This window comes from Panthera tigris, chromosome B1 (genome assembly GCF_018350195.1).
Source record: "Panthera tigris isolate Pti1 chromosome B1, P.tigris_Pti1_mat1.1, whole genome shotgun sequence".
NCBI lineage: Eukaryota > Metazoa > Chordata > Mammalia > Carnivora > Felidae > Panthera > Panthera tigris.
In genome coordinates this window covers 48,735,657-48,878,590 of record NC_056663.1, presented here as the reverse complement: position 1 = coordinate 48,878,590, position 142,934 = coordinate 48,735,657, and the positions used below count along the sequence as shown (strand labels likewise).

The following is a 142,934-nucleotide window of genomic DNA, read 5'->3' as shown; positions in this document are numbered from 1 at the left end:
CCCAGAGCCCCCATAGTAAAGCATTTTAAAGGCTCTGAGGGGTCACCTGGGTGGCACAGTCTGTTAGGCATCTGACTTGATTTTGGCTCAGGTCATGATCTCACAGTTGTGAGCCCACATCAGGCTTAAGAGTCTCTCTCTCTCTCCCTCTGCCCCTCTCCCCTGCTCATGTGCTCTCTCCCTAGAAAATTTTTTTTTAACTTTTAAAAGCTAAAAAAAAAAAAAAAAAGAAAGAAAAAGATAATAAAGAATAACTAAATACATAAAATAAAGGCTCTGAGAAGTTCTGCAGCGAAGAAGTTTGTGTAATTTCACTTAACCCTTTGTTTTCCAAATGGAATTGATCAGAGCATCTTTTTTTCTCCCCCTGGTAGCTTTTAGCACAATTCCCTGGAAGCTGCTTCAGGAAATGCTGGCCTGGAGGCAGCTCTTTCTTTTGACACTTAGTGCCCTTCCTTGGCCTCAGTGGTTTTTTTCTCACCATTTTATGAGAATCCTCAAGCAGCTCATGTAGAGGTGGCAGGCAAGTCTTGTTCTGGAGTTTTTGTGGTCATGATCACAGTTGGATATTCTACAATCCAGATTCTGTGATAAAAGCACATCAAGTTCAAGAAAAGACTACATTACTTATTTTTATTTTTTATTTTATTTTTTTACATTTATTTGTTTTTGAGAGACAGAGACAGAGTGTGAACAGGGGAGGGGTAGAGAGAGAGACACGCACACACAGAATCTGAAGCAGGCTCCAGGCTCTGAGGCGTCAGCACAGAGCCCGACGAGGGGCTCAAACCCACAAACTGTGAGATCATGACCTGAGCCGAAGTTGGACGCTCAACCGATTGAGCCACCCAGGTGCCCCAAGACTACGTTGCTTCTTAGTTCTTCAGTATGTCAACAGGAAAGAGAGGAAGTGGGCAGGGCAGTTGATGGTCGTGAATTGGCTTGGTAAGAGGTATGGTGGCCTTTCCAGCAGCAGCAGGGTACCAGGGGTGGAGGGCACCTGGAACAGAGGAGGGATCTCTTGGAAGTCCCTGTCTTCCTGGTCAGCTCTTCACAGTGTAGATTTGCTTTGCGGTGTGGATGGTCTACTTCATTCTTCTTGGAAGTGTTAATACATTCATTTGTTGAGACTTTAATATAGAAAAGTGGAAAAGGAAAAGTTTTCCATAACCCTCTTACCTGAGGACTGTTAACATGTGATTCGTTTTTTACTACATTTTCCCCTTTATATTCTTTTGACAGCCGCTATACTCAAAATCACGGTTTGTTAACATGGAAAAGTGCTTGTTGCGCTATTTAAAACTTAACTACGAACACCCCTGCCAAACTACTTGTCCAGCCTCTGGGTGGACCACAATTTGCTTCACTGGCCTTCTAGTTTTAAGCATCCGGATTGATTCCAGTATTTTTTTTCTGCCATAAATGAATACTTAACAAATATCTTCATGCATAGGGATTTTCCCTTTATGGCAGGAATTCTTTGGGATGGATTCTTATAGAATTATTGGACCAAGTGACATGGATGTACGAGAGAGTTTTGGTTAAGAAAAAAATTTTTAAGGCTATTTATTTACTTTGAGAAAGAGAGAGAGAGAGCAATCAGGGGAGGGGCAGAGAGAGGGGGAGAGAGAGAATCCCAAGTAGCACAGAGCCCGATGCAGGGCTCCAACTCACCATCTGTGAGATCATGACCTGACCTGAAACCAAGAGTCTGATGCTTAACTGATTGAGCCACCTTAATTTTTTTCTTGATGTTTATTTATATTTGAAAGAGAGAGAGCAGGGGAGGAGCAGAGACAGACAGAGATAGAATCTGAAGCAGGCTTCAGGCTCTGAGCTGTCAGCACAGAGCCCAAGGCAGGGCTCGTACTCACAAGCTGTGAGATCATGACCTGAGTGGAAGTCGGACGCTTAACTGACTGAGCCACCCAGACGCCCAGTGACTTTGATCAAGAAAGCTTGCTTATTCTCATTGCATGCCAGGGACTGTGGCTGCAATAGACAAATAAGATTCAGGACATCGGTGGAAGCTTTGGAAGGCAACATTTAAACCCCAAAAGTGGAGAAGAGAAAGTTAGGTATAAAGGAGCGGTAAATCCTGGGGTCGAGACTAAGTGCAGCATCAGAGGAAGGGGATATCTACATGGGTTCTAGTGGCTGGACAAAACTGTAAGGAAGAGCGGGGTCTTGAAGTTGGGAAGGTATTTAGAGCTGGGTGGGGAGGGAAATCCAGGCGAGTGAGGGATACAGGAGCCAGAGGAGGAAATAAGCACGCGGTGTGGCCAGCCCTGGAAAGACCCGCCTGAGCCGTGGAGGGCCAGGCATCGCCGTGCGCCCTTGGAAAGCGTGAAGCCTGTGGTTTCCGCGTGGCTAACCTGGCCTCGTGTCCCCCTGTAGGATGCCCTAAGTGATACCAAGGACTCTGAAATGAAGCTGAAGGCGTCCCAGGGGGTGTGCAATGACACCATGATGGCCCTCTGGGAGGAGTGTAAGCCGTGCCTGAAACAGACCTGCATGAAGTTCTACGCTCGCGTCTGCAGAAGCGGCTCGGGCCTGGTTGGCCAACAGGTGAAAGGGGACGCGCCGCTGAGGACAGCTAGGCTCTGAGTGGGGGGTGCGGAGAACTGAGTGAAATATGCTTCTATGGTCCTACACCCAGTTCCGACGCGCGGGGGGTATTCCTCACGCCAAGCAATTCCCCCACAGCAGCCTACGCTTCAGCTCCATTCTGACACTGTCCACCTGGGAGGCAGCATTAGATCCCACAGGGTAAGGGCTCAGGCCCACAGGACCGTCCTCCCCACCCCCTAGCTTCAGCCGCCCATCCCAAGCCTGGCTTGTCACCTGTGCTTCTGTCTGACTGGCTATAGAGTGGAGGTTCCCACAATCCCCTCCTTGGGTTCAATTAATTTGCCAGAGCAGCTCACAGCTCAGAGACACAGTTGACTTACTAGGTTATTGGTTTCTGATAAAAGGCTATAACTCAGAAAAACCAGAAGAGATGCATAGGGCAAGGTGTGGGGAAAAGGTGGGGAGCTAACACGTCCTCTGAGAGGGCGCCCCTCTCCAGTGTTTTCACATGTACACGACCCAGAGGCTCCTCAAGCCCATCCTTTTGGGATTTTTATGGAATCTTCCTTCCGTGGTCATGATTGATAAAATCATTGGCCATTGCGGATGGATTCAACCTCCAGACCCTCCCCGCAACGCCCCCCCCTTCCCCCCCGACATCAGGAGGTGGGATTAAAACTTCCACCCTCTAATTGTTCTCATCCGGGCATCCGGGGCATCCGGGTTCGTTCCTCTGGCTACCAGCCCCCATCCTTAAGTGTTTTCCAAAAGCCGCCTCATTAACATAACAAAAGACCTTTATTGCTCTCCTGGAAGGAAATTCTAAGGGCTTTAGGAACCCAACGAAGACCAAATATACATTTCTTACTACAAATCACAGCATCACAGCTTCCTTTCACAAGCCCTGATGCAACTGATCAGTCGGGCTGCGGCTGCACTGGGGCCCCAGAGCGCCCATCATCAGTTGCTACGAGTGCACAAATGTGAAGTCATGGACCGCACATGTGCCAGGTATTGGCCATCTGTTAGAAGGTTCTTCTCTAGAAATTATTAGCTGGGTAATGTAACAGCTTTGTAGTACAGCAAATCCTTGTGCCCGCTTAGGCAGAAGGAGTTAAGAACTTTGGCACATGAATATTGATCTCATCCTCCCCTGAGGGCCTCGCCTGGTTGGAGCTCATGAACTGAAGGCTGTCAGTTGGCCCTTGGCTGAACAGGGGTGTGGGATCCTTCGTGGTCAAAGAAGAGGCTAGTCTCAGGTGATGGGGGTCTATGCATCTCGTGGCCTCAGAGGCCTTCCTAAATTCTTCCCCATTGGGCAGGTAGAATGGAAGGGCATTGGCCCCCAGTTGGGGGGCCAGGGAGCCAGTCCCAGCAGGACCTTTGGTCACGTGCTATGATTGAGGAGCCCCAAGGGCAGTGAGGGGTCAGGATCGGCTCTTCTCAACAAGCAGGAGGCCAGGAGGAGGCTGGGACCTTAGCAACCTTCTAACTTGCCCATTTTGCTTGTTACAGCTTGAGGAGTTCCTGAACCAGAGTTCTCCCTTCTACTTCTGGATTAACGGCGACCGCATCGACTCCCTGCTGGAGAACGACCGGCAGCAGACCCACGCCCTGGACGTCATGCAGGACAGCTTCAACCGGGCATCCAGAATTATGGACGAGCTTTTCCAGGACAGATTCTTCACCCGTGAGCCCCAGGATACTTACCACTACTCACCCTTCAGCTCATTACAGAGGAGGCCTTTCTTCTTCAATCCCAAGTCCCGCTTCGCCCGGAATGTAATGCCTTTCCCTGCATTCCAACCCTTGAACTTCCACGACATGTTTCAACCCTTCTTCGACATGATACACCAGGCTCAACAGGCCATGGACATCAACCTCCAGAGAATTCCCTACCACTTTCCGATGGAATTCACAGAAGGTGAAAAAATGTCTCATTCTTCCTAAGGGATGGGAACTAGCAGGTTATTGAGAAGCTCAGTAGAGTCTAAGAACATTGCTGGCAGCCTGGCGTGTGTCATCTCTATTTCCCCCAGCAACTCCATGAATGGTATTATCCCTATTTAAGGAGGAGAAAATTATGACAGTAAAGGAGTGTGTCCAAGTATTCACAGCCGGAAAAGTATGACCTGGTCAAACTTAGCCCTGCCAGACTTGGAACCTTGTTCTTTCCAAGTTTACCATGCCCCTCCCAGCAACTGGTGGTCATGACATTGATTAGTCCATTCGAGAGAACCAGACAGCCTTTCTCTCGGGAATGCAGGTGGCTTTATGTGGATGCCATGCATATATTGGTGACCAATTATATAATGAGTACATATTACAGTTTAGAAAACCGTTCATGGCTATAACCTTGGGGCCTTGGTGGAGAATGAGCATGCAGTGAATATTTTTTCAGGGAATGAAGTCTAATATGGACATGAAAAGTCAATATATTTAGAACTGATTTCCTTCGTTGAACTAATAGACGTAGTTGGCCAACACCATCTCCTAAATGCTGCAGTGTGTTGGCTTGAAATGGTCTGGAAATACAGAAGGACCTTGAATTGAACAGCATCTACTGCATATCCGCAATGGGGGGAGCCCTGTGTTATAAGGCGGCTCAAAGGAGGATCCCATTCCTGCCTTCAAGGGGCTTGCTGACTGGCTAGGGGGAGAGAAACGAGCCAGATGAAATGCAAAGCAAAAATGGGTTCTGATGCCAAAGAGAGGCCCGTGGAGCTAACGGCAGTGTGGCAGCGGGAGGGTCTCATCCCCCAGAGACGGTGGGAGGCGAGGCCCTGGGAGCCAGCTCCTGGTCCTTCTGTGGGGAGCCCCGATCAGTCTGCAGGCAGATGACTACTTTCCAACCTGCATCTCAGGGGGGCAAACGGGAGCGTGGAAGGATCAGTGAGGTCGGGGTGGCCCATCACTATATTGCTCTGTGTGGGCCATCAGCATGACTCCCCCTCCCCTCCTGTGTCTCCAGAAGACAACCAAGACCGTATGGTGTGCAAGGAGATCCGTCACAACTCCACGGGGTGCCTGAGGATGAAGGACCAGTGTGACAAGTGCCAGGAGATCTTGTCAGTGGGTGAGTCGGGGAGCCCTGGGTCCCTGGTCCCTCACTGGGGCTCCCTTTATGGGGTCGGACACATGGGACTTGAAATTCCACTCTGCTGCCTTCTGGCTGTGGCACTGGGGACGGTCCTCGGCCCTGCTCCACCTGGGCCCCTCATCTGTAGACACGGGTTAAGATGGAGGGCTGTCCCTGAAATCGGGAGACAGCATTCTTTGATTTCCCCAGTTATCTTCTTCCCCAGGGCCCAGCCTGGTAGACCTCCTCATTTTCCCCTGCAGATGATGGAACTTTAGAGAATACGTATTCTGGTTAACAAACACTTACCGTGTGTTCGGCTGGCACCACTATAAACACTTGGCAAACATTTACTCACTTCCTCAGAATGATCCTGAGTTAGGTACAGTTATTGTCCCTGTCTTAACAGAGGTGAAAAGCTCGTAGTCACAGGATGGTTGAGTAACTTCTTCAGATTATAGGACACCCTTATGTTGGAGAGCTAGGTGTTTGGGACATGTTTTTAACCAGTGTTTGGTGTTCTGTCCCCAGAACACATGGGTCACCGGTAGTGGTTGGTCCCGAAGCAAAGGAAATATAATTGACCCTTGAACAACGAGGGGGTAAAAGGAGGCGATAACGTAAGCTGTCTATTAACACGTAGTTCATATTCAACGTGTCTTATGTACTGTATTCTTCAAGTAAGCTAGAAAAAAAGAGATTAAGAAAATCATAAAGAAGAGGGGGTGTCCGGTGGCCATGATCTCACAGTCATAAGATCGAGCCCTGCCACTTCGGATTCTCTGTCTTCCTCTGTCTCTACCCCTCCCCCACTCCCTCCCGCACTCTTGCTTTCTCTCTTACGAAAGAAAGAAAGAAAGAAAGAAAGAAAGAAAGAAGAAAGGAGGAAAGAAAGAAAGAAAGAAAAGAAAGAAAACCATAAAGAAGAGAAAAACTACATCACAGTACTGCCTGGTATAGAATCCACACTGTGGACACATTTGAGGGTCGACTGTACTTCCCTTCAGCTGTTGCCCTCAGTTTTGTTAGATCTGCTCATTGACTAGTTTCTTGTTACTTTGAGTAACAGCTGTCAAAGCATCTAGAATGGTTCCTGGCACACAATAGTCTGTGCTCAGAAAGAGTTAATTGTTCCCCTTGTACATTGCAGATCAATCTTGTGGCTTTGTTCTTAATACATTTGGGTTTGCCAGGACAAGCCTTCAGAGTCTAGTTAAATATTCCTAGCCTCACTCCTATAATTTTAGAAGCCACTGCAAAATAAATACAAGTGCTGTGAGAGGCTGATGTATGAAGTGTAGATGAGCACTCAACCAAGCCTCCCGGGCTTTTCCCATAAAATATCGTAGTTAGAGTTGCAGAAATTACATAGTGCCTTGCCACAAGAAAGTCCTGTTTAGGGCCAGAAGAGAGACGCACAGATGCCAGGGCTCAAATTGGCACCCCTACCACTGACATTGTTTTTTTTTTTTTCAAGTTGATTTATTTATTTTGAAAGAGAGAGAGAGAGAGAGAGAGAGTGAGCGTGAGGGTGGGGCGAGGGGCAGAGAGAATCCCAAGCAGGCTGCACGATGTCAGCGCACAGCCCGACTCGGAGCTCGAACCCATGACCGTGAAATCATGTCCTGAGCCAAAATCAGGAGTTGGACGCTCAACCGTCTGAGCCACCCAGATGCCCCCCGACCCAGCACTGAGGTTAATGGTCACTGGTCGCAGCTTATCTAAACTGCCTTCTCTTCTGCATGGAGAAAGAGTCAGCACCTCTTACTGAAGGTGCTTGAACCAAATGAGCACGCACTGCCCGAACACTCTAGACCAGGGGGTCTCAACTTTGGCACTCCTGACAGTCCACACCAAGTGATTTTTTGTCGTGTGGCACTGTCCTGTGCCCTGTGGGATGTTTAGCAGCACCCCTGGCCTCTCCCCAGTGGGCACCAGTAGCCTCGCCTCCCCACCAATCCTGACAACCAAAACTGTTTTCAGACCTTGCCAAATATCCCCTGGGGGTTAGCAGAGTCCCCAGTTGAGATCCACTGCTCCAGACAGTCTGGGTTCTCAATGGCTTTCCTTATTTTTTAATTCTTCTCTGGTGAAAGAGTTGAGATTATTCATTGTATTGTCTTTTCAACCTGGCTTTCATTTCTTGCCCCACCTAACATTTTTGAAGTTGCAATACCTATGGTAATCACTTATATTAAATGCAGTGTGCAAAGATCTGTCTTCCCCAAGTCAGGGGATGCACCCTCCTTAGGAGAGTTTTGAAACAATTAGGGAAAGAAAATCAGTAGTTTGTAAAGAGATAGTGGGTAGTTGCCAGCTCTTCTCAATCTGAAACCTGCAGTGAGTATTCAAGGACCAAGATGGGCAAGCCGGGACCCCCAGCCACCAGGCTGCTGTGCTTTGTGCCCCAAGGACCCTGGCCAGCTCTTTTGCCTGTTTTGACTGTTGGCACTGGATTTCCAGCTCTGCAGATTTGCTCCAAAGACAGGCTTGGAGAATTTTCCAGAACCGTAGACTCAGAGTAGGAAGGGCCTACTCTGAGTAGCCCATGAATCATTCATTCTATGACTTTTAGGCAATTGATTTACTTCTGCGGGCCTCAGTTTCATCGCTGGTAATACTTAAAGGCAGAATAGATGTGATTATCGGAGACAGGGGCTATCTAAAGCACTTATGTCGTGTCTGGTACCGAGTAGGTCCCCACAAAGGGTAGCCGTAAGTAACCCCTCCCTCGCTCCGGAAATGATCCATCCGGGGACGAGGGCAGCAAGAGCAGGTCCGGGTCTGAGCACAGAGACTGAGATCAGTGCTTCTCAAAGTGTGGTCCACACTGCTTGTCACCAGTCTTCCAAAGGGATAAGGGTCTTGCACCCAAAGGTAAATCAATGATGTCTCTAAGGACACTGTTTAGTTCAGGTGACATTGTTTTCCAGAGCAAGACTTCATCGATGAAGGAAGCTGCGTGCTGGTTTATATTCCGGGGTGAGCCCTGTTAACGTTGCAGACTGACAACACGTGGTTTGTGGCTCGGTACTTAACAGTAGCCCTGCTTTCGGTCCTGGCTCCGAGGACGGATTTCCATTCATGTTTTTATCCTTTTTTAGCTTTCCCTTTACATTTCTGCCTTTTTTTCCCCCCATCTCTGGGCAGACTGTTCTGCCAGCAACCCCTCTCAGGTGCTGCTGCGGCAGGAACTTAACAACTCCCTGCAGATGGCAGAGAAGTTCACCAAGCTGTACGAGGAGCTGCTTCGGTCCTACCAGGAGAAGATGTTCAACACGTCCTCTCTGCTGAAGCAGCTGAACGAGCAGTTTAGCTGGGTGTCCCAGCTGGCTAATCTCACTCAGAGTGAAGACCCATTCTATCTCCAGGTCACTACGGTGAGTCATGTCCTGGCCACGCACCGAAGCTCGGGGGCCCGGGACACGGTCCGGAGGCGATGGGAACCTTCCCTGGGAGTAAATGGGATGAAGGTATTAAAGGCAGCCCTTAGGCTTTGGATCGAGCATTTGTCACATGGCAGGAAACATAAGAGCTTTTATGCACGTGGTTGCATGGAAGCCTCATGACCCCGTGAGGTGTAGACCATCGTGGCCCCATTTTACGGTTGAGGAAAGTGAGAGAGACTCAACAGAGTGCCCAAGGTTTAATAACCGGTAGGTGACTCGCCTGGGTGTTTGAACTCGTGTGCTTGGCCAGAAAGCCTGTGCTCTTTCCACGAAGCTGCCTTGCTATGTTGGATGCCTCATGAACTGGGGCCTTATTCTCTACCAGGGATAGAAAGCTTCTCTCTAGTGCTGGGAACCTTTTTTTTGTTTTTCTTTCCCCGATTCCTTTTCTGCCACTGGCCAAGCCAGTGGCTGCCCAAAGAAAACATGGTGGCTTAGGACCCATTTGTCTCTGTGGGGCTCCCCACAGGCTGGTCATTTGCAGACAATGTTTGTACCTACAGACAAGTGTCTCTGAACTCGGGCATTTCTGTTCACGGAGTTGTCCAGATGTCAAAATCAGTCAAAAGCAAAAGGGGTCCACTGTCCAGATTTCTGCCTGGCTTTTGTTGCAGAATGAGTCCATCTGGACCAGTTTTTCAGTCCTTCTCTTACCTTTCTTCCTTCTAGGTGAGCTCCCAGACTTCTGACTCCAACGTTCCCTCTGGCTTCACTAAGGTGGTTGTGAAGCTCTTTGATTCCGACCCCTTCGCTGTGATGGTCCCAGAGGAAGTCTCCAGGAACAATCCTAAATTTATGGAGACTGTGGCAGAGAAGGCCCTTCAGGAATACCGTCAAAAGAACGGGTGAGTATGCAGGCCTTACCTGGCATCCTTCTGGGCCCAGCAGGTCCGCCGGAGCCAGAAACAGGGCAGCATAGCCAGCCTGGGAATGATGGCACCAGTAGCCAGAGCCCAGGCACGAAGGCAGAAAAATCAGTGGACATTTTACTTTTCCTTTGAAGGATGTTCTTTCTTTGTTGAGGAGAAGTTGAGTATCAGTTGCTGCCTGTCAGTGAATATTGAGCCCTCACCTTCCGTTTTCCTTCATTTTATTTCCAGGGAGAAATGAGATGTGAACATTGCCTCTCCAAACATGGGGGTGTCTGAGTTCAGTTGCCCCCAAGATGAGCGATAGGCCCCTAGAGAGAGCCCTGCACGTCACCAAGTGACCAGGCCTTGCCTCAAGGCCCTCCTGTCCCTTCACCCAGCCTTTCCTCCCTCTGGACTCCGCGCTGTAATGCCTGCGTTCGCTGATCATGGGAAGAAGTCCCATGTGCCACTAACTCAATAAAACCGCCAGTAATCAGAATGCTCTGGGGTGTCCTCCTTTTATGCTGTTTTTTTCTATCTCCCACACGCCTGCATTTTGGTATTGAAAAAAAAAGAAGGAGAAAAGAAAAGGCAGTAGCAAAGATGTATAAGGATGTATTCCTTATACATCTCCATATAATTGAGAATACGTGGAGCGTGACAAAGTTAAACCGAAGGATTCTTGCTTTTAGGAGGAGAGAAATGTGTTCGAACAGCCAAGTGAAATAAATTTCTGAAAAGTGAATCTTGGCCATTCCATTATAAAACCATTGATGTATTCTGATTTAGGGGGGCGGGGGGCGAGATCTGAAGGAATAGCTTGAAAATCAGAGTGAAGAGAGGGTACTAATAAGGCATACTGGGTATTTTAATATACAATTGCTATTTTCCTAATGGAAACTGTAGTCCCCAAAAGACAAAACGGGGTGATTTCCTTTTCACTTGGAATTCCTGTGGCATGGCCTTCACCGTGACATTGTTGGTATGCTGTCAATCCATACAACCCTTGCTTACATCTGTCCCCTCCACCATGATTTCTCTTCCACTTGGGTTTTTTCTGATGGTGAGATCGGACTTCTTAGTCTGCCGGCTGGCTGTGTTGCAGTACCCCATGCTACCAGCAGGTGGCCCCACCTAACTGTGGTACCTCCCTCAAAGTTAAGTTACTAAGCATTTCCATTTATGAGTGTTTTGTAGCCATAGAATTCTTTTCATCAAATATACTTCGCACGAAGAAAAAAACATCTGGCCGCATTCCAGGATTGTAGCTAAGTCTACATCATAAATTAAAAGCTTAGAATATTCTTACATCACCTGTTCCTTTTCTCTCCCTTCTTTAAGTTATAAGGACCTCTGCCACACAAGGAACAGACTGCAAGGCTTAGGTCATCAAAGAAGCTGGTATTTTAGTATTAGTCTCAAGGAAATTCGGAGTAAAGTTAGTATGATTCACTTAATGATCTGTATTAATTAGGGTTACAAGCTCAGAAGGCATTTTGCTAAAATGACCCTCATTGTAAATTGTACATCACATTAATGTCACATACCAGATTTCAAAATTTATTTTTTGTTTCCTATTATGTCTCTAGATTCTGGCAGCCACAGTATCTACATGTTGCTTTTTATGCAATCTACTTTATTTTTAATTATTTTTTAATGTCTATTTATTTTTGAGAGAGACAGAGACAGAACACAAGCAGGGGAGGGGCAGAGAGAGAGGGAGACACAGAATCCGAAGCAGGCTCCAGGCTCCAGCTGTCAGCACAGAGCCTGATGTGGGGCTCGAACCCAAAAACCACAAGACCATGACCTGAGCCGAAGTCAGGTGCTCAACCAACTGAGACACCCAGGCGTCCATATGCAGTCTACTTTAAATTTCCTAGGCTAGGGGCACCTGGGTGGCTCAGTCAGTTAAGTGTCCAACTTCGGCTCAGGTCATGATCTTGTGGTTTGTGAGTTCAAGCCCCCTGTCAGGCTCTGTGCTGACAGCTGGAGCCTGGAGGCTGCTTCTGATTGTTTGTCTCCCTCTCACTCTGCTCCTCTCCTGTTCTCTCTCTCTCTCTTTCAAAAATAAATAAACATTAAAACTTTTTTAACTGTCCTAGCCTAGCACCTTAAAAGATAGTCTAAAGCTACTCTGAAGTTTGCTGGGACCCAATCTGTCCATCCTCTTTCCCCCTTTGCACGGTGGCCTTGTTGAGGGTCCTTGGATGTCTCTCCATCCCTGACAGAAGTCCTGGCCTGAGGCACTAGAAAAACCAAGGCAGGACATGAGATCACCAAGGTGCAGGGATGAGATGTGGGGAATTCTGGCAGGGGGACCATGTGCTAATCGGCCCTGGGTTTTTGGTTTCTAGGATTATTGGAGCAAAGTGGGAACAGTGCCAGATGTTCTGAGAAGAGAGGGCTTAGTATCTGCCTGGTAAAGGGTGGCACCACCAACCTGCAGTTAGGCCTTGTGCTGACACTTGATGGCCTTCTGCCAGGGAATTGTAACAAAAAGGAATCTGCTCACTGCATGGTGAAATGACACCGGAATTACGCAGTGTGCAGCTTGTGCAACTGTACCAGTAGCTGTGGGCCAGCTAAAGTGCTCTACAACTTGGGCCAATTGCTTCATGTAATTCCATTAGGTCCCACGGTTACTCTCTAGGCACATTACAAAGGCTTCCAGGAGTCGCCTTCATTAGAAAAGTGTGTGACCCAGGGGTCTGGATGAAAGAACATCTGCCCTCTGTTCCTTGTGCCCCACAGGGGCTATTGTAAGGGACCTCGGGTTGCCCACCCTTCTCAGTGAAGTAGCAGGGAATAGAGGAGGGGTGAGAGCCAGGAAGCTGCCCATGATGCGGAACAGAGCTCACCACTAAGTGGCGGTTGTGGGTCAATGGAAGGCCATTTGGCTCGGGCTTCACTTTCCCAAAGGGCCTCCAATTAGGCTTTTGACGTCATCTCCAGATGATCACAGAGTCACGATGACAGGATCAAAGGAAAATGCTCACCATATAACAGTACCTTTGTCCCACCGAGAGGGGGCTGGAGGCTTGGACTGCTTGGCAGGGGTCTAGGTCAGACAGAAGGACTGCTCTCTACGGGTGTCCAAGCGAAGTTCAAAGGCCGACCAAGGAAACTATCACCCTGTCTACAAGGAGAAGAGGCCACCTTGCACTAACCCTCTCGGTGACCAGACCAAGCAAGACCCCGCCCCACCTCAGATAACCTCAAGATAGCTGGAGCAGGGAGAGCGGAGGATGGGAGGGGTCCAGAGCTGGACCACGCCCCTTCCTGTTCTCTCTGGGCTCTCAGAACCCAGGGCTGGGGGTGTGCCGGAGGGTAGAGTGTGCCCCTCCCCTCCTCCCCCCCTCCCCTCACAGGGGAGGAGAAGAGTCTAGGTTTGGGTATTAGACTGACATTCTAAAGTAAACAAAACGGACTGTTTTATTAACTGTGATGTTTCCAGGAAGTTAAACAGTCTGCTTGAGATGTTGTTTAGTGATGGGCACAGTCCTTAGAATGAATCAGATTATTTCATGTTTGTGCCCCCAAATGAGTTGAAACTCCACAATTAACAGATTCCAGAAGCTCTTATCCACAGTGAAGCATGAGGCCCGGACAAGGAGTGTCGTGGGGAGAGGTCACTTAAGAGTCAGGCTGCAGAGATAATTGGGGCCATTTACTCACAGCCATGCAGCTGGTAAGTTGGCAGAGTAGGGATTGAACCCCGATCTGATTCTGCCTCACTGCCCCGTTCTAGCTGCTCAGGCCCCCCCACGTTCATAACCTATCCAGACCCAGCATTGCCTGGTATCTTCTAGCTGTAAGAGAGCAGCTTGGCAAACCCAGGAAATACGAAATCGTTCTGAAGGCAATGTGAAAAGGACTCAGGTCCGCAGCACTTATTAAAGGAATTAATGATTACCAAATCAAGTAGTGTACTATCAGTAAATGCCAGACCGCATGGAGCAGATTTACGAGGTTAATAATGAACTCTCTGTTTGCCTCTGGGAGATTCTCAACCCCTCGGTCATAATCCTCCAGGTTTATGGCATCGCTCAGAGCTGTGTGGGCAACAGCAAATTGCCCACTTCCTCCTGCCCACGCCCACCGCTCTGAGGCCCATTCCCTGACAGCCAATGTTTGCCTTCAACCTGTCGGGGTCGCTCCAAGGTGGGAAGAGCTCACTGGGGCTGGGGTCGGGGATGGAGAGGATGCCAGCGTTACCTGCCTGCTCTCATCCCTTGCCTCCAGCACGTGGGGGAGCAAAGACGCTGACCTTGAACTAGTACCAGACATTCCCCCCTCAATCTCCTCTTGGTCTCTTCAGTAACTGGTGACAGGCGGGCCACTTACTTCAGCCTTACCTTCATTAAGAGACTTTTGACCTCTTTGCATATGACGGCATGTGTATAAAATCACAGAGATGCACTGACGGCATCAAAGGAAGGTATTCATTCTCCAAATCCAAACCTGCATCCAGTCACCAGCCCACCCGCATGGAGTGCGCAAGGTATTGACCTTTAAAATAATACCCTGCAGTTATCTTGAACATCGTTCTCTCCCTCCGTGTGGGTGTAAAGGCATTCATTTGTGGATGTCAACAGTGAAAAAAACCACACCCAAATTTTGATAATTTTCTTTTGGAAGTTTCTGGAAATGTCTAGGTGTCTCTGAAGAGCCCTGCCGCGTGGGGAAGCAAACCAGGGTCAAACTAAGATAAGTCAGGCTCGGGTATGCTCAGACTGCTTTATTCTATGCTCCTTTCATCCATGGGTTCAAGGCCCCTTGGGATTAGGGTACTCATAGCTATGTTTCCACCTTCCATTCCCCCGTTCTTGGATAGCTCCTGCCTTGGGCCTCATTTTTAACTGGAGACCTTCCTTGTAAGATCTTCCTTGTAGGGGACCCAGGAACCTCTTCTAAATTTGAAACTTATGGTTGCATAAAGAACTCTTCCCAAGGGGGACAACAAAAAAGAGACTCATAAATATGGAGAACAAACTGAGGGCTGCTGGAGGGGTTGTGGGAGGGGGATGGGCTAAGGGGATGGGCTAAATGGGTAAGGGGCATTAAGGACTCTACCCCTGAAATCATTGCTTCACTATATACTAATTTGGATGTAAATTTCAAAAAATAAAAATAAAAAATAAATAAATAAATAAATAAATAAAGTTAAATTATAAAAAAAAACAACTCTTCCCTCTCAGCGACCCCCTCTCCCCTGCTGCCCGCCCCCCCCCCCCCCCCAGCGCCTCAAGGTCTGCTCCCTTCTCTGTGGCATTTCTGGCCACTTGTTAGTTTGGGACTAGCCAGCTAGGCAGTTTAGGTCAGGGCCAGGCTGCTTGGTTTCCGCCTGGGTACCTTAGCTGGGTCAGGACGGCTGCCACAGGGGGGCACCATGAGTCCCGTTCTGGGGCTGACAGTGGCTGCTGACCTTGAGGGAAGCCCAAAGTGGTGTTGCAGCTCCACACACCGCCCCCCCCCCCACCCCGGGCCCTCCACGCCCGTGCCCTTCGATGCCCCCTCCCTCGAGTCAGCTCTATCTACCCACCCCCTTATCTATCCTCTTGGCCCTGCCCATGAGGTGACCAGGTTGACTCAGTTTTGGGTTCTCCCCATGCAGAAACATTTGCAAGTGAAGTGAGCCATCATCTGTCTTGGGTCTTTAAATGTCTCACGTCTTTGCATTTGGGGAGACTTTCTGGGTGGAGATGCATCCTTCTGAAACCCTCAGAGCTCACCGGACCCCTCCCATTCTTGGCTCCGCCCTGTGGGATGAAGGGCTGGGTGGCTACCCGAGGTGAGAAGCTGCCCACAGTTCACTTGCTCTACTTGGTGGGATATGCACCTTTTCTTCTGGCTGGTGACCTCTCACCCCAAATGTAACCTTGAGACCCCTCATGGCTCAGCAGCCCCGATGCTGCACTACAATTTAGTTTCCCATTGGCCCAGGGGAGACGCTGTTCCTCATCCTTCCATCTGTCTCTTTAGATGGTGCAGGCGGTCACTGTCCAGTGTTACAAGCACAGTCTCGGAGCACAGGTCCCAAGCTCAGCACCCATGACTTTCCAGGTCTCCTGAGATGAGAGTGTTTGCCAAGGGGGCAGAGCTGGCTCATGCTACCTGAGGCTGACACCATAAGGGGCCGCTGGGAGAGAAGAGAGGTCGGCTGGTGGGAATCTGGGATGGAAGTAAAGGAGGAATCAAGGAAGGAGAGCAAAGTGGATCAGTACACATGACTCAATGCCAAAAGGATTCTGCAATCAGAATCTCTTGGTGGGGCAGCTGAGCGGCTCGATTGGTGAAGTGTCCATCTCTCGATTTCAGCTCAGGTCACCATCTCATGGTTGGTGAGTTTGAGCCCTGCATCAGTTCTCTCTCTCCCTCTGCCCCTCCCCTGCGTGCACGTGCATGTGCATGCACACTCTCTCAAAATAAATCGACTTAAAAAAAAAAAGAATTTTGGGGAAGCATGACCTTCAGGCATCAAAAGATCCCAAGTCAAAGGAAGAGTAAATTATCTTCCTCAAAGCCTGAGCCAGAAAAGACATCTGGGTTCTCTGATAATTAGAAAGTCTATTTCCAGAATATTCTTTTGCCCTAGCGTTCCAGGAATTGAAGTTTTACTGAATCTCAAGGTTTCAGACATAAGCCATTGCACTGTGTGTCCCTTAATATCTGTACTTCTCCTGCTGGGGTAGATGTGAGGGGCCAGAAGACCACAGAACAAACATGGTACTCCTTCCTAGAGCGGAAATGCCATTTAAAGATTTGGGAAGTAAAATATTACTCAAAAGCTTGAAACAATTACATAATGAAATAGAATGCAACATTCATAGATTTTAAAAATTCAAACTCTCGAAAATAAAGGGCTGCAAGACATACTTTGGTTGAAAGGCTTGAAGACGCTGCCTTTCTTAACTTGCTGTGTGGTGTTGGACACATTTCTTCACCTCTCTGAGCCTCAGTTTCCTCAACTGTAGAACATGAGAGATTGGGCTCCATGATTTCCAAAGTCTCAGGCTTTTCCCTCCTATGCTTGTCTTTTTATTAACTTTACTCATCCCTTATGTATCAGTCAGGGTCCTCTGGAGAAATAGAACCAATTCGTATTTCATATTCATGCAAGAAATTGGTTCATGTGATTTTCCCAAGCCTGAAATCTGTGGGGCAGCCACACAGTCCGGAAACTCAGTCAGGAACTTTCGAGGCAGAGTTTATTATTCTTCCAGAAACCTCAGTTTGTGCTTTTAAGTCTTTCAACTGATAGCACAAGGCCCACCCACATTTTTGAGAATGATTTCCTTTACATAAAGTCATCTGATTGTAGATATAAACCACATCTACAAAACATGTTCAGATCAATACCTAGATTAAATAACTCAGTGTTAGAGTGTACTAAGTTGACACATAAAACTAGCTGCCATACCTGTGATACACATTTCCAAGCAGGACCAGTTGGTGCTCAGAAGGACGCTAAGCTTGGGGAGCCTGGGTGGCTCAGTTGGTTAAGTGTCCAGTTTGACTCAGGTCATGATCTCACAGTTCGTGGGTTCTAGTCCTGAGCCAGGCTCTGTACTGACAGCTCAGAGTCTGGAGCCTGCTTCAGAATCTATGGTTCCCTCTCTGCTCCTCCCTTGCTCATGCTCTGTCTCTCTCTCAAAATTGAATAAATATTTTAAAAATATTTTTTTAAAAAGGATGCTAAGTTTAATTTAATTCTCTGCTGTCAGGAGACCTGTTGAAATTTTTTAATTGTTTTGCTCTGGGACCTGTGAACTATATAATCGGTCCTGCTGAAGGGATCGTTCTGGCTCTCATAGTCATGAACTTGGTTCTGGCTGAAGTAACCTCCCTGAGGAAGTGGAGTCCAAGTGCCCTGGCCGGGTCTTCATGGCTGTGCCACTCCCCTGACACTTCTTCTTATCTCTGCTGTTGCTATTTAATGTCCTATGCATGTTAATTTTGTTTCCCTGAACTAGAATATAAATTTCTTCATTGTTTCTGGAATAAGAAATATAGCACATAAAGTTTACCATTTTGTGTTATTGTTTTATTATTAAGTCTACAGTTCAGTGGCATTATCAAGCACATCCCCATTGTCATGCACCCAGCACCAGCATCCAGACTTTTTAATGGTCTGGAACTGAAACTCTGTCCCCATTAAATATTAACTCCCTGTTCTCTCTCCCCCAGCCCCTGGCAACCACCATTTTACTTTCTGTTTCTATGAAGTTGACTACTCTAGGTACCATCTCAGTGGAATCATACAGTGTTTCTCTTTGTGGCTGGTGTATTTCATTTAGCAGGATGCCCTCAGGGTTCACCCACATAGCATAGGCCAAAGTTTCCTTCCTTTTCCAGGCTGAGCAATATTCCATTGCATGTATGTTACACACTCATTCCTTCATTCATCTAGGGGCAGTTGTGTTGTTTCCACCTTTAGACAATTGTGGATAATGCTGCTATGAACATGGTATACAAATACCTCTTCGAGGCCCAACTTTCAGTCCTGGGCATATACTCGGAAGTGGAATTGCGGGATCATATGGTAATTCTATGTTTAGTTTTTTGAGGACCCACCATACTGTTTTCCAGAATGGACGCACCATGTTACATTCCTACCAACAATGTGCAACAGTTTCACTTTCTCCACCTCCTTGCCAACACTTGTTATTTTTTGGAGGTTTTTTTGGTTTTGTTTGTTTGTTTGTTTTAACAACAGTGACCCTAATGGGTGTGGTGATATCTCATTGAGGTTTTATTTGCACTTCCTTAATGATTAGTGATGCGGAACATCTTTTCATGTGCTTACTGGCCATCTGGATATCTTCTTTGGGGAAAAGTCGACTCAAGTCCTTTGCCTATTCATACATCTGTTGTTGTCATTGTTGTTGAGTTGTTAAGAGCTCCTCACATACCATGGATATTATCCTTTTATGAGATAGGAGATTAGCATATAAGTTTCTTGAGGTCAGAAACCTGTCTTAATGTTCTCTTAATCCCCCCAAGCACCTGACACCTACTGGATGTTCCATGAATGCTCACAAAAGAATGATCACAAAGTGTGGTAGGTCAGAGGCAAGTTGAAACTAAGTTTGCAAAAGGAATGGGAAGGACATTTTCCAGGCAGGCTCAAGACCCATGAGCTCTGGAGGGAAGCCAGGAAATTAGGGAGCCTCCTGTTACCTGGAGATGAAGAGGAGGGTGCAGAGAGTGAATCAATTCTTGGTCTTTATTTAAAAGAAGGCAAGGAGAGTCCCACTCCCCAAACATCCCCTGAAGCAGCCATGCTTGAAGGTCAGGCGATGGGAGGTCAGGGGGACGGGGAGAAACTGGAAGAGGGCAGTCCCAGGGCAGGTGGGCACGCACCTGGGCATCTGAAAAACCCTCAAGGGTGACAGGAGGCAGGACACAGTACACAGGACTGCTGTGCCCAGACACACGTTAACGGGGGCCCTGGAGTCACAGACAACTAGCCGGCAGGTGGAAGCTGTGAATGACCGAAGGCCTGCCCTCTTCAAGAAACATAACATTTCAGGGTTTCTCTATTTCCTGGGAAAGAATGTGGTGACTGTAGGTTCGGGGAAGAGGGCTGCCGCAAGGAGATGTAGAGATTTGGGTGCTCTTCCTTGCATGGGGTTGTTGCAGGGATAAAGGAAGGAAGAGAGTGGGGAGCCCTGCCTAGATCCAGGCTCACGGCTGTGGGTGGGAGCAGCTGTGGGTGCCGTGGCAGAGGGCCCACGGAAAGAGGTCTGCTCCCCATCGGGCCAGTGGGGACATTGAGCCTTCAACCTCCTGGAGGTGGACCTGAGGGATGGGATGGGGTTCGCTCAATTTATTCTGTTTCTGCTTCAGTAGAACACCTTCTCCAGATACGCATTCAGGAACATCCCAGTAGGGTCCAGCTTTTCTCGGATGGCACAGAACTTTGTAAAGGCTGGATACATTTTCTCAAAGTCCTTCCGGGTACAGTTGTGGGCCTGTGGAAGCAACCAGACACAACAGACCTTGTTCCCTAGAGCTGACGTTTCAGTGGGGCTGCAAACAGGCAGCCTTGTGTCTGTATGCCTGCACACGTGACCCTCCCACCCCCAGGCACACACACGCGTGAATGCGCACACATGTATCCACTTAACCGCACGTGCGTGCATGCATACAAAATGCATGTACCCATACCTACACATGCATGTGTATGTGTGCACACATATGCTTGCACACACAAGCATGCATGCAAGTACACACATAATGTAAAGACCCAAACAGAAGAGAGGAAGTTCTTGGAAGGTAAAGACGGAAGGTGTTACAGCATTAACATTAAACTCTGGATTCCCTTTACCACCCCACAGTATGACAGTGGAGAGGGCTCTGCCCCCAATTCTATTGCTAACTAGTAAGTCCCATCACTTCTGAAGACTCTCAGTTTCCCTATCTGTTAAAGGGGCTCACTGACTCCTGCCTTACCCTGCTCACAGAGGTTTCCATGAGAATCGAATAAAATGAGAGATGAGAAATTTCTCTGAAAACTCTCAGGGCGACTTCACGGAGTACAATCACTGAGCTATTGGAACATGAATGTTGGGGGAAGCTGGGCCTGGGTCAGCCTCCTTCCTGTGACTTGCTTAGCCCTTGGATCCCAACTTCTGAGCCTTGGTCAGGCAGATGAACAGGGAAGAGAGGCGCCCTCTGGTGGGCCCCAAGCTCACAGCAGCTGCCAGGCTGATGGCCCTGTGAGCCACTCCCTGGCAAATCTTACCTTGGCCCAGTGGGGCCTGCCCCCGACCTTCTTCATGATGGTCTCGTAGGCCAGCCAGTAGTCCAGCCGTGGTATGTCCTTGCCATAGGGCCTGGTGGGGAGCAGAAGGAGGTAAGGCCCTGTCCCTGCCCTGAGCCCAACGCAGGGCTCAAACTCATGAACCATGAGATCACGACCTGAGCCGAAATCAAGAGTCAGGTGCTTGACTGAGCCACCCAGGGGTCCCCTTCTCTGCTTAACTGAAACCCGGCTTCAGAATCCTTCTCAGCACAGCATTTCAGGCTGTCAGAACCATCAACTAGGGTAGGCACATGAGACGGCATGCAATTGCCGTTGCATGACATCCATCTCACACAGGGTGGCTATTCACATGAACGTTACCTATTGATTAATATGAATTATTGTAGTACTACGGGGAGGAAGTGGGAGTTGTAGGAACGCAAGGAAGAGAGACTATTTTCTGCTGCCAGGATCAAGGAAGTCTCGCTAGAGAGGGCAGCATCTGAACTGGCCTTGAAGGAGGGTCTTTCTCAGCTGAGGGGCTGCCTCCCCCAGCCCCACCGCTCCCAGCGAGCCAGTCACCTGTACATGATGATGTTCATGTAGCAGCTGTCCCTCTGGAAGCAGGGGCTCAGCAGGATATCATCCCCCCGGGTGAAGCGCACCTCCACGGGAAAGTGGGCCACCATCTTGGGGTGGGTCTCCAGCACGGCCTTCAGTTCCAGCAGTGCCTCCTTGGTCTTCTCTCTGCACGCAGCCCAGGGGGGCAGAACCCGGGCCTCGGGAAAGGGCCTCCGGGAGCCATCACACGAGGCTCTGCATGCCTGCCCCCCTCCCCCAGGGACAGGGGGCTCCCGGCTTCTAGGAGGCCCACGTTTAGCGGTTGCTCTCAAAGTCCTCCGCGTGGAAATGGAGCCTGTGAGTGTCTCCGCTGGAGAGCTGCGTCCTGCTCCTGGTCCTGCCCTGGGCCCCCCACCCAGTCAGGGGCTCCTCTCAGGTGTCCGGCCCCAGCTGCCCCACACCCCTGGCCTCTTCCTTTTCTGACAGAGTAAAATCAGCCTGATTGCAACACTTGCGCGTGTTCTAATATTCCCGCTGGGAGAGTGGTGCCCCAGCCCTTAAACACTGTAACAGAGGTCTCGCCTAAGCCCTGGGCACCGCTTCCCCCCTGTTCCTGGAGAGAGACAGAGAGGGGACTCAGAGAGAAAGCTGGGGCTACAGACCTCACCTAGGTTCTTACCTGGGCTGCCGCCCAAGGCAGAGTCCCAGCCCCTGGCATGCTAGGTGGGCGCTGCCCCTCGAGGGACTGAATGTAGGGGACAGCTCTCCAGAGCAACAAGAAGCTGGGCAGGAAGCCCCACACTCCGCACCCAAGCCTGCCGTGACCCACCTCCGGGCTGCTGTCCCCGCAGAGGTAGAACAGCTTGGCACAAGGGTGCCGGAAGGGGACTCAGCCTCCAGTTTGCCCCCTACTCATAATGGATAGGTAGGACCAGGAGCCTGGTTGGCAGAGTACACATCAGGGCTGCGTGGGGCACCCTTGAAGGGGGTCCCTTGGACACTGACCACCCCCCCTGCAGCCCGGCCGGCGCGGCCCCTACCTGGGGATGGCCCAGTCCTGGACGTGCTGCTTGAAGCGGCACTCATAGGTGAAGATCTCATGGCTGAGGTTGCTGCTTTCCCTCTTCCTCGTGAACAGGAGCCAGAAGAAGAAGCGATTGATCCAGCCCACGAGGCCTGGCAGGAAGGAACTGGAGGGGGCAGGGCAGAGGGATGTCAGTAATCATACAATCCAGCATTTAGTGAGTGCCGCCTGTGTGCTTACAAATCTTGTGGCAGGGCGGGGGGAGGGGAGGAGGTTCCGTCCAAACCTCTGCCACTCCTGCTTACCTGCGGCTTGGAAACCTTCCTGGGGATGCAGATAGCATTCCAAATCACCCTCCCAACACTTCCAGAAGCCACTTCTGGATCGCCCCCATGCATGCCACTACCCTCCTAGTGAGGGCTAGCTGGTTTTCAGTGTTTGGGGTTTTTTCCTTCTTAATTGTGGTAAAAAAAATTGCCTAACATTAAATTTGCCATCTTAGCCATTTTTAAGTATGAGGTTTAGCACTAAGTGTTACGTATATTCACATTGTTGTGCAAGGAATCCCCAGAATCTCACAAAGCGAAACTCTGTCCCCAGTAAACAAGTCCCCAATTCCCCTGCTCCCCCTGCCAGCCCCTGGTGACCCTGATTCTACTATCTGTCTCTATAAATGTGACTGCTCTGGGGGCCTCACGTAAGTGGAATCATACAGTATTTGCCTTTTGTGACTGGCTTATGTCACTTAGCATAATGGCCTTAAGGTTCATCCATGTTGTAGCCTGTGCCAGAATTTCCTTCCTTTTTAAGGCCAAGTAAGATGCCATTATAAGCGCAGACCTCATTTGGTTTATCCACTCCTGCACTAGACACTTGGGTTTGCCTCCACCTTTTGGCTATTAAGAATAATGCTGCTGTGAACATGGGTGTGTAAAAATGTCTTTAAGACCCTGCTTTTTTTTATATATTCAATATAATTTATTGTCAAATTGGTTTCCATACAACACCCAGTGCTCAACCCAACAGGTGTCCTCCTCTGTGCCCAGCACCCACTTTCCCCGCCCTCCCACCCCCCCATCAACCCTCAGTTTGTTCTCAGTTTTTAAGAGTCTCTTATGGTTTGCCTCCCTCCCTGTCCGTAACTTTTTTTCCCCCTTCCTCTCCCCCATGGTCTTCTGTTAAGTTTCTTAGGATCCACATAAGAGTGAAAACATATGGTATCTTTCTCTGCCTAACTTATTTCACTTAGCATAACACCCTCCAGTTCCATCCACGTTGCTACAAATGGCCAGATTTCATTCTTTCTCATTGCCAAGTAGTATTCCATTGTATATATAAACCACGATTTCTTTATCCATTCATCAGTTGATGGACATTTAGGCTCTTTCCATAATTTGGCTATTGTTGAGAGTGCTGCTGTAAACATTGGGGTACAAGTGCCCCTATGCATCAGCACTCCTGTAGCCCTTGGGTAAATTCCTAGCAGTGCTATTGCTGGGTCCTAGGGTAGGTCTATTTTTAATTTTGTGAGGAACCTCCACACTGTTTTCCAGAGCGGCTGCACCAGTTTGCATTCCCACCAACAGTGCAAGAGGGCCGCCATTAAGACCCTGCTTTCATGGGGCACCTGGGTGGATCACCCAGGTGAGTGTCTGACTCTCGGTTTCTGCTCAGGTCATGATCTCAGGGTCAGGGGATCGAGCCTCATGTCAGGCTCTGCACTGAGCGTGGAGCCTGCTTGGGATTCTCTTTCTCTCCCTCTACCCCTCTCTCTTGCTGTTGCTCACATTTTGTCTAAAAACAAAAGAAAACAAAAAAAAAAAACCAAAAACCAGAGAGAGAGAGAGAGACCCTGTTTTCAATTCTTTTAGAGACACACCTGAAGAGGACATCAGCCCCGAGGCTGGTTATAGGGGCCTGTCCAGTCATCCCACTCACAAACCCAGCTCCTGCCAGCTCAGGGTCCTGGGAGCTGAACTGGCTCTAATCATGCCAGCTGTAGCGTGTGCCTCTCCTGGAGTCACTCAAGACTCCTGGTAACGAGGCTTAGTTTGACTTCTCCCTCCCGGCGGGTAGCCTCTTGTTAGAGCCATGCTCCCCAGAGGCCTGTCCCTGGTCTCATCCCGGCCGCCTCATTGTCTGTCAAAAATCCTTTCCAGGTGCTCAGAGCACCTCATGGGGGTTACAGAGAACAGCAGACCCAGACCCTTGCATCTTGCCACGTAGTGGGGGCACCAGGAGCCTTTGTGAGAAGGGAGGGAAGTGATGTCTAGTAAACAACCCAATTGTTGCTAGTGGCTCTACTTTATGTACTTGCAAACCACAGCTCAGAGAGGCTTAGCGATTTACCCAGAGTCACACAGCAGGGAAGTGAAGGTATGGATCAGAGTCCAGGGCCCCTTGAGTCCAAAACTCATGCTCTTTCCATGGCCCCAAGCTGCCAAGTTTCCGGGGACTCAGAAAGGGTACATGGGTACTTGCTTCAGGGGCGGGGTAGGAGACGGATGCCGTCTGTCTCAAGGCAGATGCTCTCTGGCGTCTTAGAGGCCAGCTGGCTGTGGTGGGGCTTCCACTGGCCCCCGGGAGTAGGGCTGTTCTAACCACAGGAACTGAGCTTGGCCTAGGCCCTGGGTCACCCCCAGGGACCTGTTCCCAACTGACAGCCTGCCTTTCTGTCCTGGTCAGCTATGGCCACCGTCATTACTCCCACAGTGGACCACTACTAAACTCCTCAAAGACAGGCACCAAGCCTTTAATGTGGCATTTCTTACACAAATATCTAGGGGCCTCCTCTAGGTGCCAGGCATTGCTTGGGGCACTGAGGATCAAGTGTGACAGGACAGGCAGGGTTCATGACCTTGCAGGGACACAGTGAGTCTTACTGTGAAGTAGCCGTTAAACCACCAAGTACAATCTGTTATTCGCCATTCATTCCCGCACCTCTGGCACACGGCTGAGTGTGCACCCCAGAGCTGCGGGGATGAGTCTGGATGGATACGGTTTCCAGAAGCAGCTAAGCCAAAGCCCCACGGGCTGAACTCAGAGGCTGTGGAGCTCTCACAGAGCACCCACTTGGGCCAGGAAGTGGCAGCTGTGATTTAGAGCCCAATTTATTTGCGCGCTCACTGGGATCGGGCTCCACAGGCACACGCACATAAAGCTGCCGAGAGGCTGTGATAGAAGCTAGAGGGAAAGCCTGGTGGGGCATTTTCCACTCTCACTCCCACCCATAACCTGCTGGATCGTGGTCCCCAGGCCGGCTTCCTCCTTGTCCTTTGCCTGCCCAGATGCATTAAGTCCTGTGTTGAGTTTCTCTCTCCTAACACCTTCCAGGCAGTTAGTCACTCCAATGTGAGTCCCATCCGTGCACCTGTAGCTCCCCTACCCTGAGGAGACCCGATGCCAGGTGCCAAAGGTCTCAGCCACGTCCAGGACTGACAAGAACTCCAGCTAGTTTCCCAGGTCCTGTCATCAGTGCCACCTTTGATGGGCTCTTATGCCCTTTCAGTAGGCAAGGATTTCTTATGAAGACACCGTCCCAAAGGTAAAACAACAAACAGCTAAATTTCACTATACTAACATTAAATACATCTAACACTAAAATTTTTTTAAAAGCCATAAAAGTGAAAGACAGAACAAACAGGGAGGTATTGCAGCCCAGAAACAGAGTGCTCAAAATATATACATAGAACCCTACAGCACAATAAGAAAAAAATACCCACCCAATTTTTAAAAAGAGCAAAATACATGAACAGGTGCTTCATAGAAGAGAAATCTAAAGGATCAATATACTAAAAAACCACACAACCTTACAAGTAAGCATGGAAATAAGAATTAAAAACCACAGTGAGATACTATTTAATACACGTCACATGAAAATGTAAAATTTCGATCTCGACCAGCTTGTGGGGCACAGAGAATCTTACAGTGTGCGGCGAGGTCACTGGGTATAGCCACTTGGGAGAACAATTTGATCTGATAAGCCTGAAGATACTCATGCTCGATGACCCAGGAATTCCACTCATGAGTATACTCAAGACAAAAAAAAAAAAAAAAAAAGCATCAGGAGCAGTGGTTGAGAATCCTCACAGCAATATGGTTTGTAATGGCAAAAGAAAGAAAGAAAGAAAGAAAGAAAGAAAGAAAGAAAGAACAAAAGAAGAAAAGAAAGGAAAAGAAAAACGAAAAAAAATCTTGGAAATAACCCAAATACCCATTATTAGGAATATGGATTAAAAAAAAAAGAATATGGATAAACGCATTGTGATAAATGCATACAGTGAAAAATGACTAATCATTATTCATCACAGCTATCCATATCAACATGGATAATTATCACTATCGAAGCTGAATTACCAAATTTCTGATTTCAGGATTCATAAAACTAAAATATAAATAAAAGCAAGGGAGTGATAAACATAAAGTTCAGGGTAGTGATTACTTCTTGGTTACCCCTTGGAGAGTGTGGTCTGGGACTTCATAAGTCCATTCCTGGGGTGCCTGGGTGGCTTAGTCGGTTGAGTGTCTGACTTTGGCTCAGGTCATGATCTCGCAGTTCGTGGGTTCGAACCCCGTGTCGGGCTCTGTGCTGCCAGCTCAGAGCCTGGAGCCTGCTTCAGATACTGTGTTTCCCTCTCTCTCTGCCCCTTCCCCCGCTCATACTCTGTACTCTCTGTCTCTCAAAAATGAATAAATGTTAAAAAATTGTAACATAAAGACCATTCCAATTGTACTCATGTTGTTTCATTTCTTAAGCTGGTGTGGTGGTAACCACGTGGATGCTTATTATATTACTCTTTTTTTTTTTTTAAGAGAGAGAGAGAAAGAGTGAGTGGGGGAGAGGGGCAGAGGGAGAGAGAGAGAGAGAGAGAGAGAGAGAGAGAGAGAATCTTAGGCAGGCTCCACACTCAGCACAGAGCCCAATATAGGGCTTGATCCCACGACCCTGGGACCATGACCTGAGCCGAAATCAAGTCAGACACTCAGCTGACTGAGCTACCCAGGCACCCCACGTTATTCTTATTATTTTAATATGTTTTCTATATTATTTTGTATAAAACTTTTCAAAAAATTTTTATATCATGTCATTCCATGTCTTGGCTGGATATAAAGTTACCATTCAAGAACCCATGAAACCTTCCCCATCGCTGAGAGTTACGTATCTACCAGCAGACATGGAGTCTGAGCATAAGCCTAGATGTCAGGCTGGGAAGGGGGTAGAAAACAGGACATTATGAGATTTACATCACTTGGGGGCCAAAGAGTGGGACGCGGGCACTGGCATTTTATAAAAAGCTCCCCAGGTGATTTGAATGTGTAGGCAGGGTTGAAAATTCACTGCCCTAGACCCTAATTTACATGCATAAAGGCCAGGGTGTTATTCTTTTGGTGGACCACATCCTCAACAGCACATGGCAGATGCTGGAAGAAGGTACCTTGCATTCCTACCTGATCCAGAGCAGGAACTCCAGTAAATAGAATCCAATGGCATAGTCCCAAAACCAGTTGGCTGAAGAGGAGGGGGGCTGGGGAGAAGAATCTGTAATCAGTTCAGGGCCAGAGCTCAGTTGCTTTCTGACCTATTATCATAGTGTCCCCCTACAGGGAGGTGTGTCCAAGAGTGGCTGCATGTGTGCGTAGAGGGGGTGACCCACCTGCCAGGACAATCGAAAGCCTCACTTCTTGGTGACCCAGCCAATTTGCATGCCCCACCCCTTTCGTTTCCTGCATATTTATGTCTTTAGGTATGTTTTTATTTTGCACAAGATGACGATGTGCATCTGTCCCTCCCCTTCTGAGCCCTGGAGGCAGGTGTCCAGCGATCACCGTTTACAAACCCCATGCCAGCCCTGTAACACACAGTAAGTGTCATCGCTTTTGCCTGATGTGGCCCATCAATGTTCATCCTAGGTGATGGTTTTGTGTTTTTCTGCTGAGAAGCAGCTCATTGGCTAAGGACATGGAGGAGAGACAAAACTGTTGCTTTCCTCACCTGTCCAGGTGGGGGTGGGCAAGACGGGCGTTGGAGGGAAGGTGGAGGTGGTCCGAGGGATAGCCCAGCTGCCTGGTACTCTACCTCATCCTGTCCTGGCCTCCCCACACCTCTGCTCCCCTCTCCCGCATCTAGGCTGTCCCCTGACCTCACTCCTGCACATCCTTACCTGTGGTCACATTAGACCCTTACTGGGCCAACTCTCCTTCCTCCTTCCACCCTGCCGCCTCGCCTGCTTCTGTCCTCACACTCAGTGATGCCCACCTTCGTTTTCCCTCTCACACCTCACTGACCACCCGGGACAAGGACAAAGGTCAGCCACCCTGGGTTCTGCAGGCTGTGCGTGAGGACGGGAATGATGCTGTCGCTACCTTGTTGGTGTGGTCCTGGTAGATGACGCTGACGTTCTCGCTGTGCGGGAACCAGAGGAAGCGGAAGTATTCGGATTTCTTCAGGTGGCTGTCCAGGTTGTCGAGAACCTGACCTCGGCAGAAGGCAAAGGGAAAGACGGCGTGGGTCCAGGCTGATGGCGGGAAAGTACTGGAAGTCAGGGCCCGCGGGTGCCTCAGTTTCTCCCCAGCAAGAGAAAATAGTTAAAATTGTCCTAGCGTCATCAATGGCATGGAATGTGGCTTGTAATAGGCTGGACATCAGTGGTCCTTTTGCATGGTGACTTCCCCCAGCAGCTTAGAGGATAGAGATGGTTTCTTATTTGTCCCGGCTTGAACAATTCCTAGCGGTATGAGTTTGAGCAAGGTACCTGACACCTCTGTGCCTCAGTTTCCTCATCTGTAAAAGAGGACTAATAATAGTACCCCTGTCAGGACTGGTATGAAGATAAAATGCGCTAATGCCTAGAAAGTGCTCACGATGGTGCCACGAACATGGTAGGCACCGCATAGACATAAGCTGTTGCTGCTGCTGCTGCTATTATTACCCTTCCATTGTCATTCACTGTCACCATCATCGTCCTTTATCTCCATACTGCCTAATACATCACAGGTCCTTAAAGAAATGAACAGGAGAGGGGCGCCTGGGTGGCTCAGTCGATTGAGCGTCTGACTTCAGCTCAGGTCATGATCTCACGTTCCGTGAGCTCGAGCCCCGCGTTGGGCCCTGTGCTGACAGCTCAGAGCCTGGAGCCTGCTTCGGATTCTGTGTCTCCCTCTGTCTCTGCCCCTCCCCTGCTCATGCTCTGTGTCTCTCTGTCTCAAAAATAAATAAAAACATTAAAAAAAAAAAAAGGAAATGAACAGGAGAAGCTTGCTCTAATATGGCTCATTATTGCACTCCTAGAGATGAGATCACGGAGCAAATCATGTCTCCCTAAAACCCATCAAGCAGATACAGGACAATTTCTGAGCCAAAGGGTAGACAGATTTGGTATTTGATGGGAAGCTGGGGATTGGGGAAAAGCACCACTGGTCTTGGGGTGAGTTCCGGGTTCGAGTCCTGGTCTGCAGCTTACCAAGCTGCACGACCTAGGAGGAGCCATGTACCTGAGCTTTGGTCTTCCCGTCAATAACATGTGGGCACTGGTGCAATGAAATAGATAATCTACATCAAAGCTCCCAGGACAGTGACTGCCATGTGGCATGTGCCCGAAGAACAGTTTTGGTTCTGGATTTGACCAATGCTAGCACACACACATCTAGTGTTCCTGTCCTATCCCCCCGAAGTCCCTAGCCGTGACTTCCAGAAAGTCCTTTGAAGCCTCTGGGTAGCATCTCTCCATCTGTAGAATGAAGACAGTAATACTTCTCTTTCCTTCCTTCCTTCCTTCCTTCCTTCCTTCCTTCCTTCCTTCCAGGGCTGTTGTGAGGGGCAGGGGAAATCAGGGGTTTGAAAGCACTGTAAACTCAACATGTGAGGGAGGGAGCAGGAAAGATGGAGGAAAAACAACAATAACACAGCAGCTTACTGACCAAATGCACTGTGGGGAATTGGGCACCCAGCAGAGAAAAATGGCCGGATCCAATCACGGGTCAAGACGGTGTCCAAAGAGGTTGGTACGCTCGAGGTAGAACGGCCATTTCCACCGTCTGGCCAGGAAGGAAGGTGAAGCCAACATGAAGCACTGAGATGAGCCCCTCTAGAACTTACATGTGGGGTGTCTGAGAGCAGCGGAACTTTGGAATTCTGGGTCTCTGCCACGATTGTCGGGGAGGCCCCCTGACCAGCTCACCAGGGCATGGTGTAGCCGGGGATATGGAGACGGGTGGATGATTGTTGCATTCCAGTGATCTGCCTGTCGTCTTCCCCCTCTCCCACCCCACTCCAATCTGTTGGTCACCCTGTTGTATTTCTGCAAATGCCTCCCCAGTCTTCTCCTGAGACCCATTGCTGCTGCTGTGAGATAGTCCACACCTATCACCGTACTCCTGCATTCGCCTCATAATATGCCCCCTTTCTCATCTCTCCAGACAACTTCTACAGAGCATACGCAAAACACAACTCAGAAATCCCCAGCAGCTCTCTACTGCCTAAAGAATAAAGCTCACACCGCTTAGTTCAGCATCCGGGACCTCCGTCCACAAACACTGTCCAATACAACAGCCCCTGTCCACAAGTGGCCATTGAGCACCTGAAAAGTGACTTATCCGAACTGAGATGGATGTAACTTAAATGCTCCTCATAAAGCCATCTCTTCCCCTTCTAAGTGGCTTCTAATTATATTGCATCCATCCCAGAATGACACTGCAGCTCTTGAAGCATCCGTCTCTGAAATTGGTCAATAGTCTCTTATAGGTCAGGGACTATCTCGTCCATCTTTGGTCCCTGCCAGCACAGAGATCAGCAAAATTTTTCTGTAAAGAACCAGGCAATAAATATTTTAGACTTTGGGGGCCCTATGGTCTCTGTGGCAACTATTTAACTCTACCACGGTAGCATGAAAGCAGCCATAGACAATACATTAGCAATGAGTGTGGCTGTGTGCTAATAAAACTTTATTTACAAAAACAGGCAGTGAGCCAGAGTCTGCCTGCAGGCTCTAGTTTCCCTTGCCTTAGAGCTGCTGGCACAATGCCTTGTACAGAGAATGCCGGAGGACACTATCATTCCTTATTTGAAGAGAAAGGCCTTTCGTGCCATGCTGGAGGCTCAGGAAAGGTTGAGGAAGAAACTCCAGAGCCCCTGTCACTGTCACTTCCATCCTGACAGGGCAATGGACCCATGGTCCACAGGACTCTTCTGTGGGAAGCCTCTGGGCAGAGCTGACGTTCCCCTGGGAGAGCCAGGAATACAGCCTGGTGACTTGGCCTGGAGGGTGGGGCTGGGACACTGGAAAGGAGAAAACCCCCATCTCCTCACGTTTAGCATCCTGGGCCATCCCACTCTATTGCCCAGAATCCAGCAGCAAATGTAATGGCGCCCTTCTCAGCTCTAAGAGGTTTATGTCCAGCCTTCTTTTACCTAGAATGGAGTGACGAGAGTCACGAGAGTCACCCCATTACATTTTGTGCCTCTGTCCTGACACTGGTCATTCTTTTCCTCCCACAGTAAAGAAACAAGGCATGTCTCCCCCCCCCTCCCCACACACACACACAAAATTATAAGCTTCTAGAGGCACGAACTATGCACGATTGAGCTCTGGACTCTCCATTACCCCTAACTTAGCACCAGGTTGGCCGCTGGATGGTGGAACAACCTTGGGCCCCACCCCACTGTGGATTAAATTCCTTCAGCACCCACAAACCACCCTAACTGGAGGAGGACTGTTCCTAGGATCCTTGATATGACTTGTGTCTCCTGGGAGCACCATCATAGACCTTTGGGTCCCAGAGGAGTCTCTTCCTTGACACATTACTGGCATGAAGGGTTCTGGCAGGTTCTGTCCCTCCAGATTTAGTCCTTGTGGCACTGCTGAGTTGGCTCCCGGGAACTGGCTCTCAGGCTTGTGAGCAGAGGGCTTCCAGTGTGATAGCCGGGGATTACCTGGCATCAGCTGACGGCCACCCCAGACAGTGGTCGGCATCTGGAAGCTGCTGACAAGGACGGTGACACACTGGGACCAATACTGCTTCCTGGGGTGCTGCAGGAGGGCTGAGGCAACAGCCAGCTGCACTCATCACATCTCATTATGGTTTGGGTGACATAAAGGGCAAAAGGTTGACAATAATTTCTAAAATCTTCATGCCTTCTAACCGGTTGTGATTCCATGCCGACCCAGCTGCAAGAGTCAGAAATGCTGAGACTTTGTCAGAAAAGCTGTGAGGGTGGCCTCTTTCTAGGCACCACAAAACTGGACAAGACTTCTTTCCAGCTCTAGAAACTGGATTCAGTTCTAGAACTGGATTCCAGTTCTAGAAACACTGATTCCAACTCTCCCTGGGGTCCGGGAATGACCCCTTCCCCTCATGTGGCTTTGAACAGCCTTCAGAAATCATGCAGCAATGTATTTAAGAGAATCAGTAATGTGAAGCACAGACTTGACAGACCACCGCACAGCACAGGTGGGAGGAGTTGGTGAAAATCCCAGAAAAAGATGGATTTTTAATACATTGCCGATCAACCGACCTTGAGTAACCTTGTATTGAGCACTGCCATGTGTTCTGTGGATGCTGGGGAGCCGGAGGCCTCAGATAAAATCCCTGCCCTCCAGAATGCTAATCATCGAGTAGCAAAAGGGAGGGGGACCGTTTCAAGAGACGGTGGCAAATGGTCATGAGCAAAACAGAGTAACCAGCACCTGTCACCTGGAAAGTCAAGCAGTGACTCAGATTCTGGGATCTACTCACAGAGCAGGTGTCAGGAGGTAGCATTCTCTAGAAATAAAGCCAGTGGGGGTTCCTCTCACTAAGGCCATTAAGAAAGCAAGGGCAGGGGGTTCACCTGCTGTGTTGCCTTGAGTCCTGGCAACAATCCCATGGGGCCAGTCAAGCTCTTATCCTCACCACACACTCAAGGAATCCAAGCTCAGGGGAGTGAGGAGATTTGTCCAAACTCATAGAAGGCCAGTGAAGAAACTGGGCTTCAAACCTGGTGGTCTGACTTGGGAGATATGTTCCAGCTTCTACACCGCACCCCTCGTGATGGGTCCGCTTGGGTTCTGTTCCCAAGTTCAGGGCTGGAAGGCCCATGATGGGGATTTCATAAACACACGCCACACAGAAGGCAGGATATAGGAAAGGAAAGAGGAGAAAAGGAAAGGAAAGAAATGTAAGGGAAGGAAAAATGGTGGCCCCACTAGCTTTTCACACCTAACTTTATGTACAAGAAGCAATTGTCCTCCTTCGTCCTGGCTTCCTAACTCTCACTTCTCAAATGCTCCTCGGGAGCCCAGGATCGGCCAACCTGGAGGGCGTGGCCATCAGGAAAAAGCCCATGCCCAGAGAGGACACGATGCTGGGGAGCTGTGTGCAGGCCCGATGTAGATGCAAACACTCAGGGAAGCACGGTTTGCACCCCCAGGGGAGGTGGGGCAACTTCCTATGAACCCGAATGGTAAGAAGCCACGAGCAGGTACCCCGATGCAGGAACAGGAGGGTGCGCTGTCTTCCTAATGGTTGTCAAAATCGTCATGCCTCCTGAAGGCTACATTCAATTATTGTTCCTTTTAGAGTCCAGGAATCCTTTTAGATTAAAAGCTTAACCTAAATCCTTTTAGCTTTAGATTAGATCCCAGGCCAAGCAAGAGTGGGGAGAAGTTGATCTAATGATGAGTTTCTGATCCTTCCTCCTCCTCCGTGGGCTTGTTTCCTTCGAGGGGAGCAAGGCAGCATGCCTGTGTTGTGGATGTGCACATCCTCTTAGCTTTTCCTCCTCAGTATTCACAGCCTCTCGAAGGTGCCCTTTATTAAAGGCTACTTTGCGTGGAGAGAGCAAAAGCAAATGGCAGAGGAGGCCGTTTATTGCCCACACCCTTTGGAATAAATCACAGGGCTGCAAATGCCACCAACCCTCTGTCCTTGTTTATGGCCTGCAACTGTGGCGAAGGCTGTCGGCAGGGCATGACAGAAGCTGCTGGGCCTCTCGGGGAGCCGAAAGGGAGGGATCCACAGAGTGCTTGCTGACTCACAGCGTCCTGCTCCGTGAGCCCTCTCGGGGTGAGCTGGGGTCTATGTCGGAGCAGTGGGGGTGTTCCCACAGGGCTCATGCCTCTCCTCACGGATGATGCCAGAGGTGACCCTCTGCCTCCAGAGGGTGGCGAGGAGGTGGGACAGCTTTGTGTCCAAGCTCTGCACTCACTTCCGGAATGTCAGAGCTGAAGAAGACCTCGGGGGCCACCGACTTTGACCCTACTTTTAAAAAATAAAGAAAATGGCTCCCCCCAAATGGGAGGGATTTGCTCAACCTCACACAGGGTAGCAGCACAGCCAGCCTCGGGGGCCCTGCCTCCCTCCCTGGAGCCTTTTCATTACATCTTGTTGAGTGTTTATTGCTGTGTAATTGTGTGTGTGTGTGTGTGTGTGTGTGTGTGTGTGTGTGTGTGTGTCTACTTTGTCTTTTAGGGGAGGAAACTGCAATTGCTACCTTCAGGTGTCATCACAGCCTTTCAAAATCAAAGAAGTTGAGGGGGTGCCTGGGTGGCTCAATCGGGTGAGCGTCTGACCCTTGATTTCGGCTCAGATCATAATCTCATGGTTCATGAGATCTAGCCCTGCGTCAGGTTCTGAGCTGACAGTGCAGAGTCTGCTTGGGATTCTCTCTCTCCCTCTGTCTCTACCCCTGCCATGCTCGCTCTCTCTCTCTCTCTCTCTCTCTCTCTCTCCCTCCCTCTCCCTCCCTCTCAAAATAAATAAATGAACATTAAAGAAAGAAAAAAGTTGGAAGCTTTGAGAAGAATGTGGCGCATTGGCTAGAGTCACCTGGAATTTTCAAAGATGTCACATCCAAGTTAGAAGTCTCCATGTTGAGATAAGTTGGAGGCAAAAAAAACTCTTGAGCTCTGGACAGACACAGAGGCCAGCCAGAGTGTGTGTGTGCACGCACATGCCTGTGTGAGTGTGTAGGGGGAGGATGGCCTGAGATCAGCCTCCGCTGGAACCAGGACTTGGCCATAATCAGTCTCAGTCAATCTCAGCCGGGTCAAAGGAAGAGCCAAAAGAGGACAGACCAGGTCTTAGGAGACCATCCATCCACTCAGCCACACTATCCTGGTAGGAACCTGGGGGCCAACCCTACTGGCAAAAAAGAAGCCATCTCTTTATCTCTGGGTCAAAACCTTCAGCTTAACAAGTTCTGCCCTACATGAGAGGCAGGAGAATAGATTCAACAATAAAGCACATTACAGCCCCTTTCTGCTTGAAAGTGCTCTGTCCTGCCCATCTCCCCTCCTCGTTGGTGATGCTCACCTGTCCCTCAAGCTGCCTCACACTCCACTGAACCATCCTCACCAAGGTCAGCTACAGCCTTCCGATGACCAGACCAGTCAACACCCTGATTCCCCATGGCATTGAACCTTGTTGACCGCTCCATCCTGGACACCCAGTATCCCTTGCCTCTGTAGCCCTCTCTAACCCATCCTCCTCAGTCTCCTTCTTGGCACCCTTTCCATCCTCTCATCCACTCCCTTCTCACCCAAGCCCACTCTCTCTGGGTGACCTTGCCACCCTGCGACCAATCACTTAGGGGACCGGTGACCATCACTTTGGGCTGAATTGTACCCATTCACATTCACATACTGAAGTCCTAACTCCCGGGACCTCAGAATGTGATGACATTTGGAGACAGGGACGTAAAAGAGGTAATTAAGGTTAAATGAGGTCATTGGGTGAGCCCTGATCCAATATGACCAGTGTCCTTAGAAGAAGAGATTAAGACACAGATATGCACAGACAGGAGACATGGCAAGAAGACAGCCATCTGTAATCCAAGGCGAGAGTCCCCACAAGGAACCAACCCTGTAGACCTCTTGATCCAGTCTGTGCTATTTGTTACTGCAGCCCTAGCAAATTAATACAACTCCTCAATCTGTATCTCCAGCCTCCGCCTCCCGCCTGAGTGCCAAACCTGCAAAGCCAGCTGCCCTCCAACACCTCCACCTGAGGCACCTCAAACTCGAGTTCCCACCCCAAATTCATCATCTTGTTCCCCACACCTGCTGTGCCTCCTGGACTCTCCACCCCGGTGGTAGGGCCACCATTTCTGCCTCCTGCCTCCCATTCCACCACTCCGCGCTCAGCTGCCAAGTCGTATTGGTCCCTCATCTCAAACATCGCTTGAGGGGCACCTGGGTGGATCAGTCAGTTAAGCACCCTACTCTTGATTTTGGCCCAGGTCATGAGCTCGTGGTTGGTGGGACTGAGCCCTGTGTCGGGCTCCATGCTAACAGTGTGGAGCCTGCTTGGGATTCTCTCTCTCCCTCTCTCTCTGCCCCTCCCTCCTACTCTCTCTCTCTCTCTCTCTTTCAAAATAAATAAATAAACTTTAAATATCGCTTGAATTTGTGCCCTAAAAAAGTGGACTTGGCTCTGTATTTCAGTCCCTTGGGTACCTTTCCAGGCTACGCCTACTCTACGTCATTCTCTTCTGAATCTCCCTCACAGTACTGACTCTGGTCAAACATCTCTCTGCCAGGTTCCCTTTGGACTTGATGGTTGTTCTGAACTATTTCTTTAGCTCCTGGCCAGGCCATCTGTCCTGGCTAATGTCTTCAGTTTCAAGCCCTGGAGCAGGCTGCCTAGTCTGTCACTCCTGGAGCCCCAGCTCCAAGCTTCATTAGCCATGTCAGCATATATGGTTAACCTCAGAGTGGAGACCAAAATGGTCTCTCTTTGTAACCTACCCCTGCGTGCATTTCTATAATTCTCTGTCTGTTAAAAACACTTTAACTGAGGAGGGCTGGAATGCTTGGTTCAGAAGCAGTAGGGATGAGGGAAGTTGGGGGCTCTGTTTTCTCTTCTCAGCCAGTCTAGGGGCAAGAGAACCTTGAGGGGTACAGAGGACAGAAGGTGGGAGCTGCCAAGGGGGGGAAGAAGCAGGCTGTCTTAGAGTCTGCTGAGGAGAAGAAAGGGCTACCAGGCCTGCCCAGCTGCAGCCGGAGAAGAATGCCTGAGCTGTATCTCCGTGGGGTCCCTGCCACATCCTGCTGCAGGACCAGGATGGAGTGGTCACCCCACTAAGAGGTACAGAAGGGAAAGGCCGAGAAGATGAGAGTGCAGTGGGTGCTCAGACTGTTATTCCATGGCCTTAGGAGTTAGCCCTAGAGTCATACGGGTCTCAAATGCCGACCCCACAGCAGGCCTCAACCAACATGCCAGGCACTGGCCAGAACATAGAACACTCTCGAACCCTATTTGGAGTGAACAACAGGTCTAGATCTGCCGTTTAGCACTGGTCTGGGAGAGATTGTAGCTGTTTGAGGCAGGCCAAGATGGCCCCAAAGAGCTCAGAGTCTGGGCTGGTTCCAGGCAGAGTCGTGTGGGCAGGCCAGACCCTTGTGGGGCTCCCTGGCTTAGCCATAACTTGTCCCTGCCACACAACTCCATGAAATGTCCTTGTCCAGAACTAGCCCTACTTTCTTGGGCCAAGGCTTCATGCAGTTCACTTGCCAATTTTGTCCCATTAGGCTCAGTATTGGTACTCCAGGTGTCCATGCTATACCCCCTTAGAGCCATGGAAGCACTTTCTCACCAACCAGGAGTTCTGGGGATAAATTTCCACCAAACACCATGCCTCTGAGTAGGGGGCCTTCTGGAGTTAAGGCCTTTTCCTGGTCTTCATGCATTAGACATTTTGGTTCTAGAGAGCAATGTTTCCCTTTTATCATTGACTAGGTGCCATGGGGGGAATATTTTAATACTGAACTAGACACTTTACATGTGTTATCTGATTTAATCATCAAATTCAATACTTTAAGGTAGATATTATTAACTCTCTTTTTGGATGAAGAAACCAGAGCTTAACAAGGTTACATGGCTGGCTAAGGTCGCAGCTTAGAAGTGGCAGAGCCAACGCTCAAGGCCAGGTCAATTTGATCACAAATCCCACCTTAACCATGTTGGATCAGTAGTGCCTACATCACTGACTGTTCCATCTGTACAGAGGGTCTACTCATATCAAATGATAAGGTGACCATGGAGGAACTCAAAGACCAAGGAACTCGGACCTGTAGATTTGAGTCCTTTAGTGACTACCAGGTGTAGATCCTGCCCACAGGCATTTCAGGACTGCTGCATGCTATCCATTCATCCATGCATCCATCCATCCATGCATCCACCATCTATCCATCCATGCACCTGTCCATCCATCCGTCCACCCATCCATCCACTCACTTATCCATCCATGCACCTGTCAATCCATCCATCCATCCATCCATCCATCCATCCATCCATCCATCCATGCATGCATCCATCCATCCATCCATCCATCCATCCATACACCTGTCCATCCATACGTCCATCCATCCGTCTGTCCATTCATCCATCCGTCCATCCATCCATTCATCCATCCATCCATGCATCCATCCATCCATCCATGCATCCATCCATCCATCCATCCATCTATCCATCCATACACCTGTCCATCCATCCGTCCATCCATCCATCTGTCCGTCCATCCATCTGTCCGTCCATCCGTTCATCCATCCATCCTTCCACCCATCCATGCATCCATCCATCCATGCATGCGTCCAATCCAGTCATCCAGCTAGCCAACCAAACATGCTTTTCATGCATTTATAAAACATTGCTATCAATCAGAAGCCATTCTTTCTGCCCTCCATCATCTAGATCCACATCCCCTGCATCTGATGACCTTAGGTACCCAGCCAGACTGAAAGTTAGCCCACCCACTTTGCTGGGAAGAAGCCATTATAAAGGGAATCCTGGGCACATTTCATGGCTCAGTGTATTTGAGAGTCAATGCCTTCCCAGGGGCAGTCAGCACCCTATCTCCTGTGGCAATTCTCTACCTAACCTCCTTTCTCGCCCGTACCTCTGTCACCCCTTGCAGTTCCTCTGAGCTTCACCAATCTGCTCAGAAAGGGTTCTGGCCACAGTATCCTTGGGCCAAGGAAGAGCTGGCAAGGTCAGCCCACTTCCCCATTCAGGGGGCCTGCAGAGCCACAGGGGGTCATCAGTGGAACACGGCCCACCTGTCCACATCCTCCATTTATTTCCTGAGGTTGAGCGGTGGCGAACAAGAAAGCAGTACCTCGTCCAGGGTTGAGGGGAAGGAGATCTCCTGCAAGTGGAACTGAGGCACACACTGCAGGGTGATGGTGAGGATGACTCCCAGGCAGCCCAGGTGCACCCGCGCGGCCTGGAACACCTCCGCGTTGCTGGACTCGGAGCATTCAAGAATGGTCCCATCAGCCGTCAGCAGGGTCAGCGCCACCACCTGGCGGTGGGAGAAGAGTCACGCTTCAGAATCTGGGTGGGTATTTCCTGGAGACTTCGGGTGAGGCCCTCCCTTCCCTGTTTGTCCTTGGAAGTGAGGCCAGGTATCACCTATCCCCTGAAGGCCAATGCCACCTGGCCACAGGGGACTGGGGAAAGGAAGGCTAGGTCTGGGCAGCATCGGCCCTCAGCAGGGAGGGGCATCCATTCCATGAGATTCCACGGGAACTCACCACTGCCTTGCCTGTTTGCTGTGGGGATGCAGCAAGGCTCCCCTCTGTGCAGAGGACATCAAAGGTGAGACAGGGCCCCAGTGAGCCGTGAGGTGCTGGTTAACGGTGCCTCGCAGGGCACCTGGGTGCCTCAGTCGGTTAAGTGCCGGACTCTTGCTTTCAGCCCGTGTTTCGTGAGTTCGAGCCCCGCTTTGGGCTCTGTGCTGACAGTGTGGAGCCTGCTTGGGATTCTCTGTCTCCCTCTCTCTCTGCCCCTCCCCTGCTCACTGTCTCTCAAAATAAATAAACATTAAAAAAAAAGAAGAAGAAGACGTTAAGAGCCACTAAAAGAAAGGTGCCTTGCAAAGGAAGGGAGGATATGTGTGCATCTGGGCTAGGGCTGTCCCCGCTGTCCCAGCACAGCCCAGGGGCCAGGGGCCCTTGCAGCCTCTCTCTGCCTGTTGCTCCTCTCGGGCACCATCTCAGCCGAGCTGAGAGTTCATCCTCTCTTTCGGGGACCCACTCACCTCAGGAACCAGATTCTTGGCCACAGTCAGAAACGTCAGTTTCTGCAAAGGGTGGGATACTCAGCAAGAAACGGATAATTAACTCCAGTCTCTCACCCTTGGCCCCATTTCCAAAGGAACCCTCTTTCATTGCTGTTTAAGTACTTCTCCACACTCTGCTACCTGCTAATTTGAGTGGAAATTGCTTTCGACATGTGTGGCTCGGGGTGAGAGAACAAAGAAAGCCAAACTAATTCTAATTAGCAGAGACTGTGGCCAGAGGGGAGAAATTGGCAGAAATGGGGCGCGTTGGCCATCGGTAGGCATGAGGACGTCAGAATGATTTCTATAAACACCAGATTTTGTCTAAGACCCAGAGCCGTAAATGACAACTGGCTAGTGAAACCCCTCAGCAGGGTCCAGCATCAAACAAAGGCAGGCACTGCTTTACCAGCTGTGTGACCCTGGGCATGTGATTCAACCTCTGTTTCCTTACCTGTAAAATGAGGGCAATAACTATCTCAGAGAGACTGTGTGAAGTTTCCAGCCGAGCGTCTGGTATACAGTGGACATTAAAGATGTCAATCCCCTCCCCCGACCCCTGCCATCGGCATAATGCATAAAAGAAAACAGCAGCATTCTCCCACTGCTTTTCCTGGGGCTGGTCCTGCTCAGCTGAGCTTCCCAAGAGAAGGAGCCAGTAAATCTCACGCGCATCTTGATTTGTGGCCACTAAGAATTATTCCATACTGTGCTGACCATTTTTTAGAAACTGCCATCAGCCCTGGATAGCAGACCACGACTGTGGCCTAATCTGGGGCGGGGGGTTGGCTGTTGTGCTGCCTGTCACGCCCCGTTACCACTGGGCTCTCCTGGGCATGGACCCCAGCTTTCGGGGGGGGAGGTCATGGCATGTCCACGGAAGGCTCCAAGCACCTGGGAATCGAGTCCCACCAAACCCAGCACACTTTGCTGCAGCAGCTCTTACCGATGGGAAGAGAGCAGCATGATTACCACAGGGCGCTCAGTGTTTCCCCTTCCCTGGCTCACGCCCTTCCCTCCGGATGCCCCTATCCTGCCTGGGGAGTCTCTGGGGCTCTTGTGGTAGAAAGAGGGAGCAGAGAAGGAAAAAAGCAACCAGAACCAGTGCACAATGGTGATGAGAAAGCCAAGTGATGTTTTAAGGAAAACCATGAACTAGGTTTCCCTCGCGGTGTTGGAGAAAACAAATACAAAGCAAAGTGAATCTCTTAGAAATTGCTTTGGGCTGTTTTCTTCTGATCTCAGACCTGCTCTGAGACTGGAGCATAGGGGACTCAGCTCCCATAAGTCACATTCAGACAGTGCTTGCTGGGGTGTCCGTCTACCTCAGCACGTCGTACAGGAGAGAGCCATACACCTGGCTAGCTGACTTAAGCGATCTGTGTGGTCCAACCCCCAGCCATGCTGAAATTTCTTTTATAGCACAGAGGGTGAGCTCCAGAAAGAGCCCTGTCCTACAGGCAAAACCCACCACTGGTGTTTATTGAGCACTAACTGTGTACCCTCTGCTAAGCACCCCAGATGCGTTGCTGTTGTGACCTTCCCCATTTTCCAGGTGAGCAAACTGAGGTAGCCTGAGACAGAGACTTCACCCAGGCCATACAGACAGTAGTGGTAGACTGGGATACAAAACCCAAGCCCCAGTGTTTAGCCATAATGCTCCAGTGGTCAGAGGCCCCATGGCCCCTGGGGCGGATGAGCCCTTGCAGGTGAAAACACATGGTGAGCGAGCTACCCGGCCCCCCCCCCTCCCCGGGGCACAGGGGATCTCCTTCACCCCTGACGGGGAGCAACCAGCCTCCATGCTTCATGGCACTTCACAGCCTGCTTCATGGCACACAGCCGGGCTTGTTAGGAAGTCCCTCTAAATACTGAAAGTTAAAAAAGTTTGTCCTCCAAACGGCGGCTTCTGACACAAATCATGAACTGTCCTTGGCTCGGCCATGTATTCTGCTATCTAATATCCTCCTCCTGGGTTGAGGATTATTCTCTCCAGATTACAGATGAAAACAGGGATGTCCAGAGGAGCAAAGAGCTTGCCTCCCTGCACATACCGAGCACATACTGGAGGCAGGTTTTGAACGCAGACCTGAGTCGACAATCTGTATTCATAACCAGTTCCCCAAACCAGATTCTTGTAAAGTTTAAACACTGCTTTTCAGGGGCGACTGGGTGGCTCTGTCGGTTAAGAATCCGACTTCGGCTCAGGTCATGATCTCGCGGTCTGTGAGTTCGAGCCCCGCATCGGGCTCTGTGCTGACCGCTGAGAGGCTGGAGCCTGCTTCAGATTCTTTGACTCCCTCTCTCTCTGCCCCTCCCCTGCTCGCACTCTGTCTCTGTCTTTCTCAAAAACAAATAAAACGTTAAAACTTTTTTTTTTTTTTTTTTTTTTAAAAACCCTGCTTTTAAGTAAAGGTCAGGTACAGATCCAGGCCCACATGTGCTGGACCCCACCCCAGGTGGCCTCGGTCCCTGTCCCGGCCCCTCCTGACTTGCTAACCTGGAAAGACCTCTTGCCCTGTCTGGCTCCTGGCTCAGACCTTTCAGGGGGGATGGAACCTCTTGCCCTGCTTGCCCTTTTCCACAGGGTGGCCAGGAGGCTCCTGAGAGGCAGGGGTGCCTCAACATGCATTGTGCCTCCTTCATCACTTGTGTCTGTGGGGGATGAATGAGATTTAGAGGAGATACTGTGGCTGGAGGGCACCTGCCAAATCTGTCAGAGGGGGAGAGCTGGGGTGGCTCTGAGGCTTACAAGGAGCAGAGCCAACACTGCCCATGAAGCCCCTGATTTCCCAGGAGCTTCGGTGAAGAGGCCCCATCCCATCCCCCATCTCCCCCCCACCCCTCCACCCCCCACTCCCCACCCCCCGCCCCCGTCCCCGGCAGTCAGTGGAGCAGAGAAGCAGGGGACTCACCAGGGTGGGTAGGATGCCATGTTTGATCCCTGTGTTGTGCGTTCCGGACCCAATGACGCCCCCTGCAGTCACGTCTGACACGGCTCCCAGGCTGGGCTCAACAGGAGGGGCAAAAGGGACACAAGGGACCAGTCAGGCTCCCCTGAGACAATTCCCACCCCCTCCACTGGGTTGCCGTGCGACGCTCCTCAGAGCAGAAGAATAGATGCATCTCTTGCCCGGGTTCTCGCTCCGAATGTACCATGACTTAGCTTGTCTGACTTCTCTGAGCCTCAGTTTTCTCATCACAGTGACCTATTAGAGAAACTGGTAGGGGCGTGGCTCACTCAGCTCTGCCTGCCTGGCTCTGGGGTTTCCACAGCATAGAACATCCCCTTCCTCTGTCCCCCATCTGCCAACAAGATCTTCACCAACCAAAGGCCCAAATGCACCTGCTAACACCTCTCTAGACCCAGACTGTCAAGGCCTGCGAAGTCCCTGAGGGAGTGAGCTGGTTCAAACAGCTCACACAGCTGTCCCAGGAAGGTGTGAGCATCCCTGAGCCGTCAGGAAAGGAGGGGGAGGAGACTGTATCACCTCCAGGCTCAGAAACTGTCAGTGGTGGGGGGTTGGGGGGGCGTCTGGGTGGCTCAGTCAGTTAAAGCCTCCGGACTCTTGATTTCAGCTCAGGTCATGAGTTCGAGCCCCACTTTGGGCTCTGTGCTGACAGTGCAGAACCTGCTTGGGATTCTGTCTCTCTCTCTCTCTGCCCCTCCCCTGCTTGCTCTCTCTCTCTCTCTTTCAACAATAAATAAACATTAAAAAAGAAAGAAAGACGGGGCGCCCGGGTGGCTCAGTCGGTTGAGTGTCCGACTTCAGCTCAGGTCATGATCTCGCGGTCCGTGAGTTCGAGCCCCGCGTCGGGCTCTGTGCTGATAACTCAGAGCCTGGAGCCTGCTTCGGATTCTGTGTCTCCCTCTCTCTGTGCCAGTCCCCTGCTCGCTCTCTATCTCTCTCTCTCTCAAAAATAAATAAAACATTTTTTAAAAAATTAAAGAAAGAAAGAAACAAAGAAAGAGAGAAACAAAGAAACAAAGAAAGAAAGAAAAGAGTCAGGGGCTCCTCGGGGCCCCCATGATAAACCCACATCTCTCAGCCCGGACTTCTGGGCCTTGGAAGGAATAATACCAGAACTGTGCATGCACAGGAAGGACCAGGGTCCTGAAGGGGAGCAGGACCGCTCTGGAGACCTGTGCTCTGGGGGCAGGAATTAGAAAGATGTGCCCAGATCTCGGGGTGAAGGAAAAAGAGTGGCTCAGGAGTTCAAAACTCTTACTTCTTAGGAGTGTTCTCTGAGACATCCCAGCCCTAGCTTAAAGGAGAAGGCAACTGATGTTTACTGTGGGCCCCCTGGGTGCCCAGGCAATGGGTGTGTTGTATGCTGAACGATATATCTTCACAATAGCCCAGCCCCCCTCAGTTTATACTGAAGACCTGGCTCTGCAAGGTAAAGCAATGTGCCCACCCTCTCGCAGACACAAAATGGGAGGCTGAGGATTTGACACGCCCTGGCTCTCAGCACAGACCTGGGGCCCCTGAGGCAGGCTGGGCCCTGCCTCCCAAAGACGCTGGAGGACACCTGCTGTTAATGATTAGAAAGTCTAGTCTCAGACCTTCCTGTGGATGAGACCTGGGGGCTGTCCTGGCAGAACAGGAAGAGGACAAAAACAAAACAAAACAAAACAAAACAAAACAAAAAAAAACACAAAAAAATCCTTTCCAGCCTACCCGTACCCACCCACCTCCACCACCTTTGTGTCTAGTCTTGTCTCTTTGTCCACATTAGTTGGGTTACTTCTGAAAATACCACAATCTTAAAGAGGACCATAGAATCCTGCCCTAGGGACATCTTCCAACGTGTGGAAAGGCATAGCTCAAAGATGTTCATCACAGCATTAGGTAGACCAGTGAAAAACTGAGAACAATGCCCAGCAAGGGGGTGGTTAATCGAATTGCATCGTGTCTTCTCTTCCCCATGAACTTTACCGGACAAAAAAGCAGTTCGGAAACAGGCTCGTGACCCCTGTGTTAAGAGAAATAAACTGGATAAAAGTGAGGCCCTCAGGGAGAAGGGTCAAGGAAGGAAGGATTAGACTCTGACCTCTGAGGGGCTGGAGATAACAAGCCAAGGGGAAAGGTCACTTCCAGAATCTGTGGAGCCAGATGACAAAGCCAGGTGAACAAGAACTGCCATTTAGTGAGCTCCTTATGTGGGGCATCTTTCACTCATCCAGTCCTCTGAGCACCCTGCTTTAAGACCCATTTTCTAGATGAGAACACTGAGGCCCAGACGGGTCAAGGAACTTGAAGCAAGATGTGCGCCCAGGCCACCTGCTTCTAGAGCTGGGGTCTCCACCTTGCTGCTGTCCTGCCTCCTCTGGTTCACCACACAGTGGAACGTTCCAGAGCCTTCCGGCTATGTAAACCACTTTGCCTCAGACCCCGGTTTCTTCATCTGTAAAAGCACCCAGCGTGCAGCCTGATAATGTGGGGCTTCCCTTCACCCCCCGGCCACAGACACTCCTGAAGTTCCCACAGCACCCTTACAGCTGTCGACCTAGGCTCCCCTGAGGCACGCAGGATAGGACATCCTGACTCCTGAGTGGCAGAAGGGCCCATGCGGGCAGAGTCATCGTTTAGGACTCAGTCCAGGGGCCCCTCCTACAAGCTTGCTGATTCCCATCCCTCACAGCGTCCTCTGCGTCCTCTGCCTGCCGAGGCTGAACCCAGGGCCCCCTGAGAGCCCTGAAGTGTCCCAAACACCTCTCTGACATTGCACCTATCGTCCTGCATTATGCTTAACACTTTGTGTGTCTGTGTGCCCCTCGCCAGCAGCTCCTTGCAAGTGGGATCTGGGTTTTATTCATCTTTGCCTCTTCAGGACCTGAGCAAGACCTGCACATGCTAGACGCTCCATAATGTTTGAGTTGGCATGATCTTTGGAGAAGCAGGAACAGGATGGTTTCCGGAGTAAAAGAGGTGTAGCGATGCCTCAGGGCCTGTGATAAGAGAGCTAAGGCAAACGGATCACCCCCCACCCACCCCCGCTCCAAGACAAACCACAGGCTTCCATGCGTGCAGTTTCCGGTTGCAAAGAAAGTATATCCAAAATACAGTCACCTTTTTCCAATGGTTGAAGTTCTACACTTAGACATTCAATCCTTTGGCTTTGTTTGCCACCTATTTCAATGGAAAGCCCCTGATCTTAAACCTGAGCCATCGCCGACTCCTCGTCCGGACGGAGAGAGGAGTGCAGCCACAGGGAGGTGCCCCAGGAAGTCAGCATGCCCTCCCATTCCTCCACGCTTTTTGCACATTTTTCTGTCTGGGTCCATACTGTTGTTCGTTGCAAGTTTTAAGAAAAATTTAATCCAGGGGCACCTGGGTGCCTCAGTCAGTTAAGCATCGACTCTTGGTTTGGGCTCAGGTCATGATCTCATGGTTCATCAGTTCGAGTCCTGCTTGGAGCTCTACGCTGACAGTGTGGAGCCTGCTTAGGATTCTCTCTCTCTCCCTCTCTCACGGTCCCTTCCCCGCTCGTGCTGTCTTTCTCTCAAAATAAATAAATAAACTTAAAAAAAAAAAAGCAGCTCTTTCTGCCCACACATCCTGGCCCCGTGCTTTAATAAATTCACCTTTTTTGCTCTCCCCTCCTCCACCCCCCACCAAAAAAAAATTTAATCCATGGTTTTCCTGCCCCTTTACAAGACTGTTGCTTAATGCTTGGCCCATCTTTGGCTTGTTTCTTTCTATTCTCACATGAGTCTCTGAACTCATGGGGGATGAGGAGACAGAAACCCCCTGGGGGAGGAACAGGGGTCCAGAGGAAGAGGATGCACCCTGGGAAGTGTTTCTCTCTCTCCTGCCAGATCCTTGAGTGTCCGGCCAAGGCCAGGGCAAGGGGTGGTGGGCAGTGTTGGCCCACCAGGAATGGAAGAGCCGTTCTTACTTGGACAAGGCCAGGCCATGCTTGCCCAGCTGTGGGTGCAGGTCAGACAGGAGAATGCCGGCCTCCACAGTCACCTGCTTCTTCTCTGTGTCCACCTGCAAGAGACCAGCACAGGCTGGGATGAGCTAGGCTATCGCCCAACCTTCACCCAGCAACCACATTCCCGTGAATATGAGCACGTCTGTCCCTGCCTGTGGTCAGCTCAAGTCACCTCTTGCTGCAGGCAGCTGAAGGGGGTGTGGGCAGAGCCCTGGAGTGCTGGGGCTGTGGGAATACAGTCATCCCCCCTTATCTACAGGGGATAATACGTTCCAAGACCCCCAGTGGATGACTGAAGCCACATCTAACACTGAACTTTACCTATACCATATTTTCCCCATATGTTTACCTATGATAAAGTTCAATTTATAAATTATGCACAGTAAGAGAGTAACAACAATAACTAAAGATAAAATAGAACAATTATGACAATATATTGTAAAAAACGTTACGTGAATGTGGCTTCTGTCTCTCTTAAAATATCTTTTTGTACTGTCCTCAGCCTTTTTTGTCTTGTAAGGATGTGAGATGATACAATGCCTACGTGATGATGAGATTAAGTGAGATAAAGGACTTAGGAATTGTGACCTAGGATTAGGTGACTGTTGGTCTTCTGATAATATATCAAAAGGCAGATCATCTGCTTTCAGAGGGTGGTTGACCTCTGAAACCGCGGAAAAGAAACCACAGATAATGGGGGGACTAGTGTATTCTGTGTAACCCCTTATTCCCACAGGGGAGAAAATAAAGAGCAGGGAAAAGAAGGGGTTCACTCAAGGTCACTGCCATAACTCCACTTACTCCCAACCCTGCCCCACCTGGACCAGAAGGTAGGATTCCTGGATGGTCGTGCATAATCACCAACTAAGGAGGGCCTATTCCTACAAGGGCTTGATTCTACCAGATGGAGTCCCAATTCTCCACTTATTCTCACCGGGGAGGTCTTAGGCAAAGACTGAGGCCTGGAAGGAGACAGAAGTTCCCTGCCACGCACAAGAAGGGTTCTAGAAGACCCCTGGCAGCCCAGGGAAGTGGGAGCAGACTCTGCTTTCCCAGGGAGGAGACTGAAGTTCAGGGACTTTAAGTTGCTCACCCAAGGTGACACAAGCATCGGTGGCACTGAAAGGAGAATTTACATCTGTGGGACTCCAAATCCCAACCTCATTCGACTGACCCTGAGCACAGAGCTGGGCAAAATCAATTGTTGGAGCCCAATCCTCACTAATTAGCAATCAGAGTTCATTACTGCCATGACTGACATCTTGACCAGAACATTTTCTATGGGGTGGAGACTGTCAGCCTGAGCAAAGAAATAAATAATAGAGAGAAACCTAGAACTTCGGCCAGCAGGGCTGGGGGGCAGCGGGGGGCGGGGGGGCGGAGGTTATTTGGCAAAAACTACAGCTCAGGGGAGCTGGCCCTGTCAGGAGAGAAGAGGAGTCCTGCTGATGTGCAGGGTACCTGTCTGGCCTCCACTTCCTGGCAGGTGCCTGACAAGTGCTGGCCGAAATGCATGGACAGCATCCCAGCATAGCGCTGGTGTCAGACCCCTGAGTTTGTGCCCAGCTCTGCTACTGATTGGCTGTGTAACCCTAGGCAAGTCACTTGACCTCCCTGATCTTGCTTCCCCATATGTAAAACTAGCTAGATGTAAATCCTTCCGGTCTGGGACTGTGAGTCCACCTTTGGGGATCTGATTTGCCATTTTTGTTCTAGAGAAGCAGAGAGGAGGCACTGGCAGGAGGAAGGAGACGAACATTCTCTCTGTGGCCACAAGGAGGCGCATACAGCTGCCAAGAAGCCTGAGCAAGCCCAGGGAGGGCTCCGGGGAGGGGTGATGGTGGGCAGGTCAGAAATTGGGGTGTCACTTTGGACTCAGGGGCAGGGAGGGGATCGGGCCTGGGGGCAGAGGCTAAGGAGTTTCCGCCCAAGGTCTGGGAGGGAGGCTGAGGCTGGGGGAAGCCGAGGGCTCTGAGTACCTGCAGCACCCGGTTCATCTTGCCCATGTGGATCATGAAGCCATCGGTGCAGGCGATGTCCGAGGGTGAGTGGCCACCTCCCACCACCTTCACCCGCTTGTTCTGCTGCCTGGCCAGGGCCAGCACCTGCCGAGGCAATGCTGGAGTCAGCCGGGGGCCAGAGACCTGGCAGGGCCTGCAGGGGTGTGGGCCGCCCAGGCTGCCAAGGCCCCTGCCCGGCTGGAGGCCGCTGTGCGGTCCAGTCCGGGAAAGAGAGCCAGGGTGAAGAGCCAGGAAGTGAGAGGCACGCAGAGCGGAATCATGCTAAGGTGGGACTCCCATGCCCCTTCCCTGCTGTGGCTGGGAGCTCCTCGGTGGGCACACCCGATCACACTCTTTGTCAGCACGAAGCCTTCTGAGGGCGCCCCAGTGCCTTCAGAGTAAGGTCCCAGCTCCTCATCCTGGCCTACAGGGGCTCAGCGGCCTCCCAGACTGGAATGAAGGCTGCTGGGGTGAAAGTGGCTTCCTTTGACTTTGTAACTGTGTCTCTCCCGGGCCCAGCCCTCGTCTCTAGTGATCACGGAATGAATAAATTAATTAACAAATGCATGGTATCACTTACATGAATCCATTCCCTTTTACCCTCACATCCCTGCTCCAAAACCTCACATCTGCTACCCAGAACACTGGCCTTACTCACAGCGTGTACCACAAGGGGTTCCATGAGCAAGTGAGACTGGGAAGGGTTCTGTCCTCCCTAGCTCCTTTCTCCACCCACCGCGTACATGGCGTGTTTAAGACTACAAACTCTACAGTAAAGAAATCTGTTTAACACCATCCTCTGTGAGCCCCCTTGGCCACACCGCCAATTTTTATTTTCACCTGACCCTACTAGCCCTCCGGGGAAATGTCAGCCTGCAGCGGCCTCAGCCTGTTAGGAATTCACAGTTGTGTGGGCCAGCACAGCTTAGAATGGCCTTGATTTATGGCCATATCAGCATACCTCCAACATTTCCCTCAGCTCAGAGGAAAGCCAGTTGCCTCAGCATTCAAGGTCCTCTAATCCTGCCTTCCCAGCCTTGCTCTTCTGTCCTCCGCCCACTCATCCCCTCCAGGCACTTGGGTCCCCGTCTCTGCCGCTTCTGATGGCTCCCCGGGCATGTTCCTCACTTTCTCTTGCTCAGTGCTCTTCCCCTGAGAAGCTGGAGGCTTTGAATCAGACAATCCCTGTGGGACTCCTAGCTCTGATGTTTATTAATATGGGAAAACGACAAAACCTCTGGTAGCCTCAGTCTATCCATCTGTGAAATGGAGATAATAATCACCATGTCTCAGGAGAGCATGGAATTGAAGAGAGACTAGATATGCAGCACAGCGTTCTGACTTAGGGTCACTTCACGGGGACTGTATCGTCCAGACTGCTGTTCTCCGAGTGCGCCCCCACACACACGCCCGTGCACACACTCGCACACACACGCACGCAGAGTGAACTCCTCCCTCCTCGGTACCCTACTGGCGCTGGTGGAGCGGCACCTGCATCCTCTGGAGCTAGTTGCATGCATGCTTGACTGAGGTGCAAGCCTTTAAGGGTCTCTACGGTTTGGGTCTGGTCCATTCATTCATTCATTCATTCAACAATGATTTAAGTGCTTTCTGTGGCGAGGGACAGTGCCGGGTGCTGAGGATACAATGGGAAACAAGCCAAGCATGGTCGTACATCCTTATGAGAAGGAGAGCCAGAAGCATGAACATGTTCAAGTCGACAAAGTAATTGCAAGTTAGGAATATGCAATGAAGGAAAGAAACAAGGAGCTGAGACAGAGACCGCTGGGGACAGTGGTGAGGTGGTCTGGGAATCCACTGAGGAGCTGAAGTTTACCCTGAGCCCTAAAGGAGGAAAAGGAGTTAGTCATGTGAAAAGTGAAGGGATAGGCATTCTGGCAGTGGGAACAGCAAGTGCAAAGGCCCTGGGGTAGGAAAAAGTTCAGTTTGTCTTATGAACAAAGAATGAACCAAGGCCAGGTGATGCATGGCCTTGGGGAGTCAAGTTAGGCTTTTACTCCACAAATAATAGAGAGCCTGTGGGGGCTCCTGGGTGGCTCAGTTGGTTAAGCATCCAGCTTTGGCTCAGATCATGAGCTCAGGGTTCATGGGTTCGAGCCGTGCTTCAGGCCCTGTTCTGACAGCTCAGAGCCTGAAGTGTGCTTCGGATTCTGTGTGTCCCTTTCTTTCTCCCCCTCTCCCACTTGTGTTCTCCCTCTCTCTTAAAAATAAATAAATAAACATTAATCAGTGAGCCTGTGAAGGGATTTAAGCAGAGAGTAGCCCAGTCCAACTTACATTTTAAGAAAATTACTTCTGCTGAGGTGGAAAGTGCATTCAAAGGACGTGAGAATTGAGGCAGGGAGACCAGGGCCATGGCCGCCGCAGGTCATGGTGAGTGAGGAAGGGATGGCGGAGTGGGCATGGAGATTGGCAATGGTGCTGAAGAGAAGGGGATGGGTTCTGGAAGCTTCTGGGGCAAGACTTGCTGACTGCGGATAAGGGTAAAGAAAAGACAGTGACCCACTTCCTGGCTTCCCAGGCGCCCCATACAGAGACAGGGGTAGAAGAGGGTGGAGTCCACAACACAAGAGACTCAAAGCACTGGAAATGTAGTCTGGGGCACGTAAGCCTGTGATGACCTTGAGACACACAACGAGAGAGGTCACATGTGAGTCTGTGGCCAGAGAAGAGATCTGAGCTGGAAATGAAATGCTGGCAGCCATTGGTGGCACGGGAAGGTGTAACGTGGAGCTGTAGCAGGGGAGTGGGGGCCAGGAGCCCGGAAATTTTCAGGCTTCATGGAGCTGTCTCCTGGCCGGCAGCTCTGAGGTGGGGGCGGGGGCAGGGCGACCCAACTTCCTGTCTGGGGCAGGGACACTCACCTCTCTGACCTCCTCCACGGACGTGGGCTGGTAGTACATTTCTGGGCAACAGCCGTAGGTCCTAGCCCAGTTTTGGAACTTGACTCCTTTGTACCCATGGACCTGCGACAGGAAAAGAGCTGGGTCATCACAGACATGTGGCCGCGCGCTGCCCCGACGGCCATCCCGGGCTCCCGCCAATGCAGGATGGGAGGCCGGGGCGGGGCGCTGAGCCAGGGGCCGGTGGGAAGATTAAACGGACGTCGGAAGCTCTGAAGCTGCGGGACTTCCTGTTTGTTCTCTCCCTTGACCCCTCATGGCCACGTGGGCAGAGCACACAGAGGACGCTGTCCATTCTTAGCAGAAACGATGGGGCTGGGGGGTGGAACCCGAAAAAGCAGGACTCAGGGCCCCTGCCCCTCCCCCCACTCCGTCCCGGGCACCTCTCTGAGGGACCCGGCAGAAGGCGTACTCCGGTCCAGCAGGGACACTGGGAAAGGGGTTGCGCGAGTGGGCCTGGTGGCCCAAGAAGGACTTGGAGCTGGCCTTCAGCTCTCCTATGAGGCTTCTCCCACCAAGAAGGGCCAAGTCTGGCGGACTCCACTGCAGCCTTTCTGGCCTCTAAACCAAAGCAGGGAGCTCTGGGGATAAGACTCCCACATGTTGGATATGAGCTGTGTCCCGAGCACTGTACAAGATCCGTACACGTGGTACCTTATTTAGACCTTACAATAATGCCACAAAATCGGTAATACTACTCCTATTTTCAGGAGCAGAAACTGAAGCCCAGAGAGGTGAGGTAACTTCCCCAAACACACACAGCAATCAAATGAAGACACTAGAGTCCGACCCAGGCCTCCGTCTCTTCCATGCTTTCCACAAGACCCCAGTGCCGCCCCTAGAGCCTCAAGTCCAATGCAAGAGGGTCCCCATGGCCTCCCCCAGGCCCTAGACTTGACCTAATTCTGTCCTCCCACGTCTGGCCCGTGGGCCCAGCCTGAATGCAGCCCTGCTGGGCTGACGGGCTGTGCCGTGCGATCCTACCATGGCTCCGGTGGTGGGTCGGTGGCCTTGGCAGACTGAGGCTCCCTCCGGGAACAGAGCACAGGGCAGGAGCGTGCAGAGGCGAGGTGGGGCGACGGTCCGGAGCGGAAAGCACAGCGGCCTCCGAGCACAGGGCTGACTCTGTATCTACTGCATACCGAGGGGCTTCGGGCAGCAAAGGTGGGTAAACAGTGTTGCGACAAGCTCCACCCGGACAGATAGCCAGATAGCAGCGCAGGCCCTGCCCCCTGCCCCCTGCCCCAGGGGCCCTTCTCAGGCAGCGAGGTGGAAGAGAGGAGTTTAAGAGGCAGCTTTTCTGTCCCTGGACGCTGCTTGAGCTCTGACCTCAGCTCTGGGCATTCTGGACCCAAAGGACCCTACAGCTTCCAAACCGGATCCTTAATTCCATAGGTCAGCAGAGGCTGTGACGTGGAGGGTCTGTGGGGGTCTTCATGCAGGGGCTGCCTTGATGTCCCCTTGGAGGAGGACACACGTGGCACCCCAGGGCAGGTGCAGTCAGGATCTGTGTTAGCTCATCTGTCCGACTTGGGGGATGAATACACCGAGCCCCCCATCACTACAGAGACAGGACAGGAGGCTGGTGGCTGTAGCACCGGGTGAGGAAGGGAGATGAGGGACCCTCTGCTCAGGCACTCTTCCAGCAGAGGCCTTTCCCAGGCTTTATGGGTTCCTCCTCCAGGCTCTGCCTGTTAACCTCTGGGAACCTCATTTTCCTCCCCAATAAAGTTGGGGCACTTTTGCCGAATTCTCTGCGTCGATATAAAGGTGAGAACAGATCTGTGAGGATCATGGGACCCAACAGGAGCTTGAGATGACAGCAAGCTCTTGCATCTGCCCCGGCCATGAGATTGCTGGTGGCAGGATTCTCTGGACACGCCAGCCCGAGCTGGTGCCTGGCACGGAGCCAGCGCCCCAAGAACATTTGTGCAACAAACAATCCTGGCCTGTCAGATCTCTCCAAGCCAAGGGCTGGTGTCTGGTGCGAAAGCAGGGGAGGAGGAAAAGGCAGGCTGAAGGAGCGGAGCTGGGGTCAGAGATGCGCCCAAAAAGTCCTAGCAAGGGGGAGGGTCAGAGGCACACCCGTATCCCCCGGAGCAGGATTTCCGCCAAGCTACAGAGTGCGTGTGCGTGTGCGTGTGCGTGTGTGTGTGTGTGTGTGTATGATTGTACCCCCACCCCAGATGCAAATGTACAAGTATGAGGTAGGGGTGCAGCGTGTGCTCTTTACAGGGAAAGCCTGGCTCAGGAGGTACCCCTGTTTACGGTGACTCGGCAGCTCAGTCATGGAGAGGGGAGTCCCAGGGCCACAGACCTGATCCTTTGGGGAAGGGCTGTGTTATAGGCTGAACTGTATTCCTCCCAAATTCCTATGTTGAACCCTTAGCCCCCAGCACCTCAGGATGTGACTGTATTTGGAGAGAGGGCCTTTAAAGAGGTCATGAAGCTAAAGTGAGGTTGTCAGGATGGGCCCTGATCTAATATGACCGGTGTCCTAATAAGAGGAGCACACAGAGGAGAGGCCATGAGAAGACTCTGGAAAAGGCAGCCGTCTGCAAGCCAAGGAGAGAAGCCTCAGGAGAAGACACCCCTGCCGACAACTGCTTGATCTCAGGCTTCCAGCCTCCAGAACTGGGACAAAATAAATCTCCGCTGTTGAAGACACTCAGTCTGTGGTAGTTTGTTAGGGCGGCCTGAGAAAATTAATGCCTGGTGTCTACAAGCTCCTGAGGCTGAGATCTCCACGGGGGCCTTCGCGCGAGAGAAGAGCGAGGCCTGGCTCTTGCCTCTGAGCCTGGTTCACTTGGGCTGTCCCTGATGGGAGACTCAGGTCCTGTGCCCTCCGATGCTGCCGGCTCCACTGTCTGAGAGGAGGGAGCCTGGGGGGACCTCCCCATAGGGTCTCAGACTCCCTGGCTGGGAAGGGCAGGGCTTGGTGAGGGAGAGAGTGGTTGGAGGCCTTGGGGCTGAGTGGTGGAGAAAGCACCTGGTTGGCCACTGTCCCAAAGCCCTGGAAGGAGGCCCATGGCAGGGAGGGGAGGCGAGCATGGAGGTTCACCCCAAATAAATAACTTGTTTCCCACTCACCCACAGTCAGACCCAAGGTCTCTCCTTTTGGAGAACGCATTCTATGCTGAGACCTCCTGGAAGCCAGGCGCTGCGGGGTGTGGGTGGGCCTGGGCTGTGCCCTGGAACTGCCCCGAGGGGCTCCCTTCCCTCCTCTGTTGGAAGATTTCCCAGCCTGGAATCACGCACCATTTTCTCTTTGCCTCTTGCTACTGCCCTTGAATGGAACGCTTTCTCCCCTATCCCCGCCAAGCCAGTCACATCAATTTTGCCAATTGCCTTTATGGAGAAACAGAAAATGACATGAGAAAAATATAAACATCAGCAAAAAGTATCAGTTAATTTAATGTGCAATGCCACCATCCCGTGATTAAGGTGGATGGGTTTATTGCTTATTCTTTCTTGCGTGAAGGACTCAGCTGGTTCAGTAATTGCTGAGTCTTAATTTTTTCTAACATTTGTGGACAAGGGAAATTAATGCTGCTGTTTAAGTGGTCATTGAAGCTTTTTTGACATTTTCCCCTCCCATACTTGATAATCAGTCAGAGTGAGGTCCTTAATATACAACTTACATGTGGTAACTTAACACTTCTTTGAAATAGTGTGAATATCTGGGAGAGTGTTTAATGACTTCTGATCTGCAGATATTATTTTCTTGTGCTACTAATTCAAGTTCACTCAATACACACGGCAAAGAAGGATGACACAGTCTAAAACGCCCCCTGCTTCTCAGAGTTGGATCCAGGATAATTGATGGAGACAAAGACCAAATATCCATCTCCTCAATCTATTCAAATGGCAAAAAAGATGACAGTTTGGCGGCTTCTCTGGAATTTTCTTACTTTGAGTTACATAAGCCAAGAATTGTTTCTGTCTTTGAAATTCTGACACAAGCCAGTCACACCGACTCTCCCATGCTGATACATTCTGCCCCATTCTGGGGGGTTTGGCATGAATATCATGGAAAACAGTGACAAAGTGCCTAAGAAACACAAGGTAGGTCTTAGCCAAGGTCTTTAAGCTAGGAAGTTATTTTTTAATTGATTAAAAATGAGTTTACAGGGGGCACCTGGGTGGCTTAGTTGGTTAAGCATCTGACTCCTGATCTCAGCTCAGGTCTTGATCTCAGGGTCATGGGTTAAAGCCCTGCATTGGGCTCTATGCTGGGCATGAAGCCTACTTAAAAAAAATATAAATAAATAAATAAATAAATAAATAAATAAATAAATAAAATAGAATGAGTTTATGACCCATGGGAGAAAATATTTGTAAATCATATATCTTACAAGGGATTAATATCCACAATATATAAAGAAGTCATGCAACTCAACATGAAAGCAAATATTAATTAAAAATGGGCAAAGAAGGGGTGCCTGGCTGGCTTAGTTGGTTAAGCATCCGACTTTGGCTCAGGTCATGATCTCGCAGCTAGTGAGTAGTTAGAGCCCCACAGCAGGCTCTCTGCTGTCAGCACAGAGCCTGCTTCAGATCTTCTGTCCTCTCCTCTCTCTGCCCCTCCCCCAGTTACACACTCTCTCAAAAATAAATAAAACTAAAAAAAAAAAAAATGAAACCTTCTGCATTGCCGATGGGAATGCTGTTTCGTGTTTGGTGCAGCCACTGTGGAAAACAGTATGGTGGAGCCTCAAAAAATTAAACACAGAAGGACCACATGATCCAGTAATTCTACCTCTGGGTATATACTCAGAAGAACAGAAAGCAGAGACTCGAAGGGATATCTGTACACCATGTTCATGGCAGCATTTATCCACAGTAGCCAAAAAGGTAGAAGCAATCAAGTGTCAACCAACAGATGAACGGATACACAAAATGTGGCATCTCCACAGACTGGAATATTGCTCAGCCTTAAAAAGGAAGGGATATCTGACTCACGCTACAACATACATGCGCCTGGAGGATCTTCTACTGAGTGAAATAAGCCAGTCACAAAAAGACAAATACTGCATGATTCCACTTATATGAATTAGCTAGAGTAGTCAAACTCATAGAGACCCAAAGTAATGGGTTGCCATGGGTTGGGGAGAGGGAGAAGTAGGGGTTCGTGTTTAATGGGTAGGGTCTCAGTTTGGGACAATGAAAAAGATCTGGAGGTGAGTGGAGGTGAGGGTGGCAAACAGAGTGAGTGTATTTAATGTCACCGAACTGTGTACTTGAAAGTAGTTAAAATGGCAAATTTTAATATATATTTTACCACAGTGAAAGTGAAAAAAAAAAGTGAGCTCACGGGAGTATAAATGTCATTGATATTCTTTCAAAAGTAGGTACCAGACTCAAAACCCTTATATGAACATACGACAAAATGTACTTAAGTAAACCAACAAAGTGATCCCACTCATACCTCATAAATACCAAAGCTGGAAGCCTCCACGGTAACTGTAAATCCTTCAGCTGTGTTATTAAAAAAAGTATTGCATTTCTATTTTACGCAGCAGACACCCACTGAATGCTAACAAAGATTCATGGATGACTAGAACCGGGAGGGCTTCTCCTTCTGAATTTAGTTCTATTAGCAGATATTCCAGGAGTCTTGAAGAAGAGTCCCCTTCCTTCTTCCTCCCTCCCTCCCTTCCTCCCTCCCTCCCTGCCTTCCTGTCTCTTTTATAGGTTCCACACCCAACATGGGGCTTGAACTCATGACCCTGAGATCAACAGTCACATGCTCTGAGCCAGCCAGGCACCCCCAGTCTTATTCCATCAAGTCTTGGCATGGTGATAACAGTCATGCAATTGGCCATCCATGTCACCCAGTAGGGCATCAAAATCAAGAATCTGAAATCCACTCATTTATCCATCCATTCATCTGTGCTTCCATTCTGTGATTCACTCAGCAAACATCGAATGGGCATCTACAAAATGCCAGGCATCTGCTGGGTTAGGATCAAGGATGAGCACCTAGCTAGGTAGTTGCCCATCCTAAAGGCCTTACAGTCTCATGGGGCAGACAGTTCACAACTGGGTGCAGTAGCCAACACTTGGGAGAAACTTCTACAACTGCTAAGAAAATATTTTATCATTTGTTGCCAGATGGGATTCCTTTGAATCGTGAGGCATGGTATTTCCCACCCAACTCCTGTTGCATAAACCTTTGAGGTTCTGACCTAGATATTCTAGCGATCTGTTTTGTATTTGTGCTTATGGTAATGTTGATGTGAACAACATGCAGACTGGCTTAGAGTTACTTCAAGGCCTAACACCAGGAGTTCATTGGACCCCAAGAGAGACAGAAATAGTTTTTTGTCCCATCTGTTCTAACAGACTCAGAAGACATTTCTCCCGGGAACCTTGGATACTGCTAGTTGACAGCCATTAAGGGTGAGGACAGAATTTGTGAGCGACTATAATCCCCTCCGGAGAGAGCTCCGTGACCCCACTGATACGTGGGTCTAACAGAGAATATGGGGTCTGCTGTGCCTCTTTTTGAGAAGGCTAGTTCCCTTAGCAGAGGTCAATACATTTGTTATTTAAGTCCTTTGCAGTCATGAAATGAAAGTAACATTGTATAATTAAAAGAACTTGAACACACTCCCAGCAAGTTGTACTTAAACCGGCATCTGAAAAATCTGTCTTAATGAGGTCAGTCCCCTTTGCTGCCAGAGCTACAAGCAGCTGATTGATGCTTGGGCCAAAGCTCTCCAAGGCAGTGGGGAAACACATGTTTCTAGTGTTTTCGTGAATAAACTGAAGACTCTTCCAGTCTAGGGTCCTTTATGACCCTCTATCTTGCATGACTGGTTATATTTTTGTTGCAAATCTATGGACCTGAGTCATTTGACCCTTAGTTGAGATTGAACATACTGTTTTAGTAACATATCTGGCTTACATGGTCATTTCCCCAGGTCACGAATTTGCCATTTATTTTATTATTAAAAAAAAAAATTAATGTTTACCCATTCTTGAGAGAGAGCACAAGCAGGGGAGGGGCAGAGAGAGAGAGGGAGACACAGAATCACAAGCAGGTTCCAGGCTCTGAGCCGTCACAGGGCTTGAATCCACGAACTGCGAGATCATGACCTGAGCTGAAGTCTGACACTCAACTGACTGGGCCACCCAGGCGGCCCACTAATTTGCGTTTTAAATGGGCCCTTTAACTTTCAGATCCAAAAGGAAGGAGGTGGTGGTGGTGTGGCTGGAAATTTAAAGCCCACATAGGCCTTGTCCTAGGATAAACTGGAAAGCTTACAGCTAAAACTTCCACAGCGTTTCCTCGTGCCGGGTGCAGTTCCAGGTCCCTGCATCCATTAACTGATTTGGTACTCACAGTCACCTAAGAGTCTGGTACTATTCATGTACCCTTTACAGCTGAGGAAACTGAGGCACAGGAAAGCCTTTCTTGAGGTGACACAGTAGAAAGTGACGTATCGGGAGTCTCATCCAGGGAATCTGACTCCAGATTCAGAAAGGAGATTTTTGGTAGGACCTCAGCCTTTGGGACCAGAGTGAGCCTGAATCTAGGCTCTGCCTCCAACCAGCCAAGTGACCTCGGGCAAGCTATCGGAACCTCAGCCTTCCCATCTGTTAAATGGGAAGAAGGGGTGATATATAGAAGGCTCTAAGGCACCAGACATACTTAATGATAGCCGCTAACGTTTCTTTTATATATTTTTTTTTTCAACGTTTTTTATTTATTTTTGGGACAGAGAGAGACAGAGCATGAACGGGGGAGGGGCAGTGAGAGAGGGAGACACAGAATCGGAAACAGGCTCCAGGCTCCGAGCCATCAGCCCAGAGCCCGACGCGGGGCTCGAACTCACGGACCGCGAGATCGTGACCTGGCTGAAGTCGGACGCTCAACCGACTGCGCCACCCAGGCGCCCCTAGCCGCTAACGTTTCTAACCTTTCCCTTGCCTTCTACACACACAGACACACCCTTTTTTGCCAGGTTAATTTATACTCCACATAGTTCAGCTTAAAGATACCACCTCTGCCCTCAAGCCCTCCCTATAGAATGGACAGCGAGGGAGGTGCACAGACACCTGTGAGCACACCGGTCTCTGGGGAAGGGAGAAAAGGCACACGGGCCACTCCGGGGACTTGCTGGAGGAGGTGGCAGGCGGGAGTCCTGCAGGCAAAAAGACCCATACACCGGGGTGCAGGGTCAAGGAGAATTGGCAGGGTGCATGCAGAGACTTGAGGGGCGGTGACTTTGCAGAGCATTTAGGAATCTGGGAGTGATCAGGGCAGGCTGGGGGTGAGGGGCCTTTATTTGGGGACAGCGGGAGGCCCTGATACGTTCAGATCAGACTTTGTGCAGGAAGACCAGTTAGGAGGCCGTGCTGCAGGGCTCTGAGCCAGAGGCTCTGGGCTTGGAGCCGGTCAGTGGGAGGGGCAGGGGGGCACAACTGGAGGGGACAGATCCAGTGAGATGCAGCTTCTGGATGTGGCTGGGGAAGGTACAGCCGGAGGGAAGTTCTGGGTCTGCTCTGAGACGCATGGCAGCTGCTGCCAGACATGACCATTCAGGTTTATACTAATTACAATTAAAGGAGAAATTCACTTCCTCGCACTCATTTTCCACATTCAAGGGCTCAGGCCACGTGCATGTATGTGAGCATACTGTGTCGAGGGCACGTGGCTGCTGCACGTGGCCGACGGCTTCTCCGTCCAACAGCACAGAACAGACCATTTCTCTCATCTCAGAAAGTTCCACTGCACAGGGGCGCCTGGGTGGCTCAGTTGGTTAAGCAGTTGACGCTTGATCTCAGCTCAGGTCACGATCTCGAGGTTCGTGAGTTCGGGCCCCGCTTTGAGCTCTGCACTCACAGCGTGGAGGCTGCTTGGGATCCTCTGTCACCTCTCTGCCCCTCCCTCACTTGTGCTCACGCTCTTTCTCTCAAAAATAAGTAAATGTTAAAAAAAGTGTTTTAAATAAAAGAAAAAGAGAACGTTTCACTGGACACCGCTGCTCTAGATCACGCAGTGCCTCAGAGACTCAAGAACAGAAGGACACACACTCACTCAAAGGCGACAGACAGGACTACCACCCTCGCTCTGCCTTCCTCCCAGAACACAAACGCCAGCCTCACAGAATGTTTGAGCTTTTATTAGACCAACGAGTTCCAATCTCAGCTGATGTGCTTCAAAATTAACGGATTTTGCTGCCGAACCGTGATTGGTTAGTCAAAGAGAAATCACCCCTGGCCATCCCGTGTCATCCCCTATAGAACACTGTAAGCCACTCTTAAGAGAGAAAGTAACACCTTTATACCTGGAGAATGAATCAGATGTGATTTTTCCTGTATCTAAAATTATGTCAGATTTGACCCTCTTCATTTAAAGGAAACCACTCTGCAGAGTAAACCCCCTTGGAATGATGCTGCCGGTTACAAGAGGTGCCGGAAAGACTTCCTCTGGGTTCCAAGCCCAGCAGAGGAAGGGCTTGCAGGCCTGCTGGGGGGCTGGCACACGCCATGCCCTAAAGCTTCGAGACCACTGGTGGGTCCCTGGCATCCGTCTCCAGCCACTCAATGAGGATCCGATTCAACTCGGTGGGCCTGGAAAGGAAATAGAGGGCAATTCACACCTGTCAGGACCCACTCACCGCAGGCATGTGAGAGCAGAGGTGATGAAGTGAATGGCAAGGCCAGGAAAACCCTTATTGGAGGTAAACAGGAAGTCCCGGTCTCCCCGACCCAGGGGTCTCCCCACCCCCGCCACATCTCCTTACTTCTCCATCTGTGTCCAGTGTCCGCAATCCATAATGTGTCCCCTTTTCAGGTAGGGGATCTGGAAGAAACCCCCTCCCCCCCCCCCCGAAAAGTAAGTGGCAGAACACAGGTGGCTCTCGTTTTAGGTTAGTGCTCCCCACAGGCCACCCTCCCCGAAAATCCTTGCATTATTTAAGAAAGGAATGGGCATTCACTGAACTCCTACTATGTGCCGGGTAGTCTACGTGCATCGCCTTCTCTAACCTTGACCATGATCCTATGGGGTAAGATGAAGGCTCAGAGAAGCTAGGTAACCTATCCAAGGTCACAGAGAGTGGCTGAGTGAAGATTCAAATTCAGGGCTGACTTGTTTGTGCTCATCGAAACAAGTTGCTTCTCTTTAGAATTATCAGGACGCAGCTTGTTCACTGTCTGGAAAACGCCTGGTTGTTCGGCTCTCGCCACACAGACATGACTGAGTCCCCCTCTTTTGGACCCTGAACCCCCACAGTGGGTCACCGTAGCAAGCCCCAAAGAGGGAGAGGGCGCAGCAGCACCGCCCTTGGCACATGCAGGCTCCCTCCCGACACGAGCCTTGAACTGTGCAACCCGATGCAGAAAATGCTGGGGGGGGAATGCGGCTTTCCTCCCAGAGGCGAGGACGGCCCCTTCCGGGCCTAAGCCTCAGCAAGGTTAGCAGTCAGTGGCCAGGGCGGGAAAGGGCCAGGCGAAGAACTGGAAATTCTACAGAAATCTTCAAGGGTTGGTGCTAGAGAAAACGAGCCCCGCCCCCCCCGTGGGCTCAGCCCCTCCGTCAGCTGGGTCCAGGGCCCACCAGAAGCGTGTCCTTGGCAGCGTCCCACTCTACACACTGTCTGCTGTGCCTGATGATGCCAACGAAGCCACAGCCGAGTGCGGACGGACCGCTCCAGGCAGCTAGCTAGGCAGGATCTGATGAGCCAGCCCAGCCACCCCACCTGCAAGCCTCCCCAGTCCCTACCAACCTCCACGCTTGTGGCAGAGTGAGCTTCCAAACTGCAGGTTTGTCACCTGTCAATCCCCTTCAATGGCTCACGCCTATGGGCCTACAAAGCGCGGTCTGGCCCGGTGGGCTCAGCAGAATCTTCCAGTCTTACGGGGCTCCTACCATTCTCGCAGTAAGCCCTGCATGCTCCTTGCCTCTCACCCTGTCTTCTGTTCTCTCTGCGGGGCAAGCCTCAGTCGTTCGCTAAGGCCAGACGCAGTGGTCAGCACCTGTGAAGACCTCCGTCCCTACCGAGCCCTCTTCACCTCTCTCCTGCGTCTGGGATGAACTGCAGGACAGCGAGCTCCCCAAGGGTGGGGTCTGCGTCTCATTCACCCTTACCTTCCCAGAATCTAGCACTGTGCTAACACACGTGCCCAGTAAAAGCCCATGAAATGAATGAGTGAATGAATGAATGCATGAGTGAGTAAAGCACGAGTGAGTAAATGACAGGCTACATCAGTGCAGGGGAAAGAACGCATCAGTCAGGACTGCTGCTCCTATGAGGTGGCAGGGATCCTACTGACGAAGAACCAAGTGCTTTACCGGATCTCCGGCTCTGTGTACCCAGCTGCCATCTTTCCTCCAAGAGGCCTGCGCCCTCTCCCGGGAAGCACCAATGACCCCAGTGCAGGACTGTTGGCTTACCCAGTCCTCCATATGCTTGGACATCTCCGGAGTGAGCACGACGTCCTTCTCCGCGGTCACCATCAGAGCCGGAATCAGGATCTAGGGGAGGGTACCAGGAAGCAGAGGCAGGCAGAGAAGGGACGGAACGGTCCCTTCTTGTGCCCCTCCATAGCTGAGGCCTTCCCTCTCCCAGGACAAGGACAGGGTACTTCATTTCCCTGCTTTGTGGCTTCCCCCATGATTAACATCCCCCAGAAAGACCCCCTGTGGTGCTGCTGTGGTCCTGGCTTTGTTTCCCCAGGTTTTGCACTATTACTGGGGATCTAAGATGATGGTGTGAGATGACAGAAAATACATAGGTTTGTCTCTGCCCCTGTTCCTGGCACAGGGCTCCTGAAACCTTGTACTTTTCTAGGTGATAAGAATGATAGGAGCATCTCTTGTTCTAATATTTGGTCTTTTGATCCTATCCTTGCCTGACACAGGGTTCCTCAAACCCTTGTAAATTCCAAAGTGATAAGAGCACCAGGGGTATCTTTTGTTCTACTGAGGGGACTCTGGGTGGGCTCCTGGGTGGGGACTGGATGGGGCTGGTCACCACAAAGACGAAGCCGTGATCAGAAGCTTAGGCTTTTCAGCCCCACCCCCCATTCTCTAGAGAGGACAGAGGGGCTGGAAATGGAGTTAATAATTGATCGTGCCTACATGAGTAAGCCTCCATTAAAATCCATAAAACCCCAATAGGATGGGGTTTGGGGAGCTTCCACACTGGCAAATACATCTACAGTGGGAGGGGTGATGTACCCCAATTCCGCAGGGACAGAAGCCCAAGAAGTGCTTGGGCCCCTCCCAGACCTCACTCTATGTATCTCTCCATCTGGCTGTTCATCTGAATCCTTTGTCATCTACTTTAACAAACTGGCAAACGTGTCTCCCTGAGTTGTGGGAGCCACCCTAGCAAATGAATCGAACCTGAGGAGGGAGGCACGGGAACCTCAGAAGCAGAGGTAACCACCTGGACTTGTGATTGGCATCTGAAGCGGGGTGGCAGGGGGGCGGGGGCAGTCCTGTAGGACCCAGCCCTTACCTGTGCGATCCGACGCTATCTCCAGGGAGACAGTGTCAGAACGGAATTGAATTTTGGTGATGTAGAGAATTGCTCGGTGGAGGAAAACCCTCATACATCTGGTGACCAGAAGCGTGAAGTGTTTTGTGTTAAGAGACACACAGGAGGGTAAGACTAGGTTTTTCTAAGACGAGTAGAGTCAGCAGTGTCGTGACCCACACGGGTTTTGTGTGCATGTGTGCGTAGAAGTAAGAACACTTCTACAGGCCCACTCTGTGTGTCTGGTATTTACAGAACTGTAAGAAGAAAACCACAGGCCCCACATGGTGTCACTTGGGCCAGGCCAAGTCATTAAACTGGAGCTTAATACCTAATTGCAGTTTCAACTTCCCCCAGAAATGTCTTAGCTGGTTAGGCAGGAATTTATTGATTAGCACCAAGGAGGTAATCTGTCACACGGGTTCTCCCTTTACCCCATAGGAAGCTGAGGGAATGTGCATAAGACCCCTGCTCTTTCCCCTAAGGGAACGTGACCTTGCCTGAAAAAATGGTCTCTTTTCTTTTGCTTATACCTTTCTCACCCCACCCCTCCTTCTGAAAAACCCTTTCGCTTTGAGCACCCCTCTACTTGCTAGAAAGGATGCTGCCTAATTTCATGAGCCATTTAATAAGGCCAATTGGATCTTCAGATTTACTCAGTTGAATTTTGGTTTTTGACAGAATGGAATAGATGGCACCAGAAAGGAGGAAAGATGCCTTGGATAGAGATCAATAGTCCTTTTCTTTGAATTAAGTGGATGCTTTAAAAGGTCAGCCAAGAATCCAGGAAGTGAATGGGTCAGCCACAGCTGTTATCAGCCCAACATGAGCGGCAGCAGAAAGGACTTCACTTTCATCTACTGACAGATAGGACACTGTGGGGTGGAGAAAGCCTCCATTTATCCTCTTTGTTCTCCCTCCACCATTATAATTGTCAAACAGCTTCGATTTGTCCCTGGTTAAGGGACTTTTACTGGTTTTTACCAATGTACAGAACTGCATGCTTCTCACTGCCAAATGATAAAGGACCAGCGATGTTCAAAAGTGATTTTGTTGCTACATGATGGAACTAGAGTGTATTACGCGGAGCGAAAGAAGTCAGAGAAAGACAATCCTATGATTTCACTCATTTGTGGAATTTAAGAAAACATATGAACATAGGGGAAGGGAAGCAAAAGTAAGAGAAAAACAGAGATGGAGACAACCCATAAGAGACTCTTAAACACAGAGAACTGAGGGTTGCTGCTGGGGTGTTGGGTGGGGGGATGGGCTAAATGGGTGATGGGCATTCAGGAGGGCACTTGTGATGAGCACTGGCTGTTATACAGAAGTGATCAATCACTAAGTTCTACTCCTGAAACCATGATTATACTACGTGTTCACGAACTTGGATTAAATTCAATAAATAAATAAATAAATAAGAAAAAAAAAGGGAATAGGTTGAATGAACACCAACAAAAAAGTGGTTTTATTGCTGAAACTAATCCTAAGACTGCTATAAACTCCAGAATATTCCCAGGCAAAATGTAAACTGGTTGTGGGGGCATGAGAGGAGGTGGGGGAGAAGGAAGATCTGAAAGGTATCTGTAGAAGAATGGGTTTCCAACGTTAGCACCATTGGGGTTCACCTTCCCAAAGACTCTGCCATTATGCACCTGCATGTTGCAAGAGATTTTGCCTACGAACCCATTGCTTTGTCATTTTTGTCAGTCACAGGTGAGGGAGTCAAAGATAATGGACCTTCATTGAACTACTACTATGTCCTAGGAACTATTCCTGTCATTCCCGTTAAGTGGCAATGGAGAACAGAGTGGTTAAGTGCCTTACCCAAGGGCACACAGGGATTAGATCCCAGGCCAACCTGCTGCCCAGTGTGCTATTAACTATGTTCCATGCTCTACTGCCTGACCCCATGAGGTCAGCACCTCATCTGTTTTTAGTTTTGTTTTCTTTTGTTTTGAGTGAGTGAGAGAGAGAGAGAGAGAGAGAGAGAGAGAGAGAGAGAATTTTAAGCAGGCTCCACCCTCCGTGCGGAGCCCAACATGGGGCTCGATCCCAAGACCCTGGGATCATGACCTGAGCTGAAATCAAGTCAGACATTCAACTGACTAAGCCACCCAGGCACCCGATGGGCCTCATGTATTTTATCTGCCATCGTATCCCTAAGGTCCACCATAGTGCCTAGCACGTAGAGGGTGTTCACATTCCAGTGAATTGATGAGAAAACCAGGGCTACTGAGTGAGCTGAGGAATGCGAAAATGCAATTTCCCATAGGTTCTTAACTTTTTAAGTTTATTTATTTTGAGAGAGTGTGCGTGGGAAGGGCAGAGAGAGAGAGAGAGAGAATCCCAAGCAGGCTCCACACCATTAGTGTGAGGAGGCCGACATGGGGTTCGAACCCACGAACCTGTGAGATCATGACCTGAGCTGCAATCAAGAGTCAGACGCTTAACCGACTGAGCCACCCAGGCGCCCCGGTTTTCAATGTTTTGAATGTAAACTATGGATGCCGTTACAGGTTTCCCCGGCTATCCAAAGGTGGAGCACTCCTGTGAAAACTCCCGTAAGCCAAAGTGGCATAAAGTGAAGAAGCAATCACCGCTAATGTATAAGGAAAAGTGTCTGAACGCTCCCAGACCCTCCAAATAACCTCTCAGGCATTTCTGATGGAAACATCTTGCTAACAGATACACAAAACAGACCAACATAAAGCCCAGATGCTCAGAGACACGGTTCAAGGCTATGGCGGCTTGATGCTGAGATGCTGAGGGGAGTTCCTGGGGAAGGGGCTTGGCGGGGCCGCTCTCGCTTGCGCACTGCCTCTAAAATGAGTCGCTGCAAAAGAGATGCTGGATGCTTTTTTTCCCACAGGTGAAAATCCTCTTTGGATTTCTTTCAGTTAGCGAAAGCAGCTCCGAATGGAGGTCTTTCGTAAAAGCGATCTTTCAAAAAAGTGGGGCACACCTGTATTCCCTCTGCAGACCCAGAGACTGGAAACCCACCTTCTGCTTGACTCAGGTGGACTTGGACAAAGGTGACACAGCCAGAGGCTAAAGCCTGTGTCTCTGAAAGTGCCTCAGGCTCCTTCTGTGAAATGGGGGCTCTGTGTGAACCTCCTCACCTCTGGGAGTCATCCTGGACCATCTGCCCTGACCTGGGGCGCCATCAGGAGACGTGGGCCTTCCACACGGATGCTGCGGGCACCCGGACAGTCCCCTGCTCTGCCCGCATGCCACCCTCTACCATTCCAGGGAAAGCATCAGTGAAAGCCCTAGTCGAGGCACTCACTTCCCCCTTGAGTGGAGGGAGGGGAAGGGCAGAAAGGAGGACAGCAAGTCAGTCTGTCCTGCCCATCCCCCCAACTCTGACCAAAGGGCAGATTAACTGGGCCAATGAGAAGCCCAGGGGCGGGGTGGGGTGGGGGGGCAACCACCCTGAACCAGCACTTACCTTTCGTCCCAAACCTGTGCAGCCCCACTGCCAGTTTACTTCCACGTTTCGATACCAGTTTAGGGGACCCCTGGGGGTGGGGACGATCACGGGAACAAAAACAGGAAGGCTTTTAGTAGATGACTATGGTACAGACCCCACCGGGAGCCAGCTCTGAACAGAGGGTCTTCCCAGTGGGAGCAAAGGTTTCTGCAGGGGAGGGGAGAGGACGGAGCCCAGGGGTCACATCTGGTGGCCCAACGCACTTGCCATGTTTTAACAAGCAAGGCCTAGTGCCGGCATTCAGGGCTCGGCTGAGAGGGCTGCCAGCCTCCGAAGTGGGCTTCCGGAAACATGCAGAAACTGGCCCACATTCTCGGGGGGGGGGGGGCTGCTGGGTTAGATCTCGGGGAGCTCCGTTTAGTGCTCTCACCATCCAGAAGCCGCTCCCTTGCCCCCGGGGAACCTACTGAAAAGAAACTTCGGGAGGTGCCCTCCTTCCAATGGGACTTAGAGAGATGGCTCAATGATGCCTCTCTGGACAGGTAAGGATGGCCAGGGGCTGTCCCTGAACACTCTCCCAATCCTCAATGCAAACGCAAAACCCAACAACCTGAGAGGTCTATAACCCTCCCCTGAAGATGTATGCAACGTCTGTGTTTATGTAGGCTTTTGTGTTTTTCTGAAGAAAGAACCCAGAGCTGTCAACTGCTTCTCTCAGGGCTCATGATGGAAAAAAAAAAAAAAAAATGTTTTTAACCATCTGTTCTGAGGGGGCCCATAAGCACAAGAGGGAGAAAACTGAGTTATCCCAAACTAGAGCGGGTGGAGTATTTTCAGGAGTGAGCCTCCCGACACTGGAGGGGTTCAAGCAGAAGCTGGCCGAGCATTCGCAGGGGGACGGCCGGCCTCACCCTGTAACCCTCTTTGCTGATCATGTCTCTTCGCTGCTTGGGGCCCCGTTCTCTTTACCTGAAACCAGACTTCTTGAACTGCTGCACATAGAACTGGATGTCCTCCTCGGTGACGATGTGGCTGAGGCTGGGCTCCTCTGGGGTTCTCACAAAGAGTCCTCCTGCAAAAAGCCACTTGTCTGCTCTCGGAGCTCTGGGCCAGGCACCTGAGTTCTAACTCCAGCGTGTCCCCAGCTGACGTTGGGCACCCAACTGCCTCTCATGTCACATCTGAACTCACAGGGAAGGTTCTCATGCTCCTTCATTCACTCTTTCTCTCCTCCTTCTCCACAGTGAGCCCATCTCCTCCCAAGCTCTAAATCCATGCCCTGTCATCTTGGAACCCAATGATATCACACACAGACCTCCCCTTCCAGGACAAACCATGTCCCTCTCCTTCAGAAACTCACAATGTAACTCCAAGATGACCCTATTTCTTGTTTACCCAGGCCCTACCAGCCCTTCCAGCTACCCTCTCCCCCAGACTACACCTTTTCTAAATAGTTTAACTTTAGATACCCCCACTGACTCTCAGAACTCTCGTAAATGTGTGCTGATTTTGCTCTCAGCCCAGAGGAAGATCCAGGGCAGGCAGCAGGCATTCTGTTGCCTTCTGCGCGCTCACGGTCCTTTGCAGCGTGGAATCCTATCTTGTTTTCAGAGGTGTGCACTGTGTCCTGGCAGTCCCCGGTCCCCATGATGGTGACCTTGTGACGACCACGGGCAGCCCAGGGGTCACTGCTATTTCACAGAGGACAGTCACAAGGGCTATTAACGTTGGCACTTGAAGAGGGATGACTCACTATTTTCAGGCTCTTGAAGCCTCCAAGGGATAGGAACTGGGCGAGGCAGGCTTTTGCGAGAAGTATCACAGGGGTAGGTGATCAGAGTGCCTCCCCCGCAAGGCTGGCGCTTCTGGCTCGTTCAGCATCTCCGGAAGAGCCCCCACCTGCTCCCCTCACTTTACTAGTGCTATCTGCTGCCCTAAGAGACTGTGGGCTCCCTGAGAGCAGTGATCATGCTCTGTGCATCTGGATACCTGCCCTGCCTCACATCAAGCGTGGGCTCCCAATGCTTGGGGAATGAAGGCATGAAAAGGTGCATGAAAGAGGAAAGAGAGAGAGGGAGGGAGAGTGGGAGGGAGAAGGTGTTCTTGAACAGTGAGAAGACCTTGGCCTTCAGGGTAGGAGGACTTTAAGCCCAGCCTAGCCACTCTGAACGAGTTCCTTAACTCTTCTGAGCTCCATTCTCCTCATCTGTAGAACAGTGATAACAAGGGGATTTTTAAAGGATGTCCTGAGGACCATAAATATCTAAAGGGGGCTGGGCCAGTGTTGGATGCACACAGTAGGTGCTCAAACAAGTGGCAACGATCATCATCGTTAATGAAAATACAGGTGCATACTGGCAAGGCAAGGTTCTGTGGGAGCAGGGCTGGATCTGGGAGCCGCAGGATGAGCTCCAGACGGTTCTGGGCTCTGACTCTTCACTTACATACAGCCAGGAGGGAGAACAAGGATGGTCGTCATGTGGGGGTACTGGAAATGACAGCAACACTGTACAGGGATGGAGGGAGGGCCAGTGGATTATGACAGAGGGGTTCTGGCTTGGGGAGTCCAGCCTGACTCCAGCCCCAGCCCTGTGTGCACCAGGTGATCCTGCAAAGGTCAGTTCTTATCTTAGGTCTTGGTTCCTTATCAGCAGAAGTGGGATTACCCTGATGAGCTTTAAGAGTCCTCTAAGCTCTTGCTGTTTAAGACCTTGGGCCCAAAGTCCCCTGGGGGAAAGGAACCAAGGCCCAAGGCCGTGTGATCAGCCCAGGGCTAGGGTGAGCGCTAGTCACCAGTGGGGACCCATGTTAAGCAAGTCACTGTTCAGAGCTAGTGGGTGGCTGCGTCTGCTCATAGAGGTCAGATGGACACTCGTGTCACGTTTAGCTGATTCCTGCCGTGATCCTCCCGTCCCCCTTCCCTCCTAAGAACCTCTCTTACCCATTTCGCGGACTCTGCTCACGGAGAGAAAAGCCTGTATGGAGGAGAGTTAGAAATGTCATCGTGGGGGAAGAAAGGAAATATGCTGGAACGGGTCATCTGTAAACCCTGTCACAACCAAAGACCTACAAGTGCCATCAGGTTACACAAACATACTAAACTCCCAGGAGAGCGAGACACATCCTCAGGGGTCAAAGCAGAGGTGGCTAACGGCCACGGCTCTGTGCCAAGGCTGCCCCTGGGTGCCTGCAGGTCTTGGTAGTGTAAGAACTTGGGTTGACACAACCAATGGGAACAAGAGATGAGACCTGAGATCTATGATGGGCGGGAAGTTAAAAATGAGACACTCTCTGGGGCGCCTGGGTGGCTCAGTTGGTTAAGCGTCTGACTCTTGATTTCAGCTCAGGTCATGATCTCATGGTTCGTGAGATCAGGCTCCGAGTCGGGCTCTGCACTGACAGCGTGGAGCTTGCTCAGGATTCTGTCTGTCTCTCTCTCTCTCTCTCTGCCCTTCCCCCTCCCCAATAAATAAACATTAAACAAAATTAAAAAGAGAGATACTCCCTGCCCCTCCACTATGAATCCAGTAAATCTGCAGTCTTCAGTTAAGGGGTGGACTAGAAAAAAACCCACCCATCATGCAGAGCAAACGTGAAGGGCGTTGTTCCATTTCAGTTTGGTTCTAAGAGGAAACCATGAAAAGGTCTTCGAGGAACTCATGGCTGTAGGCCTGCCTTCAGAGGTGTCTGGATTTGAGTTTGCTCTATCTGCGTGATCTGGAAACCCCCAAGACACAAAGTAAACAACAAGAAAAGTGAGCCTAGGCTGGTAATGCCACCAGGATGCCAGGCAGAAGCAGCAAATGCGAAAGCAAAGGACAGTCTTTTCTCAATCCCAGCTGAAGCAGACTGGTGCAGATTCAGTGCTGCTGAAGATGAGCTCACAAAGCAAAACGGTAAAACTCTCTCTCTCTCTCACACGCCCCATTGCAAGAGACAGCAAACATAGCAAACGGTAAAATAAGAGTCTTCAAGAATATCAAATAATAGAACTTGAAGAGAGAGAGAGAGAGAGAATGAAAAAGTGAGTATACTTAATGTTAAGCACTAAAGACATAAAAGAAGGAACTAGACAAGAATAGAATAAGACTGTATCATAAGAGATCAGAACGATTTGAAAAAGAACGACATACAACTTTCATACAAAAAAAACAAAACAAAAACCCCGTTCATCGACATTAAAAAGAAAACTTCAAAGATGTATTCAACTACACATCAGATACCACTGAATACAAGAGGGCAGACCTCAGGCTGATTTTTCATAAGCAACGACAGAAGCTTCTACCCGGTGCTGGAAGCCGAGCTATCCCAGCCTGACGGCAGGGCCCCGGGCTGTGGACGGATTGGTGACTGCAAGGCGGCCCAAAGCTTCTTGTAATCCCGCTTTTAGGTAATTTGGCCTTAAAACTACCTGGGGTATTGTCTGTTGGGGAATTGCCCTCCGCAGGGCCCCTGGGAAAAGAACCATTAGGGAAGAAAATAAGGTTCTGCAAGAAATTGTGCTGCCTTACGTTTAGCCCTTGCCATCCCCTATGGAGACTCCTCTACTTACAGGAAGGATAGCCTCATACATTTGCCAGCAAAGAGGGCCTGTAAAGGAGAGACATATGGGTTTTGAAAGCCTCACTCCGGCAACTAAGGAGTGTATCTCTGGGCACAGGTGACTTCAACCCCTAGGCCCACCTGGCCCCTGGAGGCATTCCAGATGAGGACTGAAGCTAGTTGGTTAAGTTACCTAATGGTTCATTAGTTCCTAGGTGCATTGTCTCTCTGAGAATGTATGAGGCATGGGTTTCTAAAGCTTTTTCAGCCCCTTTTTTGGCACCTCGGACGGAGGCAAACACATTGTTCTTCTGGCCTCATGTGCTTAGGTCATGTCCCTAACATCACCTTCGACTTGAGGTGTTGAGAAATGGAGGGCCTTTCACGAGAACAGCAAAGCAAATGCTTTGTAGATTACAGATAAATGCAGATGCATAATGGAATAATGTAAGAAATTAACCTATAATCAAAGGGCATGTGGGAAAGTTAGAGGAAAATCACCATGTTATTTCTTAAAGGTTGTTTACACATAGGAACATTTTCAAAATTAGGTAATGTTAGAAAAACATAGAAGACGTATGCCAGAAGGAAATCACTAGCATATATAATGCCACGTTTACTACAATAAATCGGCCGGTTCAACACACTGCTGTTGTCTGTGCCCATTTTTACTTTTTGTTTTTATGTTAGTTTTTTATTTTGATTTTAGTTTTTTATTTTAGTTTTGTTTTATTTTCACCAACGTCGTTCTTCCTTCGGGAACCCCTGGTTGCTGGAGCTGGTCTCCGGCAACCCGGAATTCTATATTTGCATGAACTATTCTACAAGACTGAAAAGCAAAACAGAAATATTCTCAGGCCAAAAAATCGTTTACTATCAACAGACTCTTACAGAGACAACTACCAAAGAAGGTCCTTCAGGAAGGAAGAAGTTGAACTAAATGTAAAGGGGCAAGATGCCAGCGGGGACCAGCAGAGGAGCCGGCAAACGTGGGGACGTCTCAAGGCACTGACTGAACGAAGGTGGAGACAGTGACAGCAGACATGAGACGGCAGGTGGGGATTATGGAGTTAAAGCATTCTGGGCCCCTTTCCAAGACAAGGGTTAGTGATGTCAAGTGATTTGGGACTTTGATAAACAGTTGTGCATGTGAAGCCGGTAGCGGCAGGTCATGGCACAATTTCTGAACTGTTGCCATTATAGCCCTTCTTTGATCTTTAGTCTCAAAGCCCTACCTGTGTGTGACAGGGAGGACATAACATTTCCCAGTGATGAGGGGAGCGATAGAGTGAGGACCTTGGTCACCCTGACTACACCTGGTGGAAGGCTGGGGAGCCTGGGTAGCTCAGTCTGTTAGGCACTCGACTCTTGATTTCGGCTCAGATCACGATCTCATAGTTCGTGAGTTCAAGACCCATGTGGGGCTTTGCACTGACAATGGGGAGCTGCTTGGGATTTTCTCTCTGTCCCTCCCCACTTGCACTGTCTGTGTCTCTTGCAAAATGAATAAACTTAAAAAAAAAAAAAAAAAGGAAAGAAGGCCAAGTTGCTCATTTCCAGACCCTGCCATACCCCAGAACCCCGCCCCCTCCCAGGGTTACATTCCAGAGGCCTTTGTACCTCAGCAGCTCCCAGCTCCACCCCCATCCCCACCCAACCCTCACCTCATCACTTGCTCTGAAGAAGCTTTTGAAAGTCCGGCTGAGGTTCTGTTCCAGTTCAGCCTCAGCCACTCCCTAAAACAAACAAGAAATCAAAAGGAAGGACTCTGCAGAAATCCTGAACCCGAGCCCTCCCCCATCCGATTGACAGCCAGAAGCCCCCAGCCTCTGTCCCATCCAGCCCAAGTTTCATCAGAAGTGCATTAGTTTGGGTTTTCACATTGAAACACGTGTTGAAAACAAAAAAAAAAAAGCAAGCTTGAAATAGAATACAAGATGCTCACAGTGGTTTCCCTGGGAGGTGGGTTTATGGATGTTGCTTTCTTTTCTTTTTACGTTTTTAAAAATTCCTACAATGAGAATGTCTTACTTGTTACACGTCCTTTTATGGGAATGGGGGAGGGCTGGACAGGAGTAGGCTGGGGGTGAGAAGGGACCGGTTCCAAGGATTCCAAGAAGCCAAAAATTGTTCCATTCATCCATTCATGCATCTCATTTTGCTGTGGCAACTTCAGAACCAACTTCCTTGAGGTGGGCCTAAATTATTACAGACTGACTGTTATTCCATGCCCACGGACTGTCTCCCAAAGGACAGGACAGCAAGGTTGCCTTGTTAAGAGCCAGGACATATAGCCCTTGTGGTGACAAATTACCAGGTATCCCCGTTCATGGGAGTGTTGTCACACAGAATGCCTCACCTAACACGGTGCTCTGGTCGTTTCCAGGTCTCTGGCTTGTGCACAATTGGATTAGTTCTGACTTGAACTTGCTTCATCAGTTCCACAGATATTGGGCCCCTTCCCCAGCAAACAGGGCTAAGAGATGCTAATGTACAAAACAGAGGTCCCAAGGGCGGAGGCGAGGGTGGGGCATAGACTGAGGTAGATGCTGGAGGCGCCAATACATGCTGGGGTCGGGGGAAGACATTCTTGCTGGGAACTCTGGGCCTGCATCCCTGTCTCCTCACCTCCCCTTCCTTCTGACCCAAATCCCCCACCCGGGGGCATGTCCAGACACTAAGACGGCGTGGCAAGGGGCTGTGAGATCCATCAGTAGATGCTGATCTGCTAGCTAGTCTCTCAGGACATGATTTTCTTAGGGCATAAAAGGAAAATTTTCATCCAGTCTTTCTTTTCCGGAAATTGAAAGCCCTTGGACCTGAAAGCTCTTATAAAGCCTGTGTCAAGAAAGACAGCTGTCCCCGAGGCAGGGATCCACCGGGGGCAACTGCTCCGAAGGAACAAAGATCCTTCCCCACACGGCTCTGAGGAGACCATGTGGCAGGACACGGAGAGTGTGGTGGGGTGTCTCCATCCGTTCAGGCTGCCCTAACAGAACACCATAAATCAGGGAGCTTATAAACACAGACATTTATTTCTCGGTGTGGAGGCTGGGAAGTCTGGGATCAAGGTGCCTGCAGATTCAGTCTTTCTGGCTCATACCCGGCCATCTTCTGTCTGTGCCCCCACATGGCGGAAAGGGCGAGGGTACTCTCTCTGGAGAGGGGGCTCATCCCATTCATGAGGGTGCCATCCTCCTGACCCAATCACCTCCCAAAGGCCCCACCTCCTAATTCCCTCCCACTGAAGATCAGGATTTCAATCTGAGAATTCGGGGGGAACACATTCCGTCTACAGCAGAGTGCCAATCTACTTTTTCCTCTTCCTTCCCAACTGCTCACCTGAATGTACCCATACACCATCTGAAATGGACTACAGAGTGTTTCTGAATGGGTGCCCTTACCTTCTCACCTCCCTGGTTTAACACACTGAAAATTCCACCAAGAACACATCGTTCTCTCAGTGTGGCCTTCAAAGAGCCTTCAACACCTGTACCCAAAACTGCCTCTTCCAGGAAGTCCCACCTCCTGCCATCCCAATAAAAGAACTCTATTCTTGTTGGATCCCGCAGAGCTTTAACATGCCCCCCTTGGGCCACTTTGAGGCAGGGAAGCATCCACTTGGGAGCATCTGTGACTGTTCCCAGAAAGGAGGGTGCCGTAAGCCGGGTCTCTAAAGCCTTCCAGTGACCAGCAGCCCTCCGTCCTGCACACCGTAGAGGCCCCGCTACAGAGCGCTTCATTTCTTCTGCACGGCAACCTCGTGAGAGCTCCCAATTTGTGAGAAAGCAGCACACACGGAAGGAAACATTTATCATCTGCAGCACTAGGTCTGCGGTTTGAGATTTTCTGATGCCAGCAATGCCAACGTGTTCATTACAATCCCCTTACATTTGTAAGATTCGATCACGACGACGAGTCAGTCGTGACCTTCTGCTCCGCTGATGAAGGCCAAGGCAAGAATCAGCCGTGGAAGGAAGTGGATTTTAAGGGTGGCTAAAAGCCCTGCTCAGCCCCGCATGTCACACGGATCATTTTTATTTATTGGGAGCCGCTCTCATCCCAGAAAGAGCTGCTGTTCAGGAGCCCACGGTTGGGGCGGAGTCTCCACAGGCGCAGAGCTCTGGACAAGGCTCTGGCCTGCAAATGGCCCTGAAAAGAGCAAATGGATGCCAAATGGGTCAATAAAAAATCAAAGGGATCAAAAAGGTAAATAAGTCTGTCAACCCACATGAAAGTAAATCAGATCAACAGAGAGTGAGGACAAAGGTGAGGGCCAGAAAAGGGGAGAGGACAGTAACATTTGTACTCGGGTTATGTGCCCTGCTGATACCACCTGACTCTGTGATTTATAAAAGGTGACACTGTATTTTTAAGTCCCACGGACCAATGACAAGATTCCCGCCTGCCCGCTGGATGGGGCTCCTCCCTCTGTGCTCCTGAGCAGAGGTTAAAGGATGGACTCTGGAACCCAGCAAACAAGGCTTCACGCGCCAGTCCTGATACTTAACTAACTGGGCAACTTAATCTTCCAGAGCCTCAATTTCCTTATCTACAAGTTGGGAGTTTTGTAAGGATTATACAAGATCATAATGCCTGTTTTTTTACAAAGTCTGACACACAGGAGAAACGCCAGTGAATGGTAATTTTCATTATTATTAGTATCTCCATCAAAAAAATGATTGGATTGCATCAGCAATGTCTGTTTTTGAGTGCCTGGGTGGCTCAGTCAGTTGAGCAACTGACTCTTGATTTCAGCTAAGGTCATGACAGCGTGGAGCCTGCTTGGAATTCTCTCTGTCTGCCCCTTCCCGGCTCCTACTCTCTCGTCTCTCAAAATAAAACATTAAAAAAGAAAGAAAGAAAGAAATGTCTAGTTTTGGATCTGGTCCGCTCATGAGCCTGTGAGTTTCTTCTAGACACACAAGGTATCATCTTCATGTTTTTAGTCCCATGGCCACAACATGGTAACAGTAGGTACCCAGCAAAGGCTGGGTTGGGTGGGAAGGAGAAAAAGAAGAGCGGAGAAAGAAGAGGGGCAGGAATAGGAGAGAAAGACTTTGGTGGGAGTGTCTTCTAAATGATCGTGGCTTTTATTTTTCTGCCCTGCACTGGGAGTTCACCCTCACCGAACAAGGTAAGTCAGCCCCAGCTGGAGGGAGAGCTGAACTGTAAGCTACTGAACGAAGTCAAATGACAGAATCAGATCTCTTGTGACCCAGAGTTACCTCGGGGGCAGGAGAACTGATGACCACTCGGGGTTCTAAAAGAAGCTCCTAGAACAAAGCCTTTGGAACTCCGTGCAGCTTGGAGCTCTGGCTCAGAGAACTCTGAGGCTGTTCAAGGCCGACCTCTTATGGTGTGGGTGGTGAAACCCACCTTGGAGAATGCATCAGAATTTCTTGGCCTTTCTTACTAACCACCTCCCCCTCCTCCCCTCTCTTTATTTTAAAGAAATCACAGAAAGTCACAACTACGAGGAAACTTCTAATTCTCTTCTCCCTGCTTTCTGTGCCTTCTTATCAGTATCCTTGGCTTTGTCCTTTCTCCTGAGATGTATTTCCAACTGTCAGATAAACACATCTGTGAGGCTATATCTTGTCATACTCTTCAATGTGATCATTAAAATTAATCTGAAGAACCAATGAAGGAAATGTAATCTCTGGTGAAATATATTTTTTATTTGTACCCCAATGTTATCGCCCCCATCCCCCCCCGGCCCCCTATAGTGGGTTGAAGAGTGGCCCCTAAGAAGGCTATGCCCAAGATCTAATGCCTTGTACCTGCGAATGTGACCTTGTTTGGCAATGGAGTCTCTGTGGATGAAACCATCAGGATCTCAGATGAGTGACAGTTACAAGTCAGGGGTGCCAAGGGTTCCTGGCACCACCAGAAGTGAGGAGAGAGGCACGGAACAGATTCCCCCACAGCCTTCAGAAGAAACCAAACCCAGTAGCACCTTGATTTCGCACTTTAGCCTCCAGAACCATAAAAGCATAAATTTCTGTCGTTTCAAGCCACCAAGTTTGCGGTAATTTATAATAGTTAGCCCTGGAAAAATAATACACCACTTCAGGAAGTCTCTTGATTTGGGGGGTGGGTAAGGAGGTAAAGGGACTAGGGCCTACATAACCTCTGGCTTCTTGGGGGCAGACGCCCCGCCCCCCCCCCCCCCCCCCCCCCCCAGTGGCAGGATGACAGGTGTGCGTTGGGATCTGGCTCCCGAGATCTCTTCACCTGCCTCCACCCCCAGTTTCCTCTCCGTGCACGTGTTTCACTCGCTGTGAGAGGAACCCCAGAAATGGAGGTTACAATGAAGAAGACACAAGTTTAGTCTAGACTTTTCTCCCAAGTGTTGGCAGGGGAGCAATTCTCAACTACCTCGTGGGCCAGGGAGGTTCCTACAGCTGGCCACGGCAGCCGTTGTCTTGAACTCAGATGTCCTCACAGAGACATCCTCCCCCTGCTTCACGACCCAGTGGGATTCCTCCTCTCTAATCTCCCCGTTTGTTCCTTCCAAGGGGTCCAACAGGTCTTCCTCGGAAGATGCACTTAATTGGGTCTATTGTTTCATTGCTGAGACAGTGGAGACATCCACTTAAATCAAATGGCAGGCCCTCAAAGCCTGAGCTCAGGCAGCCTCTGTCCCCCCTCCAGTCAACACTAGAAGCCGCATGTTGTCGTGCCTCTGGCCTTTTGATTTCTTTTTTATTTCTTTTTTAATGTTTATCTACTTTTGAGAGAGAGAGAGAGCATGAGCAGGGGAGGGGCAGAGAGAGAGGGAGACACAGAATCCAAAGCAGGCTCCAGGCTCCAAGCTGTCAGCACAGAGCCCGACGCGGGGCTCAAACTCATGAACCGCGAGATCATGACCTGAGCTGAAGTCGGACGCTTACCGACTGAGCCACCCAGGCGCCCCTAGAAGCCGCGTCTTGGAGGGAAGAGGAGAGCCAGCATTCCTCCCATCAGGGGCTGGGGCCGGCAACTCTGCTTCACGTTCTACCTCGGTAATAATTGCGCAGATTCCCCTGAAACTCTGGGGCAGGGTTTTCTCAAAGTAAGCCAGAACACACGGCCAGCTGGGGTGGTTGTCCCTGAGGTGCAAAATGCCACCTGAAACCTGGGCAAAAAGAGAAAAGGGTTACTTTTCATGTTCAGCCAGGCACACAGGAGAGAGAGGGGGTCGGGCCCCAGAAGGTCCGTGAGAAGAGCCGAGGCAACTCTGAAGCCACTTCCCCCCGGGTGGGCTCCTCTACTCTTTGCCGAGCCCAGAAGAGGCCATCTTACAGACGAAGACCCTCAGGTTGGAGCGGGACCTCCTGCAAAGCCAGGCCCGTCACGAATGGCCGAGCTGGGGATGAGAACTCCAGACTTCAGACCCTCAGTGTTTAGCTCCTCTTACTATAACAGAACACTACCCATTTAGGAAAACGAAAATAAGGGGCGCCTGGGTGGCTCAGTCGGCTAAGTGGCCGACCTCGGCTCAGGTCATGATCTCGCGGTCCGTGGGTTCGAGCCCCGCGTTGGGCTCTGTGCTGACAGCTCAGAGCCTGGAGCCTGTTTCAGATTCTGTGTCTCCCTCTCTCTGACCCTCCCCCGTTCATGCTCTGTCCCTCTCTGTCTCAAAAATAAATAAACGTTAAAAAAGAAAGAAAGAAAGAAAACGAAAATAAAATGCAAATAGTTTCTTCCACGGAAGGCACAAGTACTAAAACCACGACAGCAAAGGCTTGGCGAGTAAGGCAGCACAGAGTGACACTTTCTTTTAAACGTATTGCTCAAGGGGCATCTGGGTGGCTCCGTCAGTTGAGCATCCGACTCTTGATGCCAGCTCAGGTCATGATCTCACAGTTTGTGGGTTCGAGCCCTGCACTGGGCTCCGCGCTGGCATCACAGAGCTTGCTTGGGGTTCTCTCTCCCTCTCTCTCTCTCTCTGTCCCCCCACCAGAATAAGTAAATAAACTTAAAAAAAAAAATGTATTATTCAGGGGCACCTGGGTGGCTCAGTTGGTTAAGTATCCAACTCTTGGTCTTGGCTCAGGTCATGATCTCACGGTTTGCGGGTTTGAGTCCCACGTTGGGCTCTGTACTGATAGCATGGAGCGTATTTGACATTCTCTCTCCCTCAAAAAGAATAAACAAACTTAAAAAATTAAAAAAAAAAGTATTATTCAGCTGTGAAAAACAACCAAAATAATGTCCTTCCATGGGGGATAAGTTAAATAAATGATGGTCCACCCGGACTGTGAAGCACAAAGCAGCCATTACAACGAATGAGGTAAATCTGTATGTACCAGCAGGAAAATCTGCCCACGATCTAGTAAATGAAAAAGCAGCACGATTCCACTTATACAAAAATTACATGCGCACTCATATGCGCCCATGCGTGCTCCCTCCCCGCCCCCACACTTAAAAGCATGTTTAAAAAAAAAAAAGTCTGGGAAATACTCACGAAACTATTCATAGTCACTACTTCTAGATGAGTGAAAAGGGATTTAACTCTTTATTTTACACAACTCAGTACTTTTTTTAAAGTACTAAGCATAAATTATCCAAAAAAGAAATGCAGGAACAAATCACCAGCTGTCCCTGGAGCCTGGCAGCCAGGGAGGGGGGTGGTGGTTACTATGTGTGTTCTGGGGATTAAGGGAGACTGGGGACACTGTGAGGGAGAAGAGGAATCCTTTGTGCATGTGGGGGTGCCTTTCCACCAGGCAAAACCATCTCTTCTCCACCGCTACCTGTAATTTCCTTTCCATACATTTTCTCTCCATTACCTAGTTTCTCAGCTGGTTACAGACTTAAAAGTGGGCCCTGGTCTTTTGCTCCAGCTTCTACAGCCTCTTAGCTTGCTATCTGGTTCCAGATACCCACACCCTCGGTGGGAAACAAAGGCAGAAGGAAATGGCAGATAAAATTAAATTTCCTTCTAACCTGCAGCCCACTGGCAAATACTTGAGGCAGGCAGAGCAAAACACTTCTCCAGGAACTCCTTACGGTCTCAACCTAAGGCTTTGCTAAAGGGCAAAACCACCTTAGCTTGACAATAGCTAGGCCTCCAGTATCCTGGGAGTCTTCTTTAGCATATGAAAATCTCCCTGGAAACTTCCCCTGGACTTCACCTCCCCCAACCCCATAGTATATACCCAGTCTCTCCTCAGGGTCCGGGGCAGCTCTTCCTGCCCACGGGTCCCGTCCCCGTGCTTTAATAAAATCACCTTTTTGCACCAAAGACGTCTTCAAGAATTCTTTCTTGGCCATCGGCTCTGTACCCCGTGATCCCCACTATCACCCCCCCAAAAACCTCATCAACACCCACAGGTGTCGCCACACACCCTTTTCCAAAGAAATAAAAATACATTCTACATTATACTGTTAAGGAGGAGTAAAGAGGGACCAGTGTTGGGAGGTGGAAGAGGTCATGCACTGACCATGTGCTGATTTCGGGGGCAGAGGGGCTATAAAATATTCCTAGGCTAAGAGAGGACCCGAAGAACCTTAAGGACTAAAACATGGAGCTTGTCACACTCAAATTACCCAGCCCATTCTATTTGTCTTTGCTGCCCAGAGCTGCCTCCCCCCCCCTTTCTAACTATACAAACGCAAAGCCTATCATCTCTTTGCTGAGAAAAAAAGAAAAGCACACCTTTTAATTTTAGTCTCCACCAGACTTGACAAATTTGCAGGACTAGACAGAAAACACAATGGCTCAGGGTTCAAAGGGCCAGAGGAGCTGAATCTAAACTTGGAGTTTACCTAAGCCACACCCAGCAAGCCATTACAAGAGGTGGGAGGGATGGGCACCCTGTGGTCCACACTGTAGCCTTCCTTGGGCAGAATGCATCCAGAGTGACCTTGAGGGCTCATGGTGACTCCTCCTGGGCTGCCCAGTGGTGGGGACAGGTTTGGAAGGAGAGAGGTAGGAAGGAGGGGGTTCTGGCACCCATCCCTGAATTAAACAGGCAGTCTACACATCATGCTTTATTTACTGGCCTAAATTCAGCTTAAGTTTGAAACCTATTTGAAAACCATCCAATGAGGCACTCCTTTTTCAGAGGAGGAAACTGAGGGCCAGAGGTAATGAAGGGACTTGCCCCATTGCTGAATAGGCTTGGACATGCTGGCAGGACCCCCGGGCATGGTTTCTCCTTAAGACCCAGTGTTGTGCCTATCCAGTCCAGCCTCAGCAGCTGAATGTACCTCAAACCCACTTCCTGGGTGCCTTTCAGTAGCCAGATCACTGATTTGAATATTTAACATTTCCCTACCCAAGAGGCTTTGTTCTTAAGAACAAAACCATTCTCCAAACTCTTCCTACAGATTTTTTTTTTAAATGTTTATTTATTTTTGAGACAGAGAGACAGAGCATGAATGGGGGAGGGTCAGAGAGAGAGGGAGACACAGAATCTGAAACAGGCTCCAGGCTCTGAGCTGTCAGTACAGAGCCTGATGCGGGACTCAAACTTACAGACCGCGAGATCATGACCTGAGCCGAAGTCAGATGCTTAACCAACTGAGCAACCCAGGCGCCCCTTTTCCTACAGATTTTAAACCCAGCAGCAACAACGTAACAGTGGAAGTACTGATTTTTCCACAATGACTGTAAGAACCTTTGAAAACAAAAACTTTGCCCTACAAAGTCAGTAGGCATCTTTCCCCACCGAGGTCACTTTTGTCAATCAGGCCTTGGAGCTTATCTTGGTCTGCTGCTTCCCACTCTGTTGGGATGAGCAGGGCACACACACAACAAAGTCCAAGCTCCCTCCCAGGGTGGCTTAGGGGGAGGCATGTGGGCTTTGAAGTCAAAGCTAGGTCAAACCCAGTCAGGACCTGGTCTTGGACCAGTCAGTGATCCCCCAGTGCCCCTGTCTGTTCAGCTGAAAGACAGGAGAACACACAGTGCGCTTGTGAACAGAACCGCTTGGCGGGGCTCCTGGGTGGCTCAGTCGGTTGAGCGTCCGACTTCAGCTCAGGTCATGATCTCACGGTTCATGGGTTCGAGCCCTGCGTCGGGCTCTGCTCTGACAGCTCAGAGCCTGGAGCCTGCTTCAGATTCTGTGTCTCCCTCTCTCTCTGCCCCTCCCCCGCTTGTGCTCTGCCTCTAAAATAAACATTAAAAAAATTTTGAAAAAAGAGCCACTTGGCATACAGAGCTCAAAAAAAAAAAAAAAAAAAAAAAAAAAAGGAATAACTGCAACCCAAGTGTCCATGGAAGGATGAATGGTAAACAAAATGTGGTCTACTCACACAACAGAGTATTATTCATTTTTAAAAAGGATGGAAATTCTGACAAGTGCTACAACACGGAATAATCCTGAGGACGTTGGGACACCAGGGTGGCTTACTCGGCTAAGTATCCAACTCTTGATTTTGGCTCAGGTCATGATCTTGTGGCCGTGGGATCGAGCCCCACGTTGGGCCTCATGCTGAGCATGGAGCCTGCTTGGGATTCTGTCTCTCTCAATCAATCAATCAATCAATCAATAAACAAACAAACAAACATTTAAAAAATAATAATCTTGAGGATGTTAAGCTAAAGTGAAATAATCCAGACACAAAAAGACGAATACTATAGGCCTCCGCTTCTATGAGGTACCCAGAGTAGTTAAATTCAGAGGCAGAAAGTGGAATGCTGGTGCCAGGAGCTGGAGGGAAGAGGGAATAGGGAGGGAATCAGTGTTTCTTGGGTACAGAATCTCATATCTACAAGACGAAAAAGTTCTGGAGATGGACGGTGGTGACGGCTGCACAGCAAAGTGAATGTACTTAATGTCATTGATCTATACACTTGAAAAATGGTTAAGATGGTTAAGTTTTGGGTTACGTGTATTGTTAAGTAGCAAAAATTCAACCAAGTATATTCTGAGATCTAACTGGCTTTATTAATCGGTTCATGAATCGGGCAGTATCCTGTCTAGCAAGCAGAGGGGAATTTCAAAGGGCAACAGAAAAGGAAAGGTTTTTAAAGGTAGAGAAGGATGGGGTGCCTGGGTGGCTCGGTCAGTTAAGCAGCCAACTTTGGCTCAGGTCATGATCTCACGGTCCGTGAGTTCGAGCCCCACGTCGGGCTCTGTGCTGACAGCTCAGAGCCTGGAGCCTGTTTCAGATTCTGTGTCTCCCTCTCTCTCTGACCCTCCCCCGTTCATGCTCTGTCTCAAAAATAAATAAACGTTAAAAAAATAAATAAATAGGGGCACCTGGGTGGCTCAGTCGGTTGAGCGTCTGACTCTGGCTCAGGTCATGATCTCGCGATTCATGAGTTCGAGCCCCGCATTGGGCTCTGTGCTGACAGCCTGGAGCCTGTTTCGGATTCTGTGTCTCCCTCTCTCTCTGCCCCTCCCCTGCTCATGCTCTCTCTCTGTCTCAAAAATAAATAAAAACATTAAAAAATAAATAAATAAATAAATAAATAAATAAGGTAGAGAGGGAGTGGAAAGCAATCAATTAGTAGCAGAGAATCCATTGTTTTAGGCAAGGGGGCCCTTCTAGGGGGAACAGAAGGGGACTCTCAGTGATTTCCTCGTGCTGACCAGGAAGTTCCCATGTTGACTAGTTAAAGGTTGAATTTGTGGGGGGTTGAAACTGCAGTCAGGCTGGGTATTGAGTGTTGGTTTAATGACCTGGAGACTTCACCTAAGGGATGCCATTTTGGGCTCGTGGTTTTCTTTTAAACAGTGTTTTACCACAATATTAAAATTAATGAAAGGGCGCCTGGGTGGTTCAATCATTTAAGCGTTGGACTCTTGATTTCGGCTCAGGTCATGGTATCACGGTTCGTGAGTTCGAGCCCCATGTTGGGCTCTTGGCTGACAGCATGGAACTTGCTTGGGATTCTCTCTACCTCTCTGCTCCTTCCCTGCTCACGCTCTTTCTCAAAATAAATAAACATTAAAAAAAGAAAATACAAAACAATGCTACTATGTTCACTAAAGTTTCTAAAGAAAATATTATAAAAAAATAAGTGTGTTACTTACATCAACATGGGCACATTATTTTTTTAATGAAATATTTTAAATATATATATTTTAATGTTTCTTTATTTTTGAGAGAGAAACAGACCACGAGCAGGGAAGGGGCAGAAAGAGAGGGAGACACAGAATCCAAAGCAGGCTCCAGGCTCCAAGCTGTCGGCACAGAGCCGGACGTCTGGCTCGAATCGACAAACCAGAGGATCGCGATCTGAGCCGAAGTTGGACGCTTAACTGACTGAGCCACCCAGGCATCCCAGTTAAATATTTTAAAATTTCAATACCTAGTAGGGCAAATACCAATAGATGTAACCCACATTAACTAGAGCTCTTTGAGGTCTTTAATAACTTTTAAGAGTGTAAAGGGGGCCTGGGACCAGAAAGTTGGAGAATCACTGCAGTGCAGGGAGCCTATCATCGGGGAGCCAGTCAGTGCCCTCCTTGATCCGCTCCAGCAATCCCAGACCTGAACAGCTGCCCGGAGGTCATTCACTGAGGAGGATGGCTATGATGCCTACCATTATCTGGAAAATGGCTAGATTAGCCCCTTCCCTGGACCGGCAGCATTAGCGTCATGTAAAATGACGCTTAGAAATGAGAATCCTTTGATGCCAACACAACCCATTGAATCAACACTCTGGGGGGTGTGGTCTGGCGATCTGTGTTTTAACTAGCTTTCCAGGGGATCCTGATGCAGGCTGACGTTTGAGAATCGCCAGGCTAGAGAATGACAGAACAGGAGCTGTCAAAGCTGGGATAACCTCCTGGGGCACTTGATATACATGAATCACCTGTGGGACCTTGTTAAAAAGTGGAGTCTTGGGCGCGCCTAGGTGGCTCAGTCGGTTAAGCGGCCGACTTCGGCTTAGGTCATGATCTTGTGGCTCGTGAGTTCAAGCCCTGCGTCGGGCTCTGTGCTGACAGCTCAGAGCCTGGAGCCTGCTTCGGATTCTGTGTCTCCCTCTCTCTCTGCCCCTCCCCTGCTCATGCTCTGTCTCTCTCTGTCTCAAAGATAAATAAACATAAAAAAAAATTTTTTTTTTTTAAAGTGGAGTCTTGTTGGGTAGATGGCAGAAGGGCCTGTGAGTCTGCATTTCTAGCAAGTGCTCAGGGGATGTCGATGCTGTTCCCTGCGCCTCACCTGAAACACCAAGCCCTTTGCTCCAGCAGCTCCTAGCTTGTACTCTATTCTGAAGGTTCTAATGGAAGCGAGGCAGGAACTCCTTCCCTGGGAAAGTGCATGCATACATTAAATTATGCGGGCAATTTCAAGGTGTTCCAGACCTTCTGAAACTCACCTTGAGGATTGCTGACTGCTTCATTAGGAAGTCTCTTACCTCAGGAAGTCTCTTATCTTGTATGATATTTATGGGAGATAAAGAACTTGCCTGGGTTAAGCACATTTCATATGCATCTTCAGCCATTTGTCCCCTCAGGCTGGTATGGGCCCCCCTCCCCCTTCTCATATCCACCCACACAGATCCCATTCATCTTCCAGGTGCCAGTTCAAATGCCCCTCCTTTGGTAAAAAGTTAACTGTTTTCTTAGGAGTTCCCAGAGTAAGCTATGCCTCCATTACAGTCCTTTATGTCTGCCTTTTAAATGTTTATTTTTGACAGAGAGAGAGAGAGAGAGAGAGAGAGAGAGAGAGAGAGAGAGAGAGAAAGAGAGAGAGAGAAAGAGCACGAGCAAGCACGAGTAGGGGAAGGTCAGAGAGAGGGAGACAGAGGATCCGAAGTAGGCTCTGCGCCGACAGCAGAGAGCCTGATGTGGGGCTCAAACTCTTGAAGATCATGACCTCGAGATCATGACCTGAGCCAAAGTCAGACGCTTAACCGACTGAGCCACCCAGGCGCCCCTATGCCTGCCTTATGCTTCAGTTATTTGTTCACTTGCCGGTTTAACCCTGAGGTTGTTACTCGTCTCTGCAACTGGCACCTAACAGGAGATGCAGAAGCATTTGCTACATGAAATAATGCCTGTTGATTCTTCATCAGAAACACTAGCCGAAACATTTCTGACATTTACACACGTATGTAATGTTCGGGCCCTTCCCCCCACCACGGGGCACCTCTGTTTTACAGCAGACACAAGTCTTCTTATGCATGTTGCATTCAAAAGGAGGAGGAAGAAAAAGTTGAAAAGGTAGAAGAGAAAGAAGCGGGTGTGAAAGCCCATGTCCTCCTCCCTCCCTCGGGATCCCCCATGTGGTGCAGCCTGGCAATTGGGGCCTGGGTGTCAAGGGTCTGGTGCCCACACCAGAGGCATGGGGTCTGGGTTAGGGAAGAAGGAAGAGGGTGAGAAGGAACTAGGAAGCATGAGGTGATGGCGATGGAAGGGCCTGTGGGGTGGGGTCCTCTGGGCACACAGAAGGCCACGGGAGGGGGTTGGGCTCTTGGGGGTGGGTGCCAGGCAGAGCCAGAGATTGAGAAAGGGTCAGATAAGAGACCAAAAAAAAAAAAAAAAAAAAAAAAAAAAAAAAATCCAGACACCAGCTTCCCAATTCTGGGTAGGGCCCCGTTCCCTCCCCAGTTCCCAAAGGCCATGGCAGCTGCCACCGAGGCAAGTGAAACCAACACTTTGTTTCTCTCCCCACCTCGAGATCCTTCTCCAGTGTGGGATGCACAGGGGCCAAGCAAACACCTGGGAGAGGTGGCAGGCAGTACATCACACCTGAGACCAGAACTCGGTCGGACCTCTGGTCCAGCAGGAAGAATTTTCACGGGGCCATCTATGGCAACGAACCTATGAGGATTCTCTACGACTTTCGACATCAGCTACAGGCTCCGGGCGTATTGGCCGGTGCACAAGGACACTTAAACCTCCTTCCTGTCCCACTTGCCCAAGTCTCCTTCCAAACAGGGCAATTCCCACCGTCCCCAACCTTCCCCTTCACTGTCTCCATCCTGTCCCCACCCTCCTGCTTCTCCCACCAAGGGGCACTGTTCCTGTTCCCCCTACCATCTGTCCCGGCCACACCATGTCTCCTCCTAATTCGTAGGAAATCCTAACCCCTAGTACCTCAGAAGGTAACAATATTTGGAGATGAGGTCTCTAAAAAGGTCATTAAAATGAGATCTTTGGAAGAGGCCCTCATCCACTGTGACTGGTGTCCTTATAAAAAGAGGAAATTTGAATGCAGAAACACATGTGCACAGAGGAAAGGCCATCTGAGGACACAGCAAGAAGAGGCCATCTACAAACCAAGGAGAGAGGCTTTAGAAGGAACCAACCATGTAGACACCTTGATCTTGGACTTCCAGCCTCCAGAACTGTGAGATAATCAATTCTATTGTTTATGCCCCCCAGTCTATTAGTACTTTGTTATGGCGGCCGTAGCTAATACACCATCTAATCCATCCTCCAGTCAAGACTTCGTCAAATTAAAGACACTTTGATTCAATTCGAGCAGAAGGGAGCTCACCACTTCCCACACTCTGGGCACAGTAGGGCCTGGCCTCAATGAAGAATGTGATACACTGAGCATCTTTTCATGATGTTGCTGGAGGCTTCTGGTGTCTCACTGAATGAATCGGGTCATTGCCTGACTCGAAAAGTTCCTCTTCCAAGGCAGCATCTTATCAATTAAAATCATTCTTAAGAGAAGAGCTACTCGCCAAATTGAAGCCGGGATGTTTACGACCCTTGGTTGGAAATGGTACCTCCTGTGAGCAGCAGAAGGGCAAGGGCTAGGTGAGAAAAGTAGGGAGATGCTCTTGGTACTCCTTATTAATTCAATCCATCCTCTCTCTTGAGAGTGTCAAGGAAATGTCCTTTATCCTCTCTGGAAGTACCCAGATGTAGCTGGACATTGGGGTCCAGAGTCCACAGTGGATGAGATGCAGGTGTCCCCCCACCTCCCTAAGATGAGGCCAGATGATGCTGGCTCACAATTCTGCTGTCAGCGAAACCCCCTGAAAGGTGGCAGTGACACCCCATCACAGGTATCACCCAAGCTCCAGGGAGCATCTCTGAAAGGCACCTCGAGCTTGCTGCACACGAGGTGATGCATAGAAACCTCCTCAAAGCACACTTGGGGCCTGGTGCAGGGATTTTAGGCTCTGGTGCTCCCTGTAATCACGAACCACACTCCTCAGCAAGTGAGGTATGAGGGCCCTGGCAAGAGTCCAGGAGCTGTCCCCAATAAGAGGAGGGCTTCAGCAGGCTCTCAGGCACAGAACTAAGAGACGGCGCCTCCAGACCTGTGCTCAGCCCCCGACTCCATAATTTCAGAGAAATAGGAGAACCCACTGCGCCATCACCCCTACTCCCTGCCCCCCGCCACCCCAAATGCACACACACAGAAACGTGTCATCACCTGGAAAGGACCCGCTTGGCTGTGGAACCAGTTTCACCTGAGCCCAGGTATAAAACCATTTCTAACTAATGCCATGGGAAATTATCTGGCACAGAGAAAATCAAGTCAATGGGGAGATGGAGAGAGAAAGGAGAAAGAAGAACAAAAACCTTGCTGGGATCACTGCTCTCAGGAGCCCGAACTTACTGGTTCTTGGAAGTAGAGCTGGTAATCAAAAATAGGATTGGCTTTGATTTTCTCCATCGTAGGTACGCTGGGATCGGCTGGTATGAAGGGAGTATTCAAACTGGCCACTGCCCTGTGGAAAGAAGATACCAAGATGTAGACGTTGTAAGAAGACAGTATGTAAAAACCGGAAAGGACCTTACATATCAACACGAAAGCTCAGAGCAGGAAAGGGAGATGCATGAGATCTCATACCAGCAGTGTGGGGGAGAATGGGGTCAGCAGTCCAATTGCTTGACTCCCAGCCCGGCGGTTTTTTTCCTCACTGAACTGAAGTATTTCTCACCTTCTTGCCTTACACACAGACACACATATACACTGTGCGTGGCATGTCAACCTTGGTTAGATTATAGTTTCAAAAAATGCATTCATTTTGGGGCACCTGAATGGCTCGGCTGCTTAAGTGTCTGACTTCAGCTCAGGTCATGATCTCTGTTTGTGGGTTCGAGCCCCACGTTGGGCTCTGTGCTGACGGCTCAGAGCCTGGAGCCTCCTTCGGATTCTGTGTCTCCCTCTCTCTGTGCCCCTCCCTTACTCGCACCCTCTCTCTCAAAAATAGACGAGCATTAAAAAAATTGTTTTCAAATGCATTCATTTTGCCTTCCTTCTTTTACTCCTTTAACTCTGTGCTAATTTTATGCTGTGTACTAAGGGAGAGAAGATATAAAATCAATACTTGATGAGTTTATTATAATTTTAAAAGGCTAGACAAATATACCCATGACTATACTACAAGATGGACTGTGATATGAGCCATAAGACTAGCACAAGCACCACGGGAGTTCAAGGAGAAGAAGAGCTTCTAAATTTGGGCATCATAGAAGATGTCATGCAAAAGCGAGCATTTGAACTTGGTTTTTAAGGGTCGGAGAGAGCAGGGGAGGGGAAATGATACTGTAAGGGAGACATCATGGGGTAGCATGAGCAAATTCTAGAAGGGGGCAAAGCTGGTGGCTGAGTTTGACAGGGCAAAGAATCTATGTGGCCAAAGGCAAGCATTTAATGGGGCATCTTGTGAAATAAAGCCACCAGGGCAACTGGGAGCCTAGACATGAAGGGCCCCGAATCTGGATTAGATGCTGCAGAAAACCAAGACAACCATGAGAGCTTCTGAGAAAAGGGGAGAGTAGACAAAAGTTGCAGTCAGGAAGTGATGGGTCAAGCAGGAATACATGACATGGATGCAGAGAGGGACACCAGAAAGCCAGGAGAGGGCCAGCACACTACACTATACACAAAGTCATCCGAGGGGAACAGGATGGCAGATGTGCGAATAAAAGAGATGGGTGGATTTGAGCGACCAGAGGAAGGCAGGACTGACAAGTCGACCAGCACAGTTAGTCTGGTGAAGTGATCCTGTGCCCACTGTGATCCTAAGGAAACCCCTTCCCAAAAGAGAAGCAGAGAGGAGAGAATATGTGGGGGAGATAAAAACTAGAAGGAACAGGATAAGCAGGACAATTGAAATAATCAGGGAAAGCAGTGGTGAGGTTTTCCCAGTGCCAACAAACAGAAATACAATGTGAGCCACACGTATAATTTAGAATTTTCTATTAGCCACTTAAAACAAGTAAAAAGAAACACGTGAGATTAACTGAAAATATTGAAATTTGAAATCTAATGCTGATTTAAATACTTAAATATTCAACCCAATATATTTAAAATATTAATCATTTCAACATGCCATCAATATAAAAATTATTAATAAGATATTTTACCTTTTCTTTTTTTGCTATCAAGTCTTTGAAATCTGGAAGGTATTTCCTACATAGAGTAATCTCAATTCGAACCAGCCACATTTCAAATGTTCAATAGCCACCAAAGACAGTGCAGGTTAGGCTACAAAATAAGTTACCCTGATGTCTAAAGGTTTCCAATGTTATCACAGTGAGCCTATTTTAAGCATAACTTAAATCACAAGTCAAGAAATTCTAGCTTTTGCTTAACATTCTGAGCTGAATAGGATTTTCTTTTCAATTGCCTTGACATACAGTTTATTCCATATATAAAAAAATTATCATCACATGAGATGTTAGCATATAAATGCTGCTGCCAACTGCATTAAGATTGGAAAAAGCTAAACCACAGCCTCCTTTTGGGAGCGGAGTCTCTAGATAATTGTCACAGAAAGGATGTAAAAAGGTATTCTTGCAAACAAGTGAAGCAACTCTTACATTAAATAGATCCCTGCAATTTATCTCAGTAGAATGCCAAAACTAAGGATTTAAAGAAATATTCCACACTAAAGGTGGGTTTTCCCTTTTCATTTATTATCTGGCTAGAAATGTGAAGATCAATGCCAAAGATTTTTTTTTTTAATTTTTTTTAAGTTTATTTATTTATTTGGAGAGAGAGAGAAAGAGCACGGGCAGGTGAGGGGCAGAGAGAAGGAGAGACAGAATCTCAAGCAGGCTCTACGTCATCAACACAGAGCCTGATGAGGGGCTCGAACTCATAAACTGTGAGATCATGACCTGAGCTGCACCGAGATCGAGTGGGATGCTTAACCGACTGTGCCACCCAGGCACCACAATGCCAACAATATTCTTAAAAGCCAGCTTTGCCCCTGGAAGGGGGTCCCGGCTCCTTCCCTCTCCTCCAGGAATGCAGCAACAGGGCTGTTTTGATGAGCATAGATGGAAAAGGAGCAACTACTACCAAACTAATGACAGGATGGAAGCAGAACAATGAGAAGAGGAACAGGAATCCAGAGCATGCTTATGTATCCCAGACCTAATGTTCTTCTGGGCACAACTTTACTGGGCTCATGTTAAATATTTTCAAAGTCTCACAGGAGAGAGACAGAGACTACGTTTAATAAAACAACAAGAAGGTGTTTCACTTCCTTCAAGGTAGAGATCATAAGCTTGTTGCTCTCATTCCTTTTACCCCTTTCAAGAAGCATCTAATACAGTCTACAGAGTAACTTTCTAGTGACCCAACTGCTAAGAACTGAGCTCTTATTTCAACTCTGAGTGAAAAAGAGGACAGAGAGAGAAGCTAATGAGATCAGAGGGACAAGAGTGCAAAAACTTTAAAAATATTTCAGGAAGTGTTTGATTCATGTTGGTCTTCGATATCATCCTACCACTTCAGCTGATGTTGAGCTGAACAAAGTTCTTCAGTGTTTCCATTATAAACTCAATGAAAGAAAAAGTGACTGGATTAGTCAGGGAAATACAGGTAGCTAAGGATGATGTTGATTTAATACGCTAAGATCCCAAGCTGAAATAGGAGGTCACACAACACGCTTTAACTACAGTTGCCAGCACAACTGGGGGATGGCTACAAAGACCACCTGGCTCTCTGGGTTCAAAATCTGTCCTCTGAAAGCTCCCGCCAGTACTCTGATGCCATTCTAAGAATGACTGTGAGCAATGTGATGGTGGTCACAAAATGCCATTCTAACATGACACCTGCACAGCATTTTGCAGGTTATATAGTCAAAAGGAGTTACCATTACTATGCTATCATTGAGGAAACCAAGGCCTAACGGGTGAAATGATTCATCACACAGCCAGTCATGGCAAAACTGAAAGGCACATTTCCTAACTCCTGGTCCAGGGCTGAAGTTTCTCCTGGCACTCAGCTCTATGACCCCACCACCCTTGCTGCCTCACCCACTCCCCCCAAACATCTACATTCTCCTACATTCCCACTGGCTACCCAGGCCCTGAGTTATCTGTCCCATTACTGGTAACTGGGACAGGCCTTGCTTCCTAAGACATTAACTCATCAATGGGCACTAAGAAGTTACATGTTGCCTTCCCAGATAATCTATATGTTCTCAAAAAGTTGACTGCAGTTCAAGACCTGAGGAAGGATTCTAACAGGAATTCAAGTCCAAACCCTGGGCCAAATTCTGCGGCCTAATTACCTCACTCTCTCCGGGTAGAAGAGAGCCATGTTCCACACCAGCATGCCTCCCCAGTCGTGGCCAATGAACACTGCTTGAGTGATCCCCTAGTGAAGGATAAAGACATGAGCTGAATATGGGCAAGTTTCTGGGATGGGATGCTGAGAGCCCAACGCCTTGTGCTCCCTGGAGGCCCAAACCCTCGTCTGGTGATCCTTTCCTTCACTTTCTAGGACCTGTCCTCCACTGACCATGCAGTAGCTCCCCCAACGTCCACCCTCTTCAGGCCTCCCTTCCCACACACCAGCCCCACAGAGCCTCTGCAGATGACTGGTCTCCTACATTTTCTTAGAACACTAAGGCCACTGGCCACAAATCCTCTCCCTCTCTACCTTCCCTCAAATCAAAGTGTGTTTCATCTCTTTCTCTACTTTTTGTCTTCAGGTTAGTATGACTTACCTCCCTGTGTTCCATGTTCACTTTTCACTGAGTGACTGTGATTCTCTCCCTATTCTTTTGGGATCTTCCCTCCCTTAACTAACCACTAAAACCTCAGAGACATCTTTAATCCCTCTCTCTCTACCTGCGTCTTCCTTTCTTCTGCTGCTGCTAACAATGGATGACAACAGCTCCCTTTTATTGAGGACCTCCTAAGACAGGCGCTGTGTGTAGCATATGCACCCATTGTCTGGAATTCTCCCAATAACCTTCGAATACATGTTTTACAAATAGGAAGACAGGCTCGCAGTTGTTAGGCCACTTGCCCAAGGCCACACGGATGGTAACTCAGACCCAAGCTTCCCCAACTTAAAATCAGGCTCACCCCTCCACCCAGCCCTGCTGGCCCCAGTCAGCCACATGAGGGCCCTTCATCTTGAAAAGCAGCTCCCTCGGGGCGCCTGGGTGGCTTGGTTGGTTGAGCGTCCGACTTCGGCTCAGGTCATGATCTCACGGTCTGTGAGTTCGAGCCCCGCGTCGGGCTCTGTGCTGACAGCTCAGAGCCTGGAGCCTGTTTCGGATTCTGTGTCTCCCTCTCTCTCTCTGCCCCTCCCCTGCTCATGCTCTGTCTCTCTCTGTCTCAAAAATAAATAAACGTTAAAAAAAAAAATTTTAGAAAAGCAGCTCCCTGCCTCAGCTGCCTTGCCACACTTTTGTCTTGTGTCCAACTTCCCAATGATCCACGCCAGTCACCTGCCTGGCGACCTTCCTAAGGCCCCACAACTTGGCTTCTTCCCTGCTACCCCTGAGTCCACTGAAACTTCCCTCTTAAAGGCTATTAATCACTGGTAACAGTTTTTTGCCCTCTCAGCTCTCACTCTTCTGACTGTTCTGCAGCATCAGACATTTCCTTTAAAATGTTCTTCCCTGGGCCTCTGTGACTCTATGCTTTCCAGGTTCTTTTCTCACTCACTGAGTCTACCCCCTCCTCTTCCTCTCTCACAGGAGTTACTTCATGGCTCAGCTCTCAGGCCTGTCCTTGGGAACCCATCTACTACTCTAATGGCTTCAGCTTCCACCTCCAGGTGGCAGGTGACCTCCTCACCAGCAATGGGTCCAGCTTCCTTCCTGCGTGTCCCAGTAATGCCTGGGCCAGGGAGGGACACCCAGCCCAGTGGCCGACAGCCACCGGGGCTCTCTTCCAACAATCAGAGTAAGAGACTTTCTCAGCCGGATGGAAATCTTCTAGAGTTGGAACTGGGGTGGCCACACCGGGCCATGTCCTCTTACATGTCCCTCCCCCTCATTCTCAAAAGGTCCAAAGCTGATTCTGTGGGACTGAGAATCTGCAGAAGGCGAGGACAGTGACACCTTTGCCTCGTTTCCTACAGTGGCTGGCACCATGCCTTGCTGCCCAACTGGAACCCCTGGGTCATCTTGAATTCTCCTCCTGACTCTCTCTCATATCCAACAAACAGGCACTAAATGTGCCATTTTGGGGTTCTCTCTTCGCTACCCCTCCACGGTCACTGTCCTGGCTGAGCCCTTCTCTGCCTCAGTCTAGGTCCCGCTGTCCTCATCCTGCCACTGTGACCTAATTGAGGACAGGGAAAGCATACTACCTAACTGCGATCTCAAACTTACACAAGTAAAAAGCAGAAGCATAGTCTCAGATCACCACCATTGATCTGCTTTGTGTTTGACATTCCACATGATGTTAAATGAAGGAATTTGACTTCAGGTCTTTCCAAAGGGATAGATACACGGTTTTAAAAGTTGTGAAATATCAGCCTATAGGATATTTCCCAAACTTCGTGACACAAAGCTCTTGACCCTGGCTGAAGGCCAAAAGAAGTATCCTGGAAAATGCTTTTCATGAAACAAAAAACCAAAACAAGCTTGGCTCTACACTGTTCTCCACTCTGCCATCTCTGTGTCTATACTTCCTCCTGAGCACCTACCCTGCCTCCCACTGTCCCCAAAGTGTCATACCTACCCTTGCCACTCTCCTTGAGGGTTCTAACAGCTGACAACTTTGACAGTTCCGTCTTTGGGGCACCTGGGTGGCTCGGTCAGTTCAACGTCTGACTCTCGATTTTGGTTCAGGTAATGATCTCACCGTTGTGGGATCAAGCCCCGCGTCAGGCTCTGTGCTGGGTGTAGAGCCTACTTGAGAATCTCTCTCTCTCTCTCTCTCTCTCTCTCTCTCTCTGCCCCCCCACTTTCCCTCTGCCCCTTCCTCACTCTCTCTCAAAACACAAACAAAACAAAGGTACATCTTTAATTGCCCACACAAACAGAATTCTCCAGAGATCAGTTTAAAATAATGACTTACCAACTTATCCAGGAAGGTTACCATCTCCTAAGAAAGAAAAGACAAAAAAATCAGAAATTGTATACACCCACCTCAGCTGCTTCAATATTAGAATTACTGTATCTGCCTTTTTATGGGCTATATTGTGTCTTCCCCAAATTCACATGTTGAAGCCCTAACACCACCCCTACCCCAGGACCTTGGAATGTGACTGTATTTGGAGACAGGGGCATTAAAGAGATAAGTTAAAATGAGGTCATCAGAGTAAGCCATGATCCAAGTTGGCCAGTGTCTTTATAAGAACAAAAGGTCTCGGGGTGCCTGGGTGGCTCAGTCGGTTAATCGTCCAGCTTCAGCTCAGGTCATGATCTCACAGTCCGCAAGTTTGAGCCCTGCGTCGGGCTCTGTGCTGACAGCTCAGAGCCTGGAGCCTGCTTCCGATTCTGTGTCTCCCTCTCTCTTTGCCCCTCCCCTGCTCATGCTCTTTGTCTCTGTCTCAAAAATAAATAAAAACATTAAAAAAATTAAAAAAAAAAAAAAGAACAAAAGGTCTCGACACAGACACGCACAGAGGAAAGCCCAAGTGAAGACACAGGGAGAAACGGCCACCAACAAGCTTCAGATGAAACCCTGCCGACACCTTGATCTCGAGCTGGACGGGCTCCAGCCTCCAGAATGGTGAGAGAATAAATTTCTGTTGTTTAAGCCTCCCAGTCTGGTAGTTGGTTATGGCACCCTGAGCACACGAATACAATGTTCAGTCATTTCCCTCGCTTGTGAGTTCTCTCCCTTCCCCTTCCAGCATCCTCTCAGTAACCAGGCTGATCTCAGATGAGCACAGTGAATTATTCAGCGTATGTTGGTGCACATCCCTAACTGGGCAACATCCATCATAAGACAGAAACATGCCTTCTTCCCGGGAGAAAGAAAGGGGAAGAAAACTGCTGTGCAGAGGGCTGGCTGCTTGCCTTGCCCCAGGACAGTGAGCTCCTGCCCCTTGTCCCGCAGCACACATGGGGGCTCCTGGCCACACCCGCCAGCAAGCTCGGGGTCTGGAAAAGGGGTCTAAGATGTGTGGAGGTGCTGGAGATGAAGGTCATCCAGAATCAGGACTTGGGGATGCCATATTGGGCCAGGTACAAAATGAGCAAGCAGGGGAACCCTGCTGGGGATGGAGGGAGGGTAGGACAGAGCAGAGGTGTAGACAGAATGAATCAGAGACCTGACACGCCATTCAGCCCCTGCAGAAAGCCACACCACCTTCCGGCTTCCCCACCTCACTCCTCCTATATGATCCCGTCTAACTTGTCAATGCTACCCCCTATTTACCTGAGCCTGTGCTCTGCTTGCTATAATTAAAGAGTCTATGGAGCTCTATCTCTGGAGCCCTAGCTTGGCCACTCAATTCACGTCCTTTCCCCTCACGCATCTGTATGTCCACTCTACAGATGAGGTAGCTGAGGCTCACAGCGGCCAAATGGTCAAATGCAGCCAAGGCCAACATTGCTAGTCAGGCAGAACTGGGACTGATTCCAAGTCTATCTGATTTCAAAAATTTAACATCAAGGGGTGCCTGGGTGGCTTAGTCAGTTAAGTGTCTGACTCTTGATTTTAGCTCAGATCCTGATCTCACAGGTCATGGGTTTGAGCCCTGTGTCAGGCTCTGCTCTGACAGCACAGAGCTTGCTTGCAATTCTTTCCCTCCCTCCTTCTCTCTCTCTCTCCCTCTCCTGCTTGTGCTTCCACTCTCTCTCTCAAAGTAAATAAACATAAAAAAAAAATTCAACATCAAAGCCTTCAAAGCTATCCTGGTTTGCCCTGTGGACCAACAGCGTTATTTTAAATATTTTCCAGTCCCTTGATTCCTCCCCCCTACCAATTGAGAAGTCCCTAATTTGTTTTTGATTCCCTAGATCACTGCCCTCACTGAAGGCTGCGGAGATTTGCACCATAAAGGTTTGAAGACTTAGAAGATAAATGTGATTGTATTTCCCTCCCCTCCTGTTTTAGGTGCTTCTAAAATGAAAGGCGAGCTTTTTTTCCTTCTCTGGGCAAGGCCTATCTTTTGTTCTTCTACACTAAGCAAGGAGATGGAAACTTCAGGATAGAAGGATAGCATGATAGAAGACAAAGGGCTTCCCACAGAGCCCTAAGAGCATTACAAAGTGTTCAGTTATTCTCCACTGCGGCCTCAGTTCCGATGGGGACATCCACCAAATGGGAACATCCTTTTTGGCGGGGTTGGGGGACACACACAGAGTTCTGCCTACAGCCAGTGACAGTAACATTCTTCAAAGAGAAAGAATGTTAAAGGTTTTCTGGCTCCTTTTGCTACCCCAGCTCCCAAGCCTGCCCAGAAATCCGGGGGTCACAGTGACAACCTCACTAGGTAGGGAGCAGCGGGCAAACCCCTCACTGCTCCCCTGAAGAACGTTGGAAAGCAAGTGCAGATGATAGGTTCCATTGGTTAAAATGTGCACAATTTGTTGTTGTTTTCTTTTAATGTAGATACTCAGTATTGATATAATTAGGTTATTAGTTTAATGGTTTTTATTTTCACCTTTCCCCCCAAAGACAGGGGAACAATTATTGAAAGGCACCATACTATGTTGTCAGAAAGTTTCGTTATGACTGAATGTTTGTGTCCCTCAAAATTCACATGTTAAAGCCCTAATCCCCAGTGTGATTATATTTGAAGATAGTGTCTTTACAGAAGTAATTAAGGTTCAGTGAGGTCACGAGGGTAGGGTGCTGATCAGATAGGATCAGTATTCTTATAAGAGACACCAGAGAGCTTCTTCTTACTTTGCAATTAACCACGGAGAGACTGGAGATTAGTTCAGTGTTATTTCCACATCCTACTCTTAAAAAGAAAATCAGACCTAAAATGGCATCACTTAGGTAAAGGCCTCAAGTCAGAAAACCAACACTCAATACACAGTCTGACTGCAGTTTCAACCTCCTATAAATGTAACCTTCTTTTTAAAAAACTTTTTTTTAATGTGTATTTTTGAGAGACAGAGAGAGCATGCGAGTGGTGAAGAACCAGAGAGAGAGGGAGACACAGAATCCGAAACAGGCTCCAGGCTCCGAGCCGTCAGCACAGAGCCCCACACGGGGCTCAAACCCAGGGACCACAAGATCATGACCTGAGCCGAAGTCGGTGCTTAACAGACTGAGCCACCCAGGCACCCCTAAATGTAACCTATAATCAATCAACATGGGAATTTCCTGGTCAGTACCCTTTCTGTTCCCCTTAGAAGGGCCACCTTGCCTAAAACAATGGATTCTCTGCTAATAATTACCTTCTTTCCACTCCCTCTCTACCTTTAACAATCTTTTCTGTAGCCCTTTGGAGTGAGTTCCCCTCTACTTGCTAGATGGAATACTGTCTGATTTATGAATCGATTCATAAAACCAATTAGATCTTTATAATTTACTTGGTTGAATTTTTACTATTTTAACACCACAAAACTAAGAATCACACTCAGATCAGGAGGGGTCTTGAGAACATGAAGTACATCCCTCTGACTGCATCTTATACTTGACAGCACGACCTGGAAAGGTTAAATGACTTACTCAAGGTCAATCACAATGAAAGGGGCAACTGGGTGTGGATAAGCCTCTCAATGTTATTGCTATGTTGCATTCCAACACCCCTAATTTGGAATCCTAAGACTACAGACACACAGAGAATACGTTCATGGTTCCCTAAAGGTACTTATTCGAAAAATTTTTTTTTAATGTTTATTTATTTTTTGAGAGAGAGAGAGAGGGAGGGAGGGAGGGAAGGAAGGGGGGAGGGAAGGAGAGGGGTAGGGTAGAGAGAGAGGGAGACACAGAACCTGAGCAGTCTCCAGGCTCTGAGCTGTCTGCACAGAGTCTGATGCAGGGCTCAAACCCATGAACCATGAGATCATGACCTGAGCCGAAGTCAGACACTTAACAGACTGAGCCACCCAGGCGCCCCCTAAAGATACTTATTCTAAAACAAATAGCAGTTGTATGATGAACTGGCACATACATTTAAGGATTTGCGGTTGAGGAAAAAAAAAGTTGTCAATATATTTGGGGGGGGGGTGTAGTTGAGAGAAGGATTTTTGTGGGCACTTGAAGATAAGCAGTATATGGCTCTTTATTCAGTTTCTTATATTTAAAGTTTATGCAGGTAATTTTTTTAAAAAGATTACATAGAGGGTTTTAAAAAAAATTTTACATTATAAATATTGTGCTGATAATTTTTCAAATGACAGCTTTATTGAACTATGACTCATATACCATAAAATTCACCTGTTTAAAATAAACAATTCAACGGAGTTTAGTGTAGTTACAGAGTTGTGAGATCACCACTGCTATCTAGTTACAGAACATTTCATCATGCCAAAAAGAAACCTTGTACCCATAAACAGTAGTTCCCCATTTCCTCTAGCCCTTGGCAACCATTAATTTCATTTCTGACCTCTTCTGGAAATTTCTCCCAAATGGAATTATACAATACATGGCCATTTGTGACTGGCTTATCTTAGCATAATGTTTTTAAGGGTCATTCATGTTGAAGCATGCATCATGATCTCATGCCTGTTTATGGCTGAATACTATTCCATTGTATGGATATGTCACATATTTTTTATCCATTCATCAGTTATTGAACATTGGGGTCGTTTCCACTTTTTGGCTTTTGTGAATAATGCTGCTGTGAACATTCACATCCAGGTTTTTGGTGGACATATTTTTTTAAATTCTTTTGTGTGAATACCTAGTAGTGGACATACGAATGACTTTTAAAGGGTGGAGTTGGAGGACAGGAGCCTCACATTTTATCTTCTTTGTTTTAGTAAAAGAATTGCCTTCTTCTGGAAGGCAATTATGTCAAGTGACCAGATCTATCTGTCTTAAGAACCAATTTTGACACAAAGAAGTAGGGGTCCAGTTAGGGGACATCAGGGGAATGGGGAGAACCCACCCCCCTCCCCACAGGGTCGCTGGGGAAATCTTGGCAGGATTTCGGGGGAGATATGAGCAAGATCAGAAGTGGCAGAGTGAAAGAGGTAAAGACTCAGAAACTGAGGAAGGAAGGACAACCCCAACTGGAAAGTAAGGTTTTATCAATGCTCCTCTTCTAAGGCACCAAAGCCTATGTGTGGGCCTGGTTGGGAGGAGATCCAAACAGAGCTATGACTCCTAGATGGAGCCTTCTTGTAATTTTAGCATCATCAGGGGCATCGCCAGCTTTCCGGCCAACCAAGAGGCTATTTCTTCCCCTTGGCTCCCCCAGCTAAGGCTCCCCGCCTTGCTTTTCCCAAGGGCTGATGGAGCCTTGGGGCACAGTCTCCTCACCTCAGCCTTGGCTTCCTCTTGCAAGCCCTGAAATGAGGGTCCCCTCCCTGATGGTGCTTACACTTCACCTAGAATAGGAGCGCCATTACAGTCACCAATCCACACGCTAACTCCCTAGGTCTGGCCAACAACATCTTTACCAAAATAATTTTTAAAATCTTCAGGATGGAGGGTGCCTGGGTGGATCAGGCGTTATGCATCTGACTTCGGCTCAGGTCATGATCTCATGGTTTGTGAGTTCGAGTCCCATATCAGGTGAGCACGAGCCCACTTCTCTCTTTCTCTCCCTCCCTTTCTCTCTCTACCCCTCATGGGATTCTCTCTCTCTCTGCCCCTCATTCACTTGTACCTCTCTCTCTCTAAAAAAAATTTAAAAAATAGGGGTGCCTCGGTGGCTCAGTCGGTTAAGCATCCGGCTTAGGTCATGATCTCGCAGTTCGTGAGTTCGAGCCCCACGTCAGGCTCTGTGCTGACAGCTCAGAGCCTGGAACCTGCTTGGGATTCTGTGTGTGTCTCTCTCTCTGTCCCTCCCCCACTGGTGCTCTGTCTCTCTCTCTCACAAATAAATAAACATTAAAAAACATTTTCTTTTAAATAAAGAATTAATAAAAATAAAAAATAAAATCCTCAGGATGGCAAGGTGAGTTGGGGAGTGGCTACGAGGAAGGCCACGGGAGCTGTGGCAGAGGTCAGACCTGGCTCTACTAGCTGTTGACCTCAGGCAATTACTTCGCCTCCTGGTGACTCAGTTTCTTCTTCCATCAAATGTTTGGAACAGTACTTGATATACAGTAAATGTTGGCTATCATTTTGAAATACCACCTTAACTGTAAGATTGTATACCCAAATGCTGTAAAATGCTTTCCTAGGGTTTAATGAATACCCATACCTCTATCTGGTATCAGTGAAAACACCAGGACAGAAAAGATGTTACAAATGTTACCCAAAGATCTTCCTTACCTTGCATAACACTTCCAAGGAATATTCTTCTATTTCTGCCATTAAAAATAAAGACAATTAATTAACATACTTGAAAATTACCAACAAACTAAGAGGGCCCCTTTGCCAAAAAAATATACCTTATTGAATCTTTAGATTGCTGTAGTCTACTTATTTTTGGTTTTGTTTCCTGTGCTTTTGGGGTCACGTCCATGAAATCACTGTCAAGGTCAATGGCACAAAGCTTTTCATTTACGCTTTCCTCTAAGAGTTTTAGTTTCAGGTCTTACATTTAAGTCTTTAATCCATTTTGAGTTGATTTTTGTGTAGGGTGTAAGGTAAGGGTCCAATTTCATTCTCTTGCATGTGGATATCCAATTTTCCCAGCATCACTGGTTGAAGAGACTGCCCTCTCCCCTAAGGTATGTGCTAGACACCCTAGTCAAAGATCAGCTGACAGTTCAGGTGTGGATTTATTTCTGGGCTCTCTACTCAGTTCCACTGGCCATATGTCCGTCTTTATACCAATACCACCTTGTTTTGATTACTGTAGCTCTGTAATATATTTTGAAACCAGGAAGTATAAGTCTTCCAGCTTCGTTCTTTCTAAAGACTGATTTGACTATTAGGGTTTTTTTGGTGGATCATATGAATTGTAGAATTGTTTTTTCTATTTCTGTAAAAAAATGCCATTGGGATTTTAAATAGGGATTCCACTGAATCTATAGATCACTTTGGGTAGTATGAACATTTTAATAATAATAGCAATTCCAGAAAGCAAAGAAGAAAAAAGAAAAAAAGAAGAGAAAACAGAAGGAAGAAACTATCGAAGAAATAATTCAAGAAAACTTCCAAGAACTAAAAGATATATGTACCCAGAAAAGTGGATGAAAAGAGACCCAGATCATGGTATATAACATCATAAAATTTTAGAACACAGCAAGATAAATAAAAAGATCCTAAACGTATCAAGGGTGAAGAAAAAGAAAATGGTCACATAGAAAACCTCACAGATCCGAATGGCATGGGACTTTTCAGTAGCAACAAGGGAAGAGAGAAAATAGCAGGATAACGGAGTCACGGTTTTAAAGGAAAATAATGTGTTATTTAAAATCTATTGCCAAATGATATGAAATTTACATACAAATGATCTGCAATGTATTTGTATGCATTCCAGATCATCATGCTTGGCTTTAGAATTCACGGTGTGTATAATCTTTAGCAACGGTTAATGTGTAAATTATTATTTTCTTAAAAAAAGTTATAATTAGGGTATGTATAAGTCCCAATTCATCCAGAACAGTTCAGTTTGTGTTTCTTTTAATAGTGTTCTAGCCTGAATGATAAATTAATTACTAAGTTACGCCTAGGGGATTCAGGGAAGATCATAATAGAGATGAATAAAAATAAATATCTTAATAATTAAATTTGGGGAGGGGGAAACCCTTAAATGTCTTTCCTGGGTGTTTGGACTAGAAGCTTTCTTTTTGTCAAAAGTGCCTCTGCACCACTCAAGAGGCAGTGAGTAGCTGCTAAGTCGATACCATGACAATCAGGGAACAATCATGGAGGCACTCGCCTGCCACAGCAGGCTGAATGGTCTGACTGGTGGTCACCTGAGTGCCAGTTCACGTCAGCTGGCTTCAAACTCGACACAATAGGCTTGATGTGAACACGGGGGAGGCAGCTCAGGGAAGGGGTGGTGAGCAGCTTGTTTGGTTCACTGAGCTGCCATGGCTAACAGCACGGCTGGCACCGGGAGGGACAGGGATTCTGCCACAGGCCTGGCTGTAACACATTCCTGTCCCCACCTGGGGAGCTTAACAGTTTGGGTCTGAGAACCCCTCTGAAACTGATAAAGCAGTAGACTCCCTCACCCCAGGCAAGTGTTCATAAATCCACACATAGACTCGGGTTCATAGGCCCCTGATGCCCATCCTTAGATAGGCTCCATCTGGGATCCAGAGACCCTGGGTTAAGAATCTGGCCTACCAATTACCGTATGATCCAGCAGTTCCACTTCTGGGTATACACCCCAAAAAACTGAAAGGAGGAACTCAAGCAGATACTGCATACCCATATTTGTAGCAGCATTATTCCACATTAGCCAGAAGGTGGAGGCAACACAAATGTCCACTGATGAACAGATGGATAAACAAAATGTGATCTATAGTTACAATGAAGTATTATTCAGCCTCCAAAAGGAAGGAAATTGTGATATATGCCACAATGTGGATGAATCTTGAAGACATCATGCTAAGTGATATCAGCCAGTCACAAAAGGATAAATATTGTATGATCCACTTAGAGATGACTGGAGTAGTCAAATTCATAGATAGAGAGAAAGGTAGTTGCCAGGGGCTAGGGAAAAGGGAATTAGTGCTTAAGGAGTACAGAGTTCTGCAAGATGGAAAAAGTTCTATAGCTGTATGGTACATCCTATGCCCTATATCCTCCCAGACCAGTGGGAGACTTCCTCAGGGCATAGGCCATTGGGTTTCTTGTGTTCTTTCAGGTAATGCAGAGCAGGGATATCTGAGCCCAAAGTGCACAGACACAGATCACTGAAGGAGAGAGGAAGGGCAAAGTCAGACCCCCTTGAAGGGCTGCTTGCTCCAACGTGGGCCCAGGGAAAGTCAGTGCAGTTGGAGAGCTCAGGCAGAAGGCATAACCAACACAGGACAGCTGTGAGACAGCTAACCTACCAGGAGGAGCAGACGACTCTCCATAGCCTTTCATATCCAGAGCTAGCACCCGGAAACCCGCCTGAGCCAGAGCAGGGATCTAGAAAACAAACAATTCAGGTACACTCAAGTGCGGCCTCATCAGTCTTTTGCCGACACTCCTTCTTTCTTCCTTCTATCCCCGTTCTTGTAAATGGTTCAACTCAAAGCGCCATGTGGCACTATCTGGAATCACCACCACGAGGCTGGAACAAGCCCACCTGCATAGGGCGGCCGTGCACAGTGGTAGGACTCGTATACTGCATCTAATGCTACATCTAAGCATTTTTCTTAGCATAGCACAGATCTTGCAGATTTCTATATTCATTACAAAGGCTTCCCAGCAGGTGGCATAAAGTGTCTGGAAGAATCTGCCTTTTTCTAATCTGCAAAAGTGGCATATGGGGCTAGTACAGATCTGAGGTCTGGCCCCAACTCTGGCCCCAACACTTCTGAGGTATCACATGGTCACACGTTCAAGACGATGCTCCACTGTTAAGTTTTCAGCTTCTTAAGGGCATTCTACTCTGGGCCATACCACCTAGACTTTCCCCTCCCTTCCCCTCCCCCTGGCTGGGGCGTACCTTCCCCCAGTTTCCTTTACCTGGTACCTCCAAGAGAACCAGCTCTCCGGAAATCCATGGCACAGGCACACGGCAGGACCGGAGCCCAGCTCCACAAAATGCATACGCACCCCAGGCTGTAGAAAAGAGAGGTGAGCGGGTAGTGACCACAGCACCAGGCTGGGCAGAACCAGGTACGCCTTCTGCAGGCTGCCCCAGGCCTTCTCAGTGTATTGCCAGACCTCACATGGCCCAGTTTGCTCAGCTCAAGACCCCAGTGCTAGAAGATGTTCAAGAAGACAACTGGCCAAAGTGCATTAAAAACAGGCAGCTTTCCTAGGCACATAGGAAGCCTGAAAAGAAGGTTATAATGTTGGAAAGAAGAACAAAACAACTCGGCCTTCCTCCCTGAAAGGCCCTCATACCGTCAGAGTTTCTCGTACTGTTTGACAGGTCTTCTGTATTTTAAACTGGGCTGATTTTGTGCACAGTGTAATATTCATGTTAACATACAGAATACCAGGATTGCTTTGTTAAAAATTATCTTTTTTTTTTTTTTTTAATTTATTCATTTTGCAGGGAGGGGAAGAGAGAAGGAGATAGAGAATCCCAAGCAGGCTCGCGCTGTCACTGCAGAGCCTGACACGGGGCTTGAACCCATAAACCATGAGATCATGACCTGAGCCCAAACCAAGAGTTGGGCATTTGGGGGCACCTGGCTGTCTCAGTTGGTTAAGCGTCCAACTTTGGCTTAGGTCATAATCTCACGGTTCGTGGGTTCATGCCCTGTGTCTGGTTTTGTGCTGATAGCTCAGAACCTGGAGCCTGCTTGGGATGCAGTGTCTCCAGCTCTCTGCCCCTCCCCTGCTCATGGTCTGTCCTTCTCTCTCTCTCTCTCAAAAATGAAAAAGTGTTAAAAAAAAAAAAAAAAGAGTTGGGCATTTAACCAACAGAGCCACGTAGATGCCCCTAAAAATTATTTATCTCTTAGATATAAAGTCTTCTTCAAGCTTTGCTAACTTCTTGTCCTTTCTGGGCTCTGTGTGTCAGAGGCTGCTAGAGCTCTGTACCTGTGTTCTCTTCTCCCTGGCACCTGACAGCATCTTCCAGACCTCCCCCACTTCCTCGCAATGGATGTGGCCATGTGGCCGAGTTCTGGCCAAAGGTATATGAGTCGGAGAAGTATGTGCTACATCCTGGGCCCGTATAACCCTCCCACACTTGGTCCTCCTCCTTTTCCTATCTGCTCCTGGATAGTTAGGGCCTCAAGAAAGTGAGAGCCAGCAGAAAGAAGGAGCCTGGCTGCTTGAACAACTGCATGGAGAACACCCACTCCTACCCCACACTGGACTGCTCTGCAAGCAAGAAAACAAACTTGGTGTTGGGCCACTGAAACCTTGGGATTGTTTGTTTTAGTACTGAACCTACTTCAATCATTATCGTGTGGTCTAAGCACACGAACTAAAGCAATATGGAGGCAAAGTGCTCTATTTTCCCCCAAAGTATGTGTCTCCAACTTTCTAATGGAAAGAAATGAGAAAAATAAGCTTTGCATCTAGAAATTCACTTGGAGCAATTCTATTTAGCTGCATCTCCGATTACTCCAAACTCCATGTTCCAAACCGGAAGTTTCACTCATGATTCCCAAGGAGTTATTTTGCTCGAGAAAGCATTTGGCTGGCATTTCACATACTCCTTCATGGTCTACAGTCTTATCAGAATATGTTCCATAGTGTTCCGGTTGGTACTTGGCAAAGGGAAGGATTTAACTTGAAATTCTATACTCCTTATTTTGAAAAATGTTCTAGTACTGATGTCCAGTGAAATGATCTTTTTTTTTTATATTATTTATATTTTATTTTTCCTCCCTTTATTTTTCCTCCCTTCCCCTCCCGCCATGGTCTTCTGTTAAGTTTCTCAAGATCCACATATGAGTGAAAACATGGGGTATCTTTCTCTGACTGACTTATTTCTCCAGTAAAATGATTTTTTTTAAAACATTTATTTATTTGAGAGACAGAGCATGAACGGGGGAGGGTCAGAGAGAGAGGGAGACACAGAATCTGAAACAGGCTCCAGGCTCTGAGCTGTCAGCACAGAGCCCAACGCGGGGCTTGCACTCACAGACCGCGAGATCATGACCTGAGCTGAAGTCGGCCACTTAACCGACTGAGCCACCCAGGTGCCCCTAAAATGATCTTAATCTGCCTCTGTTGTAAGTGAAGCCTAACTCAAAGGCCCCCTCTCGCTGCTTCATATTTGACTGAGTAGCCCAGCAAACGCACGTACTTTCCCATCCTTTACGTGGTATGTTAATAAAATTACCAGAAAGCCAGAAAATGAGAAAGATCGAACCCAGGCTGGACTGCACCAGCATTCAGGGAAGATAGAAGGAATAGCTCCGCCCCAGAAGTAGCCGCCCCAGGCCTTTAATTTGGAGCGAAGACAGAGGGGGTGATAAAGCAGCTCTGATCACACTCCTTCAAGGTCAAATGAGAAATGTATCGAAAGGGACTGGACCTTCAAGCCTCAGAGGAGAACAACCCTGTCCTTGGCATTGAAGCCACAAGGATACAGCCCAGACCCCAGGCCCCAGGGAAAGAGTCCCTAGCTCCTCAATACCGGAGATGAGGTGTGAGGGGACCTCATGAAACGCTCACCCCTTCAGGAGCCCCAAAGGTTACAGGAGGGGCGGCGCTGACGCTGACCAGTAGCTTCAGCCCTTTCTTTCTATCCGGCTTCCATTTATCCTTATGTGCCTACCTCACCACGGCTGCTAAGCATTCACCGCGGCAGCCTCCGCCCTCACAGGGCCCATCCCAAGCGCTCCAGGCACCACTATTATACAAGGACCTGTGAATGTTTATCTCAGTAGACTGGAAGATTCCTGAGGTCACAGAAGACCCTCCATTCATCTTGGTATTTCTCTCCATGCCTGGCAAATAACAAATACCCAGTAAATATCGGAGGGGTTGTCCTCCAGGGCAGCAGGGGGTACTACGCCCTGTGGTCTGCATGCGGTATTTTAATTACCGTTGACCCTTGAACAAGGTGGGGACAAGGGGTACTGACCCCCACCCGGAGTCGAACATCTGCATGTAACTTTTGACTCCCCCAAAACTGAACTACTACTAGCTTGCTGTTGACCAGAAGCCTTACCGATAATAGTTGATTAACACGTATTTTGTGTTCTATGTCTCATATGCTGGAATCTTACAATAAAGTGAGCTAGAGGAAAGAAAACGTATCTGAGAAAATCATAAGGGAGAGAAAATGCATCTAGAGCACTGTTCTTACAAAATCCTCATATGAGTGGACCCATGCTATTCAAACCCGTGTTGTTCAAGGGTCAACTGTAATCCACACAAGAACGCTGAAGGCAGGTATTAGTATCACCTCATTATAAAGCTGCATACACTGAGATTCAGAGTGATAAAGAAATGTACCTGGGGGCACCTAGGTGACTCAGTCGGCTAAGCATCTGACTCTTGATTTAGGCTCAGGTCATGATCTCGCGGTTTTGTGAGTTTGAGCCCCATGTCAGGCTCTGTGCTGATTCTGCAGAGCCTGCTTGGGATTCTCTCTCTCTCTCTCTCTCTCTCTCTCTCTCTCTCTGCCCCTCCCCAGCTTGTACTCTCTCTCTCTCAAAATAAATAAATAAACTTAAAAAGAATTATTAAAAAAAGAAAAAAAGAAATGTACCTAAACTTGCAAACTTGGTGCCCATGCCAGGATTCAAACTGGTTCTGCCTGTCTCCAAAGCAACTATCCCATCTTGTTTAGCATACAAGCTGACCTGCAGCTTTGGGTCCCTTTTCATTTAAATGGGACCAATGACAAATTAAGAGAGATCCCAAAGTGAATCCACTGAATGGGGTTAGGACATTCTAACACCCTGCTCTGTATCCTGGCTGGCTCAGGAGTCGAGGCCCCTCTGCACATGGCCTTGGCTTTGCCATAGCCCTGACCGCCAGATGTTTTAATGACCACTTCTGTCCTTTGTCCTCACTCTGGGTTCCTTGAGAACGAGTCTGTCTTGTTCTCATACCTGGCCCTTGCTGACACCAAGGCAGTGGGTGATGAATATGTGTTGGAATAGAAACAAGTTCTCCCCAGAACACAGGCCAGACACACATGCCCTTTAGCACCTCCGGGCCACTCAGGGCCCCATATAACCTGTTGTTCCAAAGGAGTCTGACTACATCTGTCACACTGCTTTGCATATCCTAAGGCGTGGTGCCTTCCGACTTCTGTGGACTGCTACTCGTGGGAAGTACTATTTCCCTACAAGCAGCGGATGTTCGGCTACCCTTGGTATTTAACAAATGTCTCTGCAGGTCCGTGTAGGTGACCTATTTAGGGAGGGCGCGGCGGCCTGGGAGAGAGCGCTCACATACCTTTATTGGCACATAGCCATGGCTCACGTCCCTCGGATTGCATGCGATTGGCAGAGCGGTGGCAACTTGGAGAAGCTGGATGGAAAAGAGGTACAGTAAGAGAGGCGGCAGCCTCCTTCTGTGAGAAGTTCTGAGAGAGCTTCCAGAACTCCAGAGTGCTGGCCTGTGCTGTGGCCTCCTGGGTCCTCCGGGGATTTCCCAGCCCATGTCCCTCTCCTGCAGGCACACAGTTACATTTCTCTTCTCCCCTCTCTCTCAGGTCAGAGTAGCCCATGACTGAGTCCTCTGACAGAAGGGTATGGCCTATCAGCCTGACCCATTAAAATCCCCCTCGATTCTCTAAATTCTCTACCCCACCTCTCCCAGGTGAGAGCCTGGTGTGACCTGGGAAACTACCGGCGGAAGACGGTGGGTCCTCCGTCAACCTGGGTCCTTGAATGGCTGCATGAAGCAAAGCCCCTGGCTGCCACCAACTGAACTTCACATAAGGAAAAAAAAAACAACAAAAACCAACTGCTCTAAAACACTGAGATTTTGTACTTCAATTAATAGAATTCTTCTCTGTGGCAGTTCCTCAAGTGGTCACCCAGGCACCTCTTGGACAGCATTAGGGATGCAAAGTTCACCGTCCCATCACTGGATGGCACTGCTGAAGGGATTCTCTCTCAAGATGGCCAAAATCAAACTCTCTCGGCCTCTGTATTCATCTGCTCGAGCTGCCATAACAATGTGCCACAGACAAGGTGACAGAAACAACAGACAATTATGTCTCTCAGTTCTGGAAGCTGGGTTGGTTCTTCCTGAGGCCTCCCTCTTTGGCTTGCGATGGCCGCCTTCACCCTGGGTCCTCACATGGTCTTCCCTCTGTGTGTGTGTGTGTGTGTCCTAACTGCCTCTTCTCATAAGGACACAGTCATAGTGGTTTAAGGTCTACCCCAATGACCTCATTTTACCTTAATCACCTCTTTAAAAGCCCTATCTCCAAATATAGTCACTTCTGAGGTCCTGGGGCTTTCACATGAATGAATTTGAGGTGGAAGGGGGCAGAGTTCAGCCTGCAGTCCCCAGGTCTGTCCTCTGGAGTCCCAGGAGGTCAGATAACCCATCTTTGTATGACATCTGGGTAAAGAAGAAAATTCCTGAACAAAGGGTGCATAAGGGGCTCCTTTGACTCATTTGTGTCAGGTATCTTGAGACAAATGATAAAGGATAGGATGCTGAGCACACCTAAGTGAATTTATTCATGACAAGTGACATATTAGTGACTTCTACTGCTAGATCTCTCATCTTTAGTCCCAAAGCTGTAACTGAGGAAGAAGTGGCTCCCATCAGCTATCCAGTTCTCTGACCTCTAAAGCGCAGGAAGTAAACTATGAAATCCACCTCCCTTTTAAACATGGAAGAGTCTGCCTGGGCCTCCTCCGAGGGTGGGAAACAGAAGGCAAGCCCCCTACCTCTGTGGCATCTGGAGGGGATTCAGGGTGTGGCAGGAGGGATGGGCAGCTTGGTGGCCTCTGATGACAATGAGCCTTGTCGGGCCTGAGGAAGCCAAGACACTGACCATAGGCCAGTGTGCCTTGGGACTCTTCTTCTAAGGTATCCCTGACTTCCTAGGTCACACCCTAGCAGATGTCCCACTGCTTCCAGGGCTGAGGGGGTGGGGGTTTCCTGTTCTTATAGTTCTCCCGCCATTTATACAATTTACAAAGCCTGCTCAGAACTGAGTCCCATAGCCTTCCTGAGAGATAAGGGGTAAGTCTCCTCCACTTAAAAAGGTGTAATTTTCATTTTCATTTCATTTTTCCTTTTATCTTGCCCATACTCTGGAGAAGGAGACAGGTGAGGCAGAGTTTACTTTTCTGATTTTACAGGACAGGTATCTGTGGCTCATATATGACCAGGGGATACTAGTAAGTGGGGCAAGCAGGTGGCTGCTGGGATTCCACGTTTTCTTCTCTGCTGCGCAAGACCTCCAGGCTTGTGGAAGGATAAATCAAGTCTGGGCAAGACGCTTTGAGGTTGTGAAGTCATTAGTATTTTTGTATTAGTATTAGTCATTTTGTATTTATTTGTTAAAGATGACAAATCAATTGTCCCTGTCATGGGGGCTAAATTTGTGTCCCCTCCAAATTCATCTGTTGACATCTTAATCCCCAGAGCCTCAGAATGGGACTGTGTTTGGAGATAAGGTCTTTAAAGAGGTCACTTACGTTAAACGAGGTCATTGTGGAGTGAGCCTACTAGAGTTAAACTATAATCTGGCTGGTGCCCTTGTAAGAGGAGGGCGTTTGGACACACACACAGGGCAAGACCATGTGAAGACAGAGAGAATGTGGCCATCCATCTACAAGCCAAGGAGAGAGGCCTCAGAAGAAACCGTCCCACCAACACCTTAATCTTGGACTTCTGGCCTCCTACCCAGACTGCCTTGGCCACCCAGTCTGTGTACTTTATGGCACCTCGGGAAACGAACGCAGTTCCCTTTGAGAAAATGGTTGGGATGGCTGTGACGTCCAGCTGGCTTAGCCAGGCATATGTCCCTCCCTCCTCTCGCATTATGCTGACACAAGCAAAGCAATGCATTCCTGCAAAAGGCTTGTATTAACTGTTCCGCCTGGGCTCAGCGGGCTCAGCCATCTCAGGTAGACTTCTCTAACAACAAAAGGTTCCTCAGCTCTGGCACAGAAGGCTAACCCCTAGGCCGCCATCGGACATCATTAAGGGCATCCCATCCTCCTCTGTGAGGGATGGTTAACTAAACCACTCTGAGTGCCAGCAATATGATCAGGCAGACCAGGTGAGGACTGTGCCCTGCACCCCCATGGGGTCAGGCCTGGCAGCTAAATTCTCAATATTTACTCTAAAAAGTCAAGGCTGGTGGGTTTGAAAGCCTCAATCTTATCTTGGGTCTTGGTTCTTCTGACTCTGACTAGTATGGATTCTCGTTCTCAGAGCAGTTTCTCTGTTCATGACTGCAAAGAAAGAAATACAAAGCTCTTCAAGGACATCATGCTGATTGCACAATAGGTACTGGCCTCCCACCCAGGAGGTTCAAGAACTCCCAGAACCGGTTCTCCCCTCCCTTGCTGTTTCTTGCACACCTAAGCACTGGTGACTGGCCAAAACCCAACCTGGCACAGCCGTAAAGTTACCTGTACCCCAGTTACTTTCTCCAGTTCCCTCAGGGCTGTGTCTGTGTCACGGACGAGAATGGTGACCATCCCCAAGTCACGAGCTGGCTTCAGATTAGCCCCGATGTCATCCAAGAATACAACCTATATCCAAATAGCACAGATACTAGAATCACCACCGGCCAAAGCAAAACTCATGCGTGAGGGACAACACCGGAAAGAAACACATTAAAATGCAAACACTGGTTATTTTATGACAAGATGAAGAGTTACTTTTTCTCCATATAATTATTTACTCTTAAAGTTAAAAATATTTAGGGGTGCCTGGGTGGCTCAGTCGGTTAAGTGTCCGACTTCGGCTCAGGTCATGATCTCCCAGTCCATGAGTTTGAGCCCCGCATCAGGCTCTGTGCTAATAGCTCAGAGCCTGGAGACTGCTTCGGACTCTGAAGCTTCCTCTCTCTCTGCCCCTCTCCCGCTTGCACTCTATCTCAAAAACAGAAAAACATTTTTTAAAAAAAGTTAAAAACATTTAATTACATGAGCATACACATAAACATACAGATAGATACACTTATTCCCATGTGCACTTATAGGTTTCAGCCTGAATTCTGAAACTGTAAGAAAATTAAGGAAGGATATAAACTTATCAGGGTGACATCAAAATAAATTAATCTAGGAAATCAACATGTATGAACAGACGAACAGACAAAAAAAGTGTAGAAAAGAACTGTAATAAGGGCAGATACTAAAACAAATTATCAAGTCACAGAAGGTAAAAAAAAAAAAAAAAAAGGGGGTGGTGGTGGTGAGGGGGTGTTAGAAGATAGACATGTTAGTGAAATAGAAGAGAGCTGAGGAATAAACCCAAATATAAACAATTCGTGTTGTCTGCCTGATGAGGAAAAATAGTATTTGAAAGATTATATAATTATTTTAACTGTTTTGGGGGAAAAAATGGATGCTTCCTTCACACCTCATCCCAAAATAAATTCTGAATGGAGCAAAGATGGACATTTTAAAGTTAAAAGAAAATCCTTAAAGTTGTAGAAGAAAGCGTAAGCGCATTCATCATCTTGGATTACGGCAGGTCTAGAATTCTAAGCAGCTCACACGACCCAAAAGTCAGAAATGAGAAGACGTTTATTTATACGCACACTAAAATTCAGAACACTGTTACAAGGCTTAATCCAGGGACTAAGGGGTGCAAGAGCAAAGTATGAGAGGAGAGAGGAAGACTTCTGGGATTGAGCCTGATAAGGATTCCCCATGACAGAGTTCAGGGTTTCATCTGATGAGCTCGTGGACAAGGTGGGGCCAATGAGAAAGAGTCAGAAACATCAGTGAAAGGAATTTAATCTTGTTCTGATTGCCTTTTTTGAAAATTAGAGGTGGAGAATACAAGGAAAACAGTTTTAGAAATAGATAATTAGAGACAATATAAAGACAGAATTTTAGGGGTGCCTAGAGAGACAACTGTAATATTGGAGCCCAATTCTGCTCACCCTTTGGTGGGGTGACTCTTACCAGCCTTGTGGTCTTGGGAAAGTCTCCCAGGGTCTATGTTCCTTTATAGGTAAACTGAGGCAGCTGGTCAGCAGTTTTGACAATACCTGTTTTGACCAATAAAAGCCACAGAGAGGGGCCAGATGCCCACATCTTGTAGACTGTTCTAGACTGAAGGGATGGGTAAAGTCCTTTATAAGTCCTGGCCTGGGAGAACAGGACCCTGCCACTGGACCTAGAGGTCCTACCAGGCTCCAGATGTCCCCCACTTGCTCACTCCTCCACAGTTTTTCTTAATTGCAGTATCTCTAGAACATTCTTTTTCACTAAAAGGAAGTGTCTACATACCTCATTGGGGCTGGCGTTCAAGGTGTCCAGTACAAACTTGTAGATCCGAGGATCAGGCTTGGCCATTCTGATCCTGCATGACTCTACCAGGAAGTCAAAGTGTGGCCTCAGCTGACACACCAGCTGGGCCAGGATGCCCCTCTGAGCACTGTCATCCAGCCAGTTGTTGGTGAGGAGGCAGGTTGTATATCCTGAGAGAGAAGACACCAGTGACTGGACCAGATACAGGACTTTGCTCTCAGAAGCTCTGGGTACCCCACGGAGAAGGGGCCAAGCAGGGTTCTGTTTATTTACATCAACCTCTTGATGCCCAGCGTCTAAACTGACAGGTTGGAAAAGAAGCATCTTCACCCATTAGCACCTCCTGACACAGAGACCTGAGAGTGAGTTAACTGTGTACATTAAGGGCTTCCAGAAGCTTGGATAGAAACACTACATCCCTCAATTCCTTGCAACTGTAGAGCAAGAGGTTGTGACCTTCATCAGCTCATATGATCCTCACCACCTTTGGGGTAGGCGGGACAGATCTTACCATCCACTTTTACAGCAAACAGAAGCTCAGAAAAATTATGAGCTGCCCTGAGCCACACAGTGAAGGCAGAACCCAGCCGGCTCAGAATTGTGCCTTTGAACTGCCCTGCCAGTGCTTCGTCCAGTCTATAGTACTTAAGACTCGGCTCAACTATAGTTCAAAACACCTGCCTTAACTGTCAGAGACTGCATTCCCATTTCAAAACTAGAGGAATGTAAACAGAGACAGCATTATCCCCTGGAAGGGCAAGAACCAGGAGCTGCTGGGAACAAGATACTGATGAGTCAGTGGTGAGACCCTGTGCCTGTAACATGAGTGAGAGATACGGACATGGGATGGCTTAGCCGCGACCAGATAAGTCTACTGATGAGCGGGTAGAATGATTTCGAATATGCCTGTGACCAAAAGCTGGGTCCTGACACTGAATAAATGTCTATCGGATAAACATGATCTCACGTCTTAGACCATTTGACACCATCTGAATTCGTGTCAGCTAGCTCATAGCTCAGCCCCTTTGACATTCAAAGGTCAAGACAATCATAGTTGCTTAAAAGGCCTTGATTTTCAATCACTGTGGCAAGAAGTTGGGTCATTCTGGTCATTACTAGTGTCACTAGAGGGAGAGAATTTTGCTCACAAGGCAGTCTCTGGCACAAATTGCTTTATTAAATAAAATTCTTACATTTTCCCAGCTATTCTGATGGTGTTATTTTTTGCCATTTGATAAAACTTACTTTGGGGCTATGTTTTAAGAATGGCTTTCCATCGAGGTCCAGAAGACTTGTGATCTCAGAGCACATCTAGATGTCTTCTGACCTAACCTTTCCAAGGGTTCTGGTGTGGATGGTTCCGAGAACGGCCAGTATTGGATCCTTACCCTGCTTTCTGAGAGCAAGAGCCGCCTGAAGCATGGGGTGGTTGATCTTTGTTGCAGCCGCCTTGCCAAAGATTTGACTTACAGAGAAATTCTCAGGGAGGCGGATTCCAGAGTCCTGAGAACACTTCCTGCAGTTTTCTTCCATGAGTGGCACCCACTGTAAAAATGAATTCATAAGGGACTATCAATTCGTACAACCCTCTGTACAACCCCTTGCTGTGATCCAGCAACTCCACTCCTAGACACACACCCAACGGAATGTCACCATTCCCAAAAGACATGTTCACCAAAAGACATGTACATACATGCACTATTCTAGGGCACTGTAGCAGCACTGTTCCTAAGAGTCCCACACTGCAAACTACACAAATGCCCCTGTGATGGGCTGAATGGTGTTTCCCCCAAATTTATGTTGAAATCTTAACCCCTCATACTTCAGAATGTGACTACTCTTGGAGGTAGGGTCTTTAAAGAGGTGATTAAGATAAAATGAGGTCAGGAGTGGGCCCTAATCTAATCTGACTGGTATCCTGGTAAGAACAGGAGATTAGGACACACACACACACACACACACACACACACACACACACACACACAGGAAGGACTGAAGACACAGGAAGATGGCCACTACAAGTCAAGAAGAGAGACCTCAGAAAAAACCAACCCTGTCACACCTTGATCTTGGGCTTCAAGGCTCCAGAGCTTTGAGAAAATAAATTTCTATTGTTTAAACCACTAAGTCTGTGATATTTTGTTACAGTGGGCCTGTAACTAATAAGTATAACTAATATACTTATTAAGAGCAAAATGGATTATGATACATTTACACACTATGATAGCAGCCCTATTTGTAATAGCTCACATTGAAAACTACCTAAATACCCAATAGCAGAATGATAGGCCATAAATGAACCCATGCATACGTGCTCAAATAATTTACAACAAAAGAGCCGAGAATACACAATGGGAAAAGGACAATCTCTTCAATAAATGGTGTTGGGAAAATTGGACAGCAACATGCAAAACAATGAAATTTGACCCCTATCCTACATCATACACAAAAATTAACTCAAAATGGATAAAAGACTGAAACCATAAAACCCCTAGAAGAAAACATAGGTGGTAAATTCCTTGACATAGGTTTTGGTGATGATTTTAGGAATCTGACAACAAAAGTAAAAGCAACAAAAGCAAAAATAAACAAGTGGGACTGCTTCAAACTAAAAAGCTTCTACACAGCAAAGGAAGACATCAACAAAATGCTAAAATTAAAAGGGAAACCTATGGAATGGAAAAAACATATCAGATATCACATATCTGATAAGGAGCTAATATCCAAAATACATAAAGAACTCACACAACCCAACAGCAAAAAAAAAGCAAACAATCTGATTAAAAAACATATGGAAGATCTGAAAAGACATTTTTCCAAAGAAGACATACAGATGGCCAAGAGACACATGAAAAGATGCTCAACATGACCAACCATCAGGGATATGCAAATCAAAACCACAGTGAGATATCACCTCTCACCTATCAGAATGGCTTTTACCAAAAAGACAAGAAATAACAAATGTTTGTGAGGATGTAGAGAAAAGGGAACCCCTCCGCACTGTTGGTGGAATGTAAATTGGTACGGTCACTGTGGAAAATGATATGGAGGTTCTCCAAAAAATTAAAAATATAACTACCGTATGACCCAACATTCTACTTCTGGGTATTTATCCAAAGAAAACAAAAACACTAACTCGAAAAGATATCTGTACCCCCATGTTCACTGCAGCATTATTTATAATAGCCAAGGTATGAAAACGAACCAGGTGCCCATCAATGGATGAATGAATGGATAAAGAAAATGTGATATATAAATACAATTGAATGTTATTCAGCTATAAAGAAGAACAAAAATTTTGCCATTTGTGACAATATGAAGATCGAGGGCATTATGATAAGTGAAATAAGCATACAGAGAAAGAAAAATACCATATGATTTCTCTTACATGTGGAAACTAAATTAAAAACTGAAACCAAAACAAAACACACAAAAAAAGCCAAACTCATAGATACAGAGAATATGGCTGCTAGAGGCAGGTGGGGGTAGGAGTGGGAGCAATGAATGGGGGGGGGGGCGGGGTCAAATGATAAAAAATAAGGGGGCTGTTCCTGGATGGCACAGTCAGTTGAACGTCTGACTCTTGATTTCAGCTCAGGTCATGATCTCACAGTTCATGAGACTGAGCCCCATGTCGGGGTCTGCACTAACAGCTCACAGCTTGCTTGGGATTCTGTCTCTCCGTCTCTTTTCCCCTCCCCTGCTCATGCACTCTCTTTCTCTTAAAATATTATTTCTCTCAAAATAAATAAATAAACTTAAAAAAAAGACACAAATGCCAAAATGGATGCAAGATAAAATATAAAATGCAAATAGACCAAAGCCATTAAGGGAATTAAAAAAATAATGGAAGAATTCACCTTTCCATAAAAATAATAAAACTCTTCCAGGCTTAGACTATTATACAAGTAAAAAAATATATATAGTTAAGTGGGAGAGTTATGTAAGTAGATTTGCATTTTAGGGAGGTCATCCTGGAAACAGTGAAGAGGGTTGGAGGAAGGGAGAATAATTAGAATTTTCACAAGTTCCCACCATCACAAATATCCACCTACTGACATCTGTGGCCAAGAACTCCATCTTCCCTTCCGTTGCCATAGATAATGGTCTATTGCTCTTATCAAGTTCAACCCCTCCATCCAGATTCCATTCCTTTGGGCTTCAAGAACATGGCTCCATCGGGTCTCCCTTCCTTATTCCTCTATCAGCAACCTTCCTTGCTAGTGGATCATTGGCATCAGCATACAAGCATGTTGTTTTCATAAAGGAAACCTCTTTCCCCTCCCACTACTGTCCCATTTTTCTGCCCCACTTTGCCTGAAAACTTCACGTAGTCTTCAACCCCTTTTTCTCATTCTTTCCTGAACATGCTCTGATCAGGCTTTCACCTCCACATTCCAGAGGCTCCTCTAGGCAATGACCTCCATGTTGTGTTGCTGTATCTAATGGGCACTCGCCAGGCTTCTACCTGACCTAGCAGTTGCATTGATACAGATGACCACTCTCTTCATCTGAAACTTGATAACTTCTTGGCTTTGAGGTCTCCTCACTCTCCTGATTTTTCTCTTATTGATGAAGATTCATTCTCCATCCCTCATTGCTGGGTCTTCCACATTAACCTGACCTTTAACATCAGAGTACCTGGGGGTCTGGATGCTCCATTTATACTTCCTTTCTCCACAATCATACTGAGTCCAATGGCATTAAAAGTGCCATCTACATGCTGTGTGTGTGTGTGTATTCATATTCAGCCTGGACATCTTTATTCAACTCTGGGTTTGCATATCCAGCTGCCTATTCTACATTCCATTTGGAGATCATTAAGCATTTCAAATTAAAATATCCCAAACTGGGCACCTGATTTCCCAGCCCCACAGTGATGAACAGCAACTGATACTTCTGGTTTGTTCTGGCCAGAAACATTTTATCCTTCATTCCTCTCTCATATTCACACTCGATCCATCAGGAAAACCTGTTGAATCTACGGGCAAACTATTCCAGACTCGGACCACTTTTTACCGATTCCGCCAACATTCCTTTAGTCCAAGCTACCCCCATCTCTCACCGAGTCAGGTTTTAAAAGTATCATTCAGGAGGTGGATCTGAGGTTTGTCCTCCCATCTTCTCATTTGGCTGCCTCTCGAATAAACCTTTTCCTTGCTGTAAATACATATATATATATACTGTCACTTCACCACTCAAAATCTCCCAGTGCCTTTCCATCTCAGGGTGAAAAAAAAAGCAGAATGGATAAACAGATTGGAGTATATTCACACAATGGGATATCATGCAGCAATGAGAATAAAACTATCTATAACTATGCACAATAACATCTATGATTCTCCAAATATAAGGTGGAGGAAAAGACACCAGATACAAAAGAGTTCAGCTGCGTAGTGGTTCCATTTACATAAAGTACAAACAGTGATCTCTAAGGTTAGAAGTCCAGAAGCGTAGTTACTCTTGGAGAGGGGCGTGTCTAAAAGGGGCATAAGTGGGGTGTCTACAGTGTTGATCATGTTTTATTTCTGGATAAATAAAACGTGCTGTCAGTGAAAATTCATTAAGCTGTACACTTGGTGTACTTTTCTGTCTGTGTTGCACACACAAATGATTAATTAAAAGATGACATTCCTTCCCATGATATGACTTTTTAGAAGACAAATTGAACCTAAGTAGCATTGATCCTTGAACAATGTGAGGTTGGAGGCACTGACCCCCCGTGCAGTCGAAAATCCACATATAACCTTTGACTCCCCAAAAGCTTACTACTAATAACCTACTGTTGACCAGAAGACTTACTGATAACAGTTGATTACCACATACATGTTATATGTATTATATACTGTATTCACACGATGAAGTAGGCTAGAGAAAAGAACACATTATTAAGAAAATCCTAAGGAAGAGAAAATGCATTTACAGCACTGTATGTGTATTTATTGAAAAAAATCCACGTAGGGGTGGGCCCATGCTGTTCAAACGCACGTTGTTCAAGGGCCAACTGCTATTTGGTTTTTCAGGCCTGCTACACACAGACTAAAGAAGTCTGAATGGGTGCAGGGTTTTTACGGCAATTACAAGATATTCACTCTAGTATGTTCACTGACAACATGTTGCACTTCCCTCTTTCCTTATCTTTCAACAATATTACTGCAGATTTTTTATTGACTTAGCATTTATTCTCAACAGTATCATTACTTTTCACTCCCCAGTGGCCACAGTGTGTGTGTGTGTGTGTGTGTGTGTGTGTGATGTGCCTTCACAGAACAGGTATGCTTTTGCTTTCTACTACAGTGCGCCCTAAGTTCTCTGACAGACTAATAGGTAGCTGTAATCTGTAAAAAGTTTTTTTTTTAATTTATTTATTTTTTTTAACATTTATTCATTTTTGAGAGTGAGAGACAGAGCATGAGCGGGGGAGGGGCAGAGAGAGAGGGAGGCTCCATGCTCCGAGCTGTCAGCCCAGAGCCCGACGCGGGGCTCAAACTCACAGACTGTGAGATCATGACCTAAGCCGAAGTCGGACGCTCAATTGACTGAGCCACCCAGGCACCCCTAAAAAGTTTTAAAATATAGACTGTGTTCTCTGTGTGCTTATGAAATAGATTCTCAATAGCCTTTCTTCTTCCAGACACAAACAGAATTCAAGTGGTTTCAAATCCTGATTATTTTGTTAAAAAACAATTGGGGGGGGGGGTGCCCTGAGTGGCTCAGTTGGTTATGATCTTGCAGTCCGTGAGTTCGAGCCCCACATAGGGCTCTGTGCTGACAGCTCCTCCTCCACTCACACTGTCTCTCTCAAAAGTGAGTAAACATTAAAAAAAATAATAAAAATTAAAAAAATAAAAAACAAGGTTGTAGTAACAATAACTACTATTTATTGAGCACCTACTATGTGCCAGGCACTGTGCTAGACACTCTCCAAGCTTCCTAACAGCCTATGAAATAGAGAGTATACCACTCTCATTTTGACTGAGACTTTGACAGGTTAAGCAACTTGTTGGGGGTCACAAAGTCTGTAAGTGGGAGCTGTGATTCAAATCCTGCGCTGATCTAGCAATCCCTTCTAAGGTATATATACCCAGAAGAATTGAAAGCAAGATGTCAAACAGATAATAATACACCCATGTTCACAGCACTATTATTCACAATAACCAAAAGGTAGAAACAACCCAATGTCCGTCGACAGATGAATGGATAAACAAAATGTGGTCTACCCACACAATGGAAAACGAACCATCCTTAAAAAGGAAAGAAATCCTTTCACATGCCACAGCACGGATGCACTTTGAAGACACCGTGCTAAGGGAAATAAGCCAGTCACAAAAGGACAAATACGGCATGATTCCACTTAGATGATGTAGCGAGAGCAGCTACATACATAGAGACAGAAAGTTCAGCAATGGTTGCTGGTGGCTGAGGAAAAAGAAGGATGGGGAGTTCTTGTTTAAGGAGTATAGAATCTCACTTTTGCAAGATGAAGAGTTCTGGAGATGCATGGTGGTGATGCATTCACAATATGAATATACTTTACATTACAAAATTATATGCTTAAAGCGATCAAGATGGTAACTTTTCTACTATGTGTATTTTGCCACAATTTAAGGTAAAAACAAAACATAACAAAACAAAAGCTACTCTGGCTGTTGTAATTCCCTGGCATAGATCTTCAAAGGGTTGGAAATTTTCCAGTCATGGGTGCCTCCTGCTGGCTGGCCCAAAGAGACAATACACCAGTCTTAAATATCTCTTTGTGTGACTCTGGGCCTCCATAACAGTGTCAGGAGGGAAGTACTAGAAGGGGTAAATGGGTAAAGCAAATGTGAGTTTGCCCTCAGGGAGCTTTTAGTCAGTGCAGGAGAATGGGTGTGTGGGCACAGAATGCCTTCTCAGGGAGGTGGGGGGCGGTCTATGAAGTTTCCCCTTACCTGGGAATATGTGATCTCTCCCCTCATGAGGCGGGCACTGGGACCATCTGGGCCTCCTTTCTGGAAAGCTTCATTCAGAAAGCCTCTGGAAGACGCAAAGGAACAACATCACGAATGTTCTGATGACTTCATCACAGCACCACGTAGGGGACGGACGCTATTTATATCCACAAACTGCTGTTAGAAAGGCATTCTGCCATGAAGGGGGAAATGCAGAGTTCAAGTTGGAATCTTAGTCTGAAAGTGCAATCCAACTGTGACATGAGACCATAAACTAAATGATGAATATGCCCACAGGTGAAGCAGCTCATGGGCGACCACGTAGCAGAGACTCTTCAACTGGTCTTACTTAAGGGACAAAATCAGACCAGATATGCAGTCATTCCTGTTTTCAGCTCATTTGCACATGGCATCGCTCCCAATGACTGCTTTATTAGTACATATTCTTCAAAGGGAATGAAATATTTTTTCTGGTTTTGATTCTGAACATAGAGTTTCTTTCTTTCTTTCTTTCTTTCTTTCTTTCTTTCTCTCTCTCTCTCTCTCTCTTTTCTTTCTTTCTTTCTTTCTTTCTCTCTCTCTCTCTCTCTCTCTCTCTCTCTCTTTCTTTCTTCCTAAATAGACTCCACTCCCAATGTAGGGCTTGAACTCACAACCCTGAGACCAAGAGTCACACACTCTACCGACTGAGCCAGCCAGATGCCCCCAACCATATAGTTCCTATTTCATTTTAACCTTATTTAAGTTTTAAAAAGTTTTCTCATGTCATGAGCTAAATTGTGCCCTCCCCCAATTCATATGTTGGAAGTCCTAATCTCCAGTACTTCAGAATGTAACTGTATTTGGAGACAGGCCTTTAACAAGGGGATTAAGTTAAAATGGGGTCATTAAGGTGGGCCCTACGCCAATAACTAACTGGTGTCCCGAGGAGCAATCCAGGCACAGACATGGACAGAGAGAAGACCATGTGAAGACACAGGGAGAAGACAGCCATCTACAAGCCAAGGAGAGAGGCCTCGGGAGCAACCAGCCCTACCACCACCTTGATCTCGGACTTCTAGTCTCTGGAACTGTTGTGGAAGCCACCCGGTCTGCAGTACTTAATAATGGCAGCCCTAGTTATCTACCACACCTCAGTTCACATTCATCCCTTATACACAGACCCAAGGAATAGTAGACACAGAGGGAGAGAGGTCAGCTAATTACCTTTTCACTTCCTTATACTACAAAATATAAGTTTCCATTCCGATTTCCTGATAATTTCCTGCCCCCAGTGGTGGATGAGCTACCCTCACAGGGCTGGCTGGGCGACATCAGACAGATGAAGGATGGGACATACGTGGCACGTACACACATCTCTGCTCCCCCGCCCCCCTGGCTGATGTGGATAGTCTATCACCACATCCTACTCCACTGAGTCCAAATACCAATGTGCAATCCTTCTTAATACAGTGCCCCAGGCAAAATATTTACAACGGACTGGAATTGGCAAGCCAGTTAAAATTATTTGCCATGCACAAGTAAGACGACAAACATCTCGAATCTGGGAGTTTCATTTCTGATAACAGTCAACCTACCTTTTATGCAACTAACCCTCTTGCAGGTAACAAGGATCAACTTTGCACAAAATGTACCCAGATAGATTTCTAGTACTTGCAGCCTTGTTCAACTTTCCAGTAATAACAATGGTGTTGCCACACCTTTGCTGTCAGTTGTCTTTTTGTAATTTATTTTTCTTTTTTTTAAGATTGTGTTTTTAAGTAATCTCTGCACCCAACGTGAGGCCCCAACTTACAACCCTGAGATCAAGAGTGGCCTGCTGTACTGACTGAGCCAGCCAGGCACCACCTACCCCAGTTGTCTTTTTTTTTTTTTTTTAAAACGCTGTTATTAAATGGCAATTACAATACCATCAAATTCACATTTTAAGTGTATGATTCAATGATTGGTAGTAAATTTACAAAGTTGTGCAAACATCAGCACATTCCAGTTTTAGAACATTTCCATCACCCCAAAAGATCCCTCTAGTTTGTTTTAAGTTTATTTATTTTGAGTTGGGGGGAGAGAGAGAGATCCCAAGCAGGCTCCACAGTCAGCACAAAGCCTGATGCGGGGCTTGAACCCACAAACCAAGATCATGACCTGAACAGAAACCAAGAGTTCAACCAAGAGTTTGTTTAAGCAACTCAGCCATCCAGGCACCCCTGCTTTCCAGTTTTAAGAATCAAGAGACAATTCAACTCAACAACCTTTTATTGAGCACCTAAGGTGTGTAAAACATCATGCTGGGTGCTGTGATATAAAAATGGAAAAACAGGATTGTATTCTTAAGGAGCTTATGGGGAACAAGGGAGGCAACCTATATACAAATAACTAACATGCTGGATGAGTAGGATGGAAAGCAAAGGGAAAATTACTTTTGTGCCCGGAGAATGTGGGCTGATAAAAGAAAAGGAGCTGAGTGAAGAATATAATTGTAGACGAAGGAGGTACCAATGTATCTAAAACCACATCAGGCAATAATAATAATAATAATAATAATAATAGCAATTTGAGATAAGAACATTGTTGGATTTGAAACCATGATTTCCAAATTCTAACGGTGGCTAATAAGAGCCATGAATGGTGAAATGGCCATTACAGAAAATGAAATTAGTGAATCAAAAGGCACGATACATTTTTCAAGGACAAATAGTAAAATGATGAATTAAAGTTAATGAGCAAAAAGATGAGACCTGAGAGGCCAAATGCCTTCCATAAACAAACAAGAATTCTAGAAGGATAGGGACGCCTGGGTGGCTCAGTCAGTTGAGTGTCAGACTTCAGCTCAGTCATGATGATCTCAGGGTCTGTGGGTTCGAGCCCCACGTGGGGCTCTGTGCTGACAGCTCAGAGCCTGGAGCCTGTTTTGGATTTTGTGTCTCCCTCTCTCTCTGCCCCTCCCCTGCCTGCGCTCTGTCTCTCTGTCTCTATCTCTGTCTCAAAAATAAACATTAAAAAAATTTTTTTTTTAATTTAAAAGAATTCCAGAACGATAGATCTGAGAAGCAATACAGCAATAACAGGAGAGCATTTCTCAGTACTGAAGAAAGATTTGAGTCCTCAGGTCAAAAGTATACCAATTACCAAGGCAAAATTAATGAAAAATAAAAACACAAAAAGACCCCACAACAGGCATATGTTGGAGAACTATGTCAATTCCTAGGATAAAAAAGGGTAACAACCTTTTTACAGAAAAACAGATTTACACAAAAGAAAAACAATTCAAGCTAACATTAGTTGTCTATCTGCAGCTTTAAGTGTCAGAAGATTGTGGAGGAACCACTCACTAGACATTGAGATAAAAAGAAACAGCCCAAAAATTCTAGCCCCAGACAACTTTTTTTTTTTTAAGTTTATTTACTTTGAGAGAGAGAGACAGAGAAAGAGAGAGAGAATCCTAAGCAGGCTCTACACTGTCAACGCAGAGCCCAACACAGGGCTCAATCTCACAACCGTGAGATCAGGACCCAAATCAAGAGTCGGACGCTTATCTGACTGAGCTACCTAGGGGCTTCTAGCTCCAGACAATTTATTATACATTTGTGAAGGCAACAGAAAATCTCAGCCATGTAAAAGTAATGTTTACCATCACATGCCTTGCCAGGAAAAAAAAAAGAAAGAAAGAAAAAATTCAAGAGAGATCTCCAGTCAACTTAACATAGATCAAAGTAAAAAGTTGAGAACAGGACAAATGCGGTTTATAAGAAATTGGAAATTTAAGTTTTTAAAAATATCATTTGTCATAGCATTAGAAGAAAACAGAACTAAATCTGATGAAAGAAGTTTGAGACCTCTACACTGAAAACTACAAAACTAAGAGAAATTAAAGACCTCAACAGATGGAGAGATCTGTATCAAGTTCATGAATCAGGAGACTTAATATGGTTCAGGGAAAATTGTCACCAAACTGATATAAAGATTCAATTCACTCCAATGAAAATGCCAGCAGATTTTGTGTATAAGTGTGAAAATTGACACACTCATCATAAAATTTATCTGGAAACACAAAGGACACAGAACAACCAAATAAATCTTCAAGAAGAGATATGAAGGATTTATATTATAAGATTTTAAGATTTGTTATAAAGCTATAATAATTATGACAATGTGGTATTATTGCAAACATAGACATATATATCAAATTAATATAACAGGGAGGCTAGAAATAGGCCTCCACATATATGGTCATTCGATTTTTCAACAAAGACACCACTAACATTTAATGTAGGAAAGATTTTTTTCATTAAATGGCATTACAGCAACTGAATATCCATGAGTGGGGGGCGGGGGGGACTTCACACCATTTACAAAATTTGTTTTGAAGTGGAACATAGACCTAAATGTGAAAGTTAAAACAATCCAGCTTCTAGAAGAAAAAGCAATATGGGCCGTCTGGGTGGCTCAGTCAGTTAAGTGTCTGACTCTTGATTTCGGCTCAGGTCATGGCCTCAGGGTTCATGAGTTCCAGCCCCACAACAGGTTCACGTTCTCTCTATGCCTCCCCCACGCATGCACACTCTCTCTCAAAATAAATAAGTAAACTTAAAAAAAAAAAAAGAAGAAAGAGCAACATCTTCATGACCTTTAAGTAAGCAAAAATTTCTTAAAAGGACACAAGAAGCACTAACATAAAACAAAACAATGATAAATCAGATGTCATTAAAATCAAGACTTTCTGTTCATCAAAGACATCATTGAGAAAGTGATGAGTAAACCATACACATGGAGATGTTTGCAATATATACATATGACAAAGGACTTCTATCAAGAATATAAAAAGAATCCTTAATCTTTTCTCAATAAGGGAAAGATGACCCTATTGAAAAATGCGCAAACAACTTAAACAAGAATTCCACTCAAGAGAATTACCAAACGGCCAATAAGCATATAAAAAGAAGCTCAACATCATTATTCATCAGGGAAATACAAATTAAAACCACAATGAAGGGCGCCTGGGTGGCTCAGTCAGTTGAGCTTCCGACTTTGGCTCAGGTCATGATCTCACGGCCTTTAGGTTGGAGCCCCGCATTGGGCTCTGTGCGGACAGCTCAGAGCCTGGAACCTGTTTCAGATTCTGTGTCTCCCTCTCTCTGACTCTCCCCCATTCATGCTTTCTCTCTCTCTGTCTCAAAAATAAATAAACATTAAAAAAAATTTTTTTTAAACCACAATGAGATGACACTATATACCCACCAGAACCACTAAATTTAAACACCCTGACAATGTCAAGGACTAATGACCTTGTGGAGAAAGTGAAACTCTCTTCCACTGTTGGTAGGAGTATAATTTGATAGCAGTTTAGAAAATAGCAGTTACTGGGGCGCCTGGGTGGCTCGTTGCTTAAGCATCCGATTTTGGCTCAGGTCATGATCTCGCAGCCCGTGAGTTCAAGCCCCGCATCGGGCTTTGTGCTGACACCTCAGAGCCTGGAGCCTGCTTTGGATTCTGTGTCTTCCTCTCTCTCTGCTCCTCCCCTGCTCATTCTCTCTCTCTCTCTCTCAAAAATAAATAAACACTAAAAAAAATAAGAAAGAAAGAAAATGGCAGTTCCTACTAAGCACTTTGATATCAACACAGGGCACATACCTCTATGCAATAAAGTTATAAGGCACACACACCTTTATGCAACGATTAAAATGGCATCGAAAAATGCAAAACTAAGAGAGTGGGGATGGTATCAGGACAGCACACTGAGCATGTATCTATTTCTCTTTCTGCCTAAAATCCCACTAAGAGTATACAAAAGATACCCTTAAGAGATTTAAAAAGAAAAATAACTTCCATCGTTAAGAAAAACAAGAAAGCGTAAATTATCGGACTAAAAAGTATAAGAAAATCTGGAAGACGGATATAGCTTGGAACACATGGACTAAAAAAAAGAGAGAAAGGAGGAAAACAAGAGCCTGAACATGTGAAAAGAAGTCTACTGTTGTTCTTTCCCCATGAAGTCCCAGGGCAGGTTCAAAGTCACTGTCAATAAACTCCATGAGTAGAAAGTGGACTCAGGGACTTCTGACAGCTGAGCTGGTGCCTCCCCTCCCTGCTACCATTTCATTTATTCACTAACAAACACTCACTGAGCACCTTCTATGTGTCAGGCACTGTTAGAGGCAACATGGAAGGAGTGAACAAAAATCTCTCTCTTCAGGAGCTCACATTCTAGTGGGGGGAGAAAGAGAATAAACTGGTAAATTACACAGAGTATCAGTGATACTGAGAAAAATTAAGTTGTAAAGGAGGCAGACAGTGTTCTAGCCATTACTGCTACCTAAAACATCAGCCCCAAAACTGTGGCTTAAAACAATCAGTCATTTTATTATCTCTCAAGGTTTCTGCAGGTCAGGAATTAGGGAAGGGCTCAGCTGGGAGGTTCTGGCTGGGGATCCCTCCTGTGTCTGCAGACAGCTAGAACTGGATGGGGGAAGGGAAGGGCTGAAGCAGCTGGGGGCTGACCAGGTATGTCTCTTTTCAAGCAGTCTCAGGGCCTCACCGAGCGGTCTCCCCAAGTCAGTTGGTGTTAAAAAGAAAACCACAGGCTCCAAACACAGTTACTTTCCTTAAGGCCTCACATCAGTAAGACTTCCTTCTTACCTAAATGGAGTTTCAGTCTCCACCCCAAAAATGGAGTTTCGGTCTCCACCCCAGTCACTCCATTGGCCTTCCTGGTGACCAGTCCCAACCATGAAGGTTTGTAAGCTCCCCCCATGAGTCACCTCATTGCCTAGCAATGGCACTCCTCTCCCTCAGGAAATTCGGAGGGCTTTAGAAGCTCTGTGCTAGGAACCCAGGACAAACACCAGACAAATTCTTCATTATACAAAAAAGACACCAATAAACATGCATTCTGATAGAAAAGGTTCTGTTAATGGAATAAATTACTATATATGCACATTAAAAAATCATAGGTGGGGGCGCCTGGGTGGCTCAGTCAGTTAAACCTCCAACTGACACTCAGGTCATGATCTCATAATTCATGAGTTCAAGTCCCACATTGGGCTCTGCACTGACAACATGGAGCCTGCCTGGGATTCTCCCTCTCTCTCTCTCTCTCTCTCTCTCTCTCTCTCTGCTCCTCCCCACCTCATGCTTTCTCTCTCTCTCAAAATAAATAAACTTAAAGAATAAATAAAAATAAAATAATTACAGCTTACTTAAAGAGATAAGAAACAAAATGTACCCATAAGAAGACTAGAAATAAAATGTTTCCCCCCCCCGTTAAACTGGAGAAAAAGAAAACTTGGTCAACACAACTACAGACAGGAAAAAGAGGAATAAAGGAAGAAATAGCAGAAGCGGTGGTTAAGTAGAAAACACAAAACATCATGGTAGGAATCAATCAAAGTGACAAACAATCCAGGACAAAAATGGGAAAACAGCGTAACAGGTAAATACCAAAGGAAGAGCTACAAATGGCCAATTAAAATGAATAGTGAAGAGGAAAATGAAAACTTGCACAGCAGGGTGCTATTTTTCACCCATCTGCATGGCAAAAATTTAAAAGGGTCATCCCCGCTGCGGGGAGGCTCTGGGGCTGGGTTTCTGATACGCTGTCAGGAAAGGTGCAGTGTTTTTACAGAAGGCTTTGGCAGAATCCATCAGTAACTTACATGTAAATGCACTTTCACCTGATGTTTTCCACTTTTAGCAAACTACCCTAGGGAGCTATTGCAGGGACACTGTTTGTAACATTGATGATTAAGAAATAACAAAATGTCCATCAAGAGGGAAAATGTTTAAATAAACGATGGCACTTCCACGTTGTGGAATACTATGGAGTGGTTAAAAAAAGGAAAAGTAGATATATATATAAATAGACACAGGAAGATGTCCAATTGTTAACTGAAGTAATTGAAACTAAGCAAATTAAGTAAAAAAAAAAAAAAAAAATTAAGGCCTAAAACAGTATGTGTGCCACAATCCTATTTTTTTTTTAATCTTAGCTATCTACCAAACTATCTACCAAACTCCACACCCGAAAAACAAATAATCCAGTGAAGAAACGGACAGAAGACATGAATAGACACTTTTCTAAAGAAGACATCCAGACGGCCAACAGGCACATGAAAAGATGCTCAACATCACTCCTCATCAGGGAAATACAAATCAAAACCACACTCAGGTACCACCTCAGGCCAATCAGAGTGGCTAAAATGAACAAATCAGGAGACTACAGATGCTAGCGAGGATGTGGAGAAACAGAAACCCTCTTGCACTGTTGGTGGGAATGCAAACGGTGCAGCCGCTCTGGAAAACAGTGTGGAGGTTCCTCAAAAAATTAAAAATAGATCTACCCTAGGACCCAGCAGTAGCACTGCTGGGAATTTACCCAAGGGATACAGGAGTGCTGATGCATAGGGGCACTTGTACCCCAATGTTTATAGCAGCACTCTCAACAATAGCCAAATTATGGAAAGAGCCTAAATGTCCATCAACTGAGGAATGGAAGAAGAAATTGTGGTTTATATACACAATGGAGTACTACGTGGCAATGAGAAAGAATGAAATCTGGCCATTTGCAGTAACGTGGATAGAACTGGAGGGTATTATGCTAAGTGAAATAAATCAGTCAAAGAAAGATACCCTATGTTTTCACTCATATGTGGATCTTGAGAAACTTAAGACCATGGGGGAGGAGAAGGGGAAAAAAAGTTACAGAGAGGGAGGGAGGCAAACCATAAGAGACTCTTAAATACAGAGAACAAACTGAGGGTTGATGGGGGGTAGGGGAGAAGGGAAAGTGGGTGATGGGCACTGAGGAGGGCACCTGTTGGGATGAGCACTGGGTGTTGTATGGAAACCAATTTGACGATAAATTTCATATTAATAAAATAAATAAATAAATAAATAAACCTAGCTATCTACCAAACTACCTACCTACCAAACCGTGCATCGAGGTGCCTGCAAATTCAGATAAGCAAGTGACAGACAGACAAGGCCTTATCCGAAACCTCAGAACCAGAGGAGTTTCAAAAGTCAGAACTGTTCAGACTGTAATGGTAAAGAACTGGGGGATATACCATGGTAAGTAACCCCTCCAGGAGGGTCTGGGGCAGCCCTCTTAATCAAAACCATTAGTATTTCTGTGGTGAAAGTGTGACTACTCACAGCAATGGGATAAAAATGAAAAATAGCCCCATACTTGTTCAGTTCGGATTTACTACCAAAACGAGGTCAGATTTTGTGGTCAAATGAAGTCAGGCCCAGGTTTTGCTATAAAGAATTATGGGGGTGGGGGGGTGGCGCCTGGGTGCTCAGTCAGTTAAGTGTCCAACTTCAGCTCAGGTAATGCTCTCATGGTTGGTGGGTTTGAGTCCCGAGTCAGGCTCTCTGCTGTCAGCACAGCACAGTCTGTTTTGGATCCTGCGTCTCCCCCTCTCTCTGTTCCTCCCCCGCTTGTACTTTCTCTCAAAAATAAACACACAAAAAAAAAAATTACGGGGGGGACCCTCTAAAAACCCCCTTGGTTTTGGATTAAATGAACTAGGTATCAACCACGATTACAGGCATGGGGAGAGGAAGAGGAAGAAGAGGGACCTGCATTCCTTGTTTTTTTTTTTTTTTTTTAAGTTTATTTCTTTTGAGAGAGAGAAAGAGAAAGCGAGCGAGCGAGCAAGGGCAGGGGAGGGCAGAAGGAGAGGGAGAGAGAGAGAATCCTGAGTAGGCTCCACACGGCCAGAGCAGAGCCCGATGCAGGGCTCGAACCCACAAACCATGAGATCATGACTCAAGCCAAAAATCCAGAGTCAGACATTTAACCGACTGAGCCATCCAGGTGCCCCAGGACTTGCATTACTGTTCTGTGCTATTCTGTTAGTTTGAAAATTTTCATAACAAGGATGCATCTGTGTATTAGTTGTGAAGTTAAAACCTATGTGTAAAAGAAAATAAAGAGAAAGATGCTTCAGAGATAATTTAAAATCCCAGAGGTAGTAAGTAACAGGCATAAAGCACTACAAATCTGGGAGCTGCCCCCGGAGCTCCTGGAGGCATTCAACAAATACTTCCTGATAGAGCACGCAGGATACAGATAAGAAGACCTGATTCTCAAATACCCTTTCTGTATTTGCTGACCCCTTGTTTCTCTTGCTAAAAAAAACATTTACTGAGCACTGCATACAACAAGCACCTCGGGTTCTAGCACATACATTTTTCTTTTTTGTTTGTTTATTTTTATTTATTTATCTAGAGGGGGTGGGGGGAGCACAAGCAGGGGAGGGGCAGAGAGCGAGGGAGACAGAATCCCAAGCAGGCTCGGTTCAGCTAGCACAGAGCCCGATGTGGGGCTCAAACTCGTGAACTGTGAGATCATGACCTGAGCCAAAGTGAAGAGCGAGACACAACCGACTGAGCTCTCCAGCGTCCCCTTGAACATACAGTTTTGAAAGGACCTGATACTCTCCCCATCCCTGGTGTTCAGGCCAAGTGCAGCGGGCGGACCTTCCACAACAAAGCTGTGTGCGAAGGTATTACGCGAAACACGACTGTCTACACAGCGGATCCGGATCTCAGGGCGCCATCCTGGCTCCTCTAGATCATGTCAGCCTCAGCTGTCAAGGTGACCCCCATCTCTAGCACCCCGACCCTCACAGGACACTGGTCCGAGCGGGTCACCGCCAAGAGTGGAGTCTCCCCGTCCCTCCTCCTGCTGTGCGATGCTACCGATGCCCACCGGAAGAAGCTGCACCCTCCTGTTCCAGGCCAGGTATTCAGGCGTCTCCACTGCTGGAGTTCAGGATGGCCTCCCAGGCCGCCATCACCTTGTCCTCTGGCAGGGATGTACAGATGTCCAGGACCCTCCCGCCCTCTCCCCCTCATGGCTTCGGCACAAGGCTCTCGGGCCTCCCTGGATCCCCACTGGGCCCTTCAGCACAGCTTCCTCACCTTCCACGCCTGTGACCTCGCTCAGAGAAGGACTCGCTCACTTCGGCTCCAACCGCTGCCGGGCTTCACCGTCACCCCGCCTGCTCTACCAGCAAGCGCCCGAACTCCCGGGTCTCAAGTGAGCATCAGCCTCTTTCCTCTGACCAGTGTACCTGACCCATCACCCCAACAACCGGCTACCTTGCATTTGAGCACCTGTGATTTTACCTCCCCTCCACCCCAGCGCAAAACCCCTGAGACAGTCACCGGCTATCAAAGTAGGTACACGCTCAGCCTGACTTTCCTGTCTCACTACAGCTCAGGAACAAGCAACTCCCCTACTTGTCTCCCACGACGTCCCTCATCTCTGGCCACACTCAATCTTCTAGTGCACATTCCATGCTTTCCACCCCCCATCCCCCAAGCCTTTGCTCGTGCCGCTCCCTTCATCTGGAAGGTTCTCCCTTCACATCTCTCCCCATCAACCTCTTACCAGTCTTCTCAGGCTCTGCCTCCACTAAGGCTTTCCTGGTTCTCCAGTTTAGGCCTAATCCGTCCCTCTTTTGAACCACCCAAAAACTTTGTCCCTCTGATGGCACTGCCTTCATCTTGAGCTCTGGCCATCTGTGGATGCCTGAGTTTGCATACCGGATGCCAAGCACGTTGAAAAATGTACAGTGTAAGGCAGGCTCTTCAGGCTCACCTTCTTTTTTTTTTCTTTCCATGTTTATTTATTTAAGAGCAAAAGAGAGTGAGAGAGCCCAAGGGAGTAGCAGAGAGAAAGAATCCCAAGTAGTCTCCGGGCTGTCAGTGCAGAGCCTGACATGGAGCTTGAACTCACGAACTGCATGCAAGATCATGGCCTGAGCCGAACTCAAGAGTCGGATGCTTAACCAACCGAGCCACCCAGGTGCCCCAGGCTTACCTGCTGAATGAATACCTTCACGGTTAGTTCCCAGACTCCAAAGGCTAAGAAGGTCAAGATTATGGACTCTGACCTCCTGGCACCAGCTAGCTTTGCTATGACCTGTTTTATGACTGCTGGGAATGATCTTAACCATGGTCACAGAGGGAGTCCAAGAGTCTTTGCAACTATAAACAGAATATGCCTAATGGAGCACTTTACACATGCACGAGACTTTTATAAAGAAATGTGTCACAATACAGCCATCCATCCACTTTACACGTTACCTAATTTAACCCTCACAAAAATTTCTAGAAGGCATTTTCTTATTTTAACATGAAGACTAGGGTTATAGAGGAGTTGACTAAGACTAAAACAGATTAAACAAGGTTACCCAGCAGTACGTGTTAGAACTGAGATTTTTAATCTGGGCCTGACTCAGAGATGAGTGCTGTTTTCAATACCCCACATTTGTAAACTTGTATACTTGTATCCTCACAAGTCATGTTCACCCCCACATTGATGAGATCACAGGCACAAATATAGCTCGCAGCTTACTCTCTTTTCAGGCCTTTTAAAAATAAAATCAAATTTATGAGTCAAAAGGAAGCAAAACAACACTATGGTTAAAAGGGTTTCTAAACTCACTAGGGAACCTGGGTGGCTCATTTGGTTAAGTGTCCAACTTGGGTTCAGGTGATGATCTTGTGGTTTGTGGGCTTGAGTCCCGCGTCGGGCTCTGTGCTGACAGCTCAGAGCCTGGAGCCTATTTCAGATTCTGTGTCTCCCTCTCTCTGCCCCGCCCCCCACTCACGCTCTTCCTCAAAAAGAAATGAATATTTTAAAAAAATAAAAAAATAAAAATAAAAAATAAAACTCACTAATCCTCCCTCAGCTTCTTGCTCCTGTAAATGATCTGAATTGGACAAGCCTGGATCAAAGGTGGCCTTCCATTTTCAATCCTTCTCTCAAATCCTAATGACCTGGGATGTGATTATTCTGATTGTGGACTCTGTAGGCACAGAGTTTATTGTGTTATTTGTGTTTACTGACAACAAATAATTATTGACACACTTATTATTGATGTGACATATTGATATCAATTTATTATTGACATACTTATCAGTGTACTTACTCACCGCCTACAGACTGGTATCTTTCCCTGTACAATAGCCAAGGGAGTGGGAAGTCATGATGAACCAGAGAGGAAAGAATCCTAAACAGGGAGGCAGAAAAACTGGTTCCATGGCTGCCTGTGTCTAATTACTACAGAGATCAAGTGAATCCTCTGCTAAGCTTCAGTTTCCATACTGTAGGAGTAAGGGCTGCTCTAGATTCTGAGACCCCTTTTGGCTTGGCATGCTTGCACTAACCAGTCTTTTATAATTGATACAACAGGACAGAAAGTCCTGCTGGTCTTTAGTATCACAAGAATTCTAGAATGGGGCATGTTTTGTACTGGTTTGATATGATTTCAAATCCACAACAAAGAGCCCCCCCCAGCCCCCCAAAATGAAGTTGTTAGATGTGAAGCTGTTTTGAAAGGAGGGAAGCTGTAACAGAAAGTCAGTAACTGGTCTGGTCCTATGCCCTTGATAAGCACTCAGTAGCTCAACTGCTGACGGCCTCACTGGATGTCAATCAGTAAAAAAAACTGAAGAAGCCCTTCGGAGAGTCTGTGAGGACTCTCCAGAGTATTTGGTCAGTGCTGAGGGGCTCTGCTAGTCTAAATAGCTCTCCCAAGCCCTTGGGGCAATTAGCTTTTGCCCTGATAAAGGCTACTCTTTCAGGAATAGCCGCCAGCTGGGGAAGAAAGTCCTCCTGCCCACCAATGCTTGTGCCATCGTTCCCTAGCAACATGCTCTGGCAACAGGGGACTCTGACTTTTGCACCAGCAAGCTGGAGGGCAGCTCTCAATTGGCTACACCATCTCCCACAAGTGCAAACTCAAACAACTACATTTGGACCTCATTTGGATACAGTTCAGATCTCCTTAACTGGAACAAGAATGGGATTAATCAATCATTGTTTGCAAGTATGTTATTTATTGGTTTATGAAGGGACATTATCCTGCATGCTATTGGCTTGTGAAATACCCACAGCAAACCAGTGTTCAATAAACTGCAGACAAAAACAAACTCAATCTCTGAGCATTAATTTGCCATGAAACAAAACAGGGCACAATTCTCAAAGCTTCCACCCTCTACTTATTCTTGCCACTAGTTCAGAATTTCGTTTTTGTGGGTGTTGCCAGAGTGATCTCTCTTTCTTCCTTTCTTTCTTAATGTTTTAAACAAACAGACTTTCCTTCCTTCTCACTATAGGAGAAACACATGTTCATAAGCAGATATTTGCACTTAGAAAATGCAAAAAGTAGACAAATGAAGGAAATAATTCATAATCTCACCTGGGATTAACAATCCCAAGGATATTCTGGAATACTTCTTCCAGACGTTTTTCGGCATATAGCTCTTCTTCCCCCATAACTGAAACCATGTTGTATTAATTGTTTTACATTCTGGTGGGTGGTTTTTGTTTGTTTCTTTTCCCCAATTATCACAACAGGTCTTTCTTTTCTGGTGTTACTGAAATCTCATTCTGAACATTTCTCTTCACAGGTGACGCTTCCTAGTCCATCATTTCCCAGCGATTCGGCTTTGGGGCTGTTTCTCTAGTTTGCTCTTCTAGTACGTGAACGGCAACGCACAGAACTTTTTTCTCTTGCAAACTTCAGCGCGTCTTTTAAGACCCATTCCATTACACAGACTTAGGGGACAGCAGATGGCGCGGCGAGCAGTTCCCCTCCCTTTGGGAAAAGCCTTCAATACACAGGGCAATTGTGGAGTCTTTAGAGAGATTTAATTACTCAGTATTCAGAAAGACAATGGGTCTACTGACATGCTCGGGTATTTTCGGGCCGGGTAATTGTTTTAACCTTCAGCAGGGCTCTCTCCCTAAGCAATGTGAAAGCACGGCCTGAGGTCCCCAGAGGCAGCTTCTCGGCAGGGTCCCGCCCCCTGCCGCGCCGCCTCCCCCTCTCCCCCTACCCTTCGCCCGTAGTCCTTTTCTGGCCCGGCGCCGGCTCCCTTACCTGGGCAGCGCCAACTCCTCCTCCGCGCGGCCGAAGGCCCCGGCCAGCGAGGGCAGCGCCAGGACCCCGTACAGGTCGAACACGGCCGCGCGCAGCGCCATGGCGGCCTGCGCCTCTACCTCCGGCCCCGCACAAAGCGCCCGGGGTGCGCGGAGGTCTGGGGTGGTATTGGAGCGGCAGGCCGCCGGGACCCCACCCACTTGTGGAGCGCGGCCCCGCCCCCGCCCCGCCCCCGCCCCGCCCCCGCCCCGCCCCCTGTCCTGGTCGGGCCGGGGTCGCGTCCCAGGCGGAAAGAGGACCTGTGTCCGCCGCCTGTCGGGGCTGAGCGCTTCACGCCAATTTGCCAGACTTTCACCGGACCGAGCAGGCCTGAGACAGGGGACGTCTGAGAAAGAGCCAGGGGCCACAGACTTTAAAGTGCGCGCGTGTGTTGCCAAAAGCTGCGTTCAATATTTGCATCCTTTGATGTGCGTTTCCCTTGGCCTAGCCACTAAACTAATAGCTTTGTTGCCCTCCTTTCGGTGCATATATTTACAGACCCCTCACTATCCTGAGCACGCTCCCCTAGTCGCACACTTATCTGTCAAGGGAAAATGTGTTTCCAGAATAAAATATGCTCCGGGTATGGTATGCCAATTCAGAATACATCCATTCCAATCTCTTGTGGAACGAGGCTTACTTATTATTCCTTTGTACATGCTACTTGTACTAATGCTCCTAAAAGTGTTCCCGGCTTTGTTTTATTTAAAAAAAATTTTTTAACATTTATTTACTTTTGAGACAGGAAGAGACAGAGCATGAACGGGGGAGGGTCAGAGAGGGAGACACAGAATCTGAAACAGGCTCCAGGCTCTGAGGTGTCGGCACAGAGCCCGACCCGGGGCTTGAACTCATGGACTGCAAGATCATGACCTGAGCTGAAGTCAGACGTTTAACCGACTGAGCCACCCAGGCACCCCTCCCTGCTTTGTTTTAAATCACAGACACCACACTCCTGGTTGGCTCCTTTGTTTCTGGACTTTGCTTAGGAGTGTCTGAGCTGTCCTCGCTGAAGGGGGGGTCCTTGGATCCCTCCTGCGTCTGTAGTGTAGCTCTGTGAATTAAAACATGCTTTTGGCCTATGGGGCCCCTGAGTGCCTCAGTCAGTTAAGCATCTGACTCTTTCTTTTTTTTTTCTTTTTTCTTTTTTTTTTAGTTTCAGAGTTTAGTTTATTTTTTTATTATGAAATTTATTGTCAGACTCGTTTCCATACAACACCCAGTGCTCATCCCAACAGGTGCCCTCCTCAATGCCCATACCCACCCTCTCCTCCCTCCCACCCCCCATCAACCCTCAGTTTATTCTCAGTTTTTAAGACTCTCTTATGGTTTGGCTCCCTCCCTCTCTTAACTTTTTTTTTTCCTTCCCCTCCCCCATCGTCTTCTGTTAAGTTTCTCAGGATCCACATAAGAGTGAAAACATATGGCATCTGTCTTTCTCTGTATGACTTATTTTACTTAGCATAACACCCTCCAGTTCCATCCACGTTGCTACAAAGGGCCATATTTCATTTTTTCTCATTGCGAAGTAGTATTCCATTGTATATATAAACCACAACTTCTTTATCCATTCATCAGTTGATGGACATTTAGGCTCTTTCCATAATTTGGCTATTGTTGAAAGTGCTGCTATAAACATTGGGGTACAAGTTTCTGAAAGCATCTGACTCTTGATTTAGGCTCAGGTCCTGAGAGATTCTCTCCTTCTCTCTCTGCCCCTCCCTCCCTCCCTCTCTAAATAAATAAATAGACATTTAAGAAAACATAAACAGGGGCGCCTGGGTGGCTCAGTCGGTTAAGCATCCAACTTCAGCTCAGGTCATGATCTTGTGGTTTGTGAGTTGGAACCCCACATCGGGCTCTGTGCTGACAGCTCAGAGCCTGGAGCCTGCTTCCGATCCTGTGTCTCCTTCTCTCTCTGCCCCTCCCCTGTTCACACTCTGTCTCTTAATAATAAATAAATGTTAAAAAAAAAATTTTTTTTTTTAAAAACACAAAAACAAAAACCATGCTTTTGGCCTAGTTGTTCCAGCTTGCCTACAGCTTGCCTCAAGACACGGACACTAGAGACCTCCCTGTTGAATGTGCCATTTGTGAATTTATCCAAGATATTCTCCCTCATTTGGCTAGAACAATGTTGTGAAAGATCATCAGACTCCTTACTGAAATCAAGAGGTATAGACCGATACCATACTTTGCATCTACAAATCATCAATCTGGTGAAGAAGAACAACGAATTTGTTTTGGGTGTTTTGTTCTGAACTATGACCATGCTTACTTCTCTTGTCTTACAACCTCTTCCAGGATCTGCTGTAATGCCCCCGATTTCGAATCCGAGAGACCACCAAGGAGCTGATACCGATGCAAACGCACGAGGGTTTATTTGCAAGCTCGAGCTTGGGCCCAAGTATACCCGACACAGCGGGGCAGGGACTTGGACCCCTAGGTTAAAAGGCATAGCAGTTTTATAGGGGCCAGTGGCCAATGAGATTGTAACACACACAGAAAGTTGCATAGTCATGTTAGTCCACATGCAGGTGGCCAATTGAATTACAATTTACCCTATAGTAACTGTTTGAACTAGCCTATCACTCTGGTCAGAATTGGCGCTCAAGTTTGGCGGGCAAACGGCGGGGTTTACATTCTTTGGCGGTTAGGGGTTCTGCATTCCTATTTGAGCCGGTTTCTAGTAAGGGTGTGCTCAGCGGCTTGACTAGGGTGGGGGAGTGTCTTAAGCAATAAGTAGGTCATGTGGGGGTTATACATGAGATGATGGGTGTAGCACAAAATGGAGTTAGTCTTGCTCTGCTTGTCCAGGGGTAGGGGATTTTTGTTAAATTCCTTGGGTCCCACACTGCCTGAGACTGATAGTAGTGCTTTCTTCCTTTTTTTTTTTAAAGTTTTATTTATTTATTTTGAGAGAGAAAGAGAGAGACAGAGAGAGAGAGAGCAGGGGGCGGGGCAGAGAGAGAAGAGAAGGGGACAGAGGATCCTAAGCAGGCTCTGTGATGACAGGCAGGGGCTCAAACTCAGCCTTGAGAGTGACCTGAGCCAAAGTTGGATGTTCAACCGTTCAACCGGCTGAGCCATCCAGGGTTCATTTAAATGAACACACTTAAATTAAATCTCCAACTTAGACTTTACTTTGGTCTCTAAACTCACACATCCAACCTCTTACTGAACATCTTCCCTTGAATATCCAACAGGTATCTTGAATTTATCATGACCAAAACAGAACTCTTGGTACATTCTTACCTCTTAAGCCTGTTAATCCCAATACATTCTCAGTCTACTAAATGGCACCCCCATTCACTCAATCACTCAGCCCAAAGAACTCGGAGCTGCTTCTGGATTTCTGGCTCCCCACCAAGCTGTGTATTCTTGAACTCAGTCCCAGTGGTGTCCAGTTGAGTAGGGCAGAGGTAATAGGTTCTGGTTCAGTGGCGTTTTTTGGGAGTCTTTCTTAAAGGCTCACCCTGGATCTCACTTCCCCACTGCTTGCAAAGATTTTGTAGATTCCTAGTAGCCTGAATTACATCTCTTTCTATTTAAATTAACTAGAGTAATTTCTGCCATCTGGTGCAGTACCATTTAGGAATACATATACATATATGTTTGTAAATGTAGCAAAGCAAAGAGGAAGGACACCCTGACAGAACTGGATTTTGTAAATCCCCCTTCTGAGAAGGAAAGTAAGAAACACAGAATCTGAGACTTCCTTTTAAGATGGGAATAATTGCTTGTTAATAGGAAGTTATGAAGCTATCACGGGCACCCTTGTTTATTCAGGGGCAGTAAAGTAGTAAATTGACGTGGTGTGGAATACTCTATAACACCTTGTGAGTTACAGAACGCCCTGGCTGAATTGCTTAGGCAAGGTTTAGAGGTCTCAATGGCATTTTACTGTGCTCTGCTCTTTCTCTTGGGTAATACTTCCCCCATGTTTTCTGCTACCCACGGTGTAGGAAGGTAAGAGCTCACTCAGCTGGGCTATGGAAATCTTTACTGAAATGTAAATCCTACCCCTTATGTCTGCTAATTTTAATATTTATAAGGGGCGCCTGGGTAGCTCAGTCGGTTAAGTGTCCCACTTCTACTTCGGCTCAGGCCATGATCTTGTGGTCTGTGAGTTCGAGCTCTGCATTGGGCTCTGTGCTGACAGCTCAGAGCCTGGAGCTTGCTTGGGATTCTGTGTCTCCCTCTCTCTCTCTCTGCCCCTCCCCCTCTCGTGCTCTGCCTCTCTTGCTCTCAAAAATAAATAAAGCATAAAACCATGAGATCATGACCTGAGCCAAAACCCAGAGTCAGACACTTAACCAACTGAGCCAC

The 142,934-nt window shown here is 47.9% G+C and overlaps 3 protein-coding genes across 4 annotated transcripts in view; 1 reads left to right on the top strand and 2 right to left on the bottom strand.

Annotated features, from left to right (window-relative positions):
• CLU (clusterin) overlaps positions 1-10,449 on the top strand; it is a 16,754-nt gene extending 6,305 nt beyond the window's left edge. The window contains exons 4-9 of the mRNA XM_007097102.3: positions 2,398-2,568; positions 4,087-4,495; positions 5,543-5,647; positions 8,801-9,030; positions 9,769-9,944; positions 10,200-10,449. Of these exons, the coding sequence (XP_007097164.1) occupies positions 2,398-2,568; positions 4,087-4,495; positions 5,543-5,647; positions 8,801-9,030; positions 9,769-9,944; positions 10,200-10,209 (1,101 nt within the window). The 3' untranslated portion in view covers positions 10,210-10,449. The remainder of the gene's footprint in view (positions 1-2,397; positions 2,569-4,086; positions 4,496-5,542; positions 5,648-8,800; positions 9,031-9,768; positions 9,945-10,199) is intronic.
• An 8,751-nt stretch (positions 10,450-19,200) lies between these two features.
• On the bottom strand, positions 19,201-53,237 carry LOC102964688 (L-gulonolactone oxidase). Its single transcript, XM_015544219.2, has 12 exons — positions 53,170-53,237; positions 52,147-52,248; positions 49,241-49,366; positions 47,223-47,317; positions 43,235-43,325; positions 39,375-39,560; positions 28,649-28,756; positions 27,734-27,810; positions 22,302-22,451; positions 21,283-21,447; positions 20,701-20,791; positions 19,201-19,927 (listed from the first exon to the last, which is right to left on the bottom strand). The coding sequence occupies exons 1-12, from the start codon at positions 53,170-53,172 to the stop codon at positions 19,799-19,801; spliced, it is 1,323 nt and encodes a 440-aa protein (XP_015399705.1). The 5' UTR covers positions 53,173-53,237; the 3' UTR covers positions 19,201-19,798.
• Positions 53,238-61,300: 8,063 nt separating this feature from the next.
• On the bottom strand, positions 61,301-138,715 carry EPHX2 (epoxide hydrolase 2). Of its 2 annotated transcripts, none has more exons than XM_042983517.1 (19): positions 138,567-138,715; positions 123,670-123,754; positions 117,127-117,283; positions 115,718-115,908; positions 113,885-114,007; positions 110,733-110,807; positions 106,377-106,472; positions 105,755-105,833; positions 103,071-103,105; positions 96,795-96,821; positions 94,043-94,128; positions 90,127-90,238; positions 74,319-74,390; positions 71,054-71,087; positions 69,082-69,184; positions 68,131-68,200; positions 63,593-63,673; positions 61,941-61,999; positions 61,301-61,767 (listed from the first exon to the last, which is right to left on the bottom strand). In XM_042983517.1, exons 1-19 carry the CDS (start codon positions 138,665-138,667, stop codon positions 61,689-61,691), a joined length of 1,665 nt encoding a protein of 554 aa, XP_042839451.1. In that variant the 5' UTR covers positions 138,668-138,715; the 3' UTR covers positions 61,301-61,688. The 2 variants fall into 2 exon arrangements, with proteins under 2 accessions (XP_042839451.1, XP_042839452.1); XM_042983518.1 differs by having other exon boundaries at positions 113,891-114,007.
• Between the last annotated feature and the right edge of the window lie 4,219 nt (positions 138,716-142,934).

Coding starts and splice junctions, on each gene's coding strand:
- LOC102964688 (XM_015544219.2), bottom strand. Junction 43,326..47,222: donor CATGGCCTGGCCTTGTCCAA/GTAAGAACGGCT, acceptor TGTTGAGCCCAG/CCTGGGAGCCGTGTCAGACG. Junction 22,452..27,733: donor GAGTTCCTGCTCTGGATCAG/GTAGGAATGCAA, acceptor TGCCCCCTCCAG/TTCCTTCCTGCCAGGCCTCG.
- EPHX2 (XM_042983517.1), bottom strand. CDS start 138,667: ATGGCGCTGCGCGCGGCCGTGTTCGACCTGTACGGGGTCCTGGCGCTG. Junction 114,008..115,717: donor TGAACGCCAGCCCCAATGAG/GTATGTAGACAC, acceptor ATTTGGATATAG/GTTGTATTCTTGGATGACAT. Junction 69,185..71,053: donor GAGCAGAGTCCGCGAAATGG/GTAAGAGAGGTT, acceptor GGCTTTTTGCAG/GAGGACTCTTTGTGAGAACC.